The 144,179-nt window shown below is 38.4% G+C and overlaps 2 protein-coding genes, 1 non-coding gene and 1 pseudogene across 3 annotated transcripts; 1 reads left to right on the plus strand and 3 right to left on the minus strand.

The window, feature by feature from the left end:
• Positions 1–3,113: 3,113 nt before the first annotated feature.
• Positions 3,114–20,339, minus strand: LOC101116231 (transmembrane serine protease 11B). Its single transcript, XM_004009867.2, is given in 11 exon segments — positions 3,114–3,275; positions 3,876–4,018; positions 4,393–4,651; positions 6,798–6,932; positions 6,935–6,984; positions 7,791–7,829; positions 9,875–10,035; positions 11,426–11,493; positions 11,573–11,688; positions 13,850–13,962; positions 20,326–20,339. Coding segments are annotated over 11 exon segments (1,260 nt in total).
• An 8,323-nt stretch (positions 20,340–28,662) lies between these two features.
• On the minus strand, positions 28,663–85,866 carry LOC101121777 (transmembrane protease serine 11E-like). The gene is made up of 10 exons (XM_027971034.3): positions 85,780–85,866; positions 65,502–65,620; positions 61,442–61,563; positions 58,917–58,984; positions 49,672–49,835; positions 45,554–45,592; positions 42,649–42,826; positions 40,902–41,161; positions 39,703–39,845; positions 28,663–33,499 (listed from the first exon to the last, which is right to left on the minus strand). Exons 1-10 carry the CDS (start codon positions 85,785–85,787, stop codon positions 33,338–33,340), a joined length of 1,263 nt encoding a protein of 420 aa, XP_027826835.1. The 5' UTR covers positions 85,788–85,866; the 3' UTR covers positions 28,663–33,337.
• LOC105613436 (acidic fibroblast growth factor intracellular-binding protein-like) lies at positions 51,313–52,556 on the plus strand (annotated as a pseudogene).
• A 38,642-nt stretch (positions 85,867–124,508) lies between the features above and the next one.
• On the minus strand, positions 124,509–124,610 carry LOC114115500 (U6 spliceosomal RNA). The gene has a single exon (XR_003589836.1). It is a non-coding gene; the product is annotated as a U6 spliceosomal RNA (small nuclear RNA).
• Between the last annotated feature and the right edge of the window lie 19,569 nt (positions 124,611–144,179).

Raw genomic sequence — 144,179 nt, forward strand, 5'->3', positions numbered from 1 at the left:
TTTTATGAAAAATTGACTTTTTGTTATCATATGATCTTTTTATAAAACATTAAAACATGATTTTTTGTAATCCTTTAACCAACCACTGTAAACTGCAAATTTGAAATGCGCTTGACATTTATGAAATGTCTCAAAAATATTTTCTAAAACTTCCTTACATTGAAATCATGAAAAATGAAAACTAGTAGCAACTTATGTACCTCAAGTGCTAAGCAGGCATTCCTTAAGGCATTTAACAAAATATCTGACATGATGGTCAGAAAGCTAGTTTGTAATGTCCCGGAATAGAAATCATGCTCAAGTTGCATTATTACCTTCTCCAGGGGATCTTCCTGACCCAGAAACTGAGCCCAGGTCTCTCACATTACAGGCAGATTCTTTACCATCTGAGCCACCAGAGAAGCCCATCATCTGGAGAAGATTTCTTTTAAAAGTGCAAATGAGTAATACATAGTTACATTCAGTGGTGTGCTGATAAATACTTAACAACCAGGTCTCAGGGATAGGGACTAGGAGCCAACTTGTAGCAATGATCAATTTTCAGTGTCTAAATACACCATGATCAATTTCTAGCTACTCATATGACATCGTTGAACATAGATTCAGGAAGGAGCAAGCAGTAGCTTTCTATTTGTTGTTGTTGTTCAGTCATGAAGTTACATCTGACTGTTTGCAACCCCATGGACTGCAGCATGCCAGGCTTCCCTGTCCCTCACCGTCTCCTGGGGTTTGCCCAAGGTCATGTCCATTGAATTGGTGATGCCATCTAACCATCTCATCCTATGCCACCCACTTCTCTTCCTGCCCTCAATCTTTCCCACCATGAGGGTCTTTTCCAATGAGTCATCTCTTTGCATCAGGTGGCCAAAGTATTGGGTCTTCAGCATCAGCCCTCCCAATGTGTATTCAGGGTTGATTTCCTTTAAGATTGACTGGTTTGATTTTGCTGTCCAAGTGACTCTCAATAGTTTTCTCCATCATCACAGTTTGAAAGCATCAATTCTTTGGTGCTCTGCTTTCTTTACAGTCCAGCTCTCACATCAGTACATGACTCCTGGAAAGACATAGCCTCGACTACATGGACCTTTGTCAGCAAAGTGATGTCTTTGCTTCTTAATATACTGTCTAGGCTTGTCCTAGCTTTTCTGCCAAGAAGCCATCATCTAATTTTATGGCTGCAGTCACCATCTACAGTGATCTCAGAGTCCAAGAAGAGGAAATCTGTTACTGCCTCCACATTTTCCCTATTTGCCATGAAGTGATGGACCAGATGCCATGATCTTAATTTTTTAATACTGAGTTTTAAGCCAGCTTTTTACTCTCCTCTTTCACCTTCATCAAGAGGCTCTTTATTTCCTCTTCACTTTCTGCTGTTAAAGTGGTATCATTTGGACTCAGAGGGAGAGGGAGAGGGTGAGATGATTTGGGAGAATGGCATTGTAACATGTATACTAACATGTAAGAATCGAATCGCCAGTCTATGTCCGACGCAGGATACAGCATGCTTGGGGCTGGTGCACGGTGATGACCCAGAGAGATGTTATGGGGAGGGAGGTGGGAGGGGGGTTCATGTTTGGGGACGCACGTACACCCGTGGTGGATTCATGTCAATGTATGGCAAAACCAATACAGTATTGTAAAGTAAAATAAAGTTAAAAAAAAAAAAAGTGGTATTATTTGCATATCTGAGGTTTTTGATATTTCTCCTGGCAATCTTGAGGATACTATTCTGAAAAAGTTGTTCAGACGGCCCAATCTCAAGTACATCTCATTAGCCCTATTATTTTCTATCATATATTTTTTTTCCTTTGTAACACTTATTGAGATTATCTTACTTATATCTTTACTGCCTATCTTTATCCTCTAAATGCAGCATCCTTGAAAGATGATACTGTGTCTATATCTGACATTTCCTGAAATACACTGGATGTTCAATAAATATGTGTGATCATCCTGAGTAAAGAGTGAGGAAGAAAAAAGCACCATCTTGTCATACTTGGTTATGGATTGACTTCACATCACTGTGCTTGTCATTTGAGTCACAATTTACAATAAAGAAAAAAGCAAAAGTAATGTTAAAAACAATCGAAGGAAGAGAATTTTTTAGTTTATTTTAGTTGTTTTTTGAAATTCTAAGCTACATTTTTATTTTTAGGAAAAAAGTAATGTCAAAAACAATTGAAGGAAGAGAATTTTTCAGTTTATTTTAGCTGTTTTTTGAAATTTTAAGCTACATTTTTATTTTTAGGAAATTATAAAAGGTAAATTATTCACAGAGGTTACAAAGTCAGCCCTCTGTGTAACTGCACATGTACTGTCAAGAGAGCTACTGTAATAGATGCCATACTGTCCTCTTCCCTCGAGATGCCATACTATACCTCACATTACTTTTGCTGTAAGAGAATGAAAACAAATGACAAAAGAAGGACATGAAGAAAATATTATATAAATAATTACAACTTTAAGTCATTTTAAAATTCTCGACTCATTTTGAATTTAAATTCTATTGAGGGAAAATTTATGTGAGGATTAGAGCCTATCAAAGGCTGAAGAATGACTTGAAGCAAATAATTGTTCCTATCAGCGTTCCTCACTCTATGAATTGGTCTAGCTGAACTTCTGATATCCCTTCTCCAGTCTAAGATTATAAGATTTTACAAGATTATAAAAACTATCTCAAATATAAATAAAATGTGAATGTCCATTGTTTGTCTTATACAGGCCAGTTTAACAAAATGAATTTGTAATTTATAGAATGAAAAATAATTTATTTGGTGTATCTAGCATAATTGTTCTCATACTAACAAAATGTGAATTTTTTTTAATTCTGAAAAATAAAATATATTTCTAATTCAATGGCAAGGTAAATCAGAACTAGGGTATTAATAAAAAATATTTTGATCTTTTTTTTCTTTCTGCTTCCTATATTAGTTAAATAAATAAATGAATGAATGGATAGTGTTTTAGATAAAATAAAACATTAATCAAGACCTTCATTCATTGGTATGTAAGAAATAATTGGTATATCAACAATAAAAAGAAAAATACTTTGAGAAAATGGGTAAAAATACCCTATAGCTGTCTTTCTGTTATGTTCCAAAGTTACTTCTCTTTCAGAGTCCTGTCTTAGAGGTAATCCAGTCATGATAAGCAGTCACTCGAGTGTAGACACCTGGTTTATTCTTTTTACCACACCCTTCTCCTGCGCTTACTATTCCAACAAGGTGCCAGATGTTCCTAGAGTTGGGGTAAGCTAGTGGTCCACCAGAATCATTCTAGAAGAAAACAAGAAAAAAAAAATATTTCTTGTCCTGAAACATTTCTGTCTCTCCTCTGGAGTTTTCAATAGGCTCTAGGCAGTGCAGACAATTCATGCTCTTCAGGCTTAGAACTGTGGAACTACTGAGTTTCTTCAAAACCCAGGGCAATTACAAACCAGAACACAGTGCCTACAACTGGATTGGATTGGGCTGGGAAGACTAGAAGTTGACTTTGTAATGAGTCCAACCTTAACAATGGCAAAGGTGATGAAGCCTCTGTGGAATGGATGACATGTACAAGTGGCATCTCTGGATAAGGAAGAGGCAGCCTCCTAGGTCTGCAGGTTGCCCAGAAAATAGGGCCAAATTTATTTTATTACCTTGTAACTATCCTAGACTGAAATCTTCCTGAGAGCAGAGTTGTGTTCACCACTGCATCTCCAGCTTCTGAGCTGGGGTCTGGTACATTAATGAGATGAATAAATATTTGTTAGGTGGATTGAAATAAGAAGCTACTCTGTTAAAATCATTAAGACCAAAAAAAAAAAAAAGCGGTAAAAACTTCCAATGAATTAGTACTTGGGAAAAATGATTTGATAATGTATCTAAAAGTACCTGACAGGCATCTGCTTCTCCTGACATAAATCCAGCGCATAGCATTGTATCAGTCACCAAGCCAGATAATGCATATGGAGCATTGCAAACTCTCTTATCAATAATCTTCAAAAAGGCCTGCTGAAGTATCACTGGAAGAGGACCTAAGGGCAACAAATTCTGCATATTATGGAGATTCTAACCTTGCTTGTTAATACAAAGAACAATTTGTAGAATAAAGCAGATTCTTTTGGTCACCAAGAGGCAAACCAGTCCCAGGCTAGACTGATTTCTTTCTAATGTTTATTATAGCTGGCTGCCTCACACAGAAATTCCAAATTTTCCAGTTCGTATTCCCAGAGATATTTCAGAAACTGAAGACAATGCCATGCTTTTTTGGTCCCATCACTTCATCTTCTTTTCAGTTTTTTTTTTTAATGAATTGGTTAATTGCATGAAAGTGAGTGATCGATTAAATAATTATTCCTATGAAGCTATTACATATTTACAGAAAAACTTACCATCCACATAAACTTACCATTCATATAAAATGTTCCCCATCCTGTAACTACAACACTGTCATTTGCTGAGAGTTTCATTTTGGCTTCAGGAAGAAAAATCTTATGAACATACTTTGTAAAAGAGACTTCTTCAGTGAGCTGTACAAGGGCAATATCATCATGAATCCCAGGGCCACTAAAATTGTCATGAATAATAATGTTTTGAACTTTCCATGTCATATACGGTTTATTTACTACAGTTCCAAAGTTAACCGTCCAATCTTCTGGATTATTTTCCTGGAGGGCACAATTTAATTAAAATACACTCAATTTGTGGGTCAAAATGGTATTCTCAGTGGTTATCTTATAACTTTAAGCTATGTTTCCCAAACAGTACTATAAAGCACTTAAATTCTTGTCTTAAAAATGTCTTTGATGTGGGGATGTCATAAATGCTGCAGACATATAAAAATAGTTCTAAGGACTATCAGAGTTGTTTGTTGTTTAGTTGTCAAGTCGTGTCCAACCAGACTCCTCTCTCCATGGGATTTCCCAGGCAAAAATATTGGAGTGGCTGCCATTTCCTTCTCCAGGGGATCTTTTAGATCCAGGGACTGAACCCATGTCTCCTTCATTGCAGGCACGTTCTTTACCATCTGAACCACCAGGGAAGCCTGTATTGGAGATGTGTGTGTGTTAGTTGCTCAGTCATGTCTGACTCTTTGCAACCCCGTGGACTATAACCCAGCAGGGTCCTGTACCCATGGAATTCTCCAGGCAAGAGTACTGGTGTTGGAAATTGTCATTTCCTTCTCCAGGGGATCTTCCCAACCCAGGAATCAAACCCCAGTCTCCTGCATTGCAGGCAGATTCTTTACCTTCTGAGCCACCAGGGAAGCCCATATTGGAGCTGTTAGCCCACTACAAATCCTCCTAAACAGTCACTGATGTCTCTTGCTACTTCAGCCCCATCTGGTTTCTATGCATTTGAGTTGGGGAGCAATCACATGAGCAGCCTCAGTGCATGGGGTCCAGAATCACACGTAACGCCATGTACGCTGGACTCCATGAGCCTGTGTCAGGGCTCTTGACGTCTGTCTGCATACATAAAAACTTGCAACTTGTTCTCACCCAGTCACTCCACTATATGTACCAAGTCAATGAATCTTGGCTTCTAATTTAGATTTTTTAACCAGATTCTCCAGTTTCTCTGAGATTCTTTCTCAATTTAGGCCCTAACATTCTATTTAATTACTGTCACTTTTCTCAAAATGTCAGGTGCATTTTTTTTTTTAAGATTTCAAGATCTTCATGTAACTGTGACCCTCTTGAATCCTTCTCCCATTCTGAAGATTTCAGTGACTCCACACACTCAATAGCTGTGTTTCTTTAGTAAGTAAGCATCTTGTTATTTAGAGGTGTCCCTGATGAATAAAACTATATTTTCTAATGTTTCCATTTACCAATCTTCTTTACTTCAAATAGTTATTTTTGTTTGCTGTCCATAGAATACGACTTGTGTCTCTACATCTCAACACATTTGAAGATGACTATTTTTTCAACTCAAAATATGCATTATTCCTTCTGATCTATCTCCTCCAATCAAACAAACTTTATCTCTTTAGAGTCTGGAACAAAACTTGCAACTGCATATCTCAGCTGGAATATGTTCTCTATCTTCATCAAGTGTCCATAGAGCATACTAACATCTGTGTTGTACGTGTGACACTTACCACTCTATGCTGCATAATACCTTTAATATATCACATTTAAATTTCTTCAGCTAGATTGTAAATTCCTAGAGCACAAGACAAATAAGCACCTTGTAACTGGATTTAAACATACCTGAGTTCACACTCGTTTCCTGTTGTTTAAGGGTGGTAGGATCTTGGTCAAGTTGTATCACCATTTCTAAACCCGATTTCCTCATCTTTAAATAGCTTCAAGTATACCTTTCATATGGAATTATTGTTATGATTACATGAAATGATGTAAGTATAGCACATAGTATCAGGCAAAAATCCTTATTTGGAAAATGTTAATTGCTTCCATTCGCTTTTCCCTTAGTTGCCCCCATTTAAATGCCTGTGTTTGCATGTGTGTGAGCTCAGTTGCTTCAGTTGTGTCCAACTCTTTGCGACCCTATCGACTGTAGCCTGCCAGGATCCTCTATCCATGGGCATTCTCCAGGCAAGAGTACTGGAATGGGTTGCCATGCCAGGGGATCTTCCTGATGCAAGGATCGAACCAGAGTCTCCTGTGTTGACAGGCAAGTTCTTTAGTGCCACCTAGGAAGCCCTTAAATGTCTTCAATGCCCTTGAATTATGAGAGTACTTGTAAATGTCATGTAGTCTTAGTGAATGTCATGCATTTAGGTTAACCTTCACAGACCTCCTAAATAGATCTGCAACCAGAATCTTACCTTTAGTCAGACCTTCAAACTTACCTAGCAAAGCAGTGAGCTGCAGATAGGAGCTACCTGCTGCTGATCAGAGAGGCACCACAGTGGTGTTGACCTTTCCACTGCATGCTTGCCTGCCATGGCCAGGCCCCCATCAGGGCATTTTCCCCGTTCACAGTTCAATTTGGTTGCCTACTGTGATACTGTCAGTCAGTCTTCTCCCACAACCTGAAAAAATTTATTTGTACAAGAGCAGGTAACTTTGATTATGCTTTATAAGAAATACATTTTAAAATAGTTCTTGAAATCCTTCAATGATTGTCCTGCGTCTCCTAACCAATGCTGTTTCTTTCCAGAATGTACTTTTTTTATGGTAGCACTCCATCCTTGTTTCAATGACTTTTACTTTTCCTCTTTTCCAGTTTCAAGAATCTTTCAACTGTTGACCTTTGTTGTATCTATCCATTATAATTCTAGTCTCCCCAAGGAGATTGCATAATTTTAAAGGTGGGGACTTTGCTTCATTAATGTCTTACATAGCATGTACAATGCTGTCTGTAAAGCCCCGTGTGGACAACATATACTCCATAAATATCCCTGAATGAATGAATGCATGGATGTATCAAACTGTGGACCACATGATACTCTAAAGAGAATTGGCTTGAAAAGTACAGATTGTTTTTTTTAACTTATAATAAACACATTTTATATAGCCTAGTTTTGCATTTTCTTATTACCCTCAGTTTCTTATTACCCTCATTTTTTCCTTCACTTGAGAAAAAAAAACTAATTCAGCCATGATATTCTTCATGATTCCATTTTTAAAAAATAATTCTCACTTCACCCTTTTGGACAACCCATTACAAATAGTCAGTGTTTTTCAAAGAGAAACACTAAATAAATATGTGGCATTGCCAATAATTTTGAAAGACTACTACAGGTTTCCAAAATGAAGTACTTCTAGAAACTTGTAGCAAGATGATGGGGAACTATTTATGAAAGTGTTAAATTTATAACAAAGTTTCTAAACTTACAGTTGTTGGTAAGCACTTCAACATTATTCTTGCTGATTTCTGAAATTAAGAAACAAAAACATAAGGTTAATAAAATATCACCAAGCAATTCTCTTCAACCAAAGGACTAAATTTCTCAACCCAATCACACCCAACATTTAACTATTCAGATTAGTTCATGTATTATTTATCAACCCCTCTGACTCCTACTTGCTCAATTTTGGCCATCTCTTCACATCTCTACAAGGTGGTATAGGCAAAGGAAAAGGAAATAAAAAAGCAAAGCTCTCAGTTTTATAATAGTTGAAGTAAACATTTAGAGAAATAAGAGGCTGACACTCTTACTAAAAGAAGCACTGAGCATAATCTTTGGATTTTTTTTCCCATGATAATTCTCACTACTTTGAAATAGAGTTGTCTATATTTTAAAGAGAAATAGCAATTAAAATTACATTTTATTGTGCCTACCCTGCTCTTTAGAAGTCATCTCATTACTTAGACTGAATTATGAAATTTTGAGAATTTGACTTAAATTTAAGTCTCTTTTCTATTGGAAAGAGACCTTAGAGAGAAATAAAAGAGAGTACATAAAAAAAAATAATAATAAGGCACATAGGAAAGTGTTGACCCTGAATTCCTAGGAGACAGAGGGGCCGTAACTGGTACAACCTTCTTTCCTAATGACTAAGCACAATGGAATTATCTTGCTCCTTGCAGAAGCTCTAACTCAAACTCACTTCTCATGAGTGGCCCATTGGTAACAGGGACTGTATTGAAGCAAAGGAGCTGTAACTGGCATTTGGTGGCCATTATAGCCTTCAAGGATACTAGGATCAATTGTCAGTCTGGAAGAATGACAAAACTGGGCTCTGAAAACACAAGCTTATCACCTAACAAACTTTCTAATAATCAGAGTTTAGAGTTTCAAGATCTTTGCAAAAATATAAAAAATTTATGAATAATTACTTTCTGTACTAGGACAAAATCCTATCATTTTCTTCCCTTGTTTTCTAAGGAATTATTTCAGGCAAACTTTATCTTTAATAGTATTACTTCCATTCTTCCACAAGAAACAATGAGAATTCCCTAATCTTCAACTTTACCCTTACTCCTGCAATCTTTACACTGAATGATCAAGAAAACCTCAACTCTGTTGCTTATAATAAGATCCTGACATAAGTAGAAGGCAAAGGTCCATCTAGTTAAGGCTATGGTTTTTCCAGCAGTCATGTATGGATGTGAGAGTTGGACTGTGAAGAAGGCTGAGTGCCGAAGAATTGATGCTTTTGAACTGTGGTGTTGGAGAAGACTCTTGTGAGTCCCTTGGACTGCAAGGACATCCAACCAGTCCATTCTAAAGGAGATAAGCCCTGGGATTTCTTTGGAGGGAATGATGCTAAAGCTGAAACTCCAGTACTTTGGCCACCTCATGTGAAGAGTTGACTCATTGGAAAAGACTCTGATGCTGGGAGGGATTAGGGGCAGGAGGAGAAGGGGACGACAGAGGATGAGATGGCTGGATGGCATCACTGACTCGATGAACATGAGTTTGAGTGAACTCCGGGAGTTGCTAATGGACAGGGAGGCCTGGTGTGCTGCAATTCATGGGGTTGCAAAGAGTCAGACACTACTGAATGACTGAACTGAACTGAACTGAATTGGAGGAATGTATGGAGGAGGGCTTGGCAACCCACTCCAGTATTTTTGCTTGGAGAATCCCTGTGGACAGAGAAGCCCAGCAGGCAACAGTCCATGGCATCACAAAGAGTCAGACTCAGTTGAGTGACTAAGCATAGGACAAGGAGGAATATGGCTTCAGTTATTATTTTTCACCCCCTTTTTATCCATTACAGCCAATCCTTCCAAACTCACAAGCATGCCTGTAGCTTAACACTTATTTCTATCACTGTTCAGACAAAGATTCTATAACACTTCTCTTTCTAATACCACCTCAATTATAGGAGTGCCACAGTTGGGAAAAAACTAATTTTCCCTAAGAAAATTCCTAAAAATTTCGGTTCATTTTTTTTTCCAGTCCTTTTTTTTTTTTTTTAAATGGTCTAGGTACTTAACGTAATAATGTAAAAAAAAATAAAATAAAATACCTGTAACTATAATGGAAGTGGGAACCACATTCCAGGATGCCATGTTGTCCTTCAACATCTGATGTAAGATAGCCTTGATTTTAGTCCTCATGCTATTCTGTTCTGCTGGAGGAAACTTGAATGTCAACTCTAACTGTACACTTGAACCATTGGAATCAGGACTAGAAATAACAGAAATATTCTAGTGTGCTGCTTTCTGATTTTTTAGATGTTTAATGAACACATTAGATTTCCCACATTTTAATTATTATATTGCCTTTACATATATTAAAAAATAATACAGATATTGTCTCAGTATGTATAAAGTGTAATGGTCCCTAAGAACCTAACTGGTTAAGAGTTATTGTTCATGAAAAAGGATGTGAACCACAAACTAGAAATCAGAATATTTCAAACACATGTAAGAAACTGACTACTGGCCAACAAATAAATGGCTTGTGATTTTATTGTAATGTAGAAAAAAAATAGTGTTCTCATATAGATATTTTCTAATAGCTTAATTTTAGAGAAAAAGATAAATGAGAACTTAAATGTAAGGTCTGGAAGTATTCAAAAGATAATTTCTAGTATGTGTTTGGGAACCAGTACTAAACTTCTTCCTATAGATTCTTATACATGCCCAACCCAATAGATGTATGCAATGAGAAAGTTCAGAAAGATAACTCTAAAGCATGAAGACAATCTCCATTATCTACATATTCAGTACATCATTTTTATTAATCAGGAAAAAAGATAAATTCATTTTGGGATATTTTCAAACAAAAATACATATTAAGCACGATTTAAAAAGAACTTCAACTCTATTTTCAAATAATTATGATTAATTGAAGACCTTTTGAAGATTTTTGCTTGTCTGTAAGAAAGTAGATTGGTTGGTTGGTTAGCTGGTTGATTGGTTGGCTAGCTGGATTTTTTGTTTCATTTTGTTTTGTTTAGGGAGTTCAGACTCACAAGTGCTCCCTGCGTCACTTATCCCCTATGCTTTGTGACACTGCCTCCCTACATCCCTCATCCCCACCACCACCACCAAGCGCACTTACAATACATGTTTAGACAAAAGTTACCTTAAAAGATTCACTTTCTCCAGTCATTAAAGAGATGGCAATTATGAGAGAGAACAAAGGAGGATTATTTTAGAAAAAATATGGCCAGATGGGTATGAATGGGAAAAGAGATGATTAGTGTATCAGTAGCAAAACGATCAGCTAGAACTTCTGGTTTTGCATAGTTATGATTATCTTTTACCATAGAAGTCAGTTAGGACTGACTGCCCCCAACAACCTTATAATTCCCCTTTGAGTACAGAGATTAAAGATTTGAGCAGAACACTTCTTATCTGAATAGAAATTTGTTCAATACAGTGATGCTATAATTTATGGGGAACTCTTTAGTCCCTTTCTTCTTACCTTCTTTCTTCCCTTCTTTCCTCCCCCCTTCCTTCTCTCTCTCTTCCTCTATCCCTGTTTCTTGCTATTGTTGTTATTTAAAGCTGAGGCAGATGTGATATATTATCTACTCATTTCATAAGATCATGAATGAATTTTTACTTACAGAAGTTTGATGACTTTTGAGTTTATATATTCTTTGTATACACTAGAATTTTGAAGTGCATCAGACATCTGTCAAGAGAAAAAACAAAAAAGCTACCATGTATGTTTTAACCAAATTTATAATAAAATAAATAAACTTCTGACTTACCTTGGTCTCAATATCTTTGTTCAGATATGTGCTGGCCTATGAAACTGCTTTTTCACAATTATCATTGTATGTGACTCCAGAAATATGAAAATCACCTTGGTAATAGTAAGTCTTTTCTGTGAAATAAAGAAATACTTTAAAAACTTTAAAATAAACTTGACCTCAAGTCCCTCCATATCTTTATCTCAAAATTAATAATCAGTACTGGGAAATTAACTTATCACCACTTGAATGAGAGATCCCCCTAGCTCTCAACCAACTCTAGTTACCCTCAGTATTAACAAAGACTGTATTAAGTCATAAACCAGAATCCTACAGTAAGCCCATCTTCCAAAATTTGTTCAAACAACTTTTACAACAAAGTTTAAGTGTCTAATTTTATTTCAAGAAGTTCAGTTCAACTAATTTAGATTTAGGTAATATAAGCTTGTCTAGCATTGACTCTGAAATGGTAGATGGCTGATCATGGAAAGAAACTCAAGAGTAAAGTCTCATCCCACACACTTCCTGCTCAAGCCAGGATAACTATAGTGCTCCATTTTGCATCACTTCTTTCCACTAAGTAATTGTTTCTTTTAAAAATGGGACTTGTTAAAATAAAAACCATATTTTGAAAGGCTAGCTAATTAAGCTACTGGTCCCCATTACCATACTGACAAGCCTTCTTCATGGGAACCTGATTTGCAAAACTCAGAGAGCTATCTATAAGGAAACTATGTGAATAAAGTTATTTTTTTAATGAGTAGCGATAAGAAGTAGATAGAAAGATTCCGACTATGGAGAGGTGGTAGATAGACAAGGCAGGCAAGAGACTGTGAGCATCCACTATGCTTCCAAAGGATAAGTTTTGAAATTTGACATTAAGATGGTTGGGTAAAAACAAAGGAGAAGAAGCTAGGTTGAAAAAGAACTGAAATCATCACTGAATCAAGCAAAATATATCCACATTGCATTACTGCATAGGGTGATATATTTCAGAGGGATAAAACAGGAAAATCATGAAAAAGTATTGTTAGAATAATACACTTAAAGTATTAAGATGGGGGTTTGTGCTCAACTATATTAAAAAGCTTGAGATATCTAGGAAGTCACCTGACTTTCCTGAGTCTCAGTTTCCTGCATGTGAAAGTAGGGACAGTAGGAAAACCTGCCCTCCCAGACTCAGAGAACTAGTGTGAGGATCAAGTGGAATAACACATACCAAGTTTCTTCAAAAACATTAACTGGATATACAAATTTCAGGATTTACTTTTCCTGAAATATAGAAATAAAACAAGCTTTCTGGATATAAACTTAAGGAATGTTATTTAAAATAAGGTCAAGTTAGTATGAGCATTCAGCCATTTAACCACTCTTGACTATCCACTCTTAGAAAAGCCATTAGTGGATTATCCAGAGCTGCTTATCAATTATGTCATTCAGAAAAGTTTGTTTATATATTTGGCTACATCAAGTCTTAGTTGCAACACATAGGATCTTCATTGCCTCATGTGGGATCTTTCATCGTGGTACACAGACTCTCTAGGTGTGGCACAAGGGCTCCAGAGCATGTGGGCTCATTAGTTTTGGCCCTGGACTTAGCTGCTCCACAGCATGTGGGATCTTAGTTCCACAACCAGGGATCGAAATACATCCCTTGTATTACAAGGCAGATTCTTCATCACTGGACCACCAGGAAAGTTCCTCAAATGGATCTTAACAACCAATATCAGAGCACAAGCATTGGCTCAGATGGTAAAGCATCTGCCTGAAATACAGAAAACCCAGGTTTGATCCCTTGGTCTGGAAGATCCTCTGGAGAAAGGAGTGGGAACCCACTCCAATATTCTTGCCTGGAACATCCCATAGGCAGAGGATCCTGGAGGGCTACAGTTCATGGGGTCACAAAGAGTCAGACACAATTGTGTGTGTAGATCTTAATAACCAATATCAGAAGGAACCAAGAAGAGTAGAGAATCTCTGAAGTTTGAGGTATATTTTTTTACCAAAAGATACAAGTTAGCTACAAACCTACTCTACAAGCACCTTTATTGATAATGAACACTGGCATCACAGTATTGAGCATTTCAATCTTGTCTGCACTCCCATGGCTGGTGATATAACTTTTAGACTGGATCAAAGAGGCATTTGATCCAAAAAAAATTGCAATCTTTGGTGTCAAATAACATAAAATTATGTTGAAATAAAATAGTAATTAGATGAGAAAGTTTCCATAAAGAAATTTAATATTCCTGTTATTTCTTGTCAATTTTTAAGAAAATGAGAGTCAATACTGACCAACCGCCAGAAAATGGACGAGGAGACCAATAGTTAATCCCAAGATTGCCACGACTCCAAGAAAAATAAGGATGGTTCTCCATAATGGCCAAGATCTTCTCTGGGAAGATACACTGGTGTGTCTACCAAAAGAAGGAAGGTGACTTGAATCAGATGATGTGCTGTGTGCTGTGCTGAATCAGATGATAAATATTCTAAATTTACCTGTCTCTCCTCCAACTCATACAACACAATTTATAATTTATGCATCATATCTTTGTGTTAGCTTAAAATACAGAAACCTCAAATGTGCAAGGAGGATAGACCCTAATGCTCATTCATTTAACAGATCATCTTTGAGTGCTATGTTAGCTGCTGAGGATACAACAGTGAGCAAAATAGTATGGTTTATGTTCTCATGTTGATGAGGAGAAATCAACTGACTTTTTTTATTTACTTAAAACAGGTTATAAAGCATTATACATGATCTGATTGTACCTTTGCAAACTACAGCTACATCATATACATGGTCATATATAGATTTATAAACACAAACATATAACATAATTTATATGTTTTAAGTGTGTCAGAAAGCATCATGATGTCAATTTTGTCTTGCCCATGTTTTAAGATTATGGATAGACTATTTTCTTTCTGTTTACTTCTTCCTTATCTATACTCTCTAATGTTTCTACAATAAGCTTGGATTATCTATACAGTATAATTTAACAGATAACTTTCATCATTACAACCAACCAATTAGATGAAAAATAATCAGAAAATATTGTAACTTGGCATCATACAGATAGAATGATCTAGGCTTACAGTTAGGTCATATTGCTAGGCTTAATCTAATTTATATAAAGTTTGGACATTATTCTTCATATCTTAAAAGACATGATGTCATGAAATAGTTCATTTGCAGCTGTAACACGCACAAACAAATCTAATTTCAAATTTCAAAATAACCTCGACTATTTCTTCAATCTCTGTTTTCTGCATTATACAAACAAAAAATGACAAAACAGAAGAGTTTATAATCAGTAGATATATGTGTCAAATTAAATATTTTCTATGAGCAGGAGAACTTTTTTGTTCTAGTCCCTCTAGAACTGACTTTTCCTAGAGAAGATCCTTTAAAAATAGATTATAGGTAACTATGCCCCACCTGTGCAACTCCACCCAGTCTTAATTCATCTCTGTTCTGTTCTCAATTCTTAATCCTACCTCTTCCTTATAATTCTTTTGATGACTTGTTTATTAACACTACCCTATGCCAACCTTGTGAAAGCTCTTCAAAGAAACTCCCTACATTCCATAGGTGCTTTTTTTTTCTTTTATTTATTTTCATTGGCGGTTAATTACTTTACATTGTTGTATTGGTTTTGCCATACATCAACATGAATCCACCACGGGTATACACGTGTTCCCCGTCCTGAACCCCCCTCCCTCCTCCCTCCCTGAACCAGCCCTCTGGGTCATCTCAGTGCACCAGCCCCAAGCATCCAGTATCATGCATCGGACCTGGACTGGCGACATACATGCTTTTATACTAGAGTTCATTTGTGTAATCTAATTTTCATAGAAAAAAAGCCATTTGGGCACAATATCTCTTATATTAGATGAATCACACTTTAAAAAGAGCATATAATTAATGTGAACAATATTATTTATAACTTTATTAATATCTGAAAATATATGTCTGCTAATAAGTAGAAAAATTTACTTTGATAGTCTCAAATTTGTTTTGAATTAGCCATTGTAACTTAGGCTGGTAGCTTAGTCTCTCTGAGACATGAATATTAGTTTGAGAGACTCAAGCACTATATAGCCTAAATTATGTACATAGTACAGAAAGTAGCTGACATGGTTTCTATATAAAATAGTCACTATATTACAGTGTATAAAATGCTTTTCTTTGAAGGTCCCTTTTAGATGTTCTTGAAAATTCTAAAGAATACACAGTGTTGACTATAGAACTGGTATTGCTTTCCCCCCTTAATTGTGAATTTCTTCCGATCATAAACAATTGAGGAGATTTTTTATATATAAAATATCAGTTTATGATTTATTCAACCTCTCCTCTAGTAAGTATGATGTTTGCATTCTGAAATTATTATTTTTAGTAATAGCTGAAATCATTAAAATCATGTTCTAAATATCCAAAATAGTCCATTCATGACATAATTTACTCTCATCTATCAAGTATATATTTTAGCCATAATTTTTTAAAGGTAAAAATCTGAGTTCCTGAATGAACCTCTCATTTAACAAAGAGAATAAGGTAAAAATTAATCTTCAATAAATTTAACCAACTCCATATGCTAAACTAAATTATACCTGTCTCTCTTTTGGACAGAATCTACTGCAAGGAACAACTCATTGCTATTCTGGTATAATTCAACCATTTACCTTAATTAAATTATAATGATGTTAAAAATGATGGTAACTACACTATCCACTATTTTAAAACATTTATCTCACAATAATTTATCTCGCACAGCCCATACCCAGTATCATATCCTAGATCAGACTTCCTTATAACAAATTCTGACACTGAATTAGCAATTGAATTACAAACCCTTACAAACTGTAGTTCTCATTTACTAAAACTTCATTTCCAATCATTTGAATTGGATGGACCTGAATTCTGTTATACAGTGAAGAGCATAAAACATAATTCCAATGCAAAATTCCCCAAATCTTATAAAGATACTTTTTTTTTTCCATCGTTAAAGTTGTCCAGTCATTTCCGACTCTTTGAGAACCCCATGGTCTATACAGTCCATGGAATTCTCTAGGCCAGAATACTGGAGTGGGTAGCCTTTCCCATCTCAAGGGGATCTTCTCAACTCAGGGATCAAACCCAGGTCTCCCGGATTGCAGGAGGATTCTTTACCATCTGAGCCACATAGGGAAAGGCTTATGAATAAGGAAGAAAGTATTAATAATTAATGATCAAATAAGTCAAAGAGCCGCCACCACCAACTTTCTTCCAGAACTCTAGGAAAGCCTAGAGTCTAGAAAGGAACTTATTTGGAAATGTATTAAGTTTTGAGGGCCCCCTGCAGTTTGCCAGGTGCTACTTTAGGGTCTGTGTTGTAAAGTATATTATTCCAAAAATCTATAATGGCATTCAGGTCTTTAAAATATTTATTTAAAAATTCATATTAGAAAACATGGTTTTTGTTACACTATTAGAGAACAAAAATGGTAGTATTCCTTTTTTTTTTTTTTTTTTGCTGCACCTTGCAACATGTGGTATCTTAGTTCTTTGACCAGCAGTCAAACCTATGCCCCTGCACTGGAAATGTGGAATCTTAACCACTGAACCACCAGGGAAGTCCCAGTGGTATTCTTATGAATGATTATTTTTAAAATAGCAAATAAAATTTTGCTAAAATTTGTTCAATATTTTCCAAATTTCTGAAATTTTCCCAGAGACTTTACAGGGCCTTTGGATATCAGAAACAATAGCATGGATCCAGAAATGAAAATCTAAGTTATAAAAAGCGACTAATGAACAAAAAACTAGAAGCTACTCTGTAGCAACCTGTTGCTGCTGCTGCTGCTGCTGCTACTGCTAAGTCGCTTCTGTTGTGTCCGACTCTGTGCAACCCCATAGACGGTAGCCCACCAGGCTCCCCCATCCCTGGGCTTCTCCAGGCAAGAACACTGGAGTGGGTTGCCATTTCCTTCTCCAATGCATGAAAGTGAAAAGTGAAAGTGAAGTCGCTCAGTCGTGTCCTACTCTTAGTGACCCCATGGACTGTAGCCCACCAGGCTCCTTCATCCATGGGATTTTCCAGGCAAGAGTACTGGAGTGGGGTGCCATTGCCTGTTAGCTTTTGTAAACAATCTCCCAAATAAAATTTCATTTACCTGTACATAGTATTCTGGTTATCATGGTGGAGTCAGGAACAAAGATAGTGATGATGTTGATGATGATGACGATGATAATAGTGGTAATAAAAATAAGGGCTTTCTGGTGGAGCTTTTAAGATAATCAGTGTTTCCCAGGTTTATGTGTTACATTCAGTGTTGGTTGGTTCATTTTTATGGGCTGGGTGAAATACAGAGAACAAATAAAGTGAAACTTGTCTGACTAGTGTCAACGACTGCCATATTTCTATGACTTCAAGATAAGAGTCATCCAGGGAATGACAAGCTTCCTTGACTTGGCTATTTAGAAAAAACTAATAGCCTAATCTTTGTCTGGTCACTTAAAAAGTACACCTAAGAAATAGCTTTTTGGTAAACCAAGATAATTCTAACTCTGTGTTTGACCAGTTTCATCATTCTGGAGTCTTCCTCTTCAACTGAAACCAGCTGTAACTAGGTAGAAGTTGCTGACGAAAGACTTTTCAAAAGGCGTTGATATTAACATAACTAACATCACCACCATTTTGATATAATGAATTCTAATTCATTGTTGTTTACATTTTCATTTTCCTAATTACCAGTGAAAATGATCATTACGATCATTATTTTACATATTTCACTTTTCAGCTATGCTACAGCCCCAGTCTTTGTGTTCTGACTCCTACGGCCTGTTATACTGTGGTTTTCTGCTTAATTTTTAGCTCCTCTACCTCACCTGGACTGGCCAGTGCTCTCTGGCAAGAAACTATGTGTATGTAAATCTTACCCAGTATAGCCTTTTCTCTTCTTTAGTTTTCTTTGAGACAGCTTTTAAATTTCACCCAATATAGTCCCTTCTCTTCACTATTTTTCTCTGAGACAGTTTTTGCCAGTTTTTGGTCACTCTGTACTACCTTCATATGGTTTTTACATTTTTTCCAAGGTTTATAATTATTAATTCTAGAAAAGCTTGATAGAAGATGTTTCTCCATTGCTGGAAGTGGAACAAGTCATTGGTGTTTAAAAAACAGAATCTCTTAATTTTAGTTTAAAATTTGCCAGTATTTCCTTTTAAGGTTAGTATTTTATGAGTATATGTACATAGTTTGTTGAAGAATTCCTTGCCTTTCATAAAGATGTACTTGCATGTTTTCTTCTAAAAACCTTAGTGTATCTGCACTTAGATCATTAATTCACATTGTATTCCTTTGTGTGTATATTATAAAGAAGGAGTAAAGATGCTTTTTTTTTCCATATGACCATTAATTGACCCTGCACATCTTACTGAAATCATGCACATGCAATTCTCTATCCACTAACCTGCATTGCCACCTCTGTTATAAATCAGGTATTGATATAAACCAAATGGGGGTCTCTTTCTGAATTTTTTATAGTTACTTTAATTTTTTAGTGTACTGTATCACACTGCTTTAATCATTGAAGTCACATCATGTCATGTGTCAACTTAAAAACACACAACATAAGAGTTGTCATTTTAAGTTGTGTTCAAGGTCTTACTGAGGACTATAGCTTGGAGACAGCCACTGAGTTAGCTCTGAGGAAACTGCTCCAAAGAGATAGTGGAGAAAACCAGTTTGTATGATTTTTGGCTAGGAAATACACACTGTCAAGTATACATCTTAGTAAAAGACTACTGCTAGTCACAAAAAAACAAATATCTCAAGTCAGTGATATTAATGCTTTTCAATGTATGGGAAGATTCAAGAGTCCAGGGTTATTCAAAATCTACTGGAGATATTTACCCAAGTATCTAAGAGGCCTGTTTGTCCAAAGCACAATGGGCCTCATTCTTTATCATCTGTGATGGATTGAGATTTAATACTTCTAGAACAGAACTTTTTCTCTGTTCACAGTTGATATATGGTATGTAAGCCCATATTTTTTTTCTTTTCTCAAAATGGTCTTAGGTATTTTTAGTCCATTATATTTCCTTATAAATTTTACATTGATTGATCAGTTTCCAAAAAGAAATCTCTAGACTTCTATTGGTATAGTATTGAATCTATAGAGCAAATGGGGAAGAATTAACTTCTTAATATACTGAAGCTTCCAATCCATGAACTTGGTGATTTCTTCTGTTTATTTCGATTTTTAAAAAATTTCTCTCAATAGTGTCTTATAAGTATCTGAATAGAAGGCTTATAGATGTTTTCCTAGGTTCAGTCTCATGTATTTGTTTTTTTTTCTATTCCAGTGTAAATCGTTGTTGATGGTGGTATTGTTCAGTCACTAAGTCAGGTCCTACTCTTTGAGACTCCATGGACTGCTGCACACCAGGCTTCCCTGTCTTTCACTATCTCCCAGAGTTTGCTCAAACTCATGTCCATTGAGTCAGTGATGCCATCCAACCATCTCATCCTCTGTCACTCCCTTCTCCTTTTGCCCTCAATCTTTCACAGCATCAGGTTCTTTTCCAATGAGTCCGTTCTTCACATCAGGTGGCCAAAGGATTGGAGCTTCAGCCCAGCATCAATCCTTCCAATGAGTATTCAGGACTGATTTCCTTTAGGATTGACTAGCTTAATTTCCTTGCTGTCAAGGGACTCTGGAGAGTCTTCAGCACAACAGTTTAAAAGCATCAATTCTTTGGCGCTCAGCCTTCCTTATGGTCCAACTCATATCTGTACATGACCTCTGGAAAATGATACTATTTGTAAATGATACTATTCTTTAAATTTTGTTATATTTATTGTTGGCTTATATAAGTACAATTGACTAGTATATTGACTTCATATTGCGAAACTTCATTTATTAATTTTATTTTTCTATTTGTATAGTATTTTGGATTTTTAGCATACATTACATCAGCAAATAAGTACAATATTATTACTTCCTTTTCATTGCTTATATTTTTATTTTCTTTTAGCTGATTGGTTGATTGATTACTTTTGCCATACATCATAGAATTCTAGTTACTGTTGAATAGAATGGGTGATAGCTGGCATCCTTCTCTTGTTCCTACTTTTAGGGAATGCTTTTTGGTATTTCACCATTGAATAAGATAGTTACTATCATTTTATCAGATTAAAGAAGTTTCTTTTTGCTTTTAGTTGGCTAATTTTTATAATAACTTAATTTTTAATTTGACCAAATGCTTTTTTCCATTTATTGAGATAATCATTTTTCTATTTTTGTTTGATCAATATTGTGAATTAAATTGATATTTAAATGTCAAATCAAACATATTTCTATTACAATGACCCCCAACTATATTGCAAATAAAATGTGATACATTTTGTATTTTACTAGGTTTGATATCTTATTTTCTTTAGGAGTTTTGTATTCATGCTCCTGAAAGAGACTGACATAATTTTATTGTCTTTTAATGTCATTGTTAAGCTTTGTAATCAAAGTAATGTTGTTCTTATGAAACAAGTTGGAAAGCAATTATTTTATTGAAAATAAAATTCTAAATTTATATAAGGTGGAAAAATTCCTAGAAAAAATATTCAAGTCTCCAAAACTGACATAATCACCACTGTAAGAATTGCTACCTATCCTTCAGGAAAACCATATTTTGAACTTTGCACATACTTAAACTTTCTCTTTACATACTCACTGAGATTCAGAAAATTGTTTGTTGAAACAGCTATTAGAATTATAATCCATAACTCATATGTGTATGACATTTACTGTCAGTTACCTTCTTAAGTCAAAGATTTGAAGCTAATGTATATTATGTATTTATGTTAGATATCAATCATCTCATGTGCAGGCATACGTGTCAGTCATTTCAGTTGTATTCGACTCTGCAACTCTATGGACCATAACCCAACAGGCTCCTCTGTTCATGGGATTCTCCGGGCAAGGATGCTTGAGTGGTTTGCCATTTCCTCCTCCAGGGGATCTTCCCAAGCCAAGAATCAAACCCATGTCTCCTGGGTCTCCTGCATTGCAGGAGGATGCTTTACCCACTGAGCCACCTGGGAAGCCCCAATCATTTCATATGCATCTCTTTTTTCTTTTGATTTGCTTCCTAACATCAAAAATAGCAACTTCAGAAGATGTGGTCCTTCAACTTTCCTTGGATAAACAGCGTTGCTTATGAAACAGTATGAACCTTTCTTCCATCCTAAACAAAGCCTAAAATTTCAGTACTTACGCTATTTTTCTCCCTTTGGTCCCATAACTGCAAAAGGCCTCTCCATTGTAAAGGAAAAATATGCCATATTATATTAATGGCTTTGTTGAATCACCATTCTCTAAATGAGTACATTATAGGATGTACATGTGTTCCAAAACATTCCCATAGACTGCATGTTCCAGTTTCAATTCAATTATGAGGTCTCAGTGTTTTAACAAACTCAGATAAAAATCAATCAAGTGCTCCATAGCAGCTGGAATTATCCATCTTATGAGAGTACTTTTTCTTCCTGGGTTTATATTTTCCCCAAGTTGTATCATAACATTTGCATCCAAATACATTTCTTTTCAAAATTTTCAAAATCCTTCAACCCCACCTTAAGATTTTCTATTCTATCGAATCTTCTGAAGTTACTCTGCCCACATTAATTTTATCATTTTCTGTCATAATATTGCACATACCTTATAACAGTTAATTATTATTTATTGTTCTATTTGTGTCATATTTATTTCCCCAAGAAGATGATAAGATCCTAAAGTGTAGGGTTTACATCTTATACTAATTTTTCTTACACTCCAGTTTCTCAATAGGCACTTACAGTCTCATTGTCAGGAACAGGAAGCAAGCACCTCTTCTTTCTTTTTATTGCTTGTTTATTCTTACATAGTGCTGTGCTGTGCTTAGTTGCTCAGTCATCTCTAACTATTTGTGAACCAATGGACTGCAGTCCACCAGGCTCCTCTCTTCATGGGGATTCTCCTAGCAAGAATACTGGAGTGGGTTGCTATGCCTTCCTGCAGGGATCTTCCCAACCTAGAAATCAAGCTGGGGTCTCCTGCATTGCAAGCAGATTTTTTACCAGCTGAGCCACCAGGGAATTCCTACATGGTATTTGGCTCTTATTTGTACGATTTTTTTTAATTTAGCATTTGCAATATTTTGGTTTAGCTTGTCTGGAGAGCCACTAGCAGCCTTTTAAAGGGCACTGTTTCTTAATAAGCATACTTCTCACAGGACTTAGTTCTCAAAATAGCAAAACTAGAAGCTCAGTTTTACCAATAGTTCATCATGATCAAGCTCTAGGGAATTATTTGATATTTATCAAACTCATGACACTGTTTTTGACCAATTTGTCATGTAGTGAACTTAAAATGGTAGCTGCAAGATTCTCTGTCTCTAGAATGCATGAGTCCATAACTAGGATATTACTTTCATATTCTCAAGGAATCTGGATAACCTAGTTTATAGGTCTGTTACTCAAATGATGTGTGTGTATCAAATCCAAATATTCTGATACTAGACTGCCTGCCCACCTCCTATAAATTCTCTAGATTAAAGCACCATTTTTTGTGCATTGGTAATTTTTGTTACTAAAAATATAACTTCATTATATAATGTATTCCTACTAAAGAAAGACTGAAGGAAGATTGACATTCTTTGCCAACCCTTGTAACATAGTGAACCGAAGTCTAATACTCAATAAAAAGATAGATTATGAGACCAAATTGCTGTTTGATGAGTTTCAGTCTTTCGTAAGATGAATTACATTCCTAAGTACTAACAGTACTTACAAATAAAACTATGTGTAGTGTTATAGCTAATGTTTATGAGATTTTGATGAATCATAAAATGAGAGGAGTCCAAGAGTGGAGATAACATAGTTTATTTTTTAACTGAGAAAAGTTATTAGTGAAAATCACTTGCCACTAAATCAGAAAAAATTTGGGGTTAAAAAAAGTGGAGAAATTACTAAAAATATGGCTTGGGCAAATCTAAAATTGGAAGCAGTCATTACTTGAAGCCTATGTTGATTCACTTAAAATAAATATTGTCAGATTAACTTTATACCACTTTTAGAGTAGGAGATTAGGGCAATGTGGTGTTAGGTTATCCGAAGACTTAGTGAGGTGTGTAACTACATCAGGGACCTGGGACAGTAGCTCCTGCGCTAAACATTCCATAACCAAATAAGGAGGTCAGTAGCTCCTGCGCTAAACATTCCATAACCAAATAAGGAGGTCAGTAGCTCCTGCGCTAAACATTCCATAACCAAATAAGGAGGTCAGTAGCTCCTGCGCTAAACATTCCATAACCAAATAAGGAGGTCAGTAGCTCCTGCGCTAAACATTCCATAACCAAATAAGAAAAATCTATAGGGAAGCAGCATCAGGGGAATGTATGAGCTCAGCTTCGCATGTAACCAATCAGGTAGTGCCAACTATGCCTGTTGCTGGACTAAGGGACAAACTGTTTATAAACCGCCATACCTCTTTGTTCGGGGTCCAGCCGCATTCTGCTGTGTCGGAGAGGCTAGGACCCTGGCGCGCCAGAAATAAACTCCCTTTATGCCTTTTGCATTACTTTGGTGGACTTGTTCATTCGGTCGGGTAGGGGACACGGACACGGAGCATAACATGTGGTAGACCGAGTTACTTAGAATTCTTACTGTCTTCATCATCACCTTAAGAATTATTATCATTATTAATACAACAAAAGTAATAACTATCATTCATTGAAGGTACACTAGTAGCCTTACTTTTTTATTTTCCAATGTCTCTATATACCTCTTTCATATTAATTTTTTCAACAATTCTATGAGATAAATGGGCTACCTTGGTGACTCAGTGGTAAAGAATCCACCCGCCAATGCTGGAGACATAGGTTTGATCCTGGGTTGAGAAGATCCCCTGGAGGAAATGGCAACTCATTACAGTATTCTTGCCTGGGAAATCCCAAGGACAGAGGAACCTGGAGGGCAGTCCATTGTGTTGCAAGAGTCGGAAACAATTTAGTGATTAAACATGAGATAAATATTGTCACTCCCACTTTACAAATGAGGATATTGAACTTCAAAGAGTTTGTAACTTATCAAAAGTTACCTAGTGAGTAGTAAAAAACAAGATTAATGTTTTTTTAGATGCACGGAACTGGTATTTCCTAAGATGATGGACTAAGAAAATGAGACCAACATTCCTGAAAATTATAGTAGGAAAAATGGGTAAAATAGTTAAGAACTCTGTTGACGACATCATAAAGCTAACAAAATAAAAATTCCAAGGCCAAGATCTTGGTGAAGATAAACTCAAAGAAGTAAATTAGCCTGCCATTTGGAGCTGCTATTTCTGAAAAAGGATGCTAAAGCTGAGAAGGGCATCTAATAGTATCAGGGCAACAGCATCAAAAATTGGAATCCAGGGTCCGTGCTGAGTAAGGGTAGTTGTTAAACCCACCATGCTTTGAGTTGGGCTCCTGAAAGGCAATTCGCTTAGTGTGACTATATGCCCAATATCTGGATTGGATATCTCTATGAAAGAAAACCAATGATACTTGACCCCTACATGGCATTCTATTAATGGAGGATCATAGATCTTAATGCAAAATAATGAAACTTTTAGAAAATAATCTTCATGATTGTGAAGATAGCAACATCTTCACACAATAAAAAGGTATTACCACAGAAACCATACTTTGTGATATTTTCCATTATTCCATTATTTTCCAATAAAACATTCTACAGCACTTTAAGTAAAAGAACTTCAGTACATGTATCAACATAAATGATTTTCACAAATGAGAGTCACAATATATACTATACAATATCATTTCTGTAATACTCAAACACTGTTAGATGTAGGGTATTGAATTATAAGTCCAGGATACTGTTCTCTGGGATGCTGGCAGTGTACTATTTCTTGTCTAGGTGATATTACATAGCTGTTTACCTCATGACAATTTATTGATCTGTACATTTATCTTCTGTGTTCTTTTCTGTGTTATACTTCACCACAAAACTTCTGAACAATTAATATATATGCTATTAGGGAGGGAATTATTTCTGTATGAAAGCAAAATAAAGAGTCTGCCAACAACATGTACTGAAAAGTTACTGCAAGGTGCTGTGAAAGTAGATATAAAAGATACAGAAAAGAATGCATCTGCAATCTATAGAGATTACACATGATAAGAGAAATTAAATATATGTGAACCAATACCAGAATATTGTTATAATAACAGCATGACTTTTTCCAAGAAAGCTGATATGTCCAAGAGATACACATTTCAGTGCACTCAATTTTCATAAAAAGAAAGTGAGTATTCATTATTTATGTAGCTAAATGTGTAATCCCCTGGAGTAGCAAATGGCAACCTGCTCCAGTATTCTTGCTTGGACAATTCCATGGACAGATGAGTGAGCCCGATGGGCTATAGTCCATGGGGTTACAAAGAGCTGGGCACAACTGAACATGCATGCATAAACATGTAAAATTTTAAATACATAGCTGGTTGTCAAACTTCTACTCTCAAATCTTTATAGCCATAAATGTAAATATATTTATTTGATAAATGAGATTTTGTTTATGCAATTAAGCATTTCAAATTTAGCGTTAACAAATACTTCCTAAATTCTGGGGCAAGAACTACTAAACTCATGCTGCTACTGCTGCTGCTAAGTCACTTCAGTCGTGTCCGACTCTGTGCGACCCCATAGACGGCTGCCCACCAGGCTCCCCCGTCCCTGGGATTTTCCAGGCAAGAACACTGGAGTGGGTTGCCATTTCCTTCTCCAATGCATGAAAGTGAAAAGTGAAAGTGAACTCGCTCAGTCGTGCCTCCAGCGACCAAATGGACTGCAGCCCACCCGGCTCCTTCGTCCATGGGATTTTCCAGGCAAGAGCACTGGAGTGGGTTGTCATTGTCTTCTCCGGCCATATGGACTAAAAAGAGGAGAAAGCAAATCTTCAAAGAGAAAAGAAAGAATAGATGGGCAGAGTAAAACAAAGGTAAGAGGAGACAGTCCTATGGGCCTTCCAGTTATTCCTAGAAGCCGATCTGATTCCTTCCTGTTCTTGAGTTTTAAAAGCAAGATCTATATACTGAGATACTACAGATTTCTATTACTTGCAACAAAAAGGTCCAAGTAATACTGGATTAACTTTCTTACACATTATCTCTATTAGCACCCTGAAGGCAGAGGCTGTCTCTTCTATCTGCCAGACTAAGACAGGTCCTGTTATTATGGCTTACAAAGTATTTTCAGCTTCCTGAAGATACTAATATTTTTACCACTTCACATGAGGTTTTTTTGGGGGGAGCGCAATCACAAATAGAATAGAATTCTCTTCTTTTATCATGTTTTTAAAATACAAATATCTTAATTGTCCTCGCAGAATTCCTCCACGTAGACCAGCAGATTTTCTCTCCTGACTGAAAGTCTGATTTTCAGATTAGTAACACCATCTGGAGTTCTACCTAAATATATTTCTGTGGGAAGAAAAGTCCATTTAAAAAATACTGCTATTTTATATTATACTATAGTTAATTTACAATATGTGTTAGTTTCAGGCGTACAGAAAAGTGATTCAGTGATACATACACATATATCTATTCCTGTCCCATTTAGATTATTACAGAATACAGAGTTTCCTGTGCTATATAGTAGGTCCTTGTCGGTTATCTATTTTCAGTATAGTAGAGTATATATGTCAATTCCGAAATCCCAGTTTATCCCTCCTCCCCACCTTTCCCCTTTGGTAATCATAAGTTTATTTTCTTAGTCTGTGAGTCTGCTTCTGTTTTGTAAATAAGTTCATTTGTATCTTTTATTTTTTTTTATCAGATTCTCCATGTAAGCAATATCATATGATATTTGTCTTTTTCTGTCTGACTTACTTCACTTAATATAATAATTTCCAGGTCCATTCATGTTGCTGCGAATAGCATTATTTCATTCTTTTTAATTGCTGGGTATTATTCCATTGTGTATATGCACATCTTCTTTACCATTCATTTGTCAGTGGACATTTAGGTTGCTTCCATGTCTTGGCTATTGTAGACAGTGCTGCAATGAACAGTGTGATGCATACATCCTTTCAGACCATAATTTTTCTCTGACTATATGCCCAGGAGTGGGATTGCTAGATCATATTGTGGTTTTATTTTTAGTTTTTTAAGGAAGCTTCATACTATTCTCCATAGTGGCTGTACCGATTTACATTCCAACAGTACTTTCAATAGCTTAGGAATTTCCCTTTTCTCCACACACTCTCCAGCATTTATTGTTTGTTGACATTTTGATGATAGCCATTCTGACTGGTGTGAGGTGCCTCATTGTAGTTTTAATTTGCATTTCTCTAATAATTAAAGAAATGTCTTCTTTGAAGAAATGTCTATTTCAGTTCAAAAAGTCCATTTGTAATGGCACATTGCATGCAATTTATTTAATAATGCCCTCACATTTATTTTCAAATGTAGAATTACATTTTAGTGTTAATTGTATTAATAATGTTGTGCATTAAACCTATTACTTTTTTATTTTATAAGTGACACCATGATCTTGGATTTCCCAGCCTCCAGATCCACAAGAAACAAATTTCTGTTATTTTTAAGTCAACCAGTCCATGGTATGACTGCTTCTTTTTGCAGAAAGAAATCTGAGCATCACCAGTATTTGTCAATTTACACCACCAGAAGTGTTAGAACTAATAAGAGAAATATTCTAGATTTAATAAACATTATTGCTGCACTTGCTTTCTGCTAAAATCTATTTCTTTAAAAATGTTTTGTGAATTTATTGAATGTCACAAAATTTGATTATTAAATTCCTTATGTTTACATAAAAATATATTAATATAATAACCCTATTAAGATATAACCTTATTGTATTTGAACATATATTGGCCAGGCAAAGTTTCTAAGTGGCCAATAAGTGCATATGATGGTACAGCAGAACAGTGGTAAATTTAAAGTTTGTACACAAAGGAAGTTAGGGTTGACAATTGATGCGCGTCTGCATAATACTTTAAGATCGAGAAAAAAATGGAACCGTACAAACAATGAACAATTATGTTCACAAAAAGACCTACACATCCACATACAAACATTGTAGTAGCTTTATTCATAGTAGCCAAAAACTATAAACAATTCAAATGCCCTTCAATGTATGAATGGTTAAACAAATTGCAGTGCACCCATACTGTGAAACACACACAACAATAAAGTAAGAATGAACTGTCATGTGTGAGCACGACACACGCAATTTGGATTGATCTTAAAGGAATTATGCTGAGTCAAGAGGCCAGCCTCCAAAGGAGACATATCGCGTGATCTCAGTTATTAATATATACCATTCTTAGACAAAATTATATAGATGGAGAACAGATTGTTTGTCAGGGATTACAGACTGGGAATGGGGATGGGGATGATGCCAGATGGCTGTGCATAGCATGAGGGATCCTTGACCAAACTATTCTGCATTGTGACTTGGTGGTGCACACAAATCCACACGTGAGATAAAATTACATGGAACTAAATACACACACACAAATAATTGCATGTTTTAAAAACATAAACTCTCATAAGGTTGATAGATTGTCTCATGGTCAACTTCCTGGTTATGTATTGTACTACAGCTAATCAAGATGTTACCATTTCCATGAACTGGATAAAGAACACATAGGATCTCTCTGTATTATATTTCTGGTCTTCCCAGGTGGCGCTAGTGATAAAGGACCCAACAACTGCCAGTGTAGGAGACATAAAAGATGTGGGTTCCATCCCTGGGTCAGGAAGATCCCCTGGAGAAGGGCATGGCAACCCATTCCAGTATTCTTGCCTGGAGAATTCCACAGACAGAGGAGCCTGGCAGGATACCATCCATGGGATCACACAGAGTCAGACACAACTGAAGCAACTTAGCATGCATGTATTATATTTCACAGCTCTGTGTGAGTCTATGATTATCTGATTATAAAAATAATTTTAAGTGGTCAGAAATTTCAGGAAAAAGAATATCTCCACTTGAGAGAGTTGAGGAGGCCTCATGGAGGAGGCATCGTTTGAACTAGACTATAGATCTTCATATGGTCCAGTAGCTCTATAGTTAAAAAGGTTTATCATTTTTAAAAGTTGAAATGAAAAATGAAAATAACAACTTGGTAATATGTTTTGGAATGATCTCAATAAAAGTTCTTTTGTAGAATTAAAATTAAACAAGAAACCAGCCCATTCTGTTGATCTAATCATCTTTTCATCTTAAAAATACTTATTCAACCTATTAATAATCAAGTAGCAATCACGTAACACTGTAGCTTACAGCAACAGTTATAATCGCACAATTTCTTTAGCACCTGCTATGTCCTAAGAACTTAGTTAAGCACTTTTAAATATCTCATTTTAATCTCTACAGCATTCATTTGAGGTGAATATTATTACCCCTGTTTTATAAAATGAGTATATTGAGGCTTAGTGTGTTTAAATAACTGGCTTATATCACCCAGTGTAAAATCTGGATTACTTCTTAAAATTGATGTGTAAATAGTAACAAAGCTACACGTTCTGCATAATACAAAAATAAAAGGTCAGTTCAACAACATTTATTGAAAGGCTATTATATGCAGAGCACTTTACTAGGTACTGTGGGAAAAGAGATAGAAAATATAGCTGAGAAATGCCTGACTTCTTGCACAGTTAATAAATATTATTTCAGTCATGACTTCTTAATTTTCTCCAATGAAATGGCTAAAAAAGACAAGTTCAAGAATGCTGAAACCCTTTGTTGTGTTAGTCACTTGGTCATATCCGACTCTTTGCCACCCCATGGACTGAACTCCAGTCTCCTCTATCCATGGGATTCTCCAGGCAGGAATACTAGAGTGGGTTGCCGTTTCCTTCTCCAGCAGATCTTCCCAGCCCAGGGATTGAACTCTGGTCTCCTGCATTGCAGGCGGTTCCTTTACCAGTTGAGCTACTAGGGAAGATCTGAAATCCTGTAGAAGTTAACTTTCAAAGAAAATTGTCTTTTAAAAATATGATACTGTTTTATCTATTTCTCTGTGCACATTAAGTTTGAACTATCGCTTATATATTCACTATGGCCAAACCTCTATTTCTAAGATCTTTTGAGAAATATTTCTCTGAGATATATGATGCCACTGTGAAATTGAACTTCTAAAATTTCTTCTTAATTTAAATCTCTTCAAGTTTGCCAAAAAAATTCCTATCACATTGCAAATTTTACTTTAATTTGGAAACTACCTCCAGAAATGTGGAAAATACTAACATGCTGTCAATTTATATGGATTAATTTTTAAACACCTTCTTAAAGATGAATTGTATCCTTTTGGTTTTACAAGACCCTGATACAGAATGCCTACTACAGCTTTCATCACTTGACACCTTAACGGCTTGCTTCCCTTTACCTACAGACTACGGGTGCCACCTAGAGGCCTAACTGTGAAGTATACTCAAACAAGAGGCTGCTGCTAAGTCACTTCAGTCGTGTCCGACTCTGTGTGACCCCATAGACAGCAGCACACGAGGCTCTGCCGTCCCTGGGATTCTCCAGGCAAGAACACTGAAGTGCGTTGCCATTTCCTTCTCCGATGCTTGAAAGTGAAAGTGAAGTCGCTCAGTCGTGTCCGACCCTCAGCGACCCCATGGACTGCAGCCTTCCAGGCTCCTCCGCCCATGGGATTTTCCAGGCAAGAGTACTGGAGTGGGGTGCCATTGCCTTCTCCCAAACAAGAGAAAATGGTAGGAAATGTGAGCGTCCCTTGAACTGCAAGGAGATCCAACCCAGTCCATTCTAAAGGAGATCAGCCCTGGGTGTTCCTTGGAAGGAATGATGCTAAAGCTGAAACTCCAGTACTTTGGCCACCTCATGCGAAGAGTTGGTTCATTGGAAACGACTCTGATGCTGGGAGGGATTGGGGGCAGGAGGAGAAGGGGACGACAGAGGATGAGATGGCTGGATGACATCACCGACTCGATGGACGTGAGTTTGAGTGAACTCCGGGAGATGGTGATGGACAGGGAGGCCTGGCGTGCTGCAATTCATGGAGTCGCAAAGAGTCGGACACGACTGAGCGACTAAACTGAACTGAACTGAACTGTACTTAAGTCTTTCTTTAAAATTCATCGTTTTCCTCAATTTTTTCAAAAGAATTCATTAAATTAAATATATGTCTACAAAATATTTAACAGTAAATTCATGTCAGATTTCATATCATATTTTAGCCTAGTGCCTAAATTGTATCAGTTCATATGCCAATGCTATTTAGGTGGATTTTTTTTTCTACTAATGTTTCTTTCAAAGTGGTTATGGTACAATACAGAACTCATATGAGTAGTTATACACAATGAGGACAGGGTAATGCAAAGATTCAGTGAAATCTCACCACTAACATGAAACCAATCCTAACTTAATAGTGCCTATATCACTTGAATGTTGTATATCTAACAACTCAATAGTAATTTATCAAAGCTGAAATCAGGAAGGTGATTGATATTAGGCTTTTTCTATCAATTTTCTATCCAGGCAGTGAGCAATTCAGGGTCATGCTAGATGTAGCAGGGAGGCATCTTCCAGGATAAATTCCCCATAATATCCTCCCATCTGAGCCCAGAGGAGTCTAAGAGACACGTGGTGTAAGAACAGACTGGAAATGAGGGCAAGGAGGTGGAGTGGTAAGGCCAGAATCAGCAGTCATCTCAAAATAGAGGTCTGACCTTTAGCTGCATTTATACAACTATACACACTCACACCTGGATCTTATTTCCCTTCACAGCTATGCAATGTGAAAAAACTTTAAATACAAACACACAAGCTCTTGGTGATAATATCATTTCATTCAACAGTTCATACAGATTCTATTTTTATTTCCTCCCACCCAACCATACAAAAATCTTACCACATAATATACGCTGCTTGTTCTTAGGTAAATTTTCACTCTAGCCTCAGATTTGAAAGGAATTCGCAGTAAATTGACGAGTAACATTTTCCCCATCTTCCCCTTCTTTGTGGATTATCAAAATGTCAAGCAAATTGATGATATTTATTTTTTATTATGATATGTTGACATTCTCAGTAGTGCCGTGTTAAATAAATACTATTTGCTTTAACTTAAAACAAATACATTACATAGAGTTTGTATAATTATTATAGGTGACAAGAAAATAGAATCTTCCCCACATTTATCTCTGTCAGTTTGCTGGAAGTGCAAATAAATTATATCTTGGTTTCTCTTTGTTTCCTTAACTTAGTTCCCATTCTTTCACCGTCATGAAGTATTTGGTTTTCTGCTGTCTCTTTACCTGACCTTTCATAATGATTATGATCATTTTTTTCATCGCATTAAGAAAAAACACCTAATACTTTTCTGTATGTAAAAAATGTAGTTTTTTTCTTTTCATATTTCGTTTGACTCTTTGTCCTGCACCTTGAAAGTGGAAATTTACTGAGTTGAGAAAAGCCAGCGAAATGAAGGAAGGGATCACTTCAAACTGCATACACACATGAGAGAGATTTGTGTCAACAAGTCAAAATTTGATGACAGAAAACTTCTAGAAAAACAAGTGACTGCAAGTTGAGACAGAATCCATCTGGTAGAAGCAAGATGGTGTGCAGAGAAGAGCTCGGAAGGAAATAGCAGACGGTTTAGTTCGATTGGTCAGATCTAGGTGACCTGCATGATGACTTCGGCAATTCTGTACCTCTAAGAATGACCTGCACACAAAAGTGTGTTCCATTCTGCTAGGCTGTTCTCTTAGACACCAGTTTTGGAAGTGATCCAGTCCCGGAAGGCAGTCACTTTAGTATAAACACCAGGCTTATTGGGTTGCCCACATTCATCTCCCCAGCTCACGATTCCAGCAAGGTACCAGATATCTCTAGCATCTGGACTAACCAGAGGTCCTCCAGAGTCGCCCTAAAGGAGAATAGAGAGATTAGTAATTAATATTGCAGCTTATTACAGAGAAATGTGTTATTTTTTAACGTGAATTTAATGAAAGGGGCAGTTTTAAAAAATCTTCTGTGTGCTCAAATGACAAGTGATGTCCTTTACCTATGCCAGTAATTCACATAAAAGAGGAGCTCCCCTGCCTGGAGAGCTGGTTAGACTCAGGGTTCAGTACTCTGAGATGAAAAGACTCCATCTCTTGGCAGAACAGCCCCAATCTGATACATCTGACAAATAACTGCCCACACTCTACCTGTATGACGCATCTCCTAAAAGAAGGGTGAAGAGTTTAGTACTGATAAAAAGCATGGACATCAGAGTCAGACACTTGGGTTTAAAGCTCAATTCTGGCCCCTCCAAGCTGGCTAAGACCTTTAATTTACTTATTGCTAATGCTCCTAATAATACCTACCTGCAATGATAATTTTGAAGATTACATAAGACAGTGTACATAACACGCTTAACATAAAGCCTGGCACAAAACAGAACTTAGTGAATATGTATATATAAACACAAACTCCAGTTGTTTATGCCTTGTGAAAGTCAGTAGGCTATTTCTTTTATATGGGTCATAAAAACAAGGTGCTGACTGATCTTCCCCCAAAATCCTGGGATCTCCAGTTACTGACCACTCATTACATGTTCAACACTATATGAAGTGCTTAAATAATTAATATATTATTTCATTAACTCGTGTAATTCTGGCAGCAAAGCATGGAGTTAGGTTTCATTTTCTCTATTTTAGCAATGAAGAAGCTGAAACTAACAGAGTTTAGCAATTTTCCTGATATCACATGCTATTCAATATCCAGAGTGATTTCACTAAGAAGTCTATGCTTTTTTCCTTTACATTACACTAATTGCTTTGAGAATTTTCTTTCATTTACATAAAAGTATTAATTAACACTAATAATAACTCAATTAGATATAATGTGTTTGTAATTTTTAAATCAATTCACCAATAATTATATTTCCTTATACTCTCATATGTGGTAGGAGATGTAAAAAGCGTCTAAACACATGAGCCCTCCCCTCAAGGAGTGTACAATGTACTGATAGAAACAAAGTGTACTGTATGAAGCTATCGGATAACAAATCATTTTGATAATTGACACCTAGGCCTATGTGAAGACATAGCAGATTAGGAAAAAGAAATGGAATATGCCAGAAACTACAAAGCTTAAATCTGTTTAAGAGACAGGAGTGAATGAGTCTAATAAAGTAATTAAGGGAAAAAGACAGCAGTGAGTCTAACAGCAATACAAGCTGAAAACTTAGGTGATGTCCAGCAAGTATCAAACGGAGAAAGAGACAGTTGGTTCTGTTAACACTAGTTAGCTCACATGTGATTGGTGAATAGGGGAGTTACATCAGTACAAAGTGGAAGTTGTGATGGCTTATAGGTATTTGGACTTGGGCAAGGGAGCCAGAATAATGGGATTAGAACTGCAATTTCCAGAAAAAAAGGTCTCAGCTCAGCTATTGTACAGGCAGAAGCCTTGGAGGTTCTAGTTTAAGAAAATGTTAAGAGTGTCTATGCCCAGGAACCCTTCTCCCTACCCAGAGAGGCACACCCCATCCTTGCTTAATTCTCAGGTCCTGCCAGGTTGTACTTCCTCCTCTGCCCAGGGCTACCCTCCCATGTACATTGTCTCACCCTCAGCAAGCCAGTATTTCTAGTCAGTATTTCTACTCTATTGTTTTTGTGCATTTTTAACTTTCCCTCAGTCAGCTGCCAGCCACCCTGGGCAATCTGCCTACCTACACTAAGTTATTTTTCATGGTACAATTATTTTTGCTGTTGATGATGTTGTTAATTCTCTGATTATAAAGTTGCATAACTTTTGAGGGGTCCGTTGGTCTGTATCCAGTGCTATTTTTCTCTTAAATGCAGCTATTTTTAGTGAGTGGTTTAATGAGAAACAGAGCAGGAAGTGTATTCAAGGATATGGGTATGTATAGCTGATTCACTTTGATGTATAGCAGAAACTAGCACAACACAGTAAATCAACTACTCCACTAAATGTTTTTACAAAAGAATGTACATATCATAACAGAAACTTAAAGCCAGAAGCTAAACAAGAAACAAATTTTAGTGATTAAGATATGAAGCAATGAAGCAATAAATTAAGTTCTTAACAGAAAGAATAGAGACAAAGAGATAAATATGGAAGAAATAGTAAGGGGAAAATACTCTATGATTTAATTGATTACATGTGAAAGAGATTTAAAAGTTTTCAAGAATAATGAAAGCCAATCACATAAATGAGAAACTTGAAATGAAAAAAACATTTCATGGACAGGGAAGCCAGGCATGCTGCAGTCCATGGGGTCTCAAAGAGTCAGACATGACTCAGCGACTGAATTGACTGAAGGCCTGTTGCATTTAAGATGGAACATATGTAAAAGCTGTCTTATCCTAACTTAAAACATATAAATAGAAATGGTTTGGTGGAAATGCAAGACTGAATTTGAGCAAGAGATTAATTTTGGAGATGTATATTTGGAAGACATTAAAGTGACAGCTAACTTAAAGAAAAGGTAATTTCTTTGAAAGTATATGTAGAGAAAAAAAAAGATGAGTCATAAGGAACAGCCAAGCTTAGAGACAGGCCGAGAGGGAAATAAAGAGAAACCAAAATAAGGAAACAGAAATGAGTTGTTGGAAAAGGAGGGAGGGGGAAATCAGCATATTTCAGGATTATAGAACCCAAAACAAGATCATATTTTAAGAGGAGGTAGCCACACGCCACTGACATGGGAGGGAGTAAGAGATCCAAGTAAAGATTTCTGCATATGAAGTTACTGATGATTTTTGAGAGGGGGAAGTACCAGATTCCTCCTGAAACAGAAAAGCAGTGTGTTATAATCACAAGGCCAAACTTGGTTTCTCCTCTTTAGTTCCCCAAATTTATGAGACATTCACATCTAATAATATCATCAAAAAGGTATTGTATTAACAGAAGAGGTAACATATTTTCAAATGAAATTATACACAACTGTGATTTACTTCAAAATAGATCTGGAGTTGAGGATGGGAAGAAGAAGGTTGGGGGTTAAAATATGTAGGAATGAAATAAGATTGGTCATGAGTTGATAATGTATAAGCTGGGTGATTGATGTGTACACACTGTGAGTCAATCACAGAAAAAAGTGTGGTCCCATCCCAACCCTATCAGCAAGGGCCAAGTGGGGAGACTGGACTTCCACCCTTACAGAATCTAAGGAAGTCCAATTCCCACCTGACTGGTGTCAGAGGAGGCTGAGTGGGGAGCCTCTCTTTCATCCCTGCCAGGTGATGATGAAGCCTTCTTCTTCCTCCCCTGTGGTAACCAGCTGGGGAGCATGGACTATCCCCCAATATCGATGAGGCAGAACTCATTAGGGTGATGTCAGAACAGACCTAGTGGAGAGCCAAGCAGTGATAAGGCCACTATCCCATGATGTCAGTGGAGACCACAAGGGGAGCAGTAACAAGTTGCCCCCATCCAGAGTGGTATTTTTTTACTTCATCCTCACCATCCTAGACTTTATATGTGAAATCCCCTAAATGGAGTGTGTGAGGGGATTTTCTGTTCCTCCACCAAGAAGGGTGAGGAAGGAAAATGGCATATATTTTTTAAAAAATTAGATCTAATAAGTTTCAGGACTTTTCTGGCAGTCCAATGCAGGGAGCATGGGTTGGATCACTGGTCGGGGAACTAAGATCCTGTATGCCAGGCACGCCACGGTCAAAAAAATAAAATAAAATAAATTTAATAATTTTCTCCCATCTTAAAAGAAAAAAAAAAACCCCACACTTAGTGAAAGTGATTCAGTCGTGTCTTATTTGTGACAGTCCATGGAATTTTCCAGGCCATAATACTGGAGTGGGTAGCTTTTCCCTTCTCCAGGGGATCTTCCCAACCCAGGGATCAAACCCAGGTCTCCAGCATTGAAGGTGGATTCTTTACCAGCTGAGCCATAAAGGAAACCCTAATGAGAAGCCTGCAATTCCACCTCCATCCAGCAGTAACAAAGGTCTCTTTCCCCACCTTGGTGTCAGGGGACAATGAATGGGAGAAGTGCTACCTCATTCCCCCACCCACTCCACTGTCATGTCAGAGGAGTCCTGTAAAAACAGAAGATTTAATTAGGATGCCGAAATTCATAACATAATATCCAAATGTCCAGGATATATCTGAAAATCACCCAATACCAAGAACCAGGAAAATTTTGAATAAGAAAAGGCAATCAATCAGACACTGACACTGAGATGACAGATGTTGGAATTATCTGACAAAGATTTTAAAGCAGTCATCACAAAAATGTCTTAATGGGCAATTTCCATCATGAAACAAATAAAAAATCCAATAAAAAGCTCACTAGAAGTGCTTAGCAGAAAAATGAAGGAGATGATGGAAGTAAAAACAAAATCAATGAAATTGAAGATAGAATGATAGAAATTGCTCAATCTGAACACACAGAAAAAGGAGTGGGAAAAAAAATGAACAGAAGCTCAGAGATCTCTGAGAGCATAATGAAAGTGCTAAATACCTATTATTGGATTCCAAAATGAAGCTGAAAATTTTTCAAGGAAACAAAGGCTGAAACTTTCCCAAGTTTGTCAAAGGGCATAAACTTGCAGATTAAAAAGGTGAGCAAGCCCTAAGCAGTATAACCAAGAGAAATCCATGCCAAGATACAAACTCAAACTTCTGAAAATTAAAGACAAAGAAAAAATCTTGAACATAGTAAGAAAAAAATGACACTTCATCTGCAAGAGAAAAACAATTCTAATTATAGCAAGTTCCTATCATAGATTACAGAGGCCATGATTAAAGCACTAAAAAAAAAAAAAACAAAACTGTCAAGCATAAATTATATGCCTGGCAAAATTATGCTTTACAAATAAATAGGAAATAAAGAACTTTGCAAACAAAGAAAATCTAAGGGAACTTGACACTAGCAGATCTATACTTTAAAAAAATGGCTAAAGGAAGTTTCTGAAACAGAAAAGAAATGATATAAAAAGAATTTTAAGCATATACATTGCCATATGTAAAATAGATAGCTAGTAGGAATTTGCTGTATAATGCAGGGAGTTTAAACCTGGTGCTCTGTGACAACCTAGAGGGGTGGGAGGTGAGAAGGAGGTTCAAGAGAGAGGGGATATATGTATACCTATGGTCGATTCATGTTGATGTATGGCAGAAACCAACACAATATTGTAAAGCGATTGTCTTCCAATTAAAAATATGTTTAAAAAAATTTTAGAAAACCAGAAGGGAAGAAAGAACAGATGAGTAAATAGACTTCCCTTCTCCTCTAAAGTTTTCTAAGTTACATCTGGCACTTGAAGCAAAAACTTGTCTGATGTGGCTCTCAGTATTTATAGAAAGGAAATATTTAATATTTATATTTATTAATATTTAATATTATGAATGATGAAAGGTTAAAGAGGCTTAAGGGGAAGTATGTTTTCTATTTCAAATCCAACTAAAACTAGTAAAATCTCAACACCAGTAGACTATGATAAGTTATGTGTATTTAACTTACAGGAATCATACAATTTTCCTACAAAGAGAGAGTATGGTTAAAAACACTAATAGACAAATCATGGTGCTTTTCAGGTCTACTATATTACTATACTTTTCTGTTTACTTATTCTATGAATTTTTGAGAATTTGATATTAAAACTCCAACTAAAAATCTTAATTTATCTACTTAAAAAATAATTGTAATATACAGCAGAACTATAAAAAAAAATCAAAATGGAATTCTGAAAAAAGGCTACTGTATGATTCTACTCATACAACATTCTTGAAATTACAAAATTATAGAGATGGCAAACAGATTGGTGATTGCCAGACGTTAGTGATGATAAAGTGATGGGGGAAGGAAATGGATGTTTTTATAAAGGAAGAAAGATCTCTGTGGTGATGGAAGAGTTCTTAACTGCAGTGATGATGACACAAATCTGCACACGTGATAAAAAGCAAGAAGTACACCTTGTACCAAGATCAGTTCCTAGCTTTTATATTCTACTCTAGTTATATGAGATGTAACCACTGGAGAACACTTGGTGAAGGTTAGAGGGGACCCCTCTGTACTATCTTTGCAACTTCTTGTAGAGCTGTAATTATTTCAAGATAAAAGGTGAACAAAAAATTATGCACTCAATCACTTACCTGGCATGCATCTCTATTTCCTTTCAAGGAGCCAGCACATAACATTGTAGGAGTTATGGCATTATTGTAAGCTTGGGGTGCATTGCAGCTTTTAGTGTCTATGAAATCTACCTGTACTTGCCGAAGATGATTTTGACTGCTACCTAAAGGGAAAAAAATAGACTTCATATTTATATATATACATATATTCTATAAACCTGAGGAAAGTCTTTTATAATTAGTTATTGGATGAGGTGGCACATAGAATCTTAGGAATGTATTTTTTCAGGTACAGTGGTATTTGGGAAATGAAATATAACTATTTTAAATGAGATGGTTGTATGGCATCACCGACCCAATGAACATGAGTTTGAGTAGACTCCAGGAGTTGGTGATGGACAGGGAAGCCTGGGGTGTTGCAGTCCATGAAGTCGCAGAGTCGGACATGACTGAGCTACTGAACTGAACTGACTGATTGGATGAGATGGCACATAATATCTTAGGAATACATTTTTTTAGATACAATGGTATTTGGGAAATGAAGTATAACTATTTTAAATGAAGTTAGGTGCCTAGAAAAGAAACTCAAGTTGCTTAACTAATTACTATGTCATTATTAAGCTTAGAAGTTAATTTCAGTAAGGAAAGATGGTTTTATGATTCTCTGATCTTCACAATTGGGTGTAAGTATTAACAATCCTTAATCTCTTATGTGGTTAATACCCTGGTGGCTCAGATGGTAAAGAATCTGCCTGCAATGTGGGAGATCCAAGTTTGATTCCAGGGTCAGGAAGATCCCCTGGAGAAGGGAATGGCAAACCACTTCAGTATTCTTGCCTAGAGGATTCCATGGACAGAGGAGCCTGGCAGGTTACAGTCTTTGGAGTCACAAAGAGTATCAGACACAAGTAAGCAACTAACACTCCCACTTCACAATCTTACGTGGTTATTACCCTAGTAAAAATTTCAGACATATTCACTCTTTCAGCCATCTTACCAAGCACCATTACTATAGTTGTAGTGATGTACTTGAAAGTTACCTAGAGTATGAAGGAATTTACATATCTTCTAAATTGCTTAGTTCCCAAGTAGGACCTGATTGGCCCAGGTCCATGTGACCAACCCACCAACATATTTTGGCATAACGGCATTCCATTCTTTAAATGCCTTAGCATACCAAATTAGGTTACTATGATTTGACTTTCTCCTCAGATGCTCACCATCATTTTGCAGTGCTCCAAATCCTGTCACAAACATCTCATCACCAGGGCGGAACTCATGGGATGCATCGGGGAGACAAATTTTGTGTACTGCATTTGTGTAGGAAACAGGCCTGGAAAGCTCTAAGACTGAAATATCATAGTCATGTGATGGATATTTGTATTTTTCATGCACAATTATCCTCCGGAGGGCTTGTTTCATTTTTGGAGGATGTATTGTGACTCCAAAAGAAGCAGTCCACCTGGCTGGGTCGTTATACCTGAGGATAAAGTATGAGGAACAAATCCCACTTTACCATGTTACTAATATAACTGTTTATATTAAATAATTTAGCACACACATGTCAAAGTAAGTTTTCCTTTTAAAACTATGGTTTCTATGCATAGATACAAATGCTTTCCAGTCTAAGGTTCAGGGGTCAGATAAGGTGGAAATACCACTGCATCATGTTTCCTAGGGCTTCCCAGGTGACTCAGTGGTAAAGAATCCACTTGCCAATGCAGGAGGACACAGGAAATGCAGGTTCGGTCCCTGGGTCAGGAAGACTCCCTGGAGAGGGAAATGGCAACCCATTCCAGTATTCTTGCCTGGAGAACCCTAAGGACAGAGGATCCCGGAGGGCTAAAGTCCACAGGGTTGCAAAGACTTGGACATGATTGAGCAACTGAGCACACATACATGTTTTCTTAGGATGTGCACTTCATTCTGCATACCGAGTCACCCACTCTAGATCCTAGGGCCTTTTGATATTTCTGGGCATCAGTGACTCCAAGGGACATATGGAAAGCATATCTTGTACAGAATGAGAGAACTGTATGCATTCTGCGTGAACCATGTTGCCTATCCACACATTTCTCTGAAAATCAAAACCGCTATACAATAATTTAACAAAGCATTACTTATCTTGTATACCTCGGGCATTTTGCAATGGGTTGGAAGACTGAATCAAAATTCCTTGAAATATAACTAGTCAATCTATTCAGTTGTATCAATAATTTGTTACTACCAAATTTCTTCATATATAATTTTTTCTTAGAATTTCTCCATCAGGATCAAAACAACAATTCACTTAGCATCTATCTCAGGTAGATATGTAGAATCTACCTGAGAAACGGCTCTTGTTTTTCACACCAAGCTCAATGTCCAGAAATAATTCTCAAAATCCTGCTTCCTTTGATAAATTACTGTATAATTGTCAGTAGATAATTTTTCTACATGTTCTTTGATACCATTTCCATTTCTAGACTATAAAACCTCTTACTAACATTTATGTGTTTCCTACTCTCTTGTATCCGACTCTTTGGGACCCCATGGACCATACAGTCCATGGAATACTCCAGGCCAGAATACTGGAGTGGGTAACCTTTTCCTTCTCCAGGGGATCTTCCCAGCCCAATGATTGAACCCAGGTCTCCTTCATCACAAGCTAATTCTTTACCAAGCCACCAGGGAAGCCCTTTATGATAAAACATGCATATACATGCATATGTATGTATATAATCTTTTATTTGTATTAAACTCATCTCTCATGAGGTATTTCCATCCTACTAAGCCCAATGCACTTTGCTCACCCTTAGTCATTCTCATGGAAAAGGAAATAAAAACCCACTCCTGTATTCTTGCCTGGGGAATCTCTTAGATGGAGGACCCTGGGAAGGCTAGAGTCCATGGGGTCGCAAGAGTCAGACAGGACTTAGTGACTAAACCACCACCACCATCCAGTCATTTTCAAGGTTCAATACTTACGTTCTAAAGCAGTGGGCAGCACTCACAAGCCATGTGTCATTAATTAAAGTTGCTCCACAGCGATGGATCCCATCCCATTGCAGACTAGCTTGCCAAGGCCATTCACCCTCTTGTACCTCTGTTCCACCAACAATCCTGAGACTCTGTCCTGAGGTTTTATTCCTTCGTGTCCCACAACCTGCAGAAGAGAGGATGCATTTGTTAGCAACTATTTTTATGCATCAAACTGTTGTGCATGCTCAGTCATGTCCTACTCTTTGCAACCCCATGGGCTGTAGCCCACCAGGCTCCTCTATCCATGGGATTTCCCAGGCAAAAATACTGGAGTGGGTTGCCATTTCCTTCTCCAGAGGATCTTCCTGACATGGGAATCAAATCCAAGTCTCCTGAATCTCCTGCATTGGCAGGTGGGTTCTTCACCCCTGAGCCAACTGTGAAGCCTGTGTATGTATATACATATGTATATATTTATCTCTATATACAACAGACTAGTATATATTAGTACATAAATTATTGTATGTATATATATCTAATATTAGTAATAGAATATTGTTTATAACAGAGTTTCTCAATCTTGGCATTACTGACATTTTCAGATGGATAATTCTTTGTTGTGGGGGTCCATCTTGTGCATCACAGAATGTTTAAAAGGATCCCTGGCCTATACATATTAGATACCAGTATTATCCTTGCCCCCCAACCATCATGATAACCCAAATGCCACAATAGGACGTAGTCACTTGGCGGGGCGGCGGTGGGGGGGGCGGAGGATCAAAATTGCCCCTGTTTGAGAGCTACTGTCTTGTAATTCTGTGTTCATGTGTTAGTCTCATATATCTAGTCTCAGTGAAGTGTAAGCTGCTTTAAGCAAGGATTAAATCACCCATTTTATGTCCCTATTGACTAACATAGCACTAGTACATAACAAGTTCCCAACAAATACTAGTAGGGAAAAGATACGCCATGTAATGGGATTATTCTTTGGTTTTACATTTAGTTAACCCTGTGAATTAACCAACATTCTGAGCTGATGAGTAGTACATTTCATCTTTCAATATAAAGGTATTGTGTAATTCTGTTAAATATCAAATATATTCTCTAAATCATGGTAGGGTATTCTGCCATAGGAGGAAGAAACACTGTGCCTTGAGTCAGTACCTTTAAAATATGGGTGAAGATATTATTTGGGCCTTCAGTAATTTCATCCACCTATACCCCAATCCCGTCACTTCAGTTCAATTCAGTCGCTAGTTGTGTCTGACTCTTTGCAACCCCATGTGCTGCAGCACGACAGGCCTCCCTGTCCGTCACCAACCCCCAGAGTTTACCCAAACTCATGTCCAACAAGTCAGTGATGCCATCCAACCATCTCATCCTCTGTCATCCCCTTCCCCTCACGCCTTTAATCGTTCCCAGCATCAGGGTCCTTTCAAATGAGCCATCTCTTCCCATCAGGTGGCCAAAGTATTGGAGTTTCAGCTTCAACATCAGTCCTTCCAATGAACATTCAGGACTGATTTCCTTTAGGATGAACGGGTTGGATCTCCTTGCAGTCAAAGGGACCCTCAAGAGTCTTCTCCAACACCACAGTTCAAAGCATCAGTTCTTTGGCCCTCAGCTTTCTTTATAGTCCAACTCTCACATCCATATATGACTACTGGAAAAACCATAACCTTGACTAGATGGACCTTTGTTGGCAAAGTAATGTCTCTGCTTTTTAATATGCTATCTAGGTTGGTCATTACTTTCCTTCCAAGGAGTAAATGTCTTTTAATTTCATGGCTGAAGTCATCATCTGCAGTGATTTTGGAGCCCCCCAAAATAAAGTCTGTCACTGTTTCCCCATCTATTTGCCATGAAATGATGGGACCAGATGCCATGATCTTCGTTTTCTGAATGTTGAGCTTTAAGTCAACTTTTTCACTCTCCTCTTTCACCTTCATCAAGAGGCTCTTTAGTTCTTCTTCCCTTTCTGCCAGAAGGGTGGTGTATCTGAATATCTGGGGTTATTGATATTTCTCCCAGCAATCTTGATTCCAGCTTGTGCTTCCTCCAGCCCAGCATTTCTCATGATGTACTCTGCATATAAGTTAAATAAGCAGGGTGACATTATACAGCCTTGACGTACTCCTTTTCCTATTTGAAACCAGTCTGTTGTTCCATGTCCAGTTCTAACTGTTGCTTCCTGACCTGCATACAGATTTCTCAAGACACAGGTCAAGTGGTCTAGTATTCCCATCTCTTTCAGAATTTTCCACAGTTTGTGGTGATCCATACTGTCAAAGGCTTTGGCATAGTCAATAAAGCAGAAATAGATGTTTTTCTGAAACTCTCTTGCTTTTTCGATGATCCAGCGGATGTTGGCAATTTGATCTCTGGTTCCTCTGCCTTTTCTAAAACCAGCTTGAACATCTGGAAGTTCTCAATTCACGTATTGTTGAAGCCTGGCTTGGAGAACCCCAGTCCCATAAGTGTCAGTAATTTTTATAATATGAGTTAATAACATCAAGATTTTATTTAGTGTGGAGTAGCACTAAGTTTCTGCCTTTAGCTGAAAAATGTCGAAGTACAAATTACTTCTATACAATCTTTAGAAAATTTTCATGAGGATATATTGTAGATATCTTCAATCAGAACATTAAGAAATATTTTTGGCTTTTCTTTAACAACTGTACTGCTCACTTCTACTACACATCTGCCACAGGCCCCATACATCCATTTCAAAATCCTCCTAGTTTTCATCCTTTTGCAATAGAAGGTACTTCAGAGGTAAGATAAACACCATGAGATGTGCACAAATCAAACTTTATTCTGATCCCATAATACTGACAAAGTAAACTTAAATAATGTAGAGTTAACTTTTTTCATTCAGGTAATGCAATTTTAATAAATGTGTTAAACTTACAGTTGTTCAGGAAGTTGTCTGTTTCTGTCTTGTTGATTTCTGAAACACACAGAAATGGTCAATAGAATAGGTTCTGCACATCAGAATTTCATAATGCCACTGAGTACTTAAAATACCAAAGGTTGCTCAATTCCATTAAAAAATAGCATCTCTATGATGTAAAACTTTCAAGAAGCAACACAGTTTATCATAGACATAGTATATTCATTTTCTTGGGGAGAAGGGAGATTTGAACAGTTTCTTAAACTTTAGTGTGGCTAAAAGTCACCTAAAGAGCATCTTTATAATGTAAATTCCGTTTCCTTTCCCCAGTAACTCCGAGTTTGTCCTGAAACCCAGGAATCTGAGTTTTATAGCAGGAAATAAGATGTAGGTAGTCCATAGCTTATGAGGGGAAATCCTGTTCTAAATTGCAATATTGATTCCCCAAATGCAATCATATTTTTATTGGCCATTATTTCAGTTTTGTATTATTTTTTTACCAAATTCAAAAGCATAGTTCCATCTATACAACATATCCTAGTGCATGTCCATAGATTAGTTCTCACTCCCATTGAAAAATAATGCTGTCCATTTCTTGGTCTTCTTTTTGCTAAAGTTTTAGAAAGACAACTTGCTCTCAAATTGTCATTCAGCTCTAGCCAGGGGCTCCTTAGCTCAACTATCAGACCCTAATTCTATCCAAATGCTAAACCAACCAATAGTTACATAAAACTCTCAATACTCAAATTTCCTGATTCAGTAGATTTTGAATGAATAAAACTATTTCTTTGAACATGGCAAGATAGGGTTTCTAAAGATTAAAAAATAATAATAATGTTAATTTTTCTAGTATTTAATAGTATTGATTCACAAAAAATCTATTTTCTAGAAAGACTTTTCTGACCTTATTCTGGCTACATTTGGGGAAAATGAAACAATAAGGAAGAAGTCGCCATTTACTCTTAGTAAATATTTAAAAACACCACCACAAGTCTCCCTACTTCAATATTCTGTTCTTTAATTCAAGCTTTTCCTAGAGAAAATCCGGGCTTTGCATGTTGATAATATTACAAAAATAAATAAGGGACTCCAAATGGCGTCATTGTGCTAAGTCCCACATCAATAAGCCAAACTTACCATCTAGCCTAATTGCAGATTCAACCTATTTTATAAATGTGACTTTTAATCAGTGAATCTGGAATAACCTAGTCAGCACTAGTGAAGTAATCTGTCTGCCGACCCCCATCGTCCCCCATATGAAGTTGCCCTTTTCTGACACAATCCACGTTGCCAGAAAACTTCCTTGTCTTGCCTCCCGGCCATTTTGTATAGCTCCTCGGAGTTCCTGTCTGTCCGCTAAGGCAGAGTGCTGCCCAATCCGTAAATCATTAAATAAAGTCAATTAGACCTTTAAATTTACTTCGTTGAATTTCTTTCTTTTTTTTTTACATACTACTGATAAGATTGACTTCATGGATGCATGACGTGTTATCTGCACCAAGTCCTACACTCAGCATGACCTTGCACTTGGTTTAATGCTCACTGTGTTGAAATTCATAATAATTGTATGTCATAATTTGTGTTTGGAAGTGCAGTTTGATAGGATAATTGAGTATGGCATGGGCAGAGGAGATATATACCATGTGTCCATGGATTCATGCTACCCCTTTTGCATGTGTTATTCATGATAGCCTATGAACTAAGAATTCCAATGGACCCATAATGTTCAGCAAACTCAAAATGAGTACAAGACAGTGTTTGATGTCTACCACTATATAAACAGAGGTTACTGACAGCCCCAGGAGGCCAAGTTTTCTATTTGAACCAGAACTTGCTTAGAACACTAAAGAAGTAATGGCATTCAAATAAACACAAATGACTAAGGGACCTACCATACCCTTTCTTGTGCCCATTACTTCTTTGTATTAGCCAAAAGCTTTAGCTGAAAATAATGATATAGAAGGATGTTTTGGTCCTTCCTCACATAAGCTGATGGTAGAGAGCACTGGTAAAACGTGCCTGTATCTAGAAAGGAAATAAATAATGTTGAGCTAGACTTCTCTAGCATTTCTTTGGTTCTGGTAACCAAGATACATGCATGGATAAGCTATGAAATACAGTTGTATAATTTTCATGATTCCAAATAAAAATGAAATGCTTTCGTATTTGCATTTGAAATTGACATTTCACAATATAAAGGTGATCAGCAAAACTCATGCTACTAATTTAAAATTTTGACTTTATCACTTACTGCTGCTGCTGCTGCTAAGTCGCTTCAGTCGTGTTCGACTTTGTGCAACCTCATAGACAGCAGCTCAGCAGGCTCCCCTGTTCCTGGAATTCTCCAGGCAAGAACACTGGAGTGGGTTGCCATTTCCTTCTCCAATGCATGAAAGTGAAAAGTGAAAGGGAAGTCGCTCAGTCATGTCTGACTCTTCACGACCCCATGGACTACAGCCTACCAGACTCCTCCATCCATGGAATTTCCCAGGCAAGAGTACTGGAGTGGGTTGCCATTTCCTTCTCCACTTTTTCATTTAAAATGTCATTAATTAATAGATAAAAATACCATGACAAATCAAGAAAGATCATGAAAGAAAAATCGTATATCTTAGCACCTTTAACAGCACTGTCTAATTGCTTTTCAAAAGAGTCTCAGACTTTCACTTCTCACTGGGCCCCACAAATTACATCCTAATAGCTGGCCCTGACTAGTGGGCTTCCTTTTCTAAGCAAGTAGAGGGACTAACCACCAGGTTTGGTCTCTGGTTACATCTGTCAGCTTTTATATTAGTGCTTTTATTCCTTCTTTCTACTTGTGCTTTATTCTGTAGTTTCTAGTCCTGCCATATCCAATACTTTATTTACCAGCCACATGTGCCTAGTAAGCTCTTGAAATGTGGCTAAACTGAAGTGCATTATAAATATAAAATATACAACTGATTTCAAATCTCATGAAAAATGTTTACATATACTATTTGTATATGTATATGTATTCATAATTACATTATGAATACAATGTATTATAAACTACATTATTATTTCAAGAGTAGACAGTTATATGAACTACTTGTCGAAGTAGTACTACTTTGGATATATTGGGTTAAATGCATAAATTAATTAAATACATTTGACATGTTTACTTTTACTTTCTTAATGTGGCTACCAGAAACTTTAAGGATATACATGTGGCTGGTACACCATTTCTAGAGACTAACACTGTACTGTAGCACATGACTGAGCTTTTAACCAATCTTATATTTCCCCTGAGGGTCTTGTATGTTTTTCACTTTCTATTTATGAGGACCTATCACTGTTTATCTTGTTCCCTTGCCCTGACAAAACCAAAAAATTTAGATTTTTCAAGTTAGTTGTATAATATACCAAAAATAATTTTTGCCAAAAGATAAACGATATACTTTTCATCAGCAAAGGGCCTAAGAGAAGAAGCTGCTGCTGCTAAGTCACTTCAGTATTGTCGAACTCTGTGCAGCCCCATAGACAGCAGCCCACCAGGCTCCCCCATCCCTGGGATTCTCCAGGCAAGAACACTGGAGTGGGTTGCCATTTCCTTCTCCAATGCATGAAAGTGAAAAGTGAAAGTGAAGTCGCTCAGTCATTTCTGACTCTTAGTGACCCCATGGACTACAGCCCACCAGGCTCCTCTGTTCATTGAATTTTCCAGGCAAGAGTACTGGAGTGGGTTGCCATTGCCTTCTCCGAGAGAAGAAGCTAATAAGGTTTATTAATGACGTTTGAATGAAAATAGGTAGATGGCATGAATCTTTCACAAAATCTAAAAATCAGTAGCATATAAGCCATCACACTCAGAACATAAAAGTAAGCAACAAGAAGAGGAATAAATACACAGAGCCACTTTTTCCATTCATTGGATTCTATAGCTAAAGTGTAAGGCTAAACATAGAAAAAGAATCCAGGCTCACGAGTTAATGACAGACTTGCAGGGGAGATGTAAGTTTAAGGTAGTATTAAAATTTTTAAAACTTCATTTGGATTAATTTAGTCCCAAAGAAGTATTCTGTTGGTGGCAAGACATAACAAAAACTTTTAAAGATTAGTGCCCAAGACCAAAGTTATTCTATGCAAGAGAATTGAATTCGAAGAAATAAACTTACTTTTAATTTCAACTGAATCAGGGTCTAATTTAGGGGGTCCTACAGCATCTTGCAGCTTTTCATGTAAAACACGTTGTATTTTTTTATTGATGGTTTCAGGGTCCTCAGTAGAAGGAAATCTAAAAATCAGCAGCATATGAGCCAACACTCCACGTTCCTCTTGACTGTGGACCAAAAAAGAGAAAAAAAGAGAGAAATACAGTTTTAAAAGGTTAAGTTCCAAATAAGATTTATGGCAATATCATACTCTATTTTTTCTTTATAACTCATTTGAAACACAAACACAGAAAACAAATCTGTAAATGCAATTTTAAAAGATCTAATTTGTTTTCTTCTATATTTCTCATGCTGGGAAAGATGGAGGGCAGAAGGAGAAAGGGGTGGCAGAGGATGAGATGGTTGGATGGCATCATGACTCAGCAGACATGAGTCTGAGCAAACTCTAGGAGATAGTGAAGGACAGGGAAAGCCGGCATGCTACAGTCCATGGAGTCACAAAGAGTCAGATATGACTTAGGGACTGAATAACAACAACAATATTCCTATTGTTTGTTGCATTCAAGACTCCCATCTCAGCCTTTCAGCTAGTAGCCTATGATCTTCCTTACCACCACAGGATCTATCTAAATACTTGCGATATTAACATCAAAAGACAATTTTCTTGTCAACCATTCAAAATTATCAAATAAAATGTATGGTAAGTAAGAAACCAACTCTGGCTTTGTCTTTCAGGATTAATTAAATCCAGTAATTTCTCCCAAGTAATCTTCAGGCTCTTCTAAACAACTCTTAATCCTAAAGATGTTAGAAAGCTTGACCAAGTTGTCTTGACTTCATGTGGTTTTATTTCCACAATAGAGTGTTAATGAGCCTTAGCATTATTTGAATGAATTACTACTTTGGAACCACGCTTGACTACTCTTTCTCATTCTCAGTCTATACTCTACCCCTTCTTTCACAATCACAACCAGTTGCCCCTCAGCCTGGGTGCAATAGGCTGCCACTGTGCTGGGCCCTGAGGAGGGTGAGTCCAGGTGCATGGATACTTTAAGAGACATACAGTTTTGTAGATCTCAGCACTTGACTCCTGTTCATTTTCAGAGTTAGATGTTTTGAAGGCTTGTCTCTAGGTACAGGTCCTAAAAGTTGAGCTGCCTGATTTGGGGTTCAAACTTTTCACTCATCAGGGAGAATCTCTGGGTTTGAGATTTTTTCCTGGTATGGCAAAATAGGATTTATGGCAAGATTGTGTCCCAGCCTCTCCAACCTGCTTCAATGTGACTTTCTTCTCATTTGCCCAATGTGCAGTAGTTACTCAGTCAACTTGGGTTTTTTTTGTTTGTTTGTTTTTTAAGAGAAAATTGTTTCTTCTGTATCTGTAGATTCAGGGAGTCTATGGGAAGAGGTAAGTTTTTTCTTCCTGCTTCACCATCTCGAACCAGAACCCCAAAGAATTTTACTCCTCACCCATATGTTGCATCAACTCCTGTGCTCCCAAACTGTAGGTAGGAATACAAACTAGAATCTCATTTTTGCAAGGTGATTTATCTGTTATAAATTTGATTATCCATCCTCTCTGATGCAATATTTCTACTCTTAGAAGTTTAATCTTCAAAATACACTCTTTTGATGCAAGGAGATATGTATACATACAGCATCTTAACTTTATCTTTAAATCAAAAAAATATTGTAACAACCCAAGTGCCCATCAAAAGGGCAAAGGCTAAATCAATCTTGACATACACTTGCAGTGAAAAACTATATAGCCAGCTAAATCTATATGCAGTCACTGAAAATATTAAAAGTAAATTACTAACAAGATGTGTTGGGCAGCCGTGTGCAGGCCAAAGGGTCCTTCCTCCTACTGGGGCTCTTGGCATTGCTGTGACCAGCAAGCTGGACATCTTCATGGGGAACATGACCGTCATCAACCAGGATGTGTATCACCTCTGGCTGGATGGTGATTTGGTGAGCAACGTGGTGGCCCTGAGGGTGTGCTTGCTGGGGAATCCTGAAGCAGCCCGGGGCCACAGCAGCAATGCTCCAGAGCGACACCATGGACCACTATGGTAATTTCCATGTGCTTGAGCACCTGCTCCATGCACCACCAAAACTGCGGCACCAGCTCATCTTCCAGATCCCACCCTCTCGACAGGCACTGTTCATCTAGAGGGACTCTGCCTCTAACCAGGCCTTCATGCGGGAGGCGCTGGGCAAGAATCTGTCCAAGGGCACCAAGAAACACCTGGATGACATAGGCACCAAAACTGGTATCACCCTCAAGAGCTACTGGAGACAGTCTGATAACTTTAAGCGAGTCTTCAAGGTGGTAGAGGAAATGAAGGCTCCCTGGTCGACAACACCCAGCAGCACTTCCTCCTGTTTGAGCGACTGGCCAGGGACTATGCAGCTATTGCCTTCTTTGCCAACAATTGCTCTGGGACAGGGAAGGAAAAAACTGCAGTCCCTAAGCTTTTGGGATTTTGCCTTCTGTGCTGAGTTCATGATCCCGAACTGGACCCTCGGAGTTGGGTGGATGACAATGATGTGGACTTAGAGAAGGAGAGTCTCCAGGACTTGAAGGAGAGTCTCCAGGACTTGAAGGAGATCAAAGTGCCCTCTTTTTGAAGATGGAAGCCAGGTCCTGGAGGCTGGTAAATGTGGCCTCCAAGCTGACCCACAATAAGGATGTCAGAGACCTGTTTGTGGACCTTGTGGAGAAGTTCATGGAACCCTGTGGCCCAGACCACTGGCCACTGAATGATTAATCAGTATTGGGCATTGGTCCACGCCCTGGATGACTCCCAGCACCAGGCCCTCTGGGAGGGCTACATGGACACCCTCCCACCCTCCTTGGCTGCCTCCTGTGTCTCTATCATGACTGAGGCCCCCGCCACACACTGACAATAAAGTTGCCATGACTTTGGGGGTGGGGGGGAAAGATGTGTTATTTCTGGGCATGAAACTATCAAAGAAGGGACTTTTGCTTTCTGTTTTTTTGTAATCTTGTGTTATTTGAATTGTATACAATTTTGTATCACTTTTGTAATCTGGAAAAATAGAGCTTTAAAGGGATCATTGTTATATATCTCATCCCCCTTTTCACTGCCATAGCACCCCTATACATCCATTACTTACTCTTTTCTTCTTTCCCATAAACTACTCATCTACTGGCTGGCTGATAGAGACAAAAACAAAACCTCCCTCTACCCTAGCTATATGATTTACCTCACACCTTCATATCACAGAAAACCTTCTTGAATGGGTAAATTACATTCTACCTCACATTTACTTCATTGCAGTCTACTTCCTCCCCTTCTGTTCAACTGAGTCATTTCTGTACTGGAACACTAATGACTTCCTCATTGACATTTCCTGTGGATTCTTTCTAGTCATATTACTCGGTCTCTCGGGAATCTTGTCAATGCTGACCACTCCCTCACTAAAGCTTTCTGTTATTAGCTTCAGTGGTGCCTCTCTCGATTCTTTGTTTTGTCTGCTCCTTCCCTGTCTATTTCCTAGTTTGCTATTTTTCTTCTATTTCCTTAAATATGTCACTCCTCAAGTTTTCTTCATGATCCTTTTTTTCTTACATTACCCCTTTTCTGAGAAATTTTGTTGACACCCACATTTTCTAATACTCTGAGTTGATGTTGAGCAAATTTATGTCTTCAACTCAGTTTTCATTTCCTCCTTTATGTCAGACTCATATTTCAGGCTCATAGGATCACTTAGTATCTCAAATCAATATCTCTAAGACTGACTGTATCTTTCCAACAAATTGGCACACCTTCATATTATGGTAACAGAAGAAAGAATAATGAATAGAAAGATTTCTGGGATGAAAGGGCAAACAAATTAGAAAGTGATTCAGGAGATAGAATTGATTGTTGTTTTTCAGTTGCTCAGTCATGTTGGACTCTTTGCAACCCCATGGACTGCATCACACCTGGCTTTCCCACCCTTCACCACCTCCCAGAGTTTGCTCAGGCTTATGTCCATCAAGTTGGTGATGCTATCCAACCATCTTGTCCTCTGTCATTCCCTTCTCCTCCTGCCTTCAATCTTTCTCAGCATCAGAGTCTTTGCCAGTAAGTCAGCTCTTTGCATTAGGTGGCCAAAGTATTGGAGCTTCAGCTTCAGCATCAGTCTTTCCATTGAATAATCAGGGTTGATTTCCTTTAGGATTGACTGGTTGATCTCCTTGCTGTCCAAAGAGAATCTCAAGATTCTTCTCTACTGGTACAATTCAAAGGCATCAATTCTTCAGCACTCAACCTTTTTTATTATCCAGTTCTCACATCCATACATGACTACTGGAAAAACCATAACATTGACTATATGAACCTTTGTAGGCATAGTAATGTCTCTGCTTTTTAATACACTGTCTAGGTTTGTCTTTGCTTTAGTTGCAAGGAGCAATAGTTCTTCTCCAGTAGCATATTGGACACCTACTGACCTGAGAGCTTCATCTTACACTGTTATGTCTTTTCGCCTTTTCATACTGTTCATGGGGTTCTCGAGGCAAGAATGCTGAAGTGGTTTGCCATTCCCTTCTCCAGTAGGCCACATTTTATCAGAAATCTCCACCGGGACCCACCCATCTTGGGTGGCCCTACGTGTCATGACTCATGGTTTCATTGAGTTAGGAAAGGTTGTGATCCATGATTGAGGTCTTCATTCTGTCTTCCCTCTGATGGATAAGATGCTTGTGCAAGCTTCTTGATGGGAGGGACTGGCTGTGGGGAAAACTGGGTCTTGTCCTGGTGGGCAAGGCTACGCTCACTAAGTCTTTAATCCAATTTTCTGCTGATAGTTGAGGCTGTGTAATGGCAGAAATGAAATTGAAAGAAGCTTACACCTTGAAAGAAAAGCTATGACAAACCTAGACAGTATATTAAAAAGCAAAGATATTACCTTGCCGACAAAATTCGGTAGGGTCAAAGCTATGATTTTCCCAGTAGTCATGTATGGATATGAGAATTGGACAATAAAGAATGCTGAGCATCAAAGAATTGTTGCTTTTGAACTGTGGTGTTGGAGAAGACTCTTGAGAGTCCCTTGGACTGCAAGGAGATCCAACCAGTCAATCCTAAAGGCAATCAGTCCTGAATATTCATTGGAAGAACCGATTCTGAAGCTGAAGCTCCAATCTTTTGGTCAGCTGATGCAAAGAGCTGATTCATTGGAAAAGACCCTGATTCTGAAGGAGATCAACCCTGGCATTTCTTTGGAAGGAATGATGCTAAAGCTGCAATTCCAGTACTTTGGCCACCTCATGTGAAGAGTTGACTCATTGGAAAAGACTCTGATGCTGGGAGGGATTGGGGGCAGGAGGAGAAGGGGAAGACCGAGGATGAGATGGCTGGATGGCATCACAGACTCGATGGACGTGAGTCTGAGTGAACTCCAGGAGATGGTGATGGACAGAGAGGCCTGGCGTGCTGCGATCATGGGGTCTCAAAGAGTTGGACACGACTGAGCAACTGAACTGAACTGAACTGGGAAAGATTGAATGTAGAAGGAGAAGTGGACAACAGAAGATGTGATGGTTGGATGGCATCACCGACTAGATGAACGTGAATTTGAGCAAGCTCCAGGAGTGGCTGAAGGACAGGGAAGCCTGGTGTGCTGCAGTTTGTGCGGTCACAAAGAGTTGAACACAACTGAACGACTGAACTGAACTGAACTCTACTGAATGGCAGTAATGGTGATCTCCTTCAAAATGACTTATGCCAGCATGCCAAGCCTCCCAGAACTGTTGTAGTCAGTTCCCTTGACCCCTCGACAGGCCACTGTTGACCCGGCCACTGTTGACCCACACCTTCTCTGGAGACTCCCAAGCACACACAGGCAAGTCTGACTCATTCTCTTATGATGTCACTACTCATTTCTCCTGGGTCCTGGTGCACACAGGGTTTTATTTGTGTTCTCCAAAAGTCTCTGCTTCCCCAGTCCTGTAGAACTGGTAGAACTTAGTTATTCATGAAGTTCAAGGGGCCCAGAAAAGAGAGGAGCATGGATGACTTCCAGGTCTCTTATTAGCACAATTAGGTTTTTCTTGAGTTTGAGAATTTTCTGTGAAACACCCACATGGAAGTGTGCATGGGCAAGCATATAGTTCTAGAACCAGGACAAAAATTTAGACTGGAAATAGAAACTTGAATTTTCATAGCCTAAGAAACCATGATGTGGGTGAATGAAGTCCCCTTGAGAGAATGAAAATTTGATAACTGGAGAAGCAGATACAGATCCAAGAAAAAGGAATATTTTGAACATCAAAGAGTATGGAATTTTCAAGAGAAAGTGGGAAACTAAATAATAGGCTGATGAGCAACTTGGAGCTTTTGTCATTGAAATAATGTTGGAAATAGCAGCTATTTTATTCTGGAAATTACAAATAATTTGTATGAAGATAATACATTATTTTAAGATCTTCATATAGTATTTTGCTTTAAATGTTATGCCTTGGATTCTATTTATTGATGGTTGATGAAATTGAAGAAAGTGGAGAAAATCACTAGACCATTCAGGTATGACCTAAATCAAATCCCTTGTGACTATACAGCAGAAGTGAGCAATAGATTCAAGGGACTAGATTTGATATACAGAGTGCCTGATGAACTATGGACGGAGGTTCCTGACACTGTACAGGAGACAGGAATCAAGACTACCCCCAAGAAAAAGAAATGCAGAAAGCACAATGGCTGTCTGAGGAGGCCTTACAAATAGCTGTGAAAAAAAGGGAAGTGAAAAGGAAAGGAGAAAAGGAAGCATATAAGCATCTGAATGCAGAGTTCCAAAGAATAGCAAGGAGAGATAAGAAAGCCTTCCTCAGCAATCAATGCAAAGAAATAGAGGAAAACAACAGAATGGGAAAGACTAGAGATCTCTTCAAGAAAATTAGAGATACCAAGGGAACATTTCATGCAAAGATGGGCTCAATAAAGGACAGAAATGGTAGGGACCTAACAGAAGCAGACGATATTAAGAAGAGGTGGCAAGAATACACGGAAGAACTGTCCAAAAAAGATCTTCACGACCCAGATAATCACGATGGTGTGATCACGCACTTAAAGCCAGATATCCTGGAATGTGAAGTCAAGTGGGCCTTAGAAAGCATCGCTACGAACAAAGCTAGTGGAGGTGATGGAATTCCAGTTGAGCTATTTCAAATCCTGAAAGATGATGCTGTGAAAGTGCTGCACTCAATATGCCAGCACATTTGGAAAACTCAGCAGTGGCCACAGGAATGGAAAAGGTCAGTTTTCATTCCAATCCCAAAGAAAGGCAATGCCAAGGAATGCTCAAACTACCACACAATTGCACTCATCTCACATGCTAGTAAAGTGATGCTCAAAATTCTCCAAGCCAGGCTTTAGCAATACGTGAACCATGAAATTCCAGATGTTCAAGCTGGTTTTAGAAAAGGCAGAGGAACCAGAGATCAAATTGCCAACATTCACTGGATCATCGAAAAAGCAAGAAAGTTCCAAAAACACATCTATTTCTGCTTTATTGACTATGCCAAAGCCTTTGACTGTGTGGATCACAAAAACTGTGGAAAATTCTGAAAGAGATGGGAATACAGACCACCTGACCTGCCTCTTGAGAAACCTATATGCAGGTCAGGAAGCAACAGTTAGAGCTGGACATGGAACAACAGACTGGTTCCAAAAAGGAAAAGGAGTACGTCAAGGCTGTATATTGTCACCCTCCTTATTTGACTTATATGAATAGTGCATCATGAGAAACTCTGGGCTGGAAGAAACACAAGCTGGAATCAAGATTGCTGGGAGAAATATAAATAACCTCAGATATGCAGATGACACCACCTTATTGCAGAAAGGGAAGAAGAACTAAAGAGCCTCTTGATGAAAGTGAAGGAGGAGAGTGAAAAAGTTGGCTTAAACCTCAACATTCAGAAAACTAAGATCATGGCATCCAGTCCCATCACTGCATGGCAAATGGATGGGGAAACAGTGGAAACAGTACCAGACTTTATATTTCTGGGCTCCAAAGTCACTGTAGATGGTGATTGAAGCCATGAAATTAAAAGACATTTACTCCTTGGAAGGAAAGTTATGACCAACCTAGACAGCATATTGAAAAGCAGAGACATTACTTTGTCAACAAAGGTCCATCTAGTCAAGGCTGTGGTTTTTCCAGTAGGCATATATGGATGTGATAGTTGGACTATAAAGAGAACTGAGCACTGAAGAATTGATGCTTTTGAACTGTGGTATTGGAGAAGACTTTTGAAAGTCCCTTGGGCTGCAACAAGATCCAACTACTCCATCCTAAAGGAAATCAGTCCTGAATATTCATTGGAAGGACTGATATTGAAGCTGAAACTCCGATACTTTGGCCACCTGATGCGAGGAGCTGACTCATTGGAAAATACCCTGATACTGGGAAAGATTGAGGGCAGGAGGAGAATGGGAAGACAGAGGATGAGATGGTTGGATGGCATCACTGACTCAATGGACATGGGTTTGGGTAGACTCCGGGAGTTGATGATGGACAGGAAGGCCTGGCATGCTGCGATTCCTGGGGTCACAAGAAGTCAGACACAACTGAGTGAATGAACTGAACTGAACTGAGGAACAGATCTGAGATCTTAAATATTTATAGCAAAGGAAAAAAAAAAAAAAAACCAGATGAGTGGAATGAAGGGAAAGAAATATGGTAGGAAGGAGTACCAAGAAGAGAAAATAAAAAAACTCCTCTACTACACTATTTTACATAGAATGCTTATTTGTTATTAAACCAAGAGATGTGGCTTAGGTCCCTATTTGTTCTAACTAGTTTCCAGAAAACAACCAAGTCAAAAAACCAAATTTTATAATATAGCCACTGATAACACTTAGAATATGCCTGCAGTACAGAGACCTGGGTTTGATCCCTGGTTTGGGAAGATCTGCTGGAGACAGGAAAGGTTACCCACTCCAGTATTCTGGCCTGGAGAATTCCGTGAACTATACAAACCATGGCTGTTGCAAAGAGTCAGACACAACTGAGAGCCTTTCACTTTCATTTTTCCTCAAAATCGTCTTGCAAATTCTTTCTTTTGGATTTAAAGAATGTGTAAGGCACGTTGTAACCCACGACTTAACACAGAACAGATACAACATTAATCTGTTAAATTATATCACATATGAACAATTCAAACTATTTTTTACTGACCAGATTAACAGCTTTAGCTTCAAATTATAATCAGAAGTCAGTATTTTAGATCTACATACCTGAACTTGATAATGTGAGACTTGACAAATTTTCCCCTCAATGAAGATTTATGAAATGCATTTTTTACCTGTTCCAAAAATATTCAAAATATGTCAGCAAGGATAATTTTCTAAAATTCTGCAAACTTATTCAAAGCTTAAAACATTTTTTAAAAACAAAACACACTGACCAACATTTCACAGTTGCTGAACTTGAGGAATACTTTTCATACTCTGTTCAGTGATTTCCACTGAACTCTGCCTTAAGAATTATATGAGCTGGGGAACCATAGGAGGCGGGCTAGGAGTGATGTCTGCTGTGCTACACTCGGAAAGAGATAAAAGAGAGTAAACAGGCTGAGTTTTGAAAAGCAAGAGAAGTATTCACACTATGAGATAGAGACTTTTGCTGTAGGTGGACAAAGGAAATGAAAAAAACTGTGGCAGGTGGTAGGTCATAAATTCAATCCATGGCCACACAATCCTGAACACACTGGGTCTCATCTGATCTCAGAAGCAGAGTTAGGCTTGGTTAGTACTTGGAAGAGATAATGAATGTGAGAATGAATGCATAATGGTGTCACATGGTTCTCAAACCTAGTGAAAAATATTACCAAATATCCTGTCATAATCTACACCCAATTCGGCACTCAAGATGCTCTTAGGAAGGCTCAGATGAACTGGGATACATAGCCGATGGGTGTGTGTGTGTTAGTTGCTCAGTCGTGTCCGACTCTTTGCAACGCCATGGACTATAGCCTGCCAGGCTCCTCTGTCCATGGGATTTTCCAGACAAGAATACTGGAGTAGGTTGCCATTTCCTTCTTTAGGGGATTTTCCCAACCCAGGGATCAAACCTAGGTATCCTGCTTTGGCAGGCAGATTCTTTACCACTGAGCCACCTGGGAGCCAAACACAGATACTACGAGCTGGTGACTAATTGACAAACAATGAGCCTTTTTATTCTTTCTTACATTTTGTTTGACTTCTGAGTCTTTGTTCCCAAGGACAGTTACTTCAGTTATGAACAAATCAGCACAATTCAATTGAGCCCTCTAATGACAGCATTCATTTGGAAATAAATTTAAAGGTTTTTTTTTAATCAAATATCTTCAAAATTACTTATTTTGAAGAGTACTAGAGTCCTATTTGTATTCCTTTATGTTTAAGTCAATCTGAATCTTATACAAAATTTAGTGACTGGCACAAGAAACAAGAAAAATAGTTGCATTTTTACTTAATATATTTACTTTCATTTCCTTTCCTTTACTATATATTACATATTATATATATATATCCTTAAAATATGTATGTGTGTATATATATATGCATACATATCTTTAAGCAGATATAGCTCCTTAAAAAGAGCTTATTTGATATTTCCCTGATTTGGTGTTTACAAATATGAATTCAACCAGGATTTGATCTTCTCCTCAGCAAAGTATCCAAATCCTTAGGCTTCTATTTACCAGACAGTTTCCAGGTGGACCACTGCCATTCTGTTCTCTCTCAGGATATCGGAAAACAGTTTGGGAATTTTGTAGTCTAGTGGCTTAATTTTCACATAAGGGAATTTTTCCAGAATGACAGAGATGTGCCAAATGACACATCACTGGCTAGTAGATGGTCCTAGAAGTAGGTGTCCCAGCTCCTAGTTTAGGGTGCTTTTCATCACATCATTTCACTGGTTACCTCACAGACTATCAGGAAACTTCCAAATTATTCTCTAAGTAGTCTGACAATGATAAGTCTTCACCCAGGCTCTTGCTCTTTTGGCCTATACTGCTAAGTTTTCCCAGATGGTGCTAGTGGTAAAGAACACATCTGCCAATGCAGGAGACATAAGAAATGCAGGTTCGATCCCTGGTTTGGGAAGATGCCCTAGAGGAGATCACAGCAACCCACTCCAATATTCTTGCCTGGAGAATCCCACAGACAAAGGGGCCTGGTAGGCTATGGTCCACAAGGATCACTAAGAGTCAGACATGACTGAATCGACTTAGCATGTATGCCTAGCTTTCCACTATTTAAAATATTTCATTTATTCCTCAGGATACATGTTGATGACCTAAGGATAAAGATGAATATCCAAGGATTTCCTATAGATTTATGTACCAAAAACTTGTCCAAGGTTGGATACTTTTTAGTACTAAAATACTACTCAAGTATGTGTCTGAATAGTTTCAATCTTGTGTCTTTTGCTAAAGGTCTCTTCTTGAGGAAATCAATGACACAACTACCATATTTTGGGTCACCCTCACATTCTCAGAATTTCTGGACTCTGCTGATCAGTAGTGTATCACTAGCTAAAGAAGGGTAAGAAGAAGGACAAATAGAAAAGACTAAAGGTCACTCGGTTTAATCCTATAAGGAATATTCCTCCAAATCATGTATTGTCAATTTTGTTTTATATCTCTCAGGTAGGGTCTGTCTCCATTTTGCAAAGATATACAAAATCAGTTGAATGGATGTTTGAGAAGCTAGAATACTAAAAATTTTGGTAGAAAGTGCTAGCAAATGCCCTAGAAATTGGGGGAAATGCTTACCATTGATTCAATTTTCTGGCTCATTTCTGTGAAATTTTCAGAAGCCTCTTTTCCAAACTCATCATACACTTTGTTACTTGTAAATGACAATGTGCTGTAGTAATTGTAGGTCTTCTTTTGATCTATAAGGAAGAGGCAAAAATGTATCATGCTTTTTCTCAGGTGTGTGTAAAGCATCAGGCATTTCCTTGTTTGGTAGTTGCTAGAAGGACTGAGACAGAAAAAAATGTCCCACCCAGATCATCTCCATCATCCTGCTCTGAGCTTCATGGTTATCTCAAAAATAAAAGACAACAACATTCATCATTATAAGATTTAGAGTGTAAAATCATTATAAGATTTAGAGTGTAAAATCCATACGAAATGCTCGGTGTTCCTGTAGGCTAATTAGTCACATGGATATTTCTGAATAAACCACAAGAAGCAGCTAGTCAGGCCATCTGAGCTTCTGAATCTATTCAGAAGCTTCCCAAGAGCAAACACACTTTTATATTTTAAAAGTAGGTTTCTCCCAGTTCCATAAACTACCCATCAATTCTGGCTGCAAGGACTCTAGAATAAGCAAATTTATTCTGGCTAAAGGAGAAGGTAAAGGTAGGGATTAAAATGCCAGGAGTTCAGTGTATAGAATTTTAAGGAGCTAGAGTTGCCACCTTGGTAACCCTCCAGGGACACTACATAGTTTCACCTGGTTCCCTTGGCTCTCCTTTTATTTTCTCCCTCCAGCCAGAGGCATTGGCTTTTTTTTCTTTAGCCAATGTCTCCACTTTCTGCATCCAGTTCAAGCAGCCCAAGTTTTTGGTCTCCTGAAGAATTAACGCAGCATAGCTTTTCTTCTACTCTCCTTTACATGAAGCAAGCACAGAGCTAAGAAGATTCTTTCAATGAAATATTAATGCTGACTATGTTTTGTGTGAGAGACTGTGCCAAGCATTAGGAATACAATGGTGACCAAGACTGTTGCGTATGGTTATAATAGGAAAATGGAGTGTGCCTCATTCAACCTCAGTTTCTCTCTTGCTTCTCATTCTTTCTCTCCCTTAAATACCAGAGGGAAAGGAAATTAACATTAGACAGCTGTATCCCTAGCATATTCACATGTCTCACTCAGTTTAAAATAACCCTCATAAGAAAGCAGTGTTATCCACATCTAACAGTAAGGACTGTAGTCTCAGAAATGTAAACGCATTTGTCCAACCTCAACATAAGATGGCCAGAAAAGATTAAATTAGGTTTCAACCTAACATCTAACTCCCAAAGCACACATTTTCATGATACACTGCTTCTTCAAATGGAAAAAAACAAACTCACTCACTGAAGCTATAGGAGAAATCTCTAGTTATGCGTGAGAGCTATCAAAAAAAAAAAAAAAAAAAAAGGCTCTACCAGATCATTCTGGTCATCCTGAGGATTTTTTAGGGTAGAAAGGGAAGCCACTGGTCAGATTTGGACAAGACCTGGGGAAAGAGTAGTGATTTGTAAAGGAGATGGATGGTGCTGAACGGTCAAGTTCTCCTGAGCATTTGCTACCTAAGTGAGGGTCTAGGGAGGATTTTCCTTCCTCCTTTCCCAGCCCTGAATGGCCTGTGTGACCTGAAATGCAAACAGATCACTATAGACACAATTTCAAGTATGATTTTTAATATATTAAAATAGTGACCAATAGTTTACCTTCAGTCTAAAGCTGGGTCCAAGACTCTGCATTTCTAACAAGCCCCTAGGTTCTGCTGATGTTGCTGGTACCAAATCATACATTGAATAGTAAGGTTCTAAAAAAGAGGTGAACATACTCTTCTACATCCTTAGGCTTGTTTTTTTTTTTAATTATTAGATTGAATTATTTGAAATTGCCATTTATATAAGTTAAAAATGGTCAAATATCAGCAATTTCATATAATACAACTAAATTAACAAATTACTACAATCAATATTTTAATTTGCCTGTTGAGTCAAATAGGTTGCTAGGTGTCAAAACACATTTCCAATTGACAGAATTATATGGCATGTGTAATTGATGAAAAATACCAGAGTGTTAACAGAAAAGTAAGAAAAATGAACATGAGTTGGCTAATAATATTCTAACAGGAAATTATTCATTGTAGGTGATTCTATAACCCACAGTGATGTTCATAGGAGACATACTGCTGTTGTTCAAGTTACTGAAGAGATAGAAACATAGTCCCAAAGGCCACAGGACACAAACTGCACACACAGTTCTATGTTGCCTGGGTTTTATGCCAAAATGATGTTTTTCCAAGCCTGATCATCTCCAACTTTATCTTTCTGTTTCTACAATAGATTTGTTTGGCTCACTTTGGTTCTTTAGGCATGCCAGCTCCTAACTGCTCATGTGCTTTATCTACTCTGTTCTTATGTTACATCTGTAAACAGAAGATAGGGGACAAATATGACAGCAGCACATATCATAACAATCACTATTTATTCAGGTGTATTGTGTGGGCAGCGGAAGTTGTGTGTTCCATATTACTCAGATGATCATCTCAACAATAGGATATATGGGAACAGGGTACTGAAGAAATATTACCAGGTTTTTATTGTATGTATATGAGTAAAATTTGTAAGCTTTATAATACATGACTTGGAAAGAGGCAAAGAAGTACTAAGGAAAATTTTCTCTCACTGAAGTAATGAGATCCCTAACATTACTAGGACTTTCTTGTTAAGTCAGACAAGGCTAAATTTTCTCACTGAAGTAATGAGATCCCTAACATTACTAGGACTTTCTTGTTAAGTCAGACAAGGCTAAATATGCTCCAAGAAATCATAGGTATGATTCACTCATTTTCATCATTCAGTATTCAATAAACATTAATTATCTAACATGTGCCAGGAACTTGCTAAGTTCTAGAAATACAAAAGTGCATAAAACATAGTCTTAGACATCCATGGAGATGAATAATGATGTTTGCAGCATAATGAGACTTAGTATATTCAGAACAGAGCTATAGAATTATAAAATTATTTTAGCTATTCTTTTTATATTAAAAACATGTTTCAGAGAAATTATCAAAATGCAGATACTACAAATTCAAAGACCTGCATGTAGGCAAATTCTATCCCCTCTTCAAAAAAATCTTTAAATACTTTTTCTTTAAATTTCCCAGAAATAATCCACCTTGTTTAGGAAATGAAGATTGGATTTGTGTCTGTTAGCAGAAGATAACCAGTTTACAGATCACCATCTTTCTTCACAGGAAAGCAACTTCTGCAAATTCCCAATTAAATTAGAATCATGTGATTAGATTCTTTGGTTACAGGGTCTTAAATATCAACACATTATCAAGTTACTAAGGGAGATATTAAACCAATAGGTCAAAATGGAGTCAACTAATTAAAACCTGAGACAGAGTAAGAAGGAAACTTCAGAAGGGTTGTTATGCCCTGGAAAAACAGTTCTGAAGTACCCTGGGGACTTTCCTAATAACAGAACAGTGTTCGTGCTTCATCTAGCAGGGAGGTACCTGATTACCACAGAGTGAACCTCTTTATAATTAACCTTCTCAGCATATCCTATCTTCTTTAATCACTTGCAATATATCCCAAGATGATTTTAAAATAACGACAATAGACATTTATTCAACATATACTGCTATAAGCATTTTTCCAACTTACTAGTACAGAATAGAGCCTACCAGTTTATAATCTCTGATTGTATAGTTTATTGAACTGTCAGGATTTCAATGAGTTGGTGTTATTTTAAATCAAGATGATTTAAAATCCTATGACCTCAAACCTTTCCAAACATTGGACTCTACCTTTCCTATGGTTTTCCCATAATTAAGACTTGATTATTGCTTGTCAATGAATATGAAAACTAGCATGATATTCCCAGCAGGAAGCATTGCTACATCAAAGATAGAAGAATCTTCCTTGGCTTGTGCAGATTAAATGAGTCACAAAGCGGGTAAAGATCCTTTTGAACTATCCTTGCGAACAAATTATGGTAATGAATGAATAAGCCTGAGACAAATCAAAACAGAAATGTAGATCAGGAAATATTTGAGGTAAATCACATGATGCCAGGGCAACCCATACTTACTGTGTCTTGCATAATGAACGATGAGTCCAATGCACACTGCCAGGACAATTAAGGAAATAAAGCTGATGAGGCCAATAACCCAGGGCTGCAGACAAGCCCTCTTCCTGGCCCTCACCAACCTGAGAAAGAAAGCAAACGGATGGATTATATTATAATGTACACCACACTCACTCCTTAGGTGAAACAGATATTCCTGGGGAATTAATTTAGGACACTCAGAAGGAAGAGTACTGTTTTGGTTTAAAACATACCACAATCCCAGGCTGCTGAAGCCATTCCTGGCTCTGGTTGCCTGACCTTAGGCAGGTAATTTGATTTCTCTGTGCCTCAGTTTCCTTGCTCAAAAAATGAAGATGATAATGATAGCACCAGTCTCAGAGGATTATCATTGAGGATTAAATGAATTACTGTAGGTAAAGTGCCTACAACAGTGCCTAGCATGTAGCAAGTGCAATGTAAGAGTTCGCTATGATTTACTGAGCCGGTCACATGCAAGATACTTTTAGGCACTGTACAAGCTATGAACATGTTTAAAGCCTATTTCCATCATAGAATTTTAAATGGCCTGTGATACATGTTAGGGCTTCCCTGATGGCTCAGTGAATAAAAAATCTGCCGGCAATGCAAAAGACACAGGAGATGCAGGTTCAAGCCCTAGGTCTGGAAGAGCTCCTGGAGAAGGAAATGGAAACCCACTCCAGTATTCTTGCCTGGAAAAGAATTCCTCCCATGGACAGAGGAGCCTGGTAGGCTACCAGCCAAAGGGCTGCAAAGAGTTGAATTCAACTGAGTGACTAAACACACAGACCACCAGGGAACTCCCTAAATCCTAAACTTTGGGGCTTCACAGGCGGCACTAGTGGTAAAGAACCTCCTTGCCAATATAGGAGACACTCAATCTCTGGGTCAGGAAGATCCCATAGAGTCAAACACAACTGAAGTCACTTAGCATGCATATGATATATGTTATAGCTTGAACCATACCAGGTTCCAGGCAAAGCTCCTAATTTTGTTCTCATAATATTTTTCTGAAACAAACTTCGAGGATACACATAACTCTAGAAAAGAACCAGAGTTCTTTTCTACAGAGCCAGAGTGTTTGAACTGATGTTTACCTCTAAACTTCAGCAATGCTGCAGGAAATCCCCTCTGCATGCAACTTCCTCAACCTCTCCCATTTGTTCTGCTTTCAAAAATATGTTACTGAAAAATGCTGATCAACCTGCTTTTTGTTTGATTAGTAAAGTTACCATTCCCTTGTGTTACAATAGCTTCTAAACAAACTCAAAAGTTAGAGAAAATGAAAAGTCAGAATGGGTCAAGTTGTTGAATCATGATGCTGTTATTTTTGATTTCTTGGGGTATTTATCATGCTGGAAGAAACAAGGCGTGTGTTCTTGTCTCCACAGAAGCCTGGTACATGAGAACTGGGGGAAAGGAGAGGGAAGGAAGGTGGATTCAGAATAAAGAGAATTCCAAGTCCAACGCTTTCCTTACCAGCTTGGACAAGTTATTTAGACCCTGAACTAAGTTGCTCTATCTGGCAATAAGTGACAGGCCACCCACCGTCTAAAGCACATGGTTGACCGTAGGACCCTGAATGAGATCATGAATAGAATGTTAAAACTTCTTGAAAATTGTGAAGAATTTTGCAGTAAATAATTGTTGCTTACAGAAATCAAGGGGACTCCATTTCCTGGTGATTCAGGACTTGTTGTTTAGTCACTAAGCCATATCCAACTCTTTCGTGACCCCATGGACTGTAGCCCGCCAGGCTCCTCTGTCTATGGGATTTCCCAGGCAAGAATACTGGAATGGGTTGCCATGCCCTCCTCCGGGGGTCTTCTGGACCCAGGGATTAAACCCACATCTCCGCATTAGCAGGTGGATACTTTACCACTGGGCCACTAGGGAAGCTTGATACAGGACTAGGAAGTGATATAATCACTTTGGTCGCTGGCACACCTTCATCCCATCTTGACTCTGTCTCAATGTCCTGTTCACTGGGAACACTGTCACAGAAGCCAATAGTATCATCACTACAGATCTCTGCCTCTGCTGAAGTCACTGGGATGTAGTGAAGGCTCCAGGGATCTACGTGGTCTCCTCCCTTGGTTCTGTGATTTCCCCATGGGGCTGTAGCCAAGGAAACTTTATCTTCCTCTCCCCAATCTCTTCCATCTCCAGTTCTCATTTAAGTGGGATTCCAAACAACTGTTCCTAGAATGACGATTACTGAAGTATAAAAACACCTCTCCACTTGTGCGTATTTCTTATGTGAAGATGTGCTTAAGAAGCCTATAAACTGATTCCTGTCCCTCCATCCCTGAATGCTTGGTATTCACTTATTGCAGAAGAAAGGAGATGTGTACAGCAGACATAAGCAAAATGTTAGAGGGAATACATGGAGGGAAGGGCTTCGTAACTAATTTCAACACATGCCAGATGATTATAATTTGTAATTGTAGGAGACAATTGGTATAATCATCAAACGAACGTGTAAAATTGTGAAATATAAGACAGAAGTTATATTTATTCTACAATAAGTTTTCATTGAGATAGAAAATTTTAAAATGCAGCCACTAAATTTATGAGGTAGTGTTTACCTGTATCAGCATACAAAAGACCAATGAACTATTTTAATGAAAAACTGTTGCAGAATAATATGCATCCTATGTTTGGCTTCTGTAAATGTTAATAATGAAAGTACGTGTGTGTGTGCATAGAGAAGTATATTAGAAAAACACAAAATTTTTAATAGTAAGAAGTGAAATAACAAAAGTAAGTGAACAACTTTTAATGTATGTATTTTTTATGATGGATTCTTTTTAAAAGGAAATATCATGGCTTTCAAATTAAATGAGAGAGAAACTAAGGAGGACAGTTATACATGTCTTTTTAAAAAATTGATTAGAGTGTAGTTGCTTTATAATGTTGTTAGTTTCTGCTGTACAGTGAAGTGAATCAGCTATATGGATACATGTATCCTTTCCCTCTTGAACTTCCCTCCCATCCTCCCCACCCAGTCCTCTCTGGGTCATCACAGAGCACTGAACTGAGCTTCCTGTGCTATAGAGCAGCTTCCCATTAGCTAACTATTTTACACGTGATGGTGTATATATGTCAATGCTACTCTCTCTATTTGTCCTTTCCTTCCCCATCCATGTCTACATGTCCATTCTCTACACCTGCGTCTCTATTTACACCATGCAAATAGATTCAGCTGTACTCTTTTTCTAGATTCCATATATATGCATTAATATACATGTCTTTTCATGGAGTTCTATCACTAACTTGTTTGAGATACTACTGCGTCTTCTGTTCCTCTCTCTCACCTCTCAAAACTATTTTATTCGGTGGCTTTGAGGGAAATAATAGGGATAGCATAGAATAAACCAAGAGAATCCATTAAAAACACTCTGAATAAACACTTAAGAGAGTGTGTTTTTGATTCTGACCACCAGCTTATTTATTGTACAGTATGATACCAGAAGGTTCAATTCTCTCCCTTATTTTCTACATAAGAAAGACAAGGATAAGAACTACAGTCCCTTCCTAACTTGATAAGCTCTTAGAGAGAAAAATGATAAAATATTTTATTACTTTGAGCTGCCAAGTAGAAAATCATTGTACAAATAGTAAGAATTACTATTATTATTTTAATTATTAATAATAATGGCAATGGCTGTATTACTGAGATTTTGTCATTGGAAATATCTCTTCCCTTCCCTGTATGGCATTGCTTTTCAAACTGATTAACCCTGTTTCTTAATTACTTTTTGGTTTGCTCTCTCTGCAAGTGATTCAGTGTTGAATTGCTCCAAATTAGATGTAGTGGAAATGTGCTAAAAAAAAAAAAATAGAGGAATAAATCTATTTTACATATCAACAGATACTTGTGTAACTAACCCCTTCCTGCACATAAACCCTTGTCCAACTATGATTGGGGTCTGTTGAAAATCATCTGAACCTCCTCATGTAAAACTACCTTCAGATAGACTAGATAAATTCTAATAGCTTCAGTGGTATCAAATTTCTTTCTTTCTACGATTTTTCTTTTCAACTGAGGACATGTTTAACTAGGCAGTGAATGTAACAGGTGAACATAGCAGTTAAAATATGGTTATATATGTGGCAAAAAATATGGTTATATATAGTGGTAAAAACCCTCCTCCCAATGCAGGAGACTTAAGAGATTCTGGCTCGATCCCTTGGTCAGGAAGAGACACTGCAGGAGGAAATGGCAACCCACTCCAGTGTTCTTGGAGAATCCCAAGGACAGAGGAACCTGGTGGCCTACAGTCCCTAGGGTCACACAGAGTTGGACACGACTGAAGAGACTTAGCACAGCACAGCATAATTTTATAAGCCCCAGATTGCCAGAAGGCAAGTCCAGAGTTGCACTATCATGATCACTTCTTAATGTGTCATTTTCTAGAATAGTATAAAAAGAAAAGCAGGAGCATTAACAAAAATGTGAGGGGAGGAAAGGTATTTATACTATCGCAAATAAACCTCATGGCAAGCATTGGAGAACCATACAACAAGGCTCACAGTGCTTAGAGGAAAGTTTACCGAAACAAATGCCAATGTAGAACTACCACCATGGACTGATTAATAATGGATATTGAACTCACTATCCAGTCTCTGTAAGGGTGGTGGTGGTTTAGTCGCTAAGTTGTGTCCGACTCTTGCAGCCCCATGAACTGTAGCCTGCCAGGCTCCTCTGTCCATGGGATTTTCCAGGCAAGTGGGTTGCCATTTCCTTCTCCAGGGGATCTTCCTGACCCAGGAATCGAACCTGGATCTCCTGCATTGCAGGCAGATTCTTTACCAACTGAGCTATGAGGGAAGCCCCTTCTGTAAGGGTGAGCAGTGCTAATATTCTTAGCTGGAATGTTTCATGTGCTCAGTCCAGTTGAGGTGTTTTAAATGAACATGTGCACGATGTCTATAAAGCTGGTGATCTCAATGCATTATTAACTACTTAACCCACAGATAGCAAAGTTTTCGGTGAAGGCCGCATAGTAACTGCAGGCTTCCCTTGTGGTTCAGCTGGTAAAGAATCCTCCTGCAATGCAGGAGACCTGGGTTCGATTCTTGGTTTGGGAAGATTCCCTGGAGAAGGGAAAAGCTACCCACTCCAGTATTCTGACCTGCAGAATTCCATGGACTGTAAAGTTCATGGGGTCACAAAGAGTTGACAGGACTGAGCAACTTTCACTTTCACTTTCATAGTAACTTTAACAGATTTCTGTGAAGGTCCCATAGTAACTGTAGCAGATTTCTGGTTTTCTATTGCAACTAGTCAGCTATGCCATTGTAGTTTAAAAGCAGGTACAGCTAATAAACACAAAAATGAATACGGCTGTATTCCATAAAACTTTATTTCTGCACAGCGAAATTTGAATTTTGTATAATTTTTACTTATAAAAATTTTTTTATTCATTTCAACCATTTAAAAGCTATAATTCTTAGCTCAAGCACTGAATAAAAATAGATGGTGGGACAGGTTTGGCTCTTGGGCCACAGATTATTGATGGCTGTTGTAAGCACCGTCTTACAAGTCAATGTTAATTGTTTTGAGAACTTATAATAACTGCATTTTTTAGTCTCAACTACATGGCAAATCTAATGTAACATGTCTCTAATCCCATTACCACTGACCTTGTTCTAACAAGTCTCGCTAAAACTCATCCTACAGCTTATTTCCCTAATCTCTAAATCATTGTCTATTGCAGTAAACTGTTCTGGAAATGATAGAGCCAATGACTGAAACCACTAGAAATCCAAGTTGGCCTCAGCTGGCCTGGCATTCCCATTCTTCCCCATGAGCTTTCTGGCTGTTTGTCTTTGCTCCTGCTGCCTCCTATATAGAGTAACTTAGAGTTTGTATTTTGCTTTCATCATAGATGCCTCTGTATACATAAGATTCAGTTCAGAAAAGTCCCCTCCACTTCAGTAAGTTTCATTCACCCCTATGGCAACCCACTCCAGTACTCTTGCCTGGAGAATCCCATGGATGGAGGAGCCTGGTAGGCTACAGTCCACGGCGTTGCAAACAGCTGGACACGACTGAGTGACTTCACGACTTCACTTTCACTTTCAAGTGTCAGCATCAGAATATACATCTTGAGTTCCCTTGAGGATAATGTCTGAGCCTTACTTATCTCTATTCTCTGACCACTCTGCTGCTCAAGATACATTCAGAGAGGGAATTGAATAGAAGTTGATTACTCCAAACTGAACGATCATTTGTCAGTACCACAGTATGGGTTTCAACCTCCAGTCCTTCATAGCACTTCTGGTCTGCCTCAGTCTTACACACAAAACTGGAATATTACACACGGGAAAAGATAAGTCAGTGATTATGAAGACTATTTACTATTTAAGTAAAGCATGACTTTCATAAAACACTTTAATGTAATAATTAAACTTTTGGCTAATATGTTTATTTTACCTGTTTAAAATATATAATTTTCCAACTGTGATTTTATCTATCTACTGTTAAGTATTATTGTAACACAGAAAAGTGATAGATTAAAATAAGGGGACATTAATTTCAGGAGACATATATTATTTGGGAGCATTAAATGTCTGTACATAATTACGATATCCAAACAAAAGCATAAGGAAAGATACCATGACGAAGTAACAGCATAGTCCCTTATGATGTTCTCATGCTCATGTTCAGTCATTAAGTGGTGTCCGACTCTTTGTGACCCCATAGCTGCCTCTCTGGCTCAGTGGTAAAGAATCGCCCTGCCAATGCAGGAGACATGGGTTCGATCCCTTGGTCGGGAAGATCCCCTGGAGGAGGAAACAACAATCCACTCCAGTATTCTTGCCTGGAAAATCCCATGGACAAAGGAGCCTGGCAGGCTACAGTCCATGGGGTCACACAGAGTCGAACACAACTGAGCGTGCAACTTCTGACATTGCCAGTTCCCTAAGTCAGTGCTTCAGTTTTAAAATATCAACTGATAAATATTGATTCAGGTTTTATTTTATATTTAGCTCATTTCTCTACATCACAGAGTGTGCCTGCTTGTTTCATCCACACAAATATTTCAGATACTTTGTCCTTTGTGGAAGACTTGTATCCGCAGGTACTGGTGAGATCTTCAATCTTATGAGATTAGAGTCTTACTATAAACTAGAACAACACTATTAAAATATCCAAGGTGGAACTAAAATTTTGAATATATGTTCATGGATCATATGTTTTCATTGCCATGTTTTTTGGGTTTTTTTTTAAGAAATACAAATGCATTACTCCTTATAAAGTTACAAATAACATGTTTGTGTTGTGTCCACTGTTATACGAATACACATATAAATTATCTGATAGCATCAGCCAGACCCTTGGACTGAATTATGTGTGTATTCCCTACAATAAAAACTAGTTCTCAAAGAGAAGTTACAATCATAACAAAGTAGTAATCTAATTTCTAGACAGTTGTTTCCATTTTCTTTTTATAGCACCAAGATAAATGGTGGGAAGCTCATTATTTTTATTATAAATGTTTTTATTTATATTTTATTTTGTTCTAGATTGATTTAAGGTACCCCCATAAAGATATATGGGTTTCTCTGTGACTCATATGGTAAAGTATCTGCCTGCAATGCAGGAGACCTGGGCTCAATCCCTAGGTCGGGAAGATCCTCTGGAGAAGGGAATGGCTACCCACTCCAGTAGATATATACTTTACATTTATATAATTATTAAAGTATATATAGTATTAAATTACGTTTATATATGGTTTTATTTAGAGATTTAGGAAGAAAGTAAGACATAAGTGAAAACACAAAATGAGACTAGTACTAAAACTACTTATCATAATTCCCCATCTGGATACTTCCTTAAGTCAGACCACAAAATTTGAAGCTTTCTAGCAGCCAACTCAAAAACAAAACAAGGAAAACAAATAAACCCTGTTCATGTACATTCTTCATGGTACCCATAAGATAAAACCTGAACAATTATTTGGCTGCAGTGAAATTCTTTTAGATTCTGATAGAAAGAATACTCTGTAATGTCACGAACAATATTCTCCGTAATATTCTTAGCATAGAAACAAAAATTAGTTTTATAATAATCTTAATATGTTCCTCAAGACTGGAAAATAGCACCAATTATTATTGAGTGAAAACAATTTCATATGTGGGGGGGGGCAATGTGAAATTATATCAAGCTCTAAGATAATTTTTTATCTAACAACACTTCACTAATTATTGAAATGCCTTTGTGTGGCATTTTCACATTATAAAGAAGCTAAAAGTTATTAAAATCATAGACATAAGAATACAGTATTACTGTGTGCAGTAGTAAATTTTTAATAAGCATTGTATTACTTAATACAATAGTAAGTTTTTAGTAAATGTTGGAAAAGATAGAAAACCCTACCACTAACTGTTAACTTAGACAAAACCCATAGCTTAATGATTCTTGTATTTAACTGACCATAAAACTCAAGTGATAATATCTTTCATCCCGCCTACATTAAAAGGAATTTGTGATTACACATATGGTATCATCAAACTTTTTTGGACACATGTTATTATATAAGCATTAATGGCAATTCAACAGTAAGGAATGTCTCTGATCTCAACTGTGTTATCAACCTGCTCTTTATTAAGTTCCCAGCCAGATATGATATAGCACAAACTACAAACTGAGACTTAGGTTGGCACTCTGCCTGACCTCTAGAAATTTATAGTCACAGATAGATGGGATACAAAAATATAAAGATTGTATTAAGTAACTGGATATGGGTCTATATACTTATAAAGTGAGCTATTTTAGTCCTTAATTACAGTAAGATATTTGCTTTATTTCCTTCAAACTCTTTCCAGGTCAACACAGTAAGTCAAAATGACTTGAGTAGGCAATTTTAAAGACAGCAGTTTCACACAGAAATATTGATGAGACATCATTGCAGCTAGCCATAGGGAATTGTATGCACTTGAAAATGTGGAAGGAAAATAAGCACCAACAGGGAGTGCATGAGTAATTTTGGCAGGAGTATCAGAAGAAAACAATGATTGAGAAAACTGAGCCAGAGACATTCTTGAAGCTGTTAATGTACAGCACTGACTTTCAGAATTTTTTTGTAGCATTAGGTGTCCTCTTACCAAATCTTTCCCATGACTTTGTCTAGATGCCTCTTATAACAGTTCACACGAGGTAGCAGAAATAACTCTGAACTGAAAGACCAGTGACATATGTCTCTGTATTAGACCTTTTATTTAAGAACTAAGTCCTTTCATGTAAGTTTTTTTCAGATGAGAAATCTGAGAGAGCAAATTCAACATCCCAGAAGTTCCAGCAACCCGTAATTCCCAATTTAAATGATGTTGAATATGCTCTCATTTTCTTCATGTAGGAAACATTTAGAATTTTAATTGATCTAAATATGCTTTAGTTTCCACCAAAGCTAGAGTTCCATGTCTCATATAATCTAAGAAATGTTCAACAATATTACAATTAAAATTGACAATTTTCTAAGCAATCAATTTTACCATAATTTTTCATACGTATCATTTTTCTGATGGATGATGCCAGATTATTTGGCATGGTCAAATTACAAGTCTGCAAGTCATTTGAAATAACCTGAGTTTTATATGAGAAAGTCATAAAGTTTCTTGACTACTTACATCCTAAGCCAGTTTTAAAAGTCCCAAACTTGTAAAATTGCATTTTGTACAAATCACTGATGGGCCTTAAAATTACAATGTGACAGCTGGAACATGTGTTAAGACTCTGTGGTGTCCTCCTCATTGTTGTTTCCCTGGCAAGCACTGTATGCCATATACAAAGAATCCCTTAGAAAATCTAGAAGTTTATGCACGTAATAAAACCCATATGAATTAATTTAACAATGAGGAAGAATTGGAAAATGTATGGATTCTGTTAATGTTTATATTATTCTTACAAAAGTGAGATTTTTGGTTAGTGAATTTCTTGTACCAATTGCTGACCTATAATATAATGGATGTATTGAGTTTTAACTTTCGGATGGAACATGAATTTGTAAAATTAATCATTGCATTAAATACTCAACTTAGTTATAATTTAATGTATTGTCATTGTATAGTAGCAGTGAATTATGCTCAGATTCATATTAACATAAGATAGAATTAATAGTCCAAATTAACACCGTAAAAGTATAAGCAAAGTATCATCTTATCCAAAAGAACTAAATATTTTCAGTCATCAATGTCTGTGGCTTTAATTCACATCTAAATGTTAATGGCTACCAAATCTATAAATGCAAATCACATGTCTAAACTTTATACTCATATATCTATCTGCCTACTGTTCACAACAGGACATATCTCTCATCATTCAAATTTAGCATGTCTGTGCTGGAGACTCATAGGTGCCTATTCCAAATATTTTCCTTAGTTGTAGAATCTTTGACTTTTGGTTGAACATATGGCCCCCTGGAAAATAGAAGAGTGTCCCTTATTCATAAATCTCCATATGGATTTAAGTTCTGACAAATGGAGTCTCTATCCCAGTGGGTAGAATCCTAATGTGCTAGTTGGAGTTCAGGCAATCACACTGAACCATGATTGGGAGGCTATATATTCATGTCATGGGACAACACAGCAATGGAAGCCTGGATTCCTAAATACTTGGTGAATCTCCCTATCAGCCATTACTTTCCTAACTCCAGACTTGCCTTACATTAAACTGAAATAAAATGACATTTTATATAAGACACTTTAAGTTTCCAGCAGTCATAGCTGAACTGGAACTAATCCATTATGCAAAACAGATTAGTTGCAACCAAGGTAAATTGTGATTTTTTAGTGTAATTATCTTTGTGACAAGAGGACATTCAAGAAATATATTTACTAATTACCTTGCAGGTCAGGAAGCAACAGTTAGAACTGGACATGGAACAACAGGCTGATTCCAAATAGGGAAAGGAGTACGTCAAGGCTGTATATTGTCACCCTGCTTATTTAACTTATATGCAGAGTACATCATGAGAAATGCTGGACTGGAAGAAACAGAAGCTGGAATCAAGATTGCCGGGAGAAATATCAATAACCTCAGATATGCAGATGACACCACCCTTATGCCAGAAAGTGAAGAGAGTGAAAAAAGCCTCTTGATGAAAGTGAAAGAGGAGAGTGAAAAAGTTGGCTTAAAGCTCAACATTCATAAAACGAAGATCATGGCATCTGGTCCCATCACTTCATGGGAAATAGATGGGGAAACAGTGGAAACAGTGTCAGCCTTTATTTTTTGGGGCTCCAAAATCACTGCAGATGGTGACTGTAGCCATGAAATTAAAAGACGCTTACTCCTTGGAAGGAAAGTTATGACCAACCTAGATAGTATTACTTTGCCAACAGAGGTCCGCCTAGTCAAGGCTATGGTTTTTCCTGTGGTCATGTATATATGTGAGAGTTGGACTGTGAAGAAGGCTGAGCACTGAAGAATTGATGCTGTTGAACTGTGGTGTTTGAGAAGACTCTTGAGAGTCCCTTGGCCTGCAAGGAGATCCAACCAGTCCATTCTGAAGGAGATCAACCCTGGGATTTCTTTGGAAGGAATGATGCTAAAGCTGAAGCTCCAGTACTTTGGCCACCTCATGCGAAGAGTTGACTCATTGGAAAAGACTCTGATGCTGGGAGGGATTGGGGGCAGGAGGAGAAGGGGACGACAGAGGATGAGATGGCTGGATGGCATCTCTGACTCGATGGACACAAGTCTGAGTGAACTCCGGGCATTGGTAATGGACAGGGAGGCCTGGCGTGCTGCGATTCATGGGGTCTCAAAGAGTCGGACATGACTGAGCAACTGAACTGAACTGAACTGAACTGAACTGAATTACCTTGAAGTTTTATATATGAGAGATACATAAAGTATTTTACTTAGTATTCCCTGGCCACACAATTTTGAGATATGAGTAATAAGTCTGATGCTAATAAAAAAAGGAAACCAAGATTCCACTTAGGATTCATTGTAACAAGTTCTATAACTTTATGCAAATAACTTCTATTTTCTTGTTTGTGGATATAGGTCTGGGCTTTGGGGTCAAACAGCTTGGGTTTAGGCCCAGTTCTACTTCTCACTTGCTGCAAGCAAGTTAACCCTCTCTCGGTCTACATTTCCCCTCCTATAAATAGAGATAATGATAGATCCTAACTGTATGGTTCTTTTAAGTGTTAGTGAAATAACACATATAGAGCAATTGGCATCATGACAAGTAAACAGTATATGGTCAACAAATGTTGGCTTTGTCATTATTCCTACTTCATAATGAAAAATTAAGTTGCTTTCAAAACAGGTTGAAAAATCCCTCAATTCCCTCATGTGCCTGAGGGGATACAGAGATGATAGAGCAGGTAAGGCCTCCAAGTCTCAGTCCTACTCCACCCATAGCAACAGTGCTCCATACAGCAGGGGTCTGCATGAATCTTGTGTGTAAACAGATGGGGAAACAATGGAAACAGTGAGAGACTTTACTTTCCTGGGCTCCAAAATCACCGCAGATAGTGACTGCAGCCATGAAATTAAAAGGCGCTTACTCCTTGGAGGAAAAACTATGACAAACCTAGACAGCATATTAAAAAGCAGAGACATTACTTAGCTGACAAAGGTCCGTCTAGTCAAAGCTATGGTTTTTTTCAGCAGTCACGTATGGATGTGAGAGTTGGGCCGTAAAGAAAGCTAAGCGCTGAAGAATTGATGCTTTTGAACTGTGGTGTTGAAGAAGACTCTTGAGAGTCCCATGGACTGCAAGGAGATCCAACCAGTCCATCCTAAAGGAAATCAGTCCGGAATATTCACTGGAAGGACTGATGACGAAGCTGAAACTCCAATACTTTGGCCATTTGATGTGAAAAACTGACAAACTGGAAAAGACCCTGATGCTGGAAAAGACTGAAGGCAGGAGGAGAAGGGGATGACAGAGGATGAGATGATTGGACGGCATCACAAACTTGATAGACATTATTTGAGCAAGCTCTGGGAGTTGGTGATGGACAAGGAAGCCTGGCGTGCTACAGTCCATGGGGTCGCAAAGATGTGGACATGACTGAGCAACTGAACTGAACTGAATTGACCTGTGTGTAAAAAGGATTCAACTGGTAAAGAAAATGTGTAAAAGTACTCATCTTTGGAGCTGTCTAGCTCTAAAAATATGTAAATCAAGCCAATAATCAGCCATGAAGTATACAGTTTAGTGCAAAGCTTTAGAACTCTGCTTAAGAAGCCCAAATCTAGCTTTGCTGTTGGATCCAGTAATATATATCCAAGTACTTAATTATGACTTGAATGTATTTTAAGGTTTGAAAGATTGCTTTGAAATATTTTATATGTATCATTTATTATCTTTGCTATTTTCTGGACTAGGGAAATGGAGACACTAAGGTTAAGCTAATTATTTAAAGAGCAAGGAAAGTTATCTCTGCTTAACCGAGAGAGTGGGCTTCCCTGGTGGTTCAGATGGTAGAGAATCCACCTGCAGTGCAGGTTCGATCCCTGGGTTAGGTTTGATCCCTGGGTCGGGAAGATCCCTTGGAGGAGGGCGTGGCAACCCACTCCAGTATTCTTGCCTGGAGAATCCAATGGATAGAGGAGCCTGGCAGGCTACAGTCCATGAGCAACTGAGCACTTAGTACAACAAAAAAAGCACTTGAGATTCTAGGGATCATGATGCGGTGGTGGCAGCAGGGAGTATTAGAGAGTTCAAGCCCAGAGTTAGAGGTGTATGTTCAAACTCCAGTTCTACCAATCACTTAGAGATTTGGAAGTCTGTCTTCCTAATCTTTGGTTTTCCTATCTGTAAAATCATGATCATATTAAAATTGTCTGCCTCACAGTTGTTGATATGTGTCAAGAATATATGTTGAAGTTTTGTGTAAAGAACATATCTGCATATATAATATATCCATATATATGTATATCCATATATATCCTAATGTATATACAGATATATATCTTCTGAATTTTACTATGACCTGATAAGCTTTTAATGTGCAATAAGCAATTTTTTAAAGTCCATATATTTCTATACATATTCAAATGGCAATAATAACAACAGCAACAATAATATCTCCTGGGTCAGGTAGACACCTGTGTTAGTTTAACTCTTCTGCTTGGTAACACTGGACTCAGTACACAGGTGAACTGGGAGGACAGATTCCATCTTTAGTATTGACTGACTCACTCATTCATGTGATCACATGTGAATTACTTAATCTTTGACTGCGGTATCCCTTAATTTATAGAACACAGAGAGAAAGGCTTTCTGTCCACTAGCCTCTGAGGTCTACTTAGAAAACTATCCATTGAATGATAACATTGTTCCTTAAAAATATAACTTCTATATCTTTTGACACATGAGACAGTTAAATCAGCATAGCAGTAGCACTACTGAGGTCGATAGAGGAGGCATTGTGGGGATTGTATAGCATTGTGATTAAAAACCTATATTTGCAATCAGATAGACTGGAGTTTGCAATCAGGTATTTTGGATTCCAAAGTATCATAGAGTCACCATTAAATTGTATCTTGCAATCTTTCATCTGAAGATGTCAGATGATATCTTTTTTGAAGCTGCAGAAGCAGATACAGAAGGATTTAGCACTCTTTAAAGTTTAGCTATAAGTCAGTGCAGAACAAAGTAATAATTGCCATCATTTGTTTCACATGTGCTGTGCGCTACCTACTGTTCTAAAATATCATGTGCATTTAATCTTTATTAAAAAAAAAACAATGGTTATATTATTATACCTATTTTCTAGATGAGGAAACTGACGCTTAGTCAAGTAACAATATTTGCCCAGAGGTGATAAATGACAGAACTGGTAATTAACCCAGGTCTCTGTGTGTGTGTGTGTTGAGTGTATTAGTCGCTTAGTCATGTCCAACTCTGTGCAACCCCATGGACTGTAGCCTGCTATACTCATCTGTCCATGAGAATCTCCAGGCAAGAATACCAGAGTGGGTTGCTATTCCCTTGTCCAGGGGATCGTCCCAACCCAGGGCTCGAACCTGAGTATCCCATATTGCAGGCTGATTCTTTACCATCTGAGCCACCAGGGAAGCCCTAACCTCGGTCTATCTGATTGCAAACATAGGTTCTTAATCACAATGCTATACCATCCCCACAATGCCTCCTCTATCTACCTCAGTAGTGCTACTGCTATGCTGATCTAACTGTCTCATGTGTCAAAAGATATAAAAGTTATATTTTCAAGGAACAATGTTATCATTCAATGGATACTCTTCTAAGTAGACCTCTGAGGCTGGTAGACAGGAAGCATTTCTCTGTATTTTGTTGTTGACAAATATCATAAGCTTATTTCCATCATCTTGGGGTTATTCTAAAAATCTCAGAAATTGCTCAATTATGCAGGCCACGTATGTACATAGGAGAAGGCTGGGCTTGCAGGTTCTGGCATGATATGGTACCTCTGCAGCCCACTTTTCTTTCTCAACCTCTTAAAATTTTCCTATTCTCTAACCCACTCATTTCAAAACCTTCAAATTATGCTTGAAACTGTGAGACCATTCTTCAAAATTCTCATCCACCATCTTCGATGAGAGTATGTCCAAAGGAGTGCGCTTTGAAAAGTACTTAGCAGAATTCCTCTAAACTCTAATCCTGAGAAAGTCGTGAAATGCAGACAGAACGCCCATTTCAGCACTAACAGTCTTAGAAGACCTGTTCCACAACTGCCTGGTGTCCCCATCCTCAAGGATGAAAGCATCAGGCATACTTGTAAATCTCAGTGCTGACAAGAAAGCTGTGATGTTGTTTTATTTTTTGAATGTTTCTATTTATTCCCATATTATACTGAAACAAGGATATTTTGGACGAAAGCAGACAAAAATGAATAATAACAAAGGTTCACTAGACAGTTACAGTTATTACAGACTAATGAATTTCTTCCATGAAATGGGGCACTAAGGAAAACTTGATTTTCACACTATAGCAAATGCTGCAATCTTTTTTAGAAAGCAATTGTATAATTGAATGCTGATCACTTTTGAGATAGTACAGTAAAGTTAGTTCACATCCTCTTGTTTAAATACAGAGACAATTTTAAGAAAATTAAGTAAGGACAGTCTATGAATTCTTCAAAACATTTATAAAGATCAATCAATGAAAATAAAATTATACCACCCTCCTTCCTCCTTTGGTACATATGTCCATTCTTTAATATTAACCAGTATTGACTTATTCCTTTGCCTATACATTATATAAACAGGTATTCCTACACATGCATACACATTTTTTCCATGTGTGTATATGCATATGTGTGTGTTTTCCATTTCTCTTTTAGGAAGCCAATTTTCCAAAGACTCTTCTTTTAGCTTCCTACACACAATAGACAGTATTATAGTAAAAATGATAGACTACAGAACCAGAAAGGTCAAGGTCAGTTTCTCCATCCAACACTCACTAACCCCGAGCTGCAATTATTTCGTCTTTTAAAGGAGAGATCATAATACCAGTTTCTCAAAGGACTGTCAACATTAAATCCGATAGCATTTTACAAAAGGTGTAATACATAATATAGGTGCTCAACAAATCAGTTTCTTCCACAAAGAGCTTACTACAGAATGAGAACTCATTAAAAGTTGTTACGTGGACCAGGATTATCTCAGCTGAAAGAGAAGCGACACAGAGCATTAAACACTTGGAGCACCATCATAAAGCATCTCTGGACCTGCACCTCACCCTTCATTATCACTATCTGTTGACTAATTTCAGGGCAGAAAGGAAGATGTTGCTAGATTAAATTTACATTGAGATTTTTCCCTGTAAGCAGACACATTTTTAACCCAAGTAAGAACACTCTCTCTGTCAGACACTAACTACCCAAATTATGTCTGTATCCACCCTCAGTTTCCCATACATTCTGAAATTATCTTCTCTTCCTTAATCATCACTATGTTGTGTAAATGACTACTCTTCTCCCTTGGAGGAAAAGGTGACCGGGAAGAGAACACCTCCCATTAAGATATAATTATACCGATTTAAAGAAAATAAAGGGCCACCTCTTTAATAGCTGACCTATTTCATTTCTACTTTAAGTTCTTTCTGTCTTAAAAGTTCCTTTCTTTTTATGGCTTTACACTGTATCAGTTCTTTACAGTAAATCAGAATTACTCTGTGTAACTTTTAAAAATACAATTCCCATACCTCAACCAGAGATTCATGGGAATTCTTGAATGAGAACTGAACTTTTTTTAAATAAATACCCAGTGAATTTAGTGGAGGGGATCCATGGGTTATAAGTTGAGAGATAATGCTTATCTACTGAGTAAAAATTAAAGTTGTCCATTTTGTTTCATTGGAATAGTGCTCAGTTTACCTTCATCTGTCTAAACGTGTGAAATATTAATGTCTATAAATTCTATCTGCTGTCAGTGGTTGCTGGTTGTCAGTGCTTGCTGGTGAATACAGTCGGCAGACATGTCCATCATTATATTATTGTTTAATAAATATATTCTTCTTTTCCAAAATCTCTTCCCTGTAAGCTTACACCTGAAAAAGTTTTCTTTAACCTTCTGTTGTATTTTTTTTAATAAAAGTAATGTATTGATTTCTTCATGTTCAAAGAACAGTATAAAATCAGAATTTGGAGAAAACAATAGTATTTGAAGAATAATGTTTACCTGATCTGAATTTATTCTAACTTTTAAATTCTAAAATTCAGTTCAGTTCAGTTCAGTTGCTCAGTCATGCCCGACTCTTTGCGACCCCATGAACCACAGCATGCCAGGCCTCCCTGTCCATCACCAACTCCTGGAGTTTACCCAAACTCATGTGCATTGAGTTAGTGATGCCATCCAACCATCTCATCCTCTGTCATCCCCTTCTCCTCCTGTCCTTAATCTTCCCCAACATCGGGGTGTTTTCAAATGAGTCAGCTCTTCGCATCAGGTGGCCAAAGTATTGGAGTTTCAGCTTCAACATCAGTTCTACCAATGAACACCCAGGACTGATCTCCTCTAGGATGGACTGGTTGGATCTCTTTGCAGTCCAAGGGACTCTCAAGGGTCTCCTCCAACACCATGGTTCAAAAGCATCAATTTTTCGCCACTCAGCTTTTCTTATAGTCCAACTCTCACATCTATACATGACTACTGGAAAAACCATAGCCTTGACTAGGTGGACCTTTGTTGATAAGTAGTGGTTTTCATTTAGAACAGGTAAAGTAATGAAGGAGCTATGTAGCTGAAGTAGTGAAGAAGTAGTGAAGAACATCAGAAATATGCTTAAAGAAAAAGTAGCAGAGTTCAATGTTACATGCCACCCAGGATGGGAGTAAGGTTTGGGGAAATTGGATACACGTATATTTATGGCTAAGTCCCTTCACTGGTCACCTCAAACTATCACAACATTGCTAATCGGTTACACCCCGATACAATATGTTTTTGGTGTTAAAAAAAAGAGGGAAAAAAAAGAAGCATGTCATTTGATAAATTTTTCCACCTGTTTCTGATTTGCCTTCCCATTTATGAACTGGTGGCCTTAAAAAGAGATTGCCTATAGAGAATGGAAATCCTTGGGAATAGTCAATGGAAATGAAGAAAGGAAAACTTCAGGAGGGCTGATTTCTTGATCTCAGTGCTTTTGACACAAATATGTTCAGCTTATGAGAATTCACTGAGTTGCAAAAATATTTAATGCATACTTTACTATATATACATTATATTTCAGTAAAAAATAAAAACCTATAACAATCACTGTTAAAAAAATGAAATTTCTTATATATTTCAATATACCTCTTTCTTCAAAGCATTCTAGTTGGTACATTTATTCCAGCAATTGTGCATAATAAGTTTAATCCCTTTTGACTCTACCCATTCTCTGAACATCGCCCAGGCTGACTCAAACATAATTATGCTCCACTTTCTATACAATTTTTAGATCAGGAAGTTTTTGTTTGTTTTCTGTTGATACATATCTTTCATCTATGATGAAGCAGAACTGAAAATATTTTTTGCTTCAAATTAGAGATTATACTCAGAAAAATTCATTCCAATATCCCCACATTATAACTCCCCTACACAAAATCCAGACTCAGATCAATGTAGCCTGAAATCAAATTTAGAATCTTGAGTTTGATTGGATTATATATTTAAATAAAAGCCATTTTCTATAGTAATATTGTAAAAAATAAGGCAGACAAGAGGGTAGATACAAAACCATTATGGATTATAGAGAAGTACTTGAAAAAGGCAGGAAGCCTTGAAAAGTCTGATTAAATCTGTGATGTCTCTAGCTCTGAGTTGACTCATGAACAAATATAGAGGGTATTAAAATTCTCATAACTTTGTAGGACTCTCTATCAATTACAGAGCTTGCATGTTCTTCATTTTAAGATCCCATTAGGAGTTTTATACTTTTCAAAGTATTTTCTTTTCAAAGCAGAAATTTAAAAAAAAATAACATGCCAATATTTTAATCAGAGAAAATAAATTTTTAATATGAGGATAAAATGTTCAGAGTCCAAACTAGTACATTGTAAACTTGTTACTATTTAGTTTCTAACTCTTAAAGAAAACGGCCTCAAAATAATTATGATTTCTCTATTAGAGAAGTTGTATCTAGGTACATCATTGGATTTATTTTGAAAATCCAACTATAATAATTTCATCCCATTGTCTTCTTAAATTTTTCTTGTTCTTTTAAAACATATATAGTTTTTAAAATTTATACAATTTATTTACAGAAAGAAGCATAAGTTTAATCTTTAAGGTTGGTTTCAGTTTTTTTCTCATGTATAATTTTAATTAAGTGTATAATATAGTATAATGCACTATGATATATAACATTATTGTTGTTGTTTAGTCAGTCTGTTGTGTTCAACCCCATGGACTGTAGCCCACCAGGATCCTCTGTCCATGGGATCTCCCAGGCAAGAACACTGGAGTGAGTTGTTGTTTCCTTCTCCATAATACAGAACATGACTTGGGACAAATAGAACTCAAGGTAAAAACACATTCTATTTTCCTCAAAACAAACTAAAAGACGGTTGTCAAACACCATGTATCTTTATCTTTTGTTGAGCTGTTTTGAAAGTATATAGAGAAAAATTTTGGAATGAGACGGAAGAGGACAGGGAATACTAGTATATAAAGAAGAGAAATCTATTTCTTGACAAAATTTCAGTTAAAATATCAAAAGTATTTTTCCATATTAAGCAAATAATGAATTAGAGATCTACACATTCCTTGATGTGATTCATGCCATTTCAAACAAGTTAACTTTAGACACAAGAAAAGAGAACTCACCGATACATTGCTGACCAGCAGGGAAGATTCCTGTGGAGACCAAGGTCTGCAATCAAGTGTGTGTATCCAGACTCTATCAGCAACTTTGAGGGCTGGATTAAGGAGAAGAGGGAAGTCACTGATGATCTAAATAGAACCAGTCTGACGGGTCTTGGCTAGTTCATGGAGACTGTGTTACTAGGAAGACAAAGTCAAATTTTATAAGGAGCAAGAAAACATAAATAATACTGGTACTTTCTAGGAGTGGGAACTTAAAAGCTATTGTCTTCAGATTATGATAATTTAAAAGTGTTACTACAAACCATGTAAACTAGATTTTTTCAATAAAAGTCAGAAATTTAAATCTAGAAAAAAATAAATAAATCTTTCTCAACCTCACATTTCCAATAAGAAACTTTGGTTTAATTAAGTTAAATTGGTCGAAATCACTGTTAATACCTCATTATACTACTAACACCTATTTCTTTAAAGAATATTTTTGTTTATTAATAAAAGGCACTATGGGGAAATATATATATAAAGGAAGACGTGATTTTTGTTGCTTATAAGGGTGATTTTTTTTAATTGGAGGATAATTGCTTTACAATATTGTGTTGAATTCTGATGTACAACAGGGAAGGAATATAGATACAGACATAGAGAACAAACTTGTGGACACAGCCCAGGATGGAGAGGGTGGGACAAACTGAGAAAGTAGCATTCACACACACACACACACACACACACATATACACCATCATGTGTAAAATAGATAACTGCTGCTGCTGCTGCTGCTGCTGCGTGGCTTCAGTCGTGTCCGACTCTGTGCGATGCCATAGACGGCAGCCCACCAGGCTCCCCCATCCCTGGGATTCTCCAGGCAAGAACACTGGAGTGGGTTGCCATTTCTTTCTCCAATGCATGAAAGTGAAAAGTGAAAGTGAAGTCACTCAGTCATGTCCTACTCTTCGCAACTCCATGGACTGCAGCCCACCAGGCTCCTCCGTCCATGGGATTTTCCAGGCAAGAGTGCTGGAGTGGGGTGCCATTGCCTTCTGCTCATGCCTCTGTCTACTCACTTGAAATTACAACTCAACCAGAAACAAAGAGGAAACAATGATGAAGTAAAAACTTCCAGGTTATGAGATTAATCTTTTCTTGTTTTATAGCCCTTAAGAAATAAAATCTTCATTAATTAAATGTTAATACTAGCTTCACATACTATATTCTACTCCACATTAAAATTTTATTAAAATTTCGATTATACTCTTTTGTTCAAAGGAACACATTCTCGCCAGAGTGACTTTGGGCTAAGACTTGTTAGACTCATTTTAACAGGACCTCATGACTTTTTTCTCTACGAAAATCTACATTCCAAACTCAAAGAAATTCTTTATATGGTCCTATGTTCTTATATACTTAGGTTTCCTGTGCTGTGCTGTCCTGTGCTATACTCAGTCATACAACTCTTTGAGACCTCATTGACTGTAGCCTGCTAGGCTCCTCTCTCCATGGAATTTTTCAGGCAAGACTACTAGAGTGGGTTGCCATTTCCTACTCCAAGGATCTTCCCACCCCAGGGATCAAACCTGAGTCTCTTACATCTCTTGCATTGGCAGATGGATTCTTATCCACTGAGCCATTTATGAATCCCATATTTAGGTTTATGTATTCCTAAAAATGGAAATAGTGACAGACTTTATTTTGGGGGGGCTGCACAAGCTGGAATCAAGATTGCCAGGAGAAATATCAATAACCTCAGATATGCAGATGACATCACCCTTATGGCAGAAAGTGAAGAACAACTAAAGTGCCTCTTGATGAAAGTGAAAGAGGAGAGTGAAAAAGTTGGCTTAAAGCTCAACATTCGGAAAAAAGATCTTGGCATCCGGTCCCATCACTTCATGGGTAATAGATGGGGAAACAGTAGAAACAGTGTCAGACTTTATTTTTTGGGCTCCAAAATCACTGCAGGTGGTGACTGTAGCCATGAAATTAAAAGACGCTTACTCCTTGAAAGAAAAGTTATGACCAACCTAGATAGTATATTCAAAAGCAGAGACATTACTTTGCCAACAAAGGTCCGTCTAGTCAAGGCTATGGTTTTTCCTGTGGTCATGTATGGATGTGAGAGTTGGACTGTGAAGAAGGCTGAGCGCCGAAGAATTGATGCGTTTGAACTGTGGTGTTGGAGAAGACTCTTGAGGGTCCCTTGGACTGCAAGGAGATCCAACCAGTCCGTTCTGAAGGAGATCAGCCCTGGGATTTCTTTGGAAGGAATGATGCTAAAGCTGAAACTTCAGTACTTTGGCCACCTCATGCGAAGAGTTGGCTCATTGGAAAAGACTCTGATGGTGGGAGGGATTGGGGGCAGGAGGAGAAGGGGAAGACAGAGGATGAGATGGCTGGATGCCATCACTGACTCGATGGATGTGAGTCTGAGTGAACTCTGGGAGTTGGTGATGGACAGGAAGGCCTGGTGTGCTGCGTGTGCTGCGATTCATGGGGTCGCAAAGAGTCAGACACGACTGAGCAACTGAACTGAATTGAACTGAAAATCACTGCAGATGGTGACTGCAGCCCTGAAATTAAAAGAACGTTTTCTCCTTGGAAGAAAAGTTACAATCAACCTAGACAGCATATTAAAAACCAGGAACATTACTTTACCAATAAAGGTCCGTCTAGTCAAAGCTATGTTTTTCCCAGTAGTCATGTATGGACGTGAAAGTTGGACCATAAACAAAGCTGAGCACTGAAAAATTGATGCTTTTGAACTGTGGTGTTGGAGAAGACTCTTGAGAGTCCCTTACACTGTAAGGGGATCAAACCAGTCCATCCCAAATGAAATCAGTTCTGAATATTCATTGGAAGGACTGATGCTGAAGCTGAAACTCCAATACTTTGGCCACCTGACATGAAGAACTGATTCACTGGAAAAGACCCTCATGCTGGGAAAGATTGAAGGCAGGAAGAGAAGGGGCTGACAGAGGATGAGATGGTTGGATGACATCACCAACTCGATGGACATGAGCTTGAACAAGCTTTTGGAGTTGGTGATGAACAGGGAAGCCTGGTATGCTGCTTCCATGGGGTCACAAAGATTGGACATGACTGAGACTGAGTGACTGAACTGAACTGAATCCTTTGCCTATCATGTGAAAAAAATGTATTCAGAGTTATCTCCATGTGTTTGAGTTAGGATGGACTGTCTTTCCTGTGTCCTTCTGTGCAACATAGAAGCTGAGTCGGGAGGAATATATTTGTGGATTTAGGTGTCTTGGAAACCCACAGTAGATGTATCACATTGTTGTTCCATAAGTTGTATCCAACTCTTAGCGACCCTATCAACTGCAATGTGCCAGGCTTCTCTGTCCTTCCCTACCTTCCAGAGTTTGCTCAGTCTCATGTATATTGAGTCAGGGATGCTATCTAACCATCTCATCCTCTGCTGCACTCTTCTCCTTTTGTCTTCAATCTTTCCCAGCATCAAAGTCTTTTCTAATGAGTCAGCTCTTTACATCAGGTGACCAAAGTATTGGAGCTTCAGCTTCAGCATCAGTCCTTCCAGTGACTATTCAAGACTGATTTCCTTTAGGATTCACTGGTGTGATCTCTTGCAGTCTAAGGGACTCTCAAGAGTTTTCTCCATCACCACAGTTCAAAAGCATCAGTTCTTTGGTGTTCAGCCTTCTTTATAGTCAAACTCTCACATTTGTACACGACTACTGGAAAAGCCATAGCTTTGACTAGATGGACCTTTACTGGCAAAGTGATCTCTCTGCTTTTTTAACATGCTGTCTAGGTTTGTCATATCTTTTCCTCCAAGGAGCAAGTATAATTTAATGTCACCATCTGCAGTGATTTTGGAGCCCAAGGAAATAAAATTGGTCAATGCTTCCACATTTTCCTCTTCTATTTGCCATGAAGTGATGGGACCATCATTCTTTACTGCCCATACAGTAAAGAATAAGAAAATTTTACACATGCTATAGCAGAGTAAGATTTATTAATATGTAAATGAACTTGAAATGGCCCCTTAGGATCATTAATATTTAAAGTAAAGTTTCCCGTCCATATAGTTAGGTCACCTGACACTGCCCATAATTTTCATATATCTCCTTGTAATTGAGGGTGCCCATCCATTTGTAATTGAGGTGGAACCAATGCAAAATGTTGCCATATTACAGTTTTATTTCCTTGAGATAATGGTCCGGGGAGAGAAGAATGAGCTCGAATATGAGTAAAAAATACAGGGTTAGTTTGCCTAATTAATAACTGTTGAACCTGAAAAAATAATTTATCAATATTAGTTTTTAAAGTTACTGGTAGAGTGGCTTTAGGAAGATAAATACATGAAAAGACTGCATATTTAGAATCAGAAACAATATTAATAGGAATATCAAAAAAAATCCTGTAATGCCAAACAAATGGCCCAAAGTTTAGCAGGCTGCACAGAAGAAAAGGAATGTGGAACAACTTTAGAAGTAGTATCAGTCCAATAGCCAGCAGTATTTTTATTGGCATCTGTAAAAATAGTTTTTCCTTCAACTGGAATATTAGATATAGGAGATTTACAAACCATTGATGTATGTCGAAGAAAATCTATCATTTTAGATTGAGGGTATTGATTAGGAAAAGTCTCTGAATAAGATGCAAGAGCTATCTGCCAATTTTCATTAAACTGTAAGCAATTAGAAATTTGGGTGGAAGTAAGTTGAGTAATAATTGTTTGAGGGTCACTTCCAATTAACTGAGTAATACGGCCTCGATCTTTCAAAATAAGGAAAGCAATTCTATCCATATATGTAGTAAGCTTTTTTATATAGTTATTGGGTAAAAATACCCACTCAATCAACCCTGCAGATTGAGCAACTCCAGTAGGAGAATAGGGAGTATGGAACACTATGAAATATATAGGTTGATCCTGTTGTAGACAAGTAAGAAACCCTTCATTCAACCGTTGCTCTACAAAGTGTAATTCCTCTTTTGCTTGAGAAGTAAGAGATCGAGGACTGTTAAGAGCAGTATCACCCTCTAAAGTAGAAAATAAATGACGCAATTGATGTGTAGGAATCCCTAACATGGGACGTAACCAGTTAATATCACCCAAAAGCTTCTGAAAATCATTAAGAGTTTTCAAATTATGTCATCTAATTTGGACTTTTTGAGGTTTTATTTTTTGTCGTTCCAAAATAGCACCCAAATGTGAAATAGGAAATTCAGTTTGAATTTTTTCAGGAGCAATTTGAAGATTAAAATCACTTAAAGCTTTCTTTACATGAAAAAAAAATTTATCTCGTTCCTCTTTACTAGGAGCTGCCAATACAAGATCATCCATATAATGATAGAGAAGACAATTAGAAAATTGTTGTCTCACAGTAATAAGAGCACGATCAACAAACTCCTGACAAAGTGTAGGGCTATTAATCATTCCTTGAGGCAACACTGTCCACTAATAAATTTTACAGGCTGCCCATGATTATACACTGGAATAGTAAAAGCAAATTTATTTCTATCTTTTATTTGCAAAGGAATATTAAAAAAACAATCCTTCACATCTAAAACCATCAAAGACCAATCCTGTGGAATCAAAGCAGGAGAAGGGAGATCTAATTGCAAAGCTCCCATAGGTTTTATACATTTGTTAACTTCTCTTAAATCAGTTAACATTCTCCATTTACCAGATTTTTTCATAATGACAAAAACAGGAGAATTCCAAGGAGACGTAGAAGGTTCAATATGGCCAGATTGAAGCTGTTCTTTTACTAATTGTTCTAAAGCCTCGAGCTTCACTTTTGGAAGCGGCCACTGCTCAACCCATTTAGGGACATTAGTTAACCATTTCAATGGGAGAGCTCGAGGAATTTGAGCAGTGGCTCTAAGTTTTCCGACGAGATGGTGAGCGTTGTTCCTAAAGAAAATAAAAGATCTCTTCCCCAGATATTAATAGGTATATTAACAATGTAAAAAGAAATAGATACTTTCTTTCTGTTAGACAATTGGCATGACAAAGGTTGAGCGCTTCTCCACACATCTGCTATTGATCCTAAGCCTGTTAAAACAAGAGGAATTTTTTCTTTTTTCCAGTCATTAGGCCACTGCTAGAGAGAAATAACTGAAACATCTGTTTCTGTATCCATTAATCCTTTAAACTGTTTACCTTTAATAATCAGTGACATTAAAGGACGAGAGTCATTAATAAGCATTTTTTAAAATATACTTTTTCCCGTACTTTTAAAACTATTGACTCTCTCTCCCTATCTTAGCCTTGTCAGCAGCTACTAGAAACAGGGATGCGTAAGGTGGTGCAGAAGGGTTAACAGCCTTGGAAGTTTGTTTTTTATTTAATAAAACCTTTCAAAAGGCAGTAGTCATTGCCTCTACAGAATCTGAATCCTCCCCAGAACTTACATCTCTATCTGACTCAGTAAAGACTCATCCGAATCTTAACTATCATCTGGGGGTTTGGGCAGAGGCCGAGGTGAAGCCCCCTCCTCAAGATAACATGAGGTGGCCTCACTATTAGCAGCTATTAATTTTAAAGCCTGCGTTATAGCGCTACATAGAGTCCACAGCCTTAAAGGAATCACATTTCCTTTTTGATGCTGCCTTCTTAACTCTTTCTGCACCACTTTCCATTCCTTTAAATTCAACTTTGCTTCTGTTTGATATTGAAACCAATAACAATGCTGCTCTATAAGACAGAATAACTCACTCAAGCGGCGAGTAGACGTTTTAATTCCTATAGAATGCAGGAGCCCCTTAACTAGCTCCATATATTGTGACTTTAAAGACGGGGAATTCCCCATAGTTTTTTCTTTTTCTTTTCTCTTTTCTCTCTTCTTTTTCTCTTATTTTTCTTTTTTTCGAAAGTACCCCTTTCAGCGTTTCGCTCCGGGGTGCTCTCCCTTTCGGATTTTTATTCTTTTCTCTTTTTCTCGAAAGTCCCCCTTTCAGCCTTTTGCTCTGGAGTGTTTACCCTTTCGGATTTTTATTCTTTTCTCTTTTTCTCTATTTCCTGAAAGTCCCCCTTTTAGCCTTTTGCCCCGGGGTGCTTACCCTTTCGGTTCCATCGAGCCCCACGTTGGGCGCCAGATGCTGGCGACGGAATGAAACACCAACACTGCAGAGTGGTTTAAATCTTTATATTTTAAACACTTGCTTCTTACAGCTGCTTTATTTTATATCCCTTGCACAACACCCTACAGGGCAAGCTGCCAAGCACTACGATTCAGAGACTATACAGTGTGCAAGCGAAGGGCGAGATAACCTTTACCTTGGCTTATTTACTGCAGCTAAGACTTTGTTTTGGGGAACTTTCTTATCAACTTAGAATCCGTTTTGTCCCAGGGTCTGTTCCTTTTGAGGAATCAGAGAAACATCCTTGTGTGCAAGCAATGTTCTTTTTCCATGGGAACAAACAGGATTCTTAGCTGAACATCTCGTTTGCAAGAATGTTCAGCCCTGGTTGAGAGTCTCGTTTGCAAGCACTTCTCAACCTTCCTTAAACCTAGTTCCCTACACTGGGCAGAACATCTCGTTTGCAAGAATGTTCAGCCCTGGTTGAGAGTCTCGTTTGCAAGCACTTCTCAACCTTCTTTATACCTTGTTCCCTACAGGTCATACTTGAATGGCCAGTGGTTTTCCCTAGTTTCTTCCATTTAAGCCTGGATTTTGAATAAGGAACTCATGATCTGAGCCACAGTCAACTCCAGGTCTTGTTTTGCTGACTGTATGGAGCTTCTCCATATTCAGGTGCAAAGACTATAATCAATCTGATTTCGGTGTTAACCATCTGGAGATGTTCATGTGTAGAGTTGTCTCTTGTGTTGTTGGAAGAGGATGCTTGCTATGACCAGCATGTTATCTTGATGAATCTCTGTTAGCCTTTGCTCTGCTTCATGTAGTACTCCAAGGCCAAATTGCCTGTTACTCCAGGTATCTCTTGACTTCCTACTTTTGCATTCCAATCCCCTATGATGAAAAGCACATCTTATTTTGGTGTCACTTCTAGAAGCTTTTTAAGGTCTTCATAGAACCATTCAACTTCAGCTTCTTTGGCCTTAGTGGTTGGGGTACAGATTTGGATTACTGTGATGTTGAAGGGTTTGCCTTGGAAACAAACTGAGATCATTCTGTAATTTTTGAGATTGCACCCAAGTACTAGCTTTTAAACTCTTTGTTGACTATGAGGGCTACTCCATTTCTTTTAAGAGATTCTTGCCCACAGTAGTAAATATAATGGTCATCTGAATTAAATTCGCCCATCTATTTTATTAATAGTTCACTGATTCCTATGATGTTAGTGTTCACTCTTGCCATCTCCTGCTTGAAAAGTGAAAGTGTTAATGGTTCAATCATGTCCAACTCTTTGCGACCCTATAGGCTATAGCCCACCACTCTTCTGTCTAGTGGAGTCTCCAGACAAAAATATTGGAATGGGTTGCCATTTCCTTTTCCAGGGGTTCTTCCCAACACAGGGATCGAACCCAGGTCTCCCACATTGCAGATTCTTTACTATCTGACCCACCAGGGAAGCCCTATCTCCTGCTTGAACACATCCAATTTGCCTTGATTCATGTACCTAACATTCCAGGTTCCTGTGCAATATTTTCCCTTACAATGTCAGACTTTACTTTCACCCTCAGACATAGCCACAACTGAGCATTATTTCCACTTTGGCCCAGCTGCTTCATTTTTCTCTGGAACTATAAGTAATTGCTCTTCACTCCTCCCCAGTAGCATGTTGGACACCTTCAGATCTGAGGGGCTTATATTCTGGTGTCATATATTTTTGCCTTTTCATACTATTCATGGGGTTCTTGGGCCTTCCCTGGTGGCTCAAAGGTTAGCGTGTCTGCCTCCAATGCGGGAGACCTGGGTTCGATCCCTGGGTTGGGAAGATCCCCTGGAGAAGGAAATGGCAACCCAATCCAGTATTCTTGCCTGGAGAATCCCATGGATGGAGGAGCCTGGTAGGCTGCAGTCCATGGGGTCGCAAAGAGTCGGACACGACTGAGTGACTTCACTTTCACTCACTTTCACTATGGGGTTCTTGAGGCAAGAATACTGGAGTGGGTTGCCATTTCCCCCTCTAGTGGACCACGTTTTGTCAAAACTCTTCACTATGATCGTCCATCTTGGATGGCCCAGCATGATATGGCTCGTAGCTTCATTGAGTTACACAAGTCCTTTTGCTATGACAAGGCAGTGATCCATGCAGGGGACTCTTCTCCTTTGTTGTCTCCTCATACATATGCGAAGCTGGGTGCTTGTAGTTGTTAGGCAAATCTTTTGACTTCATAGGATGTCTACTCCTACCAGAGGGCAATGACTGTCCCCAGTTTTTGGCATCACTTTGGAGATTTCAATAGGAAGCTGATTCTAAAGCTGAAGCTCCAGTACTTCGGCCACCTGATGTGAAGAGCTGATTCATTGGAAAAGACCATGATGCTGGGAAAGATTAAAGTCAGGAGAAGGGAGCTACAGAGGATGAGATGGTTAGATAGCATCACTGACTCAATGGACATGAATTTGCAAAATCTCTGGGAGACAGTGAAGGAAAGGAAAGCCTGGTATGCTTCAGTCCATAGGATCACAAAGAGTTAGACATGTCTTAGTGACTAAACAATAGCAATTCTATATCAAGAGCCTCTTTCTTTCTTTCTTTTTTGGCTGTACTGGATGGCTGCCATTTTTATGAGACACAGGCCCTAGGACTCGGGGACTTCAGTTGTTGTGGCTCTCAGGCCTTAGAGCATAGATTCCGTAGTTGTGACGCATGGGCTTAGTTGCCCCACAGCATGTGGGATCCTCCCAAATGAGGGATTGAAACCATGTCTCCTGCATTGGTAGTGGATTTTTTTATCACTAAGCCACCAGGGAAGCCCAATCTCTCACTTTATAGTGACAGATTTTTGTGTCTGTCAAATACCTGAAATGGAGGAAAAAAGAGGGCTAACAGTGGAAAAGTAGAAGTCCAGATACAAGACAGTCTTTGGTTTAAGTAACCTGAGGTCAGGACTATACATCTGTAGAAGAGCATACAAAGGGTAGGCACAGGGCTTTCTTCATTTGTTTTCTCACTCAGCTCTATTACTCAGCCCTGATTAACTGTGCGTCAACACAGCCTGTCCTTCTATCTCCACCTTAGAGGAGTTCACCATTGCTTGGGTGTGTTTGTTTCTGAATTACTCAATGGGAAATAAGTGTCACATCATATTTACTCAATCAAGATGGTTTCAGAACAAATGCCAATGTCACCACCACTACCCCATTCTTTTGCTGAGAAACAAGAAAGAAAAAATAAAGTTTAATTTTTTGACTGATATAGTCTTTTAATGATAAAGTAATCAAAATAATTAGTTCACTATAAATATTAAATTAAATTTTAATCCAGTTAGCCCATATACTTCTTTTAAAAATGTATTATAGTTAAATACTATATAGAGTTCCATGGAGAAGGAAATGGTAACCCACTCCAGTATTCTTGCCTAGAGAATCTCATGGACAGGGGAGCCTGGCAGGCTACTCTCCACAGGGTCAAAAGAGTCGGACACAACTTAACAACTACACCACCACCACCATACAGAGTTCTGAGCTTAGCAAGTAGAATGATTAATTGCTTTCTCAACCAGGAAGGCACAGGAAGAGAGGCCAATACCGATGGTTCAAAGCTCCACCTGTTAAGAGATGGGGTTAAGGGAAAAGAAAGAATAGAGCAACTGATTCTGCTTGGCAAAGATTTCATTGAAGACCAGTGAAAAGTGTTAGTTGTTCAGTTGTATCCAACTCTGCAATCCCATGGGCTGTAGCCCACCAGGCTCCTCAGTCCATGAATTCTCCAGGCAAGAATACTGGAGTGTGTAGCCATTCCCTTCTCCAGGTGAGTTCCTGATCCAGGGATTGAACCTGGGTCTCCTCCATTGTAGGGAGATCCTTTACCAGCTAAGCCACCACGGAAGGCCAAGGACTCACCAATGATTAAGATGTCACCAAGATAACAAAGAAATTTCATTACTGGGAGAAGAAGCAACATGAGTAAAAAGTACCAAGAATTGAATAAAATTCCCAATATATGTGAAAGATGCTCACCGAAAAAGTTCAGGCTGAAAAGAATACAATTATTTTTCTAATTTCCATCCCAAAGTAATCAAAGTCTTTGTGCTCATTTCTTCTTGCTAAATCAGTGTAATAAGTGTAAGAAGCAAACCCTAGAAACAATTTCCTGCTTTTGACTATCCTTTTACTTCTAAGAAGCCACTTTGTGTGGTTAAACAAGAGCACGTTTTCATTCAAATATAGAAAACTGCTACCGAGACACTCCTTCCTTGTCTCCCAAATCATTCTGCATTATGTTCTTGGAACACATTCCTGAGCCACTTAAGGAGCCCTACTCTGAGCTTCACAAGACACCATACTTCATAAAACATGCACTTCTTGGCTCGTTTTATAATTGTCTACACATTCCTGTTGTCTCTGATAACAGTGGATTGTATCCTTTCTTTTAACTACACTATTCCCAAAGCCTAGCTAAGTGCCAGACACATAGGTCAGCTCAGTTCAGTTTAGTTCAGTCTCTCAGTCATGTCCAATTCTTTGCAAACCCAAGGACAGCAGGATGCCAGACTTCCCTGTCCATCACCAACTCCCAGTGCTTGCTCAAATAATGTCTATCAAGTCGGTAATGCCATCCAACCATCTCATCCTCTGTCGTCCACTTCTTCTCCTGCCTTCAATCTTTCCCAGCATCAGGGTCTTTTCAAATGAGTCAGATATTCACATTAAGTGTCCAAGGTACTGAAGTTTCAGTTTCAGCATTGGTCTTTCCAATGAATATTCAGGACTGATCTGCTTTAGAATTGACTGGTTGGATCTCCTTGCAATCCAAGGGACTCTCAAGAGTCTTCTCCAACACCACAGTTCAAAAGCATCAATTCTTCAGCACTCAGCTTTCTTTATTGTCCAACTCTCACATCCACACATGACTGCTACAGAAACCATAGCTTTGACTAGACCGACCTTTGTCGGCAAGGTAATGTCTCTGCTTTTTAATATGCTGTCTAGGTTGGTCATAGCTTTTCTTCCAAGGAACAAGCGTCTTTTAATTTCGTGGCTGCAGTCACCATCTGCAGTGATTTGGGAGCCCCCCAAAATAAAGTCTGTCATTGTTTTCACATCTATTTGCCATGAATTGATGGGATCAGATGCCATGATCTTAGTTTTTTGAATATTGAGTTTTAAGCCAGCTTGTTTTTCTCTCCTCTTTCATTTTCAAGAGACTCTTGAGTTCCTCTTTGTTTTCTGCCGTAAGGATAGTGTCACCTTCATATCTGAAGTTATTGATATTTCTCCTGGCAATCATGATTCCAGCTTGTTCTTCATCCAGCCCAGCATTTTGCAAGATGTACTCTGCATGTAAATTAAATAAGCAGGGTGACATATACAGCCTTGACATATTCCTTTCTCAATTTGGAACTGGTTCATTGTTCCATGTCCAATTCTAACTGTTGCTTCTTGACGTGCATACAGATTTCTCAGGAGGAAGGTAAGGTGGTCTGCTATCTCTTTAAAAATTTCCCGCAGTTTGCCATGATCCATCCAGTCAAAGGCTTTAGCATAATCAGTAAAGCAGAAGTATATGTTTTTCTGGAATTCTGTTTTTTCTATGATCCAGAGCGTGTTGTCAATTTGCTCTCTGGTTCCTCTGCATTTCTAAATCCAGCTTGAACATTTGGAAGTTCTCGGTTCAGGTACTGTTGAAGCCTGGCTTGGAGAATTTTAAGCATTACCTTGTTATGTTACTGTGTGAGATGGGTGCAGTTGGTGGTAGTTTGAATATTCTTTGCTATTGCCTTTCTTTGGGATTGGAATGAAAACTGACCTTTTCCATTCCTGTGGCCACTGCTGAGTTTTCCAAATTTGCTGGCATATTGAGTGCAGCACTTTCACAGCATCATCTTTTAGGACTTGAAATACCTCAGCTGGAATTCTATCATCTTCATTAGCTTTGTTCATAGTGATGCTTCCTACGACCCATTTGACTTCACATTCCAAGATATCTGACTCTAAGTGAGTGATCACATCATTCTGGTTATCTGGATCATTAAGATCTTTGTGTATAGTTCTTCCACGTATTCTTGCCACCTGTTCTTAACAGATTCTGTTTCTGTTAGGTCCATACCATTTGTGGCCTCAATTATGTCCATCTAGTCAAAGCTATGGTTTTTCCAGTAGTCATGTATGGATGTGAGAGTTGGACTGTGAAGAAGGCTGAGCGCCGAATAATTGATGCATTTGAACTTGGTGTTGGAGAAGACTCTTGAGAGTCCCTGGGACTGCAAGGAGATCCAACCAGTCCATTCTGAAGGAGATCAGCCCTGGGATTTCTTTGGAAGGAATGATGCTAAAGCTGAAATTCCAGTACTTTGGCCACCTCATGCGAAGAGTTGACTCATTGGAAAAGACTCTGATGTTGGGAGGGATTGAGGGCAGGAGGAGAAGGGGACGACAGAGGATGAGATGGCTGGATGGCATCACCGACTCGATGGACGTGAGTCTGAGTGAACTCTGGGAGTTGGTGATGGACAGAGAGGCCTGGTGTGCTGCGATTCATGGGGTCGCAAAGAGTCAGACACGATTGAGCGACTGAACTGAACTGAACTGAATGCCCATCTTTGCATGAAATGTTCCCTAAGTATCTCTAATTTTCTTGAAGAGATCTCTAGTCTTTCCCATTCTTTTTTTTTTTTTTTTCTTTGCATTTGTCACTTAGGAAGGCTTTCTTATCTCTCTTTGTTATTCTTTGGAACTCTGCATTCAGATGCAGACACATAGTTGGCACTCAGTAAATATCTATTAGATGAACATGTATCTTCTCCCTTGTGTTTTCATACATCTAAAATCTTCTTGCAGGGTACTGGTCCAGACCTGGCCAAGCTGAGTCAGTAGGGCTGACAACTAAGGATTAGGTCCTAGGGTAGGTCACATCAGCTGAGGTTCCTGTGGAGAAAAGCAAGAGCACTGATATCAAGCCCAAGTCCTTAAAGAGAATGCACTTTCAAAATCAAGGAAACAAAGAGGGGAGAATCAGTGTTTTAAAAGCAGAGAGAAGCCTAGGCTGTGCCTCTCAAACTGGGGATCTTGTGTTCACAGGCGTATTTGTCAAGGTGCCTTGGAAGCCTGGAAGCCGTAAGACCAACATGTACCATCTCCTTACAGTATCAAATTTATTCAATGGTGAGTAATTTAGAAATTCTATTTCTATTAAACATAGCCTAAAATGCACATCTTCACAGATTTTAAAAGTAAAAATGAGATTTCAAAATAACTCTATGCTTTCAAGTGAGCCATTTTAATCTGTGTGCCAAGTTCCTAGAGTCATGTGCTTTTCCTCTTGACACTGGGGATGTTGCAGCATGAATTTCTGGGAAGCACAGATAGAGTAAGAAACTGACAAAACCAAACTCTCAAAGAAATACATTGGGCACAATTTGAGAAGGATCTTGAGCACCTGACAAGAGCAATACTGGGTTCTCCTTACCTAATCTTACTGATTGCATAAAGGTGAATTCTATGGATTAGAGAAAATGATAAGTAAGTGATTAGACCTTCTTTTTAACTAAAACAAACTTTTCTCTTATTGCAAAAATAATGTATAAAACAAGATTCATCACAAGTTGATAATTGTTGAAGCTAGGTGATGGATACTTGAGGGTTCATTATACTATTTCCTGCATTTTGGGGTTGATTTGAAAGTTTTCCATACTAAAAGGTTAATGAGACAACAACAGCACATATTTAATTATAGAAAACTACAACATACAGGCAAGCAAAAGGAACAAATGTAAAAGAAACATAATTCCAATGCCCAATACTTTCATAATGTGGGATTAATTTTTTATTCTATTCAAAGACGTTAGATAGATAGATTTTTTTTTTTCATTATATCGGACTCTCCAAATGCAAATCATCCTATTCTCCATTGAATAATACTCTGATTTGGGAAACTGACCTTAGCTTAGTGACTGAATCTGACTATGAAGAAAGTCACATTCCCTTTCCCTATGAGTTTAGAAATCTGAATATGATGCAGTTCTAGCCAATGATAAATTAGGAGGTGGTTGCTAGAGACTTTTAGAAAGATTCCTCGTTGGTCTTTACAGAAAGTGATAGTCTGTCATTCTCTCCTTCTCCCTCTGAATGTGAATGAGGAATCAACTTCTTTCAATTATTTTGGGAGCCAGCTGGAGGATAAAGCAGATATTTTGAGTGAGAGAGCAAAGAGAAGTAAACTAGTTCCTTTATAACACTGTTAGGTCACTGAATCAACAACCCGAAAGCCTTCTCTGTCTCTCGTCTAGACCAATTGGATAAACACATCTAATAATTGCAATAAATAAATGTATCATTTTAAATTCATTTTGGGAACTCTCCTGGTGGTCCAATGACTAAGACTCCACACTCCCAATTCAAGGGGCCCAGATTCATTCCCTGGTCAGGGAACTAGTTCCACATACCACAGCTAAGAGTTCCCATGACACAACTAAAGATCCCACATGCTACAACAAAGATCAAAGATCCTGCTGGCCACAGTGAAGACCTGGTGCAGCCAAACAAATAGATAAATAAAAATACAATATTTAAAAAATAAACAAATTAATTCATTTTGAGTTGGATGTTCTATTACTTCCTGCCTAAACTATCCTAACTCACACATTCAATTTAGTCTTTGTGTCTACTTAAGGATATATCATGAATGTCTTCCCATGTCAATAAATTCAATTTTATAGCATGAGGTTTTTTTTGTTTTTTTGTTTTTTTTTTTTCACCTAGCTATGTGGCTTGTAGGATTTTAGTTCCCCAACCAGGGATCAAATCCATGTCCCCCTGCAGTGGAAGTGCAGAATCCTAGCTACTGGGAATTCCCTACAGCATTGTTTTGAATACCTATTCTTTTTTTTTTTTTTTTAACTTATTTATTTTTTAATTTTTATTTTTTTAATATTTTACTTTATTTTACTTTACAATACTGTATTGGTTTTGCCATACATCAACATGAATCCGCCATAGGTGTACACATGTTCCCAATCCTGAACCCCCCTCCCACGTCCCTCCCCACACCATTCTTCTGGGTCATCCCAGTGCACCAGCCTCAAGTATCCTGTATCCTGCATTGAACCTAGACTGGCGATTCATTTCTTATATGATATTATATATGTTTCAATGCCATTCTCCCAAATCATCCCACCCTCTCCCTCTCCCACAGAGTCTAAAAGTCTTGTTCTATACATCTGTGTCTCTTTTGCTATCTCGCCTACAGGGTTATCATTACCATCTTTCTAAATTCCATATATATGTGTTAGTATGCTGTATTGGTGTTTTTCTTTCTGGCTTACTTCACTCTGTATAATTGGCTCCAGTTTCATCCACCTCATTAAAACTGATTCAAATGTATTCTTTTTAATGGCTGTGTAATATTCCATTGTGTATATGTACCACAGCTTTCTTATCCATTCGTCTGCTGATGGACATCTAGGTTGCTTCCATGTCCTGGCTATTATAAACAGTGCTGCGATGAACATTGGGGTACACGTGTCTGTTTCAGTTCTGGTTTCCTCGGTGTGTATGCCCAGTAGTGGGATTGCTGGGTCATAAGGCAGTTAGTTCTATTTGTAGTTTTTTAAGGAATCTCCAGACTGTTCTCCATAGTGGCTGTACTAGTTTGCATTCCCACCAACACTGTAAGAGGGTTCCCTTTTCTCCACACCCTCTCCAGCATTTATTGCTTGTAGACTTTTGGATCACAGCCATTCTAACTGGTATGAAATGGTACCTCATTGTAGTTTTGATTTGCATTTCTCTGATAATGAGTGATGTTGAGCATCATTTCCTGTGTTTGTTAGTCATCTGTATGTCTTCTTTGGAGAAATGTCTATTTAGTTCTTTGTACACTTATACCTTCCCAACATCTTCAAAGTTTAATTGCAATCTTCTTGTAGTACTATCAGATGCATGAAGTTCTTTACAAGTAAATCCATTAAAGACAAAATCTCAATATCTTTCCTGAAGACAGGATTGTTGCAGGAAGCGGGACCCCTTCCAGGGCCCGAAACTGGGCTCTTGTCTAGCACTTGGAAATGAATTATCCAAGGAGACACATGTGCTGACAAAGCAACAGATTTTATTGGGAAAGGGCACCTGGTGGAGAGCAGTAGGGTAAGGGGACCCAGGAGAACTGCTCTGCCGTATGGCTCGCAGTCATTTACAAATTAACCTCAAGAAGTGGACAGACACGCGGTGTCTCCTTTCGACCTTTCCTAAACTCTTCAGGTTGGTGGTGGCTTATTAGTTCCGTATACCTTATCAGGATCTCCTGTCATAAAACAACTCATGCAAATGGTTACTATCGTGCCTGGCCACGGTAGGAGGTTTCAATCAGTGTGCTTCCCCTAACAACTCTCCCCTGAGAGATTCATTCTCAAGATACTTCTTGGGAATTGGGGTGGAGGTCTCTTTCTTCTGTAACTTCTTTCTGCTGTGCATGGGCATAGGCCTACCTAGCAGAGTGGGAGACTCTCTCTACCAGCTCTAAGTCAAGGTGTTTTTTGCCGGAAACCAGTATTCACACTTGTAATAACAGCAATTTAGTTTGAAACTGTTGGCCCCTCTCAGAGAGGAAATAGACAGGGGCCAAACAGGAGACCTAATGAAGAACCTAAGCTACTCCATCTTGTCAAAAAGAAAACTCCATTTTGTGAGGTTCCAGTAAAAAGACTTTGGAAATCACCCAACCGCACCCCACTACCCATGAACCAATCAGACCTCAGACCAAAATCTCCTGACTTTACATCCAGGAATTTGTGGTTTGCTTAGGTAACAAGAACCAATCAGAAATCAACACACAACCCTTTGAAAGAGGGTGACCAATCAGATGCCCTCCAGCCTGGAAATCCCCTTTTACACGAATACACCCTATATAAGCAATGTAACCCAAAACTCAGGGCTCCTTCCCATAGCCGCTGCGTCGGTAACAGTGGGAGCCCCAGCTCAAGCTTAGTAATAAAGACTCTCTTGCTTTTGCATCGGACATCAGCTCCCTGGTGGTCATTGGGAGATTTCGCAACTTGGGCATAACACTAACAGGATGGTTATCTCTGGTCCCCCAAAACAGAAGGCAACATTTGGGGTGAGGGTTGCAGGGTTTTTGACTCCTTTTGATTGGTTGGTGGTGAGGCAACAGAGCTGTGCTCCAGGAATCTTGTGTTCAGTCTGAAGTTACCATCCTCCATCTGGGTGGGACTCAAAGACATTGTTATGCATATTTCTTTGAGTAGGAACCAGAACTCTGTCTGGAGGCCATACCAACCTTTGATTTTTTTCTCCTGTTTCTGTATTCCCTCCCTTCCCTGATTAGCAATTGTTTGAAACCCTTTGGAACTCAGGGAAAGTCAAGGAGGCTGAAGTGAAGTGAAGTGAAGTCCCTCAGTCGTGTCCGACTCTTTGTGACCCCATGGACTGTAGCCTACCAGGCTCCTCCCTCCATGGGATTCTCCAGGCAAGAGTGCTGGAGTGGGTTGCCATTTCCTTCCCCAGGGGATCTTCCTGACCGAGGGATCGAACCCAGGTATCCAGCATTCCAGGCAGACCCTTTAACCCCTGAGCCACCAGGGAAGCCCCAAGGAGGCTGAATGAAGCCTATATCCTACAGACAAGAAATGGAGAACACAGAACAAATCTCTACGCCAGAGTCCCACAAAGTTCTACTCAGTTTTAATTTAGAGATTTAGGCAACTATAACTGTGATAACTTCTCGTCAAAATGGAGCATAGGACTGCCTCAGCTTGGAGAAGAGACACTGAATTGGAAGTATTCCTGAGTTCCAAGTCCTAGATCTGAGGTTGGTATGGCCTCCAGACAGAGTTCTGGTTCCTACTCAAACCATTTGTATGGTTAAAATCTCAATCCCTTAGTCTGCCATTTTGATGTAACAAAGCCAATTAGAAGTAGTTGGAGGAGTGATAACTGGAATTTAGTAGACAAAATAAATCTCATTTCTTTTTAGAAGAATAGGCCTGAAACCCAGTCTGGACCTGGCACTTCAGGGAAACTTGTAGCCAGGTAGCCAGTTGCTTAGTTTTATAAAAAGCAAGGTTGCAGTTACTAGCTTCCAGCAGACATTGTTTTGAGAATGGTGGCATCCAAGCTGGACACGACTCAGAAATCTCAAGTGTTTAGTAATACAAGGTCTAATCTGAAAGTACACCCATAGCATCAACAAGTTATTTCCCAGGATATCTGAACCATAGCTACTCTATTTTGACTCTTAATTATAAACTTTTCCTTAATAGCCAAAGCAGATTTCACCGTTAATGACGTCAGTGTTTCTCTAGGTATGAGAAGATGCAAGAATTGGGACTCATAAAATCTTCTCCTGAAAAGATCTAACTATCTGAAGGCCTGTTCTGCTAATTTTTCCCAGAGCACAGAGTGCCTCATTCCTGATTTTCACCCTGAACTCCTTTCAGGGGCGTTGAAAGTCGGCAGTTGCAGTGGCCCTGATTTAATCTTTGTAGATGTAGATGGCAAGTGTCAGTCTTCAGTTGGCAGAACCCCTTTTTCCTAATAAACTTGACCATGCTTTTGAGGGGGATATTTCATGGCCATTTTATCCCATGATGCTGAGAATGTCCATTTTCAGGTTTGGCAAAGATTTTGTTGACAGGTCACATAATGTGCTGTTACTGGACTAGGCCATAAAACAGTATCCAAAATTCTCTGGACCACCTGTCTTACTAGCCTTTTGGTCCAGGAAAATATTCCCTCTTGTTGCTTCTTCCCATATCTAGAGTTACAGTGTTACCATCATCTATCTCCTATGGCACTATGTATTATTCTATTAGAGGCCTCAGACACACATCTGACAGTGTAAGAAACAGCAATTTTGTAAAACAGGTGAAATACAAATAACATAGCCAGCAGTATTAGTAAAGTCACAAGTAAGACTTAAATTAAGAGCTTCCGTTAGATGTAGCCCAGTATATCTCAGGTCATCTGACTTAGTGTACTCTGCAGAATCTATCTTCCAGGGAAATTATATATGGGCACCACCATCTATAAGGTACATAGCCCAGTTTCCTAGTGTTACTAGACTGATTTTCCTTAGTATGGTTTAATTGTTTCCAACACAGAGAAGACTTTAAACCTAAATTACCATAACCTGGTGTTATCTATATAAATCCAACCCATAATTGTGGAAGATTTTTTCCTCCTTGGCTGAAACTTTTCTTGTTCTGATTGAGCTTGAGTAATAGAAAAAAGCTCAAATTTATGGCCAGAATCAGAGCAGGCATTATTAATTGGCCCGGTGAGAGGATCCCATCTAGTAATATTATAGTGACTTGAATATGACTATAATTTTTTTAAAGTAAATTTTCTCAGGGCCAACCAGTTACAGTCTTGTAGTAGAGAAATTTACCAAGGTAACCCAGAACTAGACACAGGTAATTGGCCACAAACCCAACAACAGAATTGATTTCTAAAACTAGCATAAAATCAGGCCTAGGATAGAAAAGTGTTTGATTTATATGCAAAGGTCTAAGAAGTCAAGAAAACATAAATGATCATATGAATCAGGCCCAGCATCTTGGGCAAGCTGTCTACCTCTGATTTCGTCATCTTTTCATCCTGGTATAGTGTAGTTTCTCCTCTGTTTGAGCATCATTTTAAGGTGAGATCAAGTCAGCTGTCTTTTCTATAGACCAATGCAGTGTAGGGGCCTTTGGAAGTGGGAATAATCTAAGAGTTAATTTCCCTTCAGTTTCATTGTGCATGAGCTAGTTAAGAGTACCTGATAAAAAAAGTCCTTCTATCCAGGTTGGAGACAGTCCTTTCAGTTATGTCTTTTTCCAGTCCTGGTTGCAGGTCATGAGGCATCTGATCTTCAACCAAAGATGTATTACTGAGATAAGCTTCAGTAACAAACTTAGGGTGTTCTCTAAGAATTCAATTAAATTTTACATTATCACATAACAGCAAAGAACTATCCAAGAAATGAGTCTTACAACCTCCATTGGTAGACCTCCATTAACAAACTGGGATTTAACGTTTATAAAAACATCTTTTTCTCCCTAAAATTACTCTCATTTTTATCAAATATAACCAAATAAGCCTAGCTTGTTTGCAAAATAGGTCTGTTCTCACTAATTTTTGTCTGATGATTTATATAACCATAATTGATTATAGACTTTTTTATTTTGCTGAAACATTTATAGAGTCTCAGACAGAAGTTTTAAAATAGAACAGGGTTGGGAAACTCACACCAAAGGCTTATCACAGATTTTGCTAAAAAGTCTAGGTGAATTCTTCCCTTTTTAAGGTCTCAAAAATTTCTTGAGATTTTTGTACCTGTTAATGAGATAATCTTCCTAGCTCATTTGATAAACTTACTGGAAACCTAAGAGTTTCAAATTTCTGGAGGAGTCAGATAGAGAGAAAACATAATTGTTTTTTTTATAATGTATAATTTTACCAAATTATTTTCATAATTAGTTTGAGAGGAAGGCTTTCCCTAGTCCCAGAAAACACAAGATTCAAACCTGTAATTTTTCAGATAGAAACCATAAAGGTTATAAGCATATTAGCTGGTTCATTCAGTCCTTTGTCAACTTTTGTAAAGTCATCAGGTTTTTCATTACCAGGACATATCAAAACGTTAAGAACTCCATATAATTTCTCGGATATCTGTATTAGTAATTTTACCATACATTATAACATGAGCAGATTTATTACTCATTTGATAATCTTTTTCATATAATTTAACCAACCAAATAAACACAGTTTAATCTCTCTCTTTGGGATGTTTCAGGGGCCTTCTGAAGCACCCCAAACTTAGCTAGAGGTTAAAGGAAATTCAGAAGAATTCTATTTAGGGAGTTTTACCAAAAAGATCAATTAAAAGGGTTTAGAACATTTGGTCAGATTTAGTCAATGTTGATGGTTGTATCATTTAGCTTGTTGTTATGTCACAATAGGCTTAAATACCAAGGCTCAAGGTCTAGTGAAAGTCAGCTCTGCCATCTTGGACCTAGTTGACTCTAGCCAGTTTTTTTTATGGCTGTGTCATTTCTAACAAAATCCATTTCTTTAACTAATTGTAATCCAATTTTAGAAAATCTTGATCATGCATAACTCTTTTTAGTATATTTTCATTTTTTTTTTTTTTTACTGAAAACACACTTCCTACTTTCTTTTAGCAACCAAGAACTAACTTTTATATTAGCATTTTATAGATTGGTGAGCATAAATACCAGTGATAATTTCTAAAACCCTTGCTTTCTTAGAAGATTTTAGGATGGCACCAAACATTATTCATTTATAGTCCCAAATCTCTTTAGTTTCTCTGTAAAAGGAAATTAATGTTTAGTAGTAAATGTTTCAAAATCTTATTTTATTTGGAAATGACCTAACTGTTTAATAGAACTCCAACACTTAGCACACTTGGCACAACCCTTAGAAATTTAAGTTACACCAATCTGGAGAGACTGTTTTAGGCAGATATTTCTAAAGAATAATTATTCTTAATAGAGTTTATATAAAAGCTCATATCTCATTTACATTTTTTTAAAAGTTTCTTCACTCTAGGTAATTTCCTTGTTGACAAACTCGTAACAGATGTAATATTTAACTTATATTAAACCTAGGTACAATGAAAATATTCTACTTAATTACTCTAAGACATGTCTATATTAGATAGGTCAACAAACAAACATTAATATCAGGTATTTCATACTGAATATTTCCCAGTTCACATGACCCTGAAATTTATTGTTTAACTTAGAATTATTTGATTTGTAAGCACTTACCTTTTTTTAAGCCAATTAAATAGAGTTCATTTACAAATTAACCTCAAAATTATTACCCAGAGACAAAGACATAGTGAAGTCGCTCAGTCGTGTCCGACTCTTTGCAACCCCATGGACTGTAGCCTACCAGGCTCCTCCCTCCATGGGATTCTCCAGGCAAGGGTACCAAGACATATTTAGACAGACACAGTGCAAGATCTAGCTTCATTTTCTAACTTTAGCCACGAATTAGATATTACAATATAAAATGTACTAGTCTATAAAAAAAACAGTTGAAATAAATAAAAATTTTAAACTTTTTTTCCCTTTTTCCCTCAGTCTCAAGAGTTAGAGATGGTCAAGATAAGTGTTCCTGAGAGCCCTGATCTCAAGGCACAGGGAAAGAAAATCAAGTTCTAACAAAATGACAGCAGGTCTAAAGCAAATGGTGGCCAGACAAAGCAAAATGGCCATCAAAGATCACAACACAGAGTTAAAACACACACATATAAACCTGGCAGTCCTCATCAGACACTCCCTTAAATACAAAAATACAGTCTTTCAGAAAACCTCCTATAGAGACACAGAACTTCAGATCCAAGTACTAACAGAGTAAAGGAAACTATCTCAGGTCTTCAAAGATTTCAAAGGGAGGAAAGGAAGCCAGATTGAAAGAAGAAGGGGGAGGAGGTGGGAGAGGGGGCCAAAGGGGTGGCCTTACAGACGTCTCCTACCACCTGCAGATACCCAGGGGTTATGGGACTTTACCCTGGGCCTCCAGAGAAGGGAGGACTGGAACTCGGCCCTCCCAGAAATCGGACCAGACCAGAACCAGAATTCGAGTTCTCTGCCAAGCAGAGGTGATCAGTATTCTATCCTCAGCTCAGGCTGAGGCCCTTCGACCAGATCCCTGCATCCAGGACAGGGAGACTAGAAAAATGGGGAAGGATAGGAAGGGTTAAGGAGAGGAAAGAGAGAGGGAAGGGGAGAGAGGTCAATAAAGTCTCTTATTCCTTACCGGTCGGGGCACTCTGGCCAGTTGTATGCTTCAGGAGGAGACTAGGGACAAAAGCGTCCCAGTTGTGGCCACTGGGTCTGGTCTATTGGCAAGCAAGCTGGACCCTGAGTACCCTGAGTGGTCAGGATGTCAGTCCCAGTGAAGAAGAGTCCCCACCAGAGTCGCCATTCGTTGCAGTGAAGAATCTAAGCTACTCCATTTTGTTAACAGAAAAACTCCATTTTGTAAGGTTCCGGGAAAAGAGCCTTTGGAAATCCCCTGACCTCACCCCACCATCCACGAGCCAATTGGACTCCAGACCAGAATCTCCTGACTTAACGTTCAGGAGCTTGTGGTCTACCTAGGTAATAGGGAGCAATCAAAAACAAACACACAACCCTTCAAAAGAAAGTGACCAATCAGACGTCCCCCTACCTAGAAATTCCTTTTTTTTTTTTCATGAACACTCCCTATATAAGCAATGTAATCCAAAACCCGGGGCTCCTCCCTATAGCCGCTGCATCGGTAATGGTGGGGAGCCCTAGCTCGAGCTTGGTAATAAAAACTCTCTTGCTTTTGCATCGGATATCAGCTCCCTGGTGGTCACTGGGAGATTTCATGACTTGGGCATAACAGCAGGAAGGGGGACCCCTTCTAAGGCTCAAAACTGGGCTCTTATCTAACACTTGGAAATGAATTGTCCAAAGAGACACGTGCTGATAAAGCAAGAGATTTTATTGGGAAAGGGCACCTGGGTGGAGAGTAGTAGAGTAAGGGAACCCAGGAGAACTGCTCTGCCACGTGGCTCACAGTCATTTACAAATTAACCTCAAGAAGTGGACAGACACGCAGTGTCTCCTTTCAAACTTTCCTGAATTCTTCAGGATGATGGTGGCTTATTAGTTCTGTATTCCTTATCAGGATCTCCTGTCATAAAACAACTCATGCAAATGGTTACTATGGTGCCTGGCCAGGGTGGGCGGTTTCAGTCAGTGTGCTTCCCCTAACAGGACTACCTCTCCATTGAGTGATCACTATAATAAGACAGCAACTACATTCAAGGCCATTGTTATTTAAGTTCAAGATTTGACACCAAGATAGCAGTTCTTTCCTGTAAATGCATGGAAAGTTTTACATGGTATTATCTTCTTTTCCACCCTTAATCAGGGCAAAGTTTACTATTACTTGTTACTAGAAACATTTACCACCTCATATAGGATGCTATACAAGTTACTTCTCACTGACCTACAGGCAAAGATAGGACTCAGTGGCAAGAGATTTGTGATGACTGTTTTCCTTTCATACTCACGCATCAGTATGAGTATGAATAGTCCTTTCTATAGACTGATCTGAGAGTTGAGAACCTTTCCTTTGGGTAGTTATCAAAATATTCAAAGCACAACAAATACGAATTCCTGAGAACCCTTTCTGGGAACTCTTTATATGTGTTCTCCATTATTTCATATTGTTTGTCGGTTCTTGATATCATACCTATGAAAAGCTCGTTCTTACCAGCAGAAGACATTTTATCTAGGTAAATGTCACAGACAAGAGAAAGATCACAGGCCAGGGTTTTCTTGGGAAAGTTTTAACCTAGGAGTTGAGACCAGCAACACAAGTTCTCCATGCCTCAATATGGTGAAATGTAGGAAAAGAAGCTAGACCCAGATGCTACTGGCAGGATCAGTTCAGTTCAGTTCAGTCGCTTAGTTGTGTCCGACTCTTGGCGACCCTGGCAGGATAATTACCTAGAATACCACAAAAGGAGGAGCCAGGCTAGTCAACTCTAGTATATTTCTCTTCCCACTCCTACAAAGTAAATAGTATCTACCTCCCTGCAGGAAGATAAATTTGGACACTTTTTGCAGAGAAATAGCCCAGCATGCTAGAAGGCTGGTGACACTAAGAAGGATGAGGAGCATTCCCAACCCGGAAGACCATCAGCAAATCTTTCTGATTGTAACCACCAGGCATAACATCCTTCAGCAGATTTAGAGAAAACATGGTAGGAGAAATATTTCAGAAGGTGGTCACTAGCATTTCCCAGAACTTTGCAAACACATAAAACCTCAAAAGGGCCAGAAAATGTCACACAAAATTAAATACACCGAGACTAGATAGTGAACTCTTAGATAGCAAGTAAAGAGGAAAATCTTGATGCTTCTAGAAAGAAAAGATACTTTCCTTATAATAGGATAATAGAAACAGACTTACAAGAAAAACTGCTTGCACTGAAACAACAGAACAAAACATAGAAGGAAAACAAATTTTGAACCTGAAATTCTACACCTAGTCCAATTATCAAGTAAACAAACTCATACTTCAGAGAAAACAGTAACTGAGAATTTGATGGTCTTGTTTTCCAATTCTATATGAATTTAAGTATGTAGATAAGTTTATGTATTTCAGATATAATATACAGCTGATCCTACATTATGACTCCTGCCAACTGCCTACTATGTATGGATGTATTCATTTATTTCTCTGCAACTAAACTGATTACTTGGGAGCTACATTCAGCTGGCTCATACACGAATTTTCACAGATTCCCCTGTGCCTCCCCACTTCCTTGCAAAGAATAATTCGTGTTTTAAATTTTCTTGGCTCATCTCTCTGGCCTGAATCCCTACCTCTAAAGTCCTTTCTTCTACAACCCTGCATGTCTGCCAGCCTTGAGGCACCGCCTCTCTCAATCTGGCTCACTAAAATACCACTTAAATCTTGGTTAGGGCAGATTGAAACTTTTATTTACACACATGATTATATGTTCTTTTAGAGGTTTAGGCTATAGTGTGTCAATAATAAATCAGGGAAGTTCCCTAGCGGTCCAGTGACTGGGACTCTGCCCTCCCAATGCAAGGGGCCTGGGTTCAATCCCTGATCAGAGAACTAGATCCCACACATGACAAGGATCCTGCATCCCACAACTAGGATCCAAGGACCCAATGCAGCCAAATACATACATACATAAATTTTTTAAAAATATGTAATGAATCAGAAGAAATAAAATAATCATCTTAGTTTTTTAAATTTAAATCTAAGCCTTGCAATTTACTAATCATGTGACCCAGGGCAAGTTTTACTGAACACACTTAAACCTGTTTTTATAAAATGAGGAGAATATCTTTTTTTTAACCCCAGGGTTATTGTGCAGAACAAATGACATAATATATTTAAGGAGCCAAAAACTACTAAGCTGCCGATAAATGTGAATTTTCTTTACTTCTTCCCTCTTAAGAGTAGTGCAAATTCTGCCTATAGAGAAATGTGAATTTATTTGACCTTGAAAAATAATTTGAGAAAAAGAAATAAAAATTCATTTTTTCAAGTCCATGAACAATGAAAAGCTAAAAGTGAATATACAAGATGATATTTTAATTTACTCATGTTGCCATCTGTGAATGCCTATTTAAAATCAAATTACCAAATATCTGAGTATGAAACATACATAGAACACTCCCAATATATTTATACATAGAGTTATATATTTATGTAACTGAAACGTATAACAAGAAAACGTGTTCATTAATTTACAATGAGAAATATTATCAACCTGGCTAAGTGGAACATGTTTTTCAATTTTTCCTGGCCAGCACATTCTCTTCTGGGAGCAAATCTTCTGGGAAAATCAAAGTATCAGAATATTATCTAATGAGCATGAAGTCAGAACAGAAGGCATTAGTTATATAATTCCAATGTACCCAATATTTCTTCCTTACAAGGGACATCTACACAGCTGGGTTATCCAAAAACTGGAGATGGCCTCTCACCTTCTCCTTAGCATCATATTGTTTTTGTACTATGAGTGGTAGACTTTAGGACTCTACTTGTCTATGCTTCTGTTTACCCATTTGTTTTGCCTTCAGTTGAGGTCCTGAAACTATCCAGTGAAGTATGGGCTTTAAATTTTGAAGCAGAAGAAACTTCCAATGAGAAGGCAGCATGCAGTTTTTCCACATTCTGATGTGGAAATTGGCCCTCACACTTGTACACAAGTAGCTTTTCATTATTCTTGAGGGGAGTCCTGAATGTGGAGAAGTAACCCCCAGGAAGGGGTCTAAGATTGGGCTTAAGAGAATATGTGTGTGTGTATAAAAATATAAATGTGGTTTATCAGCAACGCTGCCTTCACAGAACTGAAGACAGTTTCTCCTAAATTTAGATTCAGTCTATGCTCTACCTGAAATTTACTAATTTAGTCTTAGAGGCTATGTTCATAATTTTTGTTCAAGAATTTCTTCCCACAGGGGCAAGTGATGAAATTATATTTCATGTGCACTTGCAACTTTGCCTTGCTTTACCTTGAAGGCAAGACTGAAAGCAAACTTTTTTGAATTTGGGGCAGTGACATCTGGACTATAATGGAGTTCCTTCACACAAAGTGTTAGTTGAGAGGTGTGTGTGTCAGTTGCTCAGTTGTGTCCTACTTTTTGCAGCCCTATGGTCTGTAACCTGCCCAGCTCCTCTCTCCATGGTGTTCTCCAGGCAAGAATACTGGAGTGGGGTGCCATTTCCTGCTCCAGGGAATATTCCCAACCCAGGGATCGAACCCACATGCCTCTTATGTCTCCTGCATTGGCAGATGGATTCTTTACCTCTAGTGCCACCTGGGAAGCCCATTAGTTGAGATGGAGTTGGGCAAACACTGTGACTGTTTTGAGTATCTGGTAAAACCAGACTCCATTAGAAGAAATGATGTGGGTTTTCCCCTGAGAAGAACGGAACTCTCCCACATAGGCACTGTGTGTGCATGTGTGTGTGTGTGTGTATGTGTATGCACATGCCACTGGAAGCCTGATGGTTGCAATGCAGGGACCTGGAAGTGTACCTGGGCTTTGGATTGCAAGAGTAGCTACTTATGATGGCAGCTATTAAGAGTGATTCTAAACTAATGGACCACAGTCCCATTGAAGTCCACAAAAGTGTTTGATTTGGCCATGGTAGTGTTGGGCTCCAAATCACTGCAGATGGTGACTGCAGCCATGAAATTAAAAGACATTTGCTCTTTGGAAGAAAAGTTATGACCAACCTAGACAGCATATTAAAAAGCAGGGACATTACTTTGCTGACAAAGGTCTGTCTAGTCAAAGCTATGGTTTTTCCAGTGGTCATGTATGGATGTGAGAGTTGGACCATAAAGAAAGCTGAGCAAAAAAAAAAAAAGAAAGCTGAGCACAGAAAAGTTGATGCTTTTGAACTTTGATGTTGGAGAAGATTCTTGAGAGTCCCTTGGACTGCAAGGAGATCCAACCAGTCCATCCTAAAGGAAATCAGTCCTGGGTGTTCTCTGGAAGGACTGATGCTGAAGCTGAAACTCCAGTATTTTGGTCACCCGATGCGAAGAGCTGACTCATTGGGAAAGACCCTGATGCTGGGAAAGATTGAAGGCAGAAGGAGAAGGGGACGACAGAGGATGAGATGGTTGGATGGCATCACCAACTTGATGGACATGTGTTTGAGCAAGCTCTGGGAGTTGGTGAAGGACAGGGAAGCCTGGCATGCTGCAGTCCATGGGGTCACAAAGAGTCAGACATGACTGAGTGACTGAACTGAGTGTCATATTAAAATAGAAGTTTAAAAATTGAGTGCCCAGCATTGAAAAATAAAGTTTCACTTAAAAATATGAGTTTCAGACTTTTCTCACAAAATCAGACGTGGCAAAACTAAGTCTACTTACATGGGCCACCAACCAGTTAGCTCTAAAACCAGCAAATTCTCTTTTTAAATGGAGTATGTGCAAGCCAGTTACCACAACTTACACTGATATTATTCTTGCTATTTCCTGATTCTGCAGCCAAATGTCACGGCCGCTTTTCTTACACCAACAGACTTCACATATTTTTATTACCAGCCAGACCTTGGTTGACATTGAGCTGGCAACTGCTATGTCACCCAACTCAAATGACCACCAGTATCTGGCTGGTAATTCCATGGACAGAGGAGCCTGGTGGCTATAGTTCATGGGGTCACAAAAAGTCAGAAACAACTGAGCAACTGAGCATGCACATATGCACATGCCATGTAATCCTTGCAAATATCCTGGCAGGGTCCCAACTGTCTTATGGAGAATTATAAGAATGGTGTTCCTTCCTAGGAGCTGGCAGTTAGAGGCAGAGGTGACAAACATCCCTTGGCCAGCAGGATGAGAAGCCGCAGCAGAGCTCCTAGCCACAGGCAAGGCAGGACCCTGGAAACTCTCCAAACGGTGTGGCAGATAAGTGAGTTATAACATCTGTCAAGTGGATAGACAGTCATTTCCTTAATTATCTGGACAGAGACATAAAAGATAACCTCAGTTTGTAGTGACAGGCTGATAAACCTGCAGACATATGTAGACAAGTGGTACGGGGATCTTCTCACAGTCACCTCTTCACATTCACCTTCAACCACTTTCTCACTTGTTTTTCACTCAGTCTTACCTTCCTGAGAAGGTGTGTTGCCAGGCTTTAGCTTTAAATAGAACAGAAATCAAGCGGTTTTCCTTGGGAGCCAGCAAATAAGGGCGGGGGTGGGGGTGGGGAGGGAATGACTCTTTTAAAGACTACAGGGTATAACTGATTCAGATGTGGGTCACACCTTCTCACAGAAAACACATCTTAAAACTTATACTTTCCTCAGCTGTCATGAATGTTTCACCTGTATTAGTATTTCGCACTTGCGTACAATAGAATCGTATAGAAGAGAATACTGTGTGTTGTGTTTGCTTTGGGGAAGATCTGCTGCCCTACAGTTCAAAACTGAGGATGTTGACAGGAGGTGAACTATCTGGATTGGATGGAGTGTGGAGTAGAGTCAGTATCTTCTGTTTGGAAGGAACTACATAAACTCCAGAGGTAAAGCTCTGACTGAAAATCATTTTCCAAGAAGATGTGATATTTTAGCTCTGCTGGAAGGTCACTAAAGCGTCACTGTGAACTCAAGCTGTCTGATGTCATGCAGGCTACAAAATGTCAGAAAAGAATAGGGAAAAGATAGCAAGGCTTCTGTGTGTTGGGTTATTTTTAACAACTCCATTCTATTTATGTGAATAGTTTTTAATTCAATTTGTAATTATGAAAAGTGCCTGTACAAAATGTCCACTGATTATAAATTTTGTGTAAATAATATAGAATATTGTAAATGAAAGAGAAGCAAATGCAGAGAAACAAGCCCTTTTATAAATGTAAACAAAACCAGGCAACAGTCAGATAACAGGAAATGTCCATGTGCAACTTTAAAGAATAATGCCAAATTACTCCCCACTGTAGTTTATCAATTTACACTCTCATCAGGAGTATGTGAGAGCGCTTATGTCCATCCATGGTTATTTCTGCCATTATGTCTCAAGTACCAAGCACAGGCAAAGCACATAGTTGGATGATAAATGATGTTTGATGAATGAATGAATGAATGAGGACCACGATTTGTTTACTTTTGGGACAGTCCAGAACACAGGTCCAGCACCAGCTCCAACTAAAGGCAAGTAGGGACAGAGTTAGCATTACACAAGGGTCTGCTCAGAAAAGCAAGGTAGAACATACTATCTGGGAAAAAGAGTGGCAAGGAAACAATCAAATCCCAGGTGAGAAAAATGTAACAGAAGATGATTAAGGCATGACAGGTAGGCAGTCTGTCAATAGGCAACATGCAAAGAGATCCAGGCAGCAGTCTACCTCAGCAAATTCTTACTAGTGGGAATCTTAACTCTGAAAGCAAGACCCTAGTCTCTAGAAGGCAGTATCAGAAAAACCACTGGCTTTTAGGGGAGAAAGATAGTAGCAGATATAAAGAATTGTAATGATAGGATATTGAGTAGAAACTAGAGAAATCCCAGAGCTAGAAATCAAAGTGGATCGATCAGACCATCTATGCCTTTATGCTCAGCCGTAGACCCACAGTGTTGACAGGTGTTAGTATATTTCTGGCTGTAGTTCATGATCCATTGTGTCAATCCAAAAATAGATTTCTTTTCTATTCATAATTCATTTTACCCTGAGCACCTTCTCACTGATGGCTATCATTCATATCTCATTCCTTTCTCCATCTAGTCTTTCCTGCTCTGCAACTCAGTCATTTTCTCCTGGCTGTTGGAGAAGACTCTTGAGAGTCCCTTGGACTGCAAGGAGATCCAACCAGTCTATTCTAAAGGAGATCAGCCCTGGGTGTTCTTTGGAAGGAATGATGCTAAAGCTGAAACTCCAGTACTTTGGCCAACTCATGCAAAGAGTTGACTCATTGAAAAAGACTCTGATGCTGGGAGGGATTGGGAGCAGGAGGAGAAGGGGACGACAGAGGATGAGATGGCTGGATGGTATCACCAACTCGATGGACATGAGTCTGAGTGAACTCCAGGAGTTGATGATGGACAGGGAGGCCTGGCGTGCTGTGATTCATGGGGTTGCAAAGAGTCAGACATGACTGAGCGACTGAACTGAACTGACCATTCTTTAAACTGACGTTTCCCAATTTTGGCTTAGGCTTCCCAGGTGGCTCAAGTGATGAAGAATCTGCCTGACAATGCACGGGACACAGAAAACATGTATTTGATCCTTGGGTCAGGGAAGTTCCCTGGAGAAGGAAATGGCAACCCACACAAGTATTCTTTCCTGGAGAATTCCATGGACAGAAAGGTCTGGTGGGCCATAATGGTCCATAGGGTCTCAAAGAATCAGACACACCTGAGTACCCATTCAATTACATTCAATTTTAGCTCAGTCCACTGATGTGATTATTCCAAGTTAATCTGCTAGTATTGACTATCCCCCTCACACACTTTATTGTTTTTTGGTTATTTCTGTATCATTTCCTTCTATTACTCTCTTCAGGAAAGATTATTTTCCAATACAATGGAGGGGAAAGGGAAAACTAAAAAATGATCAGATATTGGGAATACAATAATTGCTACATGAGGAAATTCTAAATTTATTTAAAGTTCTGAGAGAAAAAATACCTACAGTAGTGGCTCAACTCTTATTAACTCCAAAAGTGCTAGGACTATGTATTCCAAATATATCAGGAAATCAATACACAATCATGGCATATTATGATGGTCAGTCAGTCAGTTTAATTCAGTTACTCAGTTGGGTCTGACTCTTTGTGACCCCATGGACTACAACATGCCAGGCCTCCCTGTCCATCACCAACTCCCAGAGCTTCCTCAAACACGTGTCCATCAAATCAGTGATGCCACCCAACCATCTCATCTTCTGTTGTCCCCTTCTCCTTCTGCCTTCAATCTTGCCCAGTATCAGGGCCTTTTCCAATGAGACAATTCTTCACATCAGGTGGCCAAAGTATTGGAGCTTCAGCTTCAATATCAGTCCTTCCAATGAATATTCAGGACTGGTTTCCTTTAGGATCGACTGGTTGGATCTCCTTGCAGTTCAAGGGACTCTCAAGAGTCTTCTCCAACATCACACTTCAAAAGCATCAAATCTTCCATGTCCAGCTTTCTTTATGGTCCAACTCCAACATTCATACATGACTATTGCAAAAACCATAGCTTTAACTAGACAGACCTTTGTTAGCAAAGTAAGGTCTCTGCTTTTCAATATGCTATCTAGGTTAGTCATAGCTTTTCTTCCAAGGAGTAAGCATCTTTTAATTTCATGGCTGCAATCACCATCTACATTTTTGGAGCCCAAGAAAATAAAGTCTGCCTCTGTTTCCATTGTTCCCCCATCTATTTGCCATGAAGTGATGGGACAAGATGCCATGATCTTCGTTTATTGAATGTTGAACTTTAAGCCAGCTTTTTCACTCTACTCTTTCACTTTCATCAAGAGGCTCTTTAGTTCTTCTTCACTTTCTGCCGTAAGGGTGGTGTTATGTGCATATCTGAAGTTACTGATATTTCTCCCAGCAATTTTGATTCCAGCTTGTGTTTCATCTAGCCTCACATTTTGCATGATATATTTATTCTGCATAGAAGTTAAATAAGCAGGGTGACAATATATAGCCTTGATGTACTCCTTTCCCAATTTGGAACCAGTCCCTTGTTCTATGTCCAGAGGCAGGTCATGTGGTCTAGTATTCCCATCTCTTTAAGAATTTTCCACCGTTTGTTGTGATCCACACAGTCAATGGCTTTAGTGCAGTCTGTAAAGCAGAAGTGGGTGTTTTTCTGAAACTCTCTTGTTTTTCCTATGATCCAAAGGATGTTGCCAATTTGATCTCTGGTTCCTCTGCCTTTTCTAAAACCACCTTGAAGATCTGGAAGTTCTTGGTTCACATACTGTTGAAACTTCACTTAGAGAATTTTGAGCATTACTTTGCTAGTGTGTAAGATGAGTGCAATTGTGTGGTAGTTTGAACATTCTTTGGTATTGCCTTTCTTTAGGATTGGAATGAAAACTGACCTTTTCCAGTCCTGTGGCCACTGTTGAGTTTTCCAAATTTGCTGGCATATTGAGTGCAGCACTTTCACATCATCATCTTTTAGGATTTGAAATAGCTCAATGGGAATTCCATCACCTCCACTAGCTTTGTCTGTAGTGATGCTTCCTAAGGCCTACTTGACTTTGCATTCCAAGATGTCTGGCTCTAGGTGAGTGATCACACCATCGTGGTTATCTGGGTCCTGAAGATCTTCTTTGTATAGTTCTTCTGTGTATTCTTGCCGCCTCTTCTTAAGGTGGTGAACAATGCAAATGATAACATTCCGCCATTATGCTGCTGAAATAATGCAAATGATAACATTGTTTCCAGTCTTCCGTCTTTGTTCTATGCTTCCTATAATAAGAATATTAACATAACATTGTTTTTTTGTGATCCCCTAGTGTCCCTATATACTGAAGAGATAGGGTTAAATTTTATTTGTTAATTGGATCACAATTTTTAATTCAATGGATAAAAAATTCAAAGGATGTACAATGAATAACTATATTTAATAGACACATAAATATCACTTAATGAAGGAAGAAATTTTCCTTATCTCTGAAAGCACTGCTGATTTATCTGAGAGTCTTGAACTTTTCAGTTATGTTCAGATACAGACTTCATTGGCTTACTGTAAGACTGGACATTCTGAGTTCTTTCATGAGTTTCCCTAAACCAATAGTGTCTTAAAATATTGACAAATGAAATATTTTCTACCTTCACTTTTTCCTGGTACTCATAGGGTGTATCTGAAATAGTGGACAAGCATTTGTGCCAACAATACAATGTAACTTATCTCAAACATTAATCACATAGAATACAGAATTAAATTAAGAATTTCTGATCATCCCTATTCTACAAAATCCAAGCTCATGTCTAATACCATGCAGCAGGAACCACTTAGGATTCAAGCCTCACAGTTTTATCTTTGTCTGTAGAATCTGTGAGCTGACCATGTGGTCAATAAATATCTCTTTAACAGGCTAAGTTATGTTTTTCTTTGTCAGGAGTAGAGTATTTTCTAACTATATAGCCTTGCCTTTGGATATGTTAGAAATTACTTGAAAGAAGGAAAAGAAGAAGTATAAGGAGAAGGAAGAAGGAAGAAGAGAGAATGAGGAGGAGGAAACATCAATCCAATGATATTTTTAAAAGATTCCTTTCTGTTTTCATTTTCTGTACAATCCGTTTTTTAAACTAATTGATATATATTCTAGTTTTTTTTTAATCTCCTCAAGTTTTCCAATTACCATGTATAATTTTAGAGAGTATGCAAAAAAAAAAAGTACAAAAACTGAATAAACAAGACAACTTTGAGGTTACCACTTATAACCAGAGCCCAATTGGGCCCTTAAACACTTGGCATACAGGCCTGGAACAGCCATCCTCTTTGGCAAACAGTATGCTGATCTTGGAAGCTGTTTCTGCCTGAGGCACAGGCATTATGAGGTAATAACAATTGGTAAAATTAAATGAGAATGATGAGCCAAGAAATAGGTGAGCCAGAAAACCATCCCAGGATAGTTTTAATTTGCTAAAAAAGAAGTAATATGACTGGCAATCATTAATAGTCAATGGCAAGGTATCCTTTGCTCTCAAATCCATCACAGTGAGGAACCAGACAAATAGTTAATAAGTCTTGTCCAAAGAAAAGAAATAAGCAATTCAAATCTTCCTCAATTGAAAAATCTCTCATTTGTCCTCCACTAATTATTCATTAATTTACATCCTTACCCTGATTTTAAAATATCACTTTTATTGCCACTGGAAAAGGACATGCATTAATAATTTATGCTTTGCCCTCGTGTGTCTGAAAAGCAAAATAGCACTGTTTTTGGAGTAGGAAATGGCAACACACTCCAGTATTCTTGCCTGGAAAATTCCATGGACAGTGAAGCCTCGAGGGTTAGAGTCTACGGCCTCGCAAAGAGTTGGATACGATTAAGCACACACACACAGAGCAGTGTTTTTAATGGAATAGTTGCCAAATGGCCCTTACACATCCTCTTGTGTATACACAAGCTCTCATTATGTGTGACAAATGCAGAATGATATGTAGAAACTAACTCTGGCAAAAATCCTAGTGTGTGGCATATGCCCTTACAGGAAACTTGCCTAGCACAGCACATATGCAACTAGAGACCTTGCCTTAAGAAAAGTACTGTGGGTACATATGTTTTGCTATTTCTCCTGAAAAGTAATTCAAAAATATTCATTTACATCAAACAACAGAGGCTTGTATCCAGAGGTGTGTGTGTGTGTGTGTTAAGTCATTTCAGTTGTGTCCAGCTCTTTGTGACCCTATGGACTGTAGCCTGCCAGGCTCCTCTGTCCATGAGATCCTCCAGGCAAGAATACTGGAGTGGATTGCCATGCCCTTCTCCAGGGGATCTTCCCTATCCAGGGATCGAACCCATGTCTCTTATGTCTCCTGCATTGGCAGATGGGTTCTTTACCACTAGCACCATCAGAGAGGTATGTCAAAGTAAACTATGCATTAGAAATTTTTGCCAAAAGAATAAATTGCTTTTCTTAGATCAGGCTATGATCTAAATGTTTCCCTCACACATTAAAGAAGGATAAATATTACAAGGTGAAAGGGAATGTTTACTTTCTATAATGCCTGCATACTTCCTAGAAGAGAAAGCTGAGACTTTGGGGGATCTTTCTATAACCTTTTTTAATACTGGTTATATAAACACATATGCTTCAACTAAATTATGGCCAATATTCAAGCTCAGAATGAAATAACCAGGAAGATTTGTAGCAAACATGTTCTTTTTATGCCTTCTAGTCTCAAAATTGGAGAAGGCAGTGGCACCCCACTCCAGTACTCTTGCCTGGAAAATCCCATGGACGGAGGAGCCTGGTAGGCTGCAGTCCATGGAGTCGCTAGGAGTCAGACACGACTGAGTGACTTCACTTTCACTTTTCACTTTCATGCATTGGAGAAGAAAATGGCAACCCACTCCAGTGTTCTTGCCTGGAGAATCCAAGGGACAGGGGAGCCTGGTGGGCTGCCGTCTCTGGGGTCGTACAGAGTCAGACACTTAGCAGCAGCAGCAGCAGCAGCAGTGTCACAATTAATTATGCTTTCCCTTGACTAGACCTCTCAATTCCATATGTATTTATTGTTTTACTACTGAAAAATGATATACCCAAGACGTTATGCTAAAAGGTAACATAGATAATGCAAATATAAAAAATAAACAGATGTCTTTTCACATAAACTAGCATTTGAAAGTTGAAGTTTCAGTAAATATTACTCACCAAAGTGGCAGACTTTTCTATATTAACGTCTCTCATAGGGGAGTGGGAATGGGGATGAGTGAAAAGCCTTAGATTTAACCATTTAAGTACTACAAATAAGGCATGATTCTCCATAAGCAATACTTCATTTTCAATGGAGACAATGAAACCTGCTTAATCCAGACTATCACTGGAGAGGCTTTTTTTTTTTTTTTTTAAGATGTTATTTAAGAATCTGTAACAATCAGAAACAGAAAAATAGAATTGACTGATTCCTCTAGAAAAGTTGATATCTTGCCAAGGTTGCTTTTCTTAAAAGGAAATATATTTTCCCTACTTCTCTAAATAACATTTTAGGAAAAAGTGTTAGCAAAAAAGTTCCCTAAACCTTGGCCTTCACAGCCATCCTTAAGTTTTCCATTTCTAGTGTTAAGTTCTTCATTCTAAAAGCAACACATATTGTTGGTTGAATAATACAAGGCTGAGAGGAAATCCTTCCTCATATTTTTAAGACTCCTCGATTCTAGAATCATTGCCTCTCCAACGACTCCTTTCTTTTTGATAAGATGTGAAAGCCAAAAGCTTTCTGCTCAGAGGCCTCTATTAATATCCTCATAATTCCAGGGAGAGGTTCCTTCTTATTCAAATCTCAGGTGGTAAGGAGGAAGACAGAATACATGATGATCCAACTCTGCTGCTGCTGCTGCTAAGTCGCTTCAGTCGTGTCCGACTCTGTGCGATCCCATAGACGGCAGCCCACCAGGCTCCCCCGTCCCTGGGATTCTCCAGGCAAGAACACTGGAGTGGGTTGCCATTTCCTCCTCCAATGCATGAAAGTGAAAAGTGAAAGTGAAGTCACTCAGTCGTGTCCGACTCTTAGCGACCCCATGGACTGCAGCCTACCAGGCTCCTCCGTCCATGGGATTTTCCAGGCAAGAGTACTGGAATGGGGTGCCATTGCCTTCTCCATGATCCAACTCTACTGCAACTCGAAAGTAGAGAGAGAGTCAGGCCAAGAAGGAAGACAGCATCCTGCCTTCGGGTGCATCTTGCAATGAAGCAGGGGTGTGGAACACACAGAAGAGTGCCTCACCCACAGAAACAAAGCTGACAAGTGTTCTCTCAGCAGCCCAGGAGCCTCTGCAGTCAGTATCTGCCACGATACCTATGTTTATAGCTATAGTACCATGTCAGAAGGGATTATTTCACTGTCATAGTTCATGTAAGGCCAGTCTTGTTATGAAAATATATAAGCTTGCACTTTTTTTCCACCTTGATTGAAGTGTAATATTTATCTTGCAAAGCTGAAAAATAAGGAACACTTGACAAATTTATCTGTCATCCTTGGCAGAGATCATGCTTATCTTCTCTGTGTAGTTCCAATTTCAGTATATTTGCTGTGGAAACAAGCATGAAGCTTGCTTGGATTTTTATTTATGATGCTTGTATTTTTTAAATTATTACTTTGATATTACTTAGATCTGAAAACCATCAAAAAACAAATTAATAGAAAAACAAACACAAATGAGAATCTAACAATGACTATCTTTATATGATGTCTAGATTAATTTTTTAACTGATTTTGATTATAAGTATAATCTGAAATTTCAGTAGTGAACGGACTTCCCTGGTGAGTTCTGTGGCTAAATTTAGAGCTCCCAATGCAGGGAGCCCAAGTTTGATCCCTGGTCAGGGAACTAGATTCTGCAAGCTGAAACTAAAATGGGACATAGCCAAATAAATAGTTTCTGTAAAAAGCATTTATTTACTATTTATAGATTAAGAACGAACACAAATTTTCCTTTTTATCCAAAAAAATTAGTCTCTCATATCGTGATTTTTTTTCTATTTTAATGTAGTTTTTCAAATGTTTATAATAAACACATGTCGTAAGAAAAAAGTAATAATTATTTTATCTCTAAAGAGACTTCAGTGACAAAATTGTTTATTTAGTTTGAATGCTGGGAGCATATAAAGGTGTAATTTAAACACCAGCACAATAAAAAGGCTTAAGTACTCTGTTAAAAGTGATGAATCAACAAAAGTAGAAGTATTATATCACTGGTATAGGTGGATATTCTGGGCCTAACTGAGTAAGCTTTGGTTTCAGTTCAGTTCAGTTCAGTCACTCAGTCATGTCTGACTCTTTGTGACCCCATGAATCGCAGCACACCAGGCCTCCCTGTCCATCACCAACTCCCGGACTTCACTCAGACTCACGTCCATTGAGTCAGTGATGCCATCCAGCCATCTCATCCTCTGTCTTCCCCTTCTCCTCCTGCCCACAATCCCACCCAGCATCAGAGTCTTTTCCAATGAGTCAGCTCATCGCATGAGGTGGCCAAAGTACTGGAGTTTCAGCTTTAGCATCATTCCTTCCAAAAGAAATCCCAGGGCTGATCTTCAGAATTCATCCCTTCTACTAAAGAGAGCTGCTAAACCAAGTCCTGTCTTTCATCTGACCAGAAAGATAGGTAGCTAGAAAAGATCTGAAATGGAGGTAGCAAGCCCAATTTATTCACAGTGTCAGTATTGCTCTGTGAGCTGTCCAATCACTTATATAATGCTAATTTGAGTTAGAAATTAAAGCAAAGGGTCCAGAAATAAGAAAATTTGCTAGCCCTACACACCAGAATGCACAAATCACTTCATTTCCTGGACCAAATAGTTTATTCATTAGTGATATCAATATTTCTATTGCTTTTCTCAGTTCTAATATGTGTATAGTCTTTCTCATAGTCTAATATGTGTATTGTTTCATTATAAATTAATTTATATATGTGCAGGAATATCCTGTCCTCTAATTTTACTCTGGGAAATATTTGACCAAACTAAAATCGATTAAGGAAAGAAATTGTTGATGACTAGTTATCATATAAAGACTTGATAAAGCAGCTGTGTGTGTGTTAGTTGCTCAGTTATGTCCGACTCTTTGCGACCCCATCGACTTTAGCCCACCAGGCTCCTCTGTCCATGGCATCATGCAGGCAAGAATACTGGAGTGGGTTGCTGTTCCCTTCTCCATGGCATCTTCCCAACCCAGAGATCAAACCAAGGTCTCTTGTAGTGCAGGCAAATTCTTTACGATCTGAGCCACCAGGGAAGCCGTAATAAAGCAGCTAACAAAATGCAATTTCATCTGTGTTTCTTAAAAGGGAAAATTTAATGTCCACTCAAAATACTGCATAATGTTCTTTATCAGGAGAAATCCCAAACTAGGCAGCATAAAGCTAAGGCAACCCCCTTACAAAGCCCTTAATTTTTGTTCTGAAGTGCCAAGTCAATACTATTATGGTGAAGAAATCTTCAAACTTTGGTGCCTTCCTGACAACATACAAACATTTCATGGGAATGCCTTTGTGGTCCAGCGATTAGGAAGACATGCACCCATTTTAACTGTGCACTTTAATAACTGTGGTCACCAGCATGATTTCTCTAGGAGTTTGCCTACTAATATTACCACTCACTTAAGCAGTTGTGTAACTGGTGATGTATGTAGTTATTTTTTAAAAGCCCAAAAGAGTAATTGTAATATAAGGGTTGGTGGATGCATATAATTTGAGAATTTGGCTCAGAGATCCCTATCTAGAAACTCCCTGACAATGAAATGTTGTCAGAAAGACAAATGGTTGTTACGTTTACAGGAGAAACCACAATGCCTGGAGAAGACAGGGTGTAGTCACCCCAAAAAGAAGCAGGTGGCACTTTCATTGCAAAGCCCTGGGACAAAACTGATGCTTCTCTGTAGCTTTCCTTTCATTGCTTGTAGCCTTCTGAATGCTGGGCAGATTCACTCACAAAAAATGTCTGAAATTTGGAAAACCCCTGGGAGTAAAATTAAGAAATTAACAGTTTCTCATTTTCAAAAAGCAAAACCTCTTTTTTTATAGACAACAGGCAGTCATTTTTCAGTGCATTAACGAATCCTTTCGTTCTTTTTAATTTATTTTTTTTGAAGGATAATTGCTTTACAGAATTTTGTTGTCTTCTGTCAAACCTCAACATGAATCAGCCAGAGGTATACACATATCCCCTCCCTTCTGAATCTCTTTCCCATCTCCTTTCCCATCCCACCCCTCTAGATTGATACAGAGCCCCTGTCTGAGTTTCCTGAGCCATATAGCAAATTCCTGTTAGCTATCTATTTTACAAATGGTAATGTAAGTTTCCATGTTACTCTTTCCATACATCTCACCCTCTCCTCCCCTCCCCTCACGTCCATAAGTCTGTTCTCTATGTCTGTTTCTCCATTGCTACCCTGTAAATAAATTTTCAGTACCATTTTTCTAGATTCCATATATATGTGTTAGAATATGATCTTTATCTTTCTCTTTCTGACTCACTTTACTCTGTATAATAGGTTCTAGGTTCATCAACTTCATCAGAACTGACTCAAATGCATTCCTTTTTATGGCTGAGTAATATTCCATTGTGTATATATACCACAACTTCTTTATCCATTCATCTGTTGATGGACATCTGGGTTGCTTCCATGTTCTAGATATTGTAAATAGTGTTGCAGTGAAAAATTGTATATATGTGTATTTTTCAGTTTTTGTTTCCTCAGGGTATATGCCTAGTAGTGGGATTGCTGATTCATATGGTGGTTTTATTCCTAGTGTTTTAAGGACTCTCCATACCATCCTCCATAGTGGCTGTTTCAATTTACATTCCCACCAACAATGCAAGAGTATTCCCTTTTCTCTGCTCCCTCTCCAGCATTTATTGTTTGCAGACTTTTCAATGATGGCCATTCTGATAAGTGTAAGGTGATATTGTAGTTTTGATTTGCATTTCTGTAATAATGAGTGATGTTGAGCATCTTTTCATGTGTTAGCCATTTGTATGTCTTTGGAGAAATGTCTGTTTAAGTCTTTTATCCAGTTTTTGATTGCATTGCTTGTTTTTCTGGCATTGGGTTGTATGAGCTGCTTGCATATTTTGGACATTAATCCTTTGTCAGTTGCTTCATTTGCTATTACTTTCTCTCATTCTGAGGGTTGTCTTTTCACCTTGCTTATAGTTTTCTTTGCTATATAAAATCTTTTAAGTTTAATCATGTCCCACTTGTTCACTTTTGTTTTTATTTCCATTACTCTAGGAGGTGGGTCATAGAGGATCTTGCTTTGATTTATGACATCGAGTGTTCTCTGTATGTTTTCCTCTAAGAGTTTTATAGTTTCTGGTCTTACATTTAGGTCTTTAATCCATTTTGAGTTTATCTTTGTGTGTGGTGTTAGGAATTGTTCTAATTTCATTCTTTTACATGTAGCTGTCCAGTTTTCCCAGGACCATTTATTGAAGAGGCTGTCTTTGCCACATTGTATATTATTGCCTCCTTTGTCAAAAATAAGGTACCCATAGGTGCATGGGTTTATTTCCAAGCTTTTTATCTTATTCCATTGGTCTATATTTCTGTTTTGTGCTAGTACCATACTGTCTTGATGACCGTAGCTTTGTAGTATAATCTGAAGTTGGGAAGGTTGATTCCTCCAGCTCCATTCTTCTTTCTCAGGACTGCTTTGGCTATTCGGGGTCTTTTGTGTTTCCATATGAATTGTGAAATTATTTGTTCTAGTCCTGTGAAAAATGCCATTAGTAATTTGATAGGGATCACATTGAATCTGTAGATTGCATTTGGTACTATGGTCATTTTCACAATATTGATTCTTCCTACCCAGGAACATGGGATATCTCTCTGTTTATGTAGTCTTTGATTTCTTTCATTAGTGTCTTATTTTCTGTGTACAATTCTTTTGTCTCCTTAGGTAAGTTTACAATGGTGAATGGGATTGATTCCTTAATTTCTCTTTCTGATTTTTCATTGTTAGTATGTAGAAATGCAAGTGATTTCTGTGTTTTGATGTGTATCCTGCAACTTTGCTAAATTCACTGATTAGTTCTAGTTATTTTCTGATACTGTCTTTAGGGTTTTCTATGTACAGTATCATGTCATCTGCAAACAGTGAGAGCTTTATTTCTTCTTTTCTGATCTCAATTCCTTTTATTTATTTCTCTCCCCTGATTGCTGTAGCTAGGACTTCCAGAACTATGTTGAATAATACTGGTGAAAGTGGCCACCCTTGTCTTGTTCCTGATATTAAGGGGGATGCTTTCAGTTCTTCACCATTGAGATTAATGTTTGCTATAGGTTTATCATATATGGCCTTTACTATGTTGAGGTAGGTTCCTTCTATGCCCATTTTTTGAAGAGTTTTAATCATAAATGAGTACTGAATTTTGTCAAAGGCTTTTTCTGCATCTATTGAGATAATCATATGGTTTTTACCTTTCAATTTGCTAATATAGTTTATCACATTGATAGATTTGCATATACTGAAGAATCCTTGCATTTCTGGAATAAACCCAACTTGATCATGGTATATGACCTTTTTGATGTGTTGCTGACTTCTGTTTGCTAAAATCCTGTTGAGGATTTTTGCATCTATGTTCATATTGGCCTGTAGCTTTCTTTTTTGTGTGTATTGTCTTTGTCTGGTTTTGGTGTCAGGATGATGGTGGCCTCATAGAATGAGTTTGGAAGCGTTCCGTCCTCTGCAATTTTTTGGAAGCTTTAAAAGATAGGCATTAGCACTTCTCTAAACATTTGATAAAATGCTCCTGTGAAGCCATCTGGTCCTGAGATTTTTTTTTTCTTTTTTTTGGCAAGGGAGAGATTTTTTTATCACAGCTTCAATTTCAGGGCTTGTAATTGGGTTATTCATACATAATTTCTATTTCTTCCTGGTTCAGTCCTGGAAGATTGAACTTTTCTAAGAATCTGTCCATTTCTTCCAGGTTATTCATTTTATTACCATATAGTTGTTCTTAATAGCTTCTTATAATCCTTTGTATTTATGCATTGTCTGTTGTAAACTCTTCCTTTTTATTTCTAATTTTGTTGATTTGAGTCTTCTTTTTTTCATGATGAGTCTGGCTAAAGGCTTGTCAATTTTCTTTATCTTTACAAAGAACCAGCTTTTAGGTTTATTAATCTTTACTATTGTTTCTTTCATTCCTTTTTCAATTATTTCTGCTCAGATCTTTATTATTTCTTTCCTTCTACTAATTTTGGGTTTTTTTTTTGTTCTTCTTTGTCCAGTTGCTTTAGGTATAAAGTTAGGTTGTCTATCTGATGTGTTTTTTGTTTCTTGAGGTACTATTGTATTGCTATAAACTTCCCTCTTAGAACTGCTTTTGCTGCATCCCATAGGCTTTGATTTATTGTGTTTTCTCTGTCATTTGTTTCTATAAATTTTTTGGTTTCTCTTTTTATTTCTTGTGTTGTTTAATTTCCACGTGTTTGTGTTTCTTACAGTTTTTTTCTTGTAATTGTTATCTAGTCTCATAGCGTTGTGGTGGGAGAAGATGCTTGATATGATTTCAGTTTTCTTAAATGTACTGAGATTTGATTTGTGACGCAAGGTGCAGTCTACTGCTGCTAAGTTGCTTCAGTCATGTCCAACTCTGTGCAACCCCAGAGATGGAAGCCCACCAGGCTCCCCCATCCCTGGGATTCTCCAGGCAAGAACACTGGAGTGGGTTGGCATTGCCTTCTCCAAATGTGGTCTAACCTGGAGAATATTCCATGTGCACGTGAGGGGAAGGTGTATTCTTCTGCATTTGGATGAAATGTCCTGAAGATATCAATGAGATCCATCTCATCTAATGTATCATTTAAGACTTGTGTTTCCTTATTAATTTTCTCCTTTGATGATTTGTCCATTGGTGTGAGCAGGGTGTTAAAGACTTCTACTATTATTGTGTTACTGTCAATTTATCCTTTTATGTTTGTTAGTGTTTGTCTTATGTATTGAGTTGCTTCTATGTTGGGCGTGAACTAAAATGGACTGGAATGGGTGAATTTAACTTAGATGACCATTATATCTACTACTGCAGCAGGAATCCCTTAGAAAAAATGGAGTAGCCATCATGGTCAACAAAAGAGTCCGAAATGCAGCACTTGGATGCAGTCCCAAAAATGACAGAATGATCTCTGTTTGTTTCCAAGGCAAACCATTCAATATCACAGTTATCCAAGTCTATGCCCCAACCAGTAATGCTGAAGTAGCTGAAGTTGAACGGTTCTATGAAGATCTACAAGACCTTTTAGAACTAACACCCAAAAAAGATGTCCTTTTCATTATATAGGACTGGAATGCAAAAGTAGGAAGTCAAGAAACACCTGGAGTAACAGGCAAATTTGGCCTTAGAATATGGAATGAAGCAGGGCAAATAGAGTTTTGCCAAGAAAATGCACTGGTAATAACAAACACTCTCTTCCAACAACACAAGAGAAGACTCTACACATGGACATCACCAGATGGTCAACACCAAAATCAGATTGATTGTATTCTTTGCAGCCAAAGATGGAGAAGCTCTATACAGTCAACAAAAACAAGATCAGGAGCTGACTGTGGCTCAGATCATGAACTCCTTATTACCAAATTCAGACTCAAATTGAAGAAAGTAAGGAAAACTGCTAGACCATTCAGGTATGACCTAAATCAAATCCCTTATGAGTATACAGTGGAAGTGAGAAATAGATTTAAGGGACTAGATCTGATAGATAGAGTGCCTGATGAACTATGGATGGAGGTTCATGACACTGTACAGGAGACAGGGATCAAGACCATCCCCATGGAAAAGAAATGCAAAAAAGCAAAATGGCTGTCTGGGGAGGCCTTACAAATAGCTGTGAAAAGAAGAGAAACAAAAAGCAAAGGAGAAAAGGAAAGATATAAGCATCTGAATGCAGAGTTCCAAAGAATAGCAAGGAGAGATAAAAAAAAAAAAAAAGCCTTCCTCAGCAATCAATGCAAAGAAATAGAGGAAAATAACAGAATAGGAAAGACTAGAGATCTCTTCAAAAAATATAGTGATACCAAGGGAACATTTCATGCAAAGATGGGCTCAATAAAGGACAGAAATTGTATGGACCTAACAGAAGCAGAAGATATGAAAAAGAGATGGCAAGAATACACAGAAGAACTGTACAAAAAAGAGCTTCATGGTCCAGATAATCATGATAGTGATTAGAGCCAGTGATAGTGATAGAGCCAGACATCCTGGAATGTGAAGTCAAATGGGCCTAAGAAAGCATCACTGTGAAGAAAGCTAGTGGAGGTGATGGAATTCCAGTTGAGCTGTTTCAAATCCTGAAAGATGATGCTGTGAAAGTGCTGCACTCAATATGCCAGCAAATTTGGAAAACTTAGCAGTGGCCACAGGACTGGAAAAGATCAGTTTTCATTTCAATCCCTAAGAAAGGCAGTGCCAAAGAATACTCAAACTACCACACAATTTCACTCATCTCACATGCTAGTAAAGTAATGCTCAAAATTCTCCAAGCCAGGCTTCAGCAATATGTGAACCATGAACTTTCAGATGTTCAAGTGGTTTTAGAAAAGGCAGAGGAACCAGAGATCAAATTGCCAACATCCGCTGGATCATGGAAAAAGCAAGAGAGTTCCAGAAGTACATCTATTTCTGCTTTATTGACTATGCCAAAGCCTTTGACTGTGTGGATCACAATAAACTGTGGAAAATTCTAAAAGAGATGGGAATACCAGAGCATCTGACTGGCCTCTTGGGAAACCTATATGCAGGTCAGGAAGCAACAGTTAGAGCTGGACATGGAACAACAGACTGGTTCCAAATAGGAAAAGGAGTATGTCAAGGCTATATATTGTCACCCTGCTTATTTAACTTCTATGCAGAGTACATTATGAGAAATGCTGGGCTGGAAGAATCACAAGCTGGAATCAAGATTGCTAGGAGAAGTAGCAATAACCTCAGATATGCAGATGACAGCACCCTTCTGGCAGAAAGTGAAGAGGAACTAAAGAGCCTCTTGATGAAAGTGAAAGAGGAGAGTGAAAAAGTTGTTTTAAAGCTCAACATTCAGAAAACAAAGGTCATGGCATCTTGTCCCATCACTTCATGGGAAATAGATGAGGAAACAATGGAAACACTGTCAGACTTTATTATTTTGGGCTCCAAAATCACTGCAGTTGGTGATTGCAGCCATGAAGTTAACAGACGCTTACTCCTTGGAAGGAAAGTTATGACCAACCTAGACAGCATATTAAAAACAGAGACATTGCTTTGTCAATAAAGGTCTGTCTAGTCAAGGCTATGGTTTTTCCTGTGGTCATGTATGGATGTGAGAGTTGGACCGTGAAGAAAGCTGAGTGCCAAAGAATTAATGCTTTTGAACTGTGGTGTTGGAGAAGACTCTTGAGAGTCCCTTGGACTGCAAGGAGATCCAACCAGTCCATTCTAAAGGAGATCAGTCCTAGGATTCCTTTGGGAGGAATGATGTTAAAGCTGCAATTCCAGTACTTTGGCCACCTCATGCGAAGAGTTGACTCATTGGAAAAGACTCTGATGCTGGGAAGATTGGGAGCAGGAGAAGAAGGGGAAGACAGAGGATGAGATGGCTGGATGGCATCACCGACTCGAGGGACGTGAGTCTGAGTGAACTCCGGGAGATGGTGCTGGACAGGGAGGCCTGGCGTGCTGCGATTCATGGGGTATCAAAGAGTCGGGCACGACTGAGCAACTGAACTGAACTGAACTGAACTGATTTGGGTGCATAGGTGTTTACAATTGTTATGTCTTCCTCTTGAATGGATCCCTTGGTCATTATGTAGTGTCCTTCCTTATCTCTTGTAATCTTTATTTTAAAGTCTATTGTTTCTGATATGAGGATTGCTACTCCAGCTTTCTTTTGCTTCCCATTTGCATGGAACATATTTTTCCATCCTCTCACTCTCAGTCTATATGTGTCTTTAGGTCTGAAGTGGGTTTCTTTTCGACAGTATATATATGGGTCCTGTTTTTGTATCCATTCAGCCAGTCTGTGTCTTTTGGTTGGAGCATGTAATCCATTTACATTTAAATGGATATACTATTGATATACATGTTCCTATTGCCATTTTCTTAATTATTTGGGGTTGATTTTGCAAATCTTTTTTCTCCTCTTGTATTTCTTGATTATGTAAGTCCCTTTAACATTTGTTGTAAAGCTGGTTTGTTGGTACTGAATTCTGTTAATTTGCTTGTCTGAAAATCTTTTTATTTTTCCATCAATTTTGAATGAAATCATCACTGGGTACTATAATCTTGATTCTAGATTTTTCCTTTTCAGTACTTTAAATATATCCTGCCATTCCCTTCTGACCTGCAGAGTTTCTGCTGAAAGATCAGCTGTTAAGTGTATGGGGTTTCCCTTGTATGTTAGTTGTTGCTTCTCCTTTGCTTTTTTAATATTTTCCTTGTGTTTCAGTTCAGTTCAGTTCAGTTGCTCAATCGTGTCCGACTCTTTGAGACCCCATGAATTGCAGCACGCCAGGCCTCCCTGTCCAGCACCAACTCCTGGAATTCACTCAGACTGACATCCATCAAGTCAGTGATGCCATCCAGCCATCTCATCCTCTGCCATCCCCTTCTCCTCCTGCCCCTAATCCCTCCCAGCATCAGAGTCTTTTCCAATGAGTCAACTCTTCGCATGAGGTGGCCAAAGTACTGGAGTTGCAGCTTTAACATCATTCCTTCCAAAGAAATCCTTCAGAATGGACTGGTTGGATCTCCTTGCAGTCCAAGGGACTCTCAAGAGTCTTCTCCAACACCACAGTTCAAAAGCATCAATTCTTCGGCGCTCAGCCTTCTTCACAGTCCAACTCTCACATCCATACATGACCACAGGAAAAACCATAGCCTTGACTAGATGGACCTTAGTCGGCAAAGTAATGTCTCTGCTTTTGAATATGCTATAGTCTTTGCTAATTTGATTAGTATGTGTCTTGGTGTGTTTGTCCTTGGGTTTCTCCTGTATGGGACACTTCATTCTCTTGGACTTAATTGACTATTTCCTTTTCCATGTTGGGGAAATTTTCAACTATAATCTCCAAAAATTTTCTCATACCCTTTCTTTTTCTCTTCTGGGACCCCTCTAATCTGAATGTTGGTGTGTTTGATATTGTCCCCAAGGTCTCTGAAACTATCCTCAGTTCTTTTCATTCTTTTTACTTATTCTGCTCTTCAGAAGTTATTTCTACCATTTTATCTTCCAGCTCACTGATTTTTTATTCTGCTTCAGATATTCTACTATTGATTCCTCCTAGAGTATTTTTAATTTCAGTAATTTTGTTGTTTGTCTCTGTATGTTTATTCTTTAATTCTTCTAGGTTTGTTAATTGATTCTTTCATTTTTTCCATTTTGTTTCCAAGGTTTTTGAACATCTTTACTATCATTATTCTGAATTCTTTTTCAGGTAGTTTGCCTATTTCCTCTTCATTTATTTGGACTTCTGAGTTTCTAGTTTGTTCCTTCATTTGTGTAGTAGTTTTTTGCCTTTTCATTATTATTATTTTTTTAACTTATTGTGTTTGCAGTCTCCTTTTCCCAGGCTTCAGGGAAAGTTGAATTCTTTCTTCCTTTTGGTTTCTGCCCTCCTAAGGTTGGTCCAGTGGTTTGTGTAAGCTTTGCATAGGGTGAGATTTGTGCTGAGTTTTTGTTTGTTTGTTTTTCCTCTAATGGGCAAGGTTGAGTGAAGTGTTAATCCTGTCTGATGATGACTGGGTTTGAATTTTTGTTTTCTTTGTTGTTTAGATGAGACATCCTGCACAGGGTGCTACTGGTGGTTGGATGATGCTCGGTCTTGTATTCAAGTGGTTTTGTTTGTGTGAATTCTCACTATTTGATACTCCCTAGGGTTAGTTCTCTGGTATTCTAGGGTCTTGGAATCAATGCTCCCACTCCAAAGGTTCTTGATCTCTGGTCAGGACTGAAGATTCCACAGATGGTTCGTTATGGTATTACGTGAGATTAAAACAAATATCCAAAAATGAGAAACCAAAGATAAATCCCAGACAAATGGAAGCTACAAAAGCAGGTAAATAATAATTAAAATAATGAAATATAAACATATACATATACACTCATGTGCAAAGTCGAAACAGTCCAACAAAAATAAAGTACAGTAAGTTTACCCAGAGAACAAAAGAAGTCAAAAATTATATTTACCAGTTAAGAACAAAACTAACTAAAGCACAAACTGGAAAACAAAACTAAAGCAAGGTGCCAAGTGCGGACTAAAACAATGAAAACAAAACTAACAAATATGTTGAGAGGAAAGAAAAGAAAGAAAGAATAGATATGCAACATTAAATAGAAGTAGATGAAGAAGATTTATATACATTAAAGATTAACTGCAAGGGGAAAAGAACAGCAGGAAAGGCAAACAAAGGAATAAATGTAGAAAAATACAATAAGTTTAAAAAAATGAAAATTATAAAAATGAGAAAAAAAAAAAAAAAAGGAAAACTCCCCAGAACTGCAAAAGTCCAATATAGAGGCAGAGGTTTATAACAACAATAAAAAGTGTGACTGAATATACACATATACACATACACCCATAAGCGAAATCAAAACAGTCCAACAAAAATAAAGTACAATAGATTTACCTGGTGAACAAAGGAAATCAAAATTTATATCTACCAGAACAAAACTAACTAAAGCACAAACTGGGAAACAAAACTAAAGCAAGGTGCCAAGTGGGGAATAAAGCAATGAAAACAAAACTAACAAATATGTTGAGAGGAAAGAAAAGAAAGAAAGAATAGATATGCAACATTAAATAGAGGTAGATGAAGAAGATTTATATATATTAAAGATTAACTGCAAGGGGAAAAGAACAGTAGGAAAGACAAACAAAGGAATAAATGTAGAGAAAATAATAATAGGTTTAAAAATTAAAATTAAAAAAAGAGGAAAGAGAGAGAGAGGAAAAAAAGGAAAACTCTTCTGAGCTGCAAAAGCCCAACTTAGAGGCAGAGGTTTATAACAACAATAAAAAATGTGACTGAGGAGAAAAAAAGCTCAAAAGCTTAACTGGATTTCACTGCTACTACTAAGTCACTTCAGTCGTGTCCGACTCTGTGTGATCCCATAGATGGCAGCCCACCAGGCTCTCCGCCGTCCCTGGATTCTCATACTGCCAATAAAATCAACAACTACAACAGGATGGGGTGGGGGTGGGGTAGAAAAAAAGTCCAAAAGAATCAACAGAACAAGTCAAAACATAAGAATAAGAAATGTTTTTCTTGAGTCATTGCTGTCAGAGTCCTTTCCCTAGCTGGGAGTCACAGTCCACCTTACCTCCCTAGGATGCCCTCAACCACTGTGCTGATCTCTGGACTTGCTGTGGGGGCAGCTCAGATTCTAATCTGGTCCTACTCCTGTGTGTCTTTGCCTTCAACATCCACAGCCATCAGAGCTAGCACATTTTCTTTCATGGGAGTTCTCTATGACCTTTTATATATTCCATAGACACAGTCTGCTTAGGTGATTGTGTGGATTTAATCTGTAGCTTGTACAGCTGGTGGGAAGGTTTTGCGTCTTCTTCCTTAGCCACACTGCCCCTGTATTTCAATTGTGGTTTTATTTTCACCTCTATGGTGGTTTGTCCAGTGGGATTTGCTCCTGCGGCTTCCCTGGAGGACTTGGATTTGCTTGTGAGGGCCTGGTGTGGAGGTGGTGCAGCTGCTTGGGTCACAGGGGTTCTGGCAGCACCAGATAGGGGAGTTGATGGCTAGGGCCACAGGAAATAGTGTTCTGAAAGGTAAGGCAACCAGGATTGGCCAATAGGCTCCAGTATTCTTGCCTGGAGAACCCCCTTCCCTGACAGAGAAGCCTGGCCAACCATAGTCTACAGGGTCGCAAAGAGTCGACATGACCGAAGTGATCCTGCATGCATAGACGAAAGATTTTTTGGCCTAAGGCAACTCTGCCCCAGTGATAGTTGAGCGTGAAGGTGGCACAGCTGCTTGGTTTGCAGGGACCCTCGCGGGGCAAAGTGTACAGGGACACGGACTGCTTCCACTGCAGGAGTTATGGCCCTATCAGAATCTTTTTGTGAGCCTCTTATAGCTGGCGATCAGAAGGCCTCTTTGGCCAGTCTTTCTCCATAGCTCTGCCCATTCAGGCACTTAGAGGGCTCCCCTGCCTGGGGTCCTTCTCTGTTGTTCAGCACATCAGGCACATAGAGAGGTCGCCCTGGCTGGGGTCCTACTCTGTAGATTGGTGCATCAGGCACTTAAAGGGGCAACCTGGGTGCAGTCCTATTCTGTAGTTCAGTGAGTTAGGCATTTGATAACCCAGCCTCTCTATCGTTCTTCTGCCAATGCTTGCCGGTGGGGAGAGAGAGGCTATGGTGATGGCTCCACCCACTGTGTATGACTCAGCAGTATTGTTCTGCTTCCATAGCTGCCTGGCTTTCTTCCACCAGCATTTCCCACCACGATCTCCTCCCTCACATCCCCTCAGTCCATCTCTCCACAGTCAACAGCAGCCCTCACCCTGGGATTGCTCCACAATCCCTAAACTCCAGCTCCCAGCCACTGCGCCTTCCAGGGGACCAGCATTCCTGTCTAGGGAATGTATGGCTGTGGTAAGGACTGTCTGATTCTCTTTCCATTTAGGCTGCCACAGATCAGCTGTTTCACTCTTCAGCCTTAAATGTTTCTCCTCTCACTCAGACAATTGCTCCCCTGCTTCAGTTCCCCACGCAGGTCCAGTCCTACTAACACTCCTGTTTTTCCCCCTAGTTCCTTCATCCTACCGAGTTTTGCGTGTCACTGTATATTCTTTTCCACTGGTCAGGTACTCCTGTTCGCTCTCAGCTGGTGTTCTGCAGGCACTTCTGTGTCTGAAGGTGTATTCCTGATGTATCCATGGAGAGAGATGTACTCCACATCCACCTACTCCTCCACCATCTTGTTCTGAATCCTTTCGTTCTTATCTGCAAAAGTCCTCTTAGGAGTTGTTTGATCTTTTAGCCAAACTAGTCAATTGAAAGTTTAGACTTTTTTTTTTTTTTTCTCCTGCCATTGGAGCTAATGCTGTTGACTCATTTTGTTGCCAAAGGTAAGGTATGGCATCATATGCATGTGCATCATATGCCTGATGCACACCGAGGCCAAATAAGCCCAAACATCAGGGTCTGGAGCAGAGAAAGGACCACACAAGGAAAAGGGGTGTCTTGGCTCCTGTTCACAGACCTGAACTCTCCCGTAATTTTCAGAGAAGAGTTTTTATAGGTAAAATTTGGGGATGGGGCTGTAGGGTGTGTGACTTTCTCCTGATTGGTTGGTGGTGAGGTAACAGGGCAGTGCTCTAGGAATCTTAATCCTGAGCCTTCTGGTTCCAACCTGTCTGGGGTCTCAGTATGTAGTTGCTATTCTCCACCTGGGTGGGGAGCCATAGTTCCTGTGCGTGCTAAGTCGCTTCAGTCTTGTCCAACTCTTTGGGACCCCATGAACTGTAACCTGCCAGGCTCCTTAGTCCATGGGATTCTTCGGGCAAGAATACTGGAGTGGGTTGCCACGCCCTTTTCCAATAGGTCCTGTAGAAGAACTCAAAGATATACTGCAATGTATATTCTTTTGGGGTGGTGTGGGGGGAGGAGTAGGATTCTGCTTTCTTATTGCACTATTGTTTTTTGACTGTTTTTCCTTTGTTTCTGAATTTTTTCATTTCTCTAACCATAAATGTTTGAAATCTGCCCCAAAAATGGGATGGAGTCGGAGGAACGATGACACAGTAAGTTTTTTATACCTGGGAAAGTCCCACAGGGTCCCACTCAGCTTCAGTTTCTCTCTTTTTTTTTGGTGCTACAGTAAACCTTTCTTTACTCCAAACTCAGTTCCATTTGTTTGACCTCCTTGTTCATTGGGCGCACGAGCTGAGATTTGGTAACATTCTTTTTTTTTTGATTGAAGGTTGATTGCTCTACAATATTGTGTTGGTTTCTGCCATACATCAGCATCAATCAGCCACAGGTATACATATGTCTCCTCTCTCTTGAACCTCCCTCCCACCCCATTCCACCCCTCTAGGTTGTCACAGAGAACCAGGTTGAGTGAGCTCCCTGAGTCATACAGCAAATTCCCACTGGCTATTTTACATATGGTAATGTAAATGTTCCCATGCTACTATTTCCATCTGTCACACCCTCTCCTTCACTGCTGTGTCCACAAGTCTTTTCTGCATGTCTGTGTTTCCACTGCTGCCCTGCAAATAGGTTCATCAGTACCATCTTTCTAGGTTCCACATATAAGGATTAATAGCAGATTCTTCTGTTACAATCGCAGTTAATAATATAGTGTTTACTATGTACTGGATTTTGTTTTGGATTCTTTAGATATATTGAATCACTAAAACTTCAAATTCACTCTATGACGAAGGTTCTGTTATTATCCCTACTAAACAAATAGATATTAAATGTCTTTTCAAATGTCATGTACTCAGTCAATGAAATAACTGGTTTAGAACCCAGGCAATTTGGATTAAAAGTCTATGTTCTAGGGACTTCTCTGGTGATGCAGTAAGACTCCACATTTGCATTGTAGGGGCACAGGTTCAATCCCTGGTTGGGGAATTAAGATCTCATATGCTGCACAGTACAGCAAAAACAAGAAAAGAAAATGTCTATGTTCTTAACCACAATGCTATTTCACTGGATTATAACAGTCTCTTTACATTGTATGTAATTATGATATTATGGTTTGTCTATTTAAAAAAAAGTCACAACTTAAAAGTTGATAGTTTGTCTTATTTATTTGGTAGAAATGTTTAGGACTTAAACCCAGGAGGCAGCATGTCAACTAGCCTTGAGACAACTGCTTTGAGGAGACTAGGGAGGGGTTGGAGGGGGTGGTGGAAGAGGGTGGAAGTCAGGTTATACAGAGGTTTGCAACAAGACACAGATAGTCTGAACATCAAAAGTATTTTTGTGAAATAAAGAAAACCAGATATCTCAAGTGCAGGAATTTAGCACTTTTCTATATATGGGAAGATGCAGGAGTCGGGCTTCACTGAAATCACTTTATGCATCTCAGCTATCTAAGGCTAGTCCCTGAGTTCCTCAAGGCTCAGTGTAGGCAGTGGCCATAGCCTAATGGCTGCTCCATCACAGGTATTGTTCTCCTTCCTGGGCATCCTCAGGGCTCAGAAATTCGCAATTGGAGGGCCAGAATCACTGAGGGCTGTGACATCCTTGTTTACTAATATGGCAGGAATATTTCACTTCTCAGATTTATAATAGGAAATATATATTTAGTCTTCATCCTCATTTCTGGTACAGAGCTTTTAAAACTCTAGGAATTTCCTAAGTGACTGGAGCCATAAAAGTGTATTCTGTTATGTTGCGTGTGCTCAGTAGCTCAGTAGTATCTGATTCTATGTGACCCATGGACTTGTAGCCCACAAAGCTCCTCTGTCCATGGGATTTTCCAGGCAAGAATAGTGGAGTGAGTTATTTCTTTCTCCAGGGGATCTTCCCCATCCAAGGCATGAACTTGTGTCACTTGCATCTCCTCCACTGGCAGGCGGATTCTTTACCACTAGTGCCACTTGGGAAGCCAAAGTGAAAGTGTTAGTCACTCAGTTGTGTCCAACTCTTTACAACCCCATGGACTGTAGCCCACCAGGCTCCTCTGTCCATGGGATTTGCCAGGCAAGAATACTGCGGCGGTAGCCATTCCTTATTCCAGAGGACCTTCCCTACCTATCAAACCCGGGTTGAGTGACTATTGGGAAGCTCCTAGATCACCTAAGGGTGGGGTTTGGTTGCCAGGGGAATCAACCAAGTGATTAGAAGTTTGGATCCTTGAATCCCACCTCCCTACCTCCAGAGAGGATTGAGAGGTGGGAGATTGAGTTCAACTATCAAAGGTCAGTGATTTAATCATTCAAGACTCTGCAATGACACTTCCATAAAAACTCGGGAAAAAAAAAAAAAAAGGGTGGATTCTGAGGGACTTCCCTGATGGTTCAGTGCTTAAGAATCTGCCTTCCAATGCAGGGGGCAGGGGTTCAATTTCTGGTCAGGGAACAAAGATCTCATGCCGGAGCAACTAAGCTGAGCTCTTGAGCTCCAGAGCCTGTGTGCCACAGCTGCTAAGCCCGAGCACCAGAACTAGAGAGTCTGTACTCTGTAACAAAAGGTCCCACATAACACAACGAAGATCCTGCCACTAAAGCCAACACAGCCAAATAAATAAAAATTGTTTTAGAAAAAGAAAAAATTCTAAGAGCTTTTAAGCTGCTGAACCAAACTGCTGATGCAAGTTTTTGTGCCTCAAGCACAGTGAGGCCAAACAAACTGAAACAACGGAGTTTGGAGCAGAGAAATGTTTCTTGCAACGTCATGCAAGGTGATAAGGTGGCTCATGCCTTAAAAAGCCTTGAGCTCCCCCAAAACTTTTGGCAAAGCACTTTTAAAAGCCAAGTGAGGGAGGTGAAATGTGGTCCATATAGTCAAACCTGTGGTTTTTTCAGTAATCATGTACGGATGTGACAGTTAGACCGTAAAGAGGGCTGAATGCCCAAGAATTGATGCTTTCAAACTGTGGTGCTGCAGAAGACTCTTGAGAGTCCCTTGGAAAGCAAGGAGATCAAATCAATCAATCCTAAAGGAAATCAACCCTGATTATTCATTGGAAGGATTGTTGCTAAAGCTGAAGTTTTGGCCACCTGATATGAAGAGATAATTCACTGGAAAAGACCCTGATGCTGGGAAAGATTGATGGCAAAAGGCTAAGGGGGTGGCAGAGAATGATATGATTAGATAGCATCACCAACTCAGTGGAGATGAATTTGAGCAAACTCCATGAGATAGTGGAGGACAGAGGAACCGGGTGTGTTGCAGTCCATGGGGTCACAAAGAGTTGGACATGACTTGAACAACAACAGCAAAGAGGCTTCTCTATTGTTGAGTCACAAGATTCATGACCAGCTTGATCAAGTTCTCTGGCTGCTGTGAGGTAGCAGGGTGGGGTCACACAAGGTGAATATTATCAGTCCTTAGGTTCCAGGAGACCTAGAGCTATGTGCTCATGGTTGTCAAGTAGTTAACATCTTCCATGTGTTGGAGATACGGAGGCTTTTTTCATCTGAAGAACATCTCAGGAAATGAGCATTAAATTCTATTATCCAAGCACTTCAGAGAGGAACTAAAGCAGAGGACATGGAGGAGGGCCTGTCCTGGGAAGACACCAGGGTCCTGTTCAGCTACAATTACATTTCCATATCATCTGTGCCAGGTCCCAAACTCCAAGATGACAGAAGCTACTTTGTTCTAGACCTTGCTCTGTGTATCTCTTCTTCTGGCTATTAATTTATATTAAAAAAAATCCTTTGTAGCAAGCAGGTAATTTAGTGAGGAAACTCATTTCCTGAGTTCTATGAGCTGTTCCAATAAATCAGTCAAACGGTAGCAAGGGAGGATGGGGTCATGGGAACCTCTGATTTATAGCCAGTCAGTCAGAAGCACAAGTCACAACTTGGACTTGCAATTGGCATATGAAATGGAGGGCAGTTTTATGTGACTAAACTCAATCTGATGCTTATCTCTGGGTACGTGAGTGCTCAGCCACTTGAATTATGTCTGACTCTGTGCGACCCTATGGACCGTAGCCCACCAGGCTCCTCTGTCCATGGGATTCTCCAGGCAAGAATATTGGAGTGGGATGCCGTGCCCTCCTCCAAGGGATCTTCCTGAACCTGGGATTGAATCCAGGTCTTTTATGTCTCTGACATTGGCAGGCAGATTCTTTACCACTAGCGCCCTGGGAAGCCCATCTTTGTGTAGATAGTTTCAAAATTGAATTGAATTGTAGGACACTCACCTGATGACAGAAGAATGCTTGATGATGTAGGGAGGGAACCCACATCATGGAATAGGAGAAAGAACAATAGTCCTTCTTGAAAATTGACTGTTCACTCCTTGAGGGTAGGTGTTATAACTTACTCATCCTATATCCTCACTGCTGAGCTTAATAGATTTTTGTTGAAATGAATTGCAAACTCTTTGAAGACTAAAATCTTTATTCTTTTCACACTTGTAATATACAGTGTAATTTGAATGTTCTGCACACCAGGAACGATAAATATACATAGATAAAGGAATGAA

Source organism: Ovis aries, chromosome 6 (genome assembly GCF_016772045.2).
Source record: "Ovis aries strain OAR_USU_Benz2616 breed Rambouillet chromosome 6, ARS-UI_Ramb_v3.0, whole genome shotgun sequence".
NCBI classification, from domain to species: domain Eukaryota; kingdom Metazoa; phylum Chordata; class Mammalia; order Artiodactyla; family Bovidae; genus Ovis; species Ovis aries.

Coding starts and splice junctions, on each gene's coding strand:
- LOC101121777 (XM_027971034.3), bottom strand. Junction 45,593..49,671: donor TGATTCAGTTGAAATTAAAA/GTAAGTTTATTT, acceptor TGTGTGTTTCAG/AAATCAACAAGACAGAAACA. Junction 41,162..42,648: donor GCTGCCCACTGCTTTAGAAC/GTAAGTATTGAA, acceptor CTTTATCCTCAG/GTATAACGACCCAGCCAGGT.